This window comes from Canis lupus, chromosome 10 (genome assembly GCF_003254725.2).
Source record: "Canis lupus dingo isolate Sandy chromosome 10, ASM325472v2, whole genome shotgun sequence".
NCBI lineage: Eukaryota > Metazoa > Chordata > Mammalia > Carnivora > Canidae > Canis > Canis lupus.
In genome coordinates, this window is record NC_064252.1 from 51,162,503 (window position 1) to 51,306,681 (window position 144,179).

Here is a 144,179-nt window from a genome sequence, read left to right on the forward strand (position 1 = left end):
CCTTTCTTCCACCATTGATCTTTTTAAAGATTTATTTATTTGAGGGAGGGGGGGAGAGAGAGAGAGAATCCTCAAGCAGACTATATGCTGAGTGTGAAACCTGATGCAGGACTTGATTCTAGGACCCTGAGATCAATATGTGAGTTGAAATCAAGAGTCAGACACTTGACTGACTGAGCCACCCAGGCACACCCCCGCCTTGATCTTTTTATTGTCTCCATAATTTTACCTTTTCCAGAATGTGTTTTAGTTGAAATGGTAGAGTATATAGCTTTTTCTGTTGATTTCTTTCCTTTGGTAATATATATTTAAGCTTCTTCCATGTCTTTTCATGGGTTGACAGATTATTTATTTTTAGCATTGAATAATATTCCATTGCCAGGATGTACCAGGTTTACTTATCCATTCACCTATTGAAGGACATCCTGGTTGCTTCCAAGTTTTGGCAATTATGAATAAAGCTGCTATAAACATCCATACGCAGGTTTTTTGTGTGGATAAAGTTTCTGTCTCCTATGAGTAAATACCAAGGGGCTCAAGTGCTAGATCATATAGTACAAGTATGTTTAGTTTCATAAGACTGTCTTCTAAAGTTGCTGTACCATTTTTGCATTCCTACCAGCAATTATGAAAGTTCCTGTTTCTCCATATCCTCACCAGCACTTGATATTGTCAGTATTCCAGATTTTGGTCATTCTAAAAGGAATGTAATGGTATCTCACTCTTTTTGGTTTGGTTGGTTGGGTTATTTTGAGGTGATACTCAAACGTCCTTTAATGTAAATATAACATACTTTTAAAAAACCAACAAATATTCACAATTTTTCAGAAATCTTTTACTCATATGCTGCTCCTTTGTTAGATTTTTAGAGCTACCCAAAGACTTTAAGGGTAGGCCAAGGGGAAGAACCATGTAGATTCTTTCTCAAGTAGCCTTTTTAGATTTATTTCTCATATTCTCACTACACATGTTTAGACATACGGAGCTTGCCCCAGTACTGCCTCTTCTAGGTCAAGTCATACGGGCTCAGGACTTTCTGTATCCCCAGCATGCTGACTGTGGCTATGAGCTCAAAGGTCCAGAGGGTTTGGTTATTCTGTTTTCATTCTTCTTGATCTTTCTTCATCTTTCCTAGAGTCTCATGGTTCACTGCCTTTGCTAGGAAGGGCAACTTGTGGTCAACCTGGTCAAGGAAACGCTGTATCTCTTTGAATTCACAACCCACACCCATGTCTACTATGAGACCACCAGCCTTCCTCTACGGGAGTCACATAATGATCAATGGCACCTTTGCCTCCTCCACCACATGCAAGTGATGGACTTGAAAGGGGCTGACTCTCTATGAGGCAAACATGTTCTTGGGGTTCATAGAGCAGTAGATTGTCAGGCACATCATTCAAAATGTCCCCAATGGAGGTAACTACCACCCAGTGCCAAGATTCCAAAACTGCCTTCTGGGAACTCAGTAGCTTCAATAGAAGGTCCTCATATGTCACTCAAGTCTTGAGATTCTCTTCTTCCTTTTGGCACAGTGGTGCCCTTTCAACAAATCCAAGCATAGGCCTTTCAGGAATGGAAACATCCTCAAAAGTTGGCACCAGGAATAACATCTGTAGGCCAGCGCTGGTGGGAGTGGCTGCCCAAAAATCAGGCAGTGGTGCTTACAAGAGTGGCACCCTGACATAAGCCAGCAGACACCACACGGCCATGTGGGTCAGGCCAGCCGGGGTGGCCACAGCTACCACAGCAACTACCTCCACCAGGGACAAGGGTGGCAGCACTGGAATCTGTTCAAGGCTGCTAGTATTACCTTGATTTAATTTGCATTTCCTAATGACATATGATGTTGAATATCTTTTCATATGCTTATTTGCTATCTTCTTAGATGAGGTGTCTGTTAAGGCCTTTGGTCCATTCTTTTAATCAGTTGTTTTCTTATTGAGTTTTAAGAATTTTCTGTATATTTTGGAGACCTGTCCTTTATCAGAGGTGTCTTTTGCTAATATTTTCTCCCTCTCTATGGCCTGTCTTCTCATTCTCTTGATGTTGGGTTTTGCAGAGAGAAAGGTGTTCATTTTAATGAAGTCCAGCTTGTTGATGGTTTTTTTCATGGATTGTGCCTTTGGGGTTGTATCTAAAAGTCACCACAGTTCCTAAGGTTACCCAGGTTTTCTCCTGTGTTTTCTTCTGGGAATTTTACAATTTTGCATTTTACATTTAGGTCTGTGATAATTTCTGTGAAAGGTATGATATCTGTGTCTAGGGTTTTTGTTTTGATTTGTTGTTTTGCACATGGAAGAATATTTTCCTTTTAAGAATAGTTTTTCTTTTAATGTATATTCAATGCAGGTACAAGTGAAGAGCCGATAAGCACAAAAGAGGAAAACAACTCCATGATCTGAAGATAACTGGTACCATTTTGCAGTGAAACCTTTAGACACATGCACATAATGCAGGAATGTAACAGGATTTATTTTTTTTAAGATTTTTATTTATTCATTCATGAGAGACACAGAGAGAGGGGCAGAGACACAGGCACAGGGAGAGGAAGGCTCCATGCAGGGAGCCCGATGTGGGACTCGATCACAGGATCCTGGGATTACGACCTGAGCCAAAGGCAGACCTTCAACCACTGAGCCACTCAGGCATCCTTGTAACAGGATTTAAAATGAGACTTTGTGCTTACTTTAGGTTGAAGCCCTGAAGGTTGATAACAATACAATAGGTACCCAAGGACCCTATATCCCAAATATCTTAATTAAGGTGGTATGACTTCTGTTCAACTGACACAGGTAAACTGAGAGATCATGAAACAAGCTCTGCCAGCTTTGAGCAATCACCCTTCTAGCCTATAACAGTGAGGGCTGAAGAGCAGTGAAAGAAAATTCTATTGAGAGCCTGCCACCTCCAAGGGGGAGAAGAGTGCAGCCTCTCATCCCAAGCCAAGTGGGAGACCATTGAGGAGACCCAGAGAGCTAGATGTGTGCTTCCTAGAGCTTGGGGACTGGTGTCTGCCTTTTGCCAAGAGATGCTCACAGGTGAGAGATTGTAGCTGTGCCTAAGTCTGCACAACAGCAGGGGAAAGGATTGGCCTTCCTCAGTGGCAGGCAGAGATGCATCAGCTTCACTGGGACCCTGGGAACCTGAGGAGGGAGCTGGCCGGGGTAGTTTTAAAAGGGAACCACCCCACAAAACTCCTGAGCAGTAGGGCAAAGGGCCCAAAGGAGAAAGTGGAAGGGGGACTGCCAGAGACTGCATGGGCTAAGAGAACAGGAAGCTTTCGGCTGTGAGAGACACAGTCCTCCACGAGGAATCTTGGGAGCAGCCTGCAGAAGCACCTGCCAGAGAAAGAGGCTGCAGAGGTGCACGTGGGACACCCACAGGAGCCAACGTGGTCCAGGACTGTGCCTGCTGCTGAAGATGCCGCACCCCCCCTCCCCCAGGACGTTTTAATTCTCAGAGTAAGACTGCCCAACTGACTGAAAGGGACCAGAAATGCTTTGAGACCTGCCTGAGATTCCACCCACGGGCTGCAAAAGGACAAATCCAGAGACCAGGTCCAAAGTAAATGTGGGAGAAAGGAAACAGCTGCTTTAGTATTGCCCTTGTGCCTGTCTTATTCAACAAAACAGAATGAATATCAAAATTATTTTATTATTTATTTATTTATTTATTTATTTATTTATTTATTTATTTATTTATTTATAGATTTTATTTATTTATTCACTAGACACACAGAGAGGCAGAGACATAGACAGAAGGGGAATCAGGCTCCCTGGGAGAGCCTGATGTGAGACTTGATCCCCAGACCCTGGGATCACATCCCGAGCTGAAGGCAGACCCTCAAGCCCTGAGCCGCCCAGGTGCCCCATAAAAATTATTTTTAAACAAGCAATGGATCATATTGGGTTCCTAGATAGATAAAATGACAAGTGTACGTAAAGCTCCTAACTTGATGTTTGGCACATAATAAATGCGCTAGTGTATTATCTATTATCATTATCATCATCATTCTTAATGATTTTGTAACTTGCCTTTTTTCACTTAATGATATATCCTAAATATATATTTTCATGCCAATAAATACAATTATGGCCCATAGCCAGAATGTGAGATCCACATTATCTGTTTATTTAGTAATGTATCCTTCTATTTATAACAGTGCCTGGCATATTGCAAGTAATCAATATAAAATTGTTCAATGAATTATTTCAAGTAGATGCAGTGTTGTTGTATGGATTGTACTATAGTCATTGATCTTCTATTTTTGGTTAGAAAACATTGCAAACAACCACATCTAGGTGCTTTTCAGTCTTTCATGGTTATAAACCAGTCTCTAACAAATATCCTTAGTTTTGTATCTTTGTGTAGATCCTTAATTATTTTCTTGGTATAAATTCTTAGAAGAGGAACTGCAGGGTCAAAAGGTATAAACATTTCATTAAAACTTTGAAAATTCTTGCCAAATTGCCCTCTGGAGGGATTTTGAGACTAAGAAAGAACTAGGAATTTCCCGAGATTATTATTTTTTTTTATCTTTGCATATCTCTGGATATTTCCCAGTTCCAAGAGTTTTGGCACAGCTTCAACACAAGAAGGGTTTCTGCAAGGTTGATCATAAAAGCATATTTCAGGAACTTATTCTAGGGTAGAGTTGACTGAGTGAAATGGAAGGAAAAACAGAGCATTTGGCAACAGAAGCAATGTGAGTAACTCCTCGTCCCAGGAAGTCTCAGCCTCGAAGAGCACGGATTTATCTCCAAGCATCTCAATGAAGATTATAGGTCAAAATACAACTATTTATTGAGCACCTACTAAGTGTGCACTGCACTGACCACTTTGGAGTGCAGTGGCCTGTCTCTGCCATTCCTCACCACACCGCACCCCCCCACTCTGCGCCCAGGCTGAGAGCTCTCCAGGGGAGAGCTTTGTTGGCTTCATCTTGCATCCCTGGCACGCAGCAGGAGAAAGGCAGTCGATGGAATACATGTTTGTAAGACTGAACAAAACTCTTCTAGGAAAATTCTAGAGGGGTTGGCACCAACTCTGTAAAGCAAACACACATACATATACTCGAATGACTAAAATCAAAAGTGAGAAACAACCACTGTCATCTTATGCTCTCACACTAGAAGTTCAGGCAGATTTTGGGTATTGAGCCCCTGCTTAGATCTACTGTCCCCGGATTCATTCAGTACCAGGGTCCAGTAAGAACTGATCATTGTAATGAGGCCGCTGTGTTCCGTTGGGTGAAATAGCAGGCAAAAATTGAAGCCATTAGAAGCTTGAGACCCTGAGCCAAAGAACTCAAAAGGTTGAATACCTCTCTTCGGATCTGTGGGCTGAATCTGCATTTGGGGCTTTGGCAGGTTCCCCGGATATTGTCAGTGGGTGAAAGAAACAATATGGCAGGAATGGCTGTCTGCCTACCCAATGTCTATTCACTCCTGCTTCTTTACTATAGAACCAATATTATTATTAGAGACAGTAAAGCCTCTAACTAAAAAATTTTATTTCCAGACCTGCTTTGAGGACAGATAGAAAGGGAGCTGCTGGGTGGGTCTTCCAGAACCATTCCTAAAGGATCCTTATCCATCTTCCTGACTTCCTTGCTTCTTTCTTCTTCGTACCCAGATCACAGACACAATAGCTGGAGCTCCAGCAGCCATTCTGCAGCCACAAACTTGAGGTCGAAAAATCAATACTAGGGATATTAAAGCAGAAAGGATAGGAGACTTGAACAGACCAGCCCAACACTACCTGCTTCCAAGCTTTGTTTTACTTGAGAGAGAAGCAAACCCCTATTTGTTTAACTACTGTCACTTGAGGATTCTCTTAGTAAAGGCTAAAGGTAATTGCTAATGGAATGACTTTCTATGGGGTGAAGGACACAGTAGTACCCCTAGGATCACTTTGTAAATTTTTTGGGGGGGAGATGTGTTTTTATTGTCCCAATATACGGCACTACTTGTATTTAGTTACCAAGAGCCTGAGATGTCTTGTCCCAGATATTCATAGAGATTTAAAACAACAGCAACAAAATGTTTATGATTACCTGTGTCTTAAACATAATTGCATTTTACAAATAAATGTATTTTTTACATGGTTTCAGATATACCTACTTTTTCCAGGAATGTGACTGCCTTGTAAAACGAAAATTTGGAGGGTACCTGGGTGGCTCAGTATCTCTCCTCAAATGGATAGGTAAAATCTTTCTTTTAAAAAGATTTTTATTTATTTATTTGAGAGAGAGAGGGTGAGAGAGAGGGAGAGAGAGCACAGACAAGGGAAGCGGCAGGCAGAGGGAGAGGGAGACGCAGGGTCTCTGCTGAGCAGGGAGCCTGATGTGGGGCTTGATCCTAGAGGGGCTTGATCCCAGGGTCCTGGGATCATGACCTGAGCTGAAGGCAGACGCTCAACCAACTGAGCCACCCAGGTGCCCCTGGATAGGTAAAATCTTTAAAAAAAATTTTTTTATACTGTTTTTTGGAACATTACAAAGATTTGTTCACTATTTGCAAAATTATATCACCAATGGCAGCTAGTTGTATGCAGTGTAACACACTATATTGGTCTAAGTTTATAGTCCCATCCGTGGTGAGTGTATCAATAATTACAACACTGACTCCTTTGTTTTATCTTCTATTATAGTTGAGCCTAAGCATTTCCATGTTGAAATCCATATTGCTTTATTACAAATTACCACCCTTTTATTTCTTCTTTGAATCTTTCCAGTCAAGACATTATGCTGATTTTATTTTTGAGAAGGTGTGTGGTAGGTAGGTCATATTATCTATGTATTTCATGTCAGGATCATAAAGTGTGTTCCATGAAGTGGGGAGGAGGACATTGGTCTTGCCAGTGTCTGTCGTCCTAACTCATACACACTCAGCCTCCATCTGCTTTCTTTGCCTTCGTGTGAAAAGGCAGAAAGGACTGGCAGTAGAGAGCTGAGTGTTTGGGGTCTATGCGTCAAGCAAAAGAGGCCTTTTTTTTTTTTTTTTTTTTACATTTATCTGTGGCAAGCCAGGCTTTAGGCATAAGTGCAGAAGATGCATCATGTGCACTGCCATTTGAGAGCTAATTATCTCTGAGAGAGTTGAGTGTTAATCTGTGATCCGCCACCGACAACTCCGTACACATTAGTTTTTCAGAGGACACAGAATTAGGCCAGAACTCTGTGTTGACAGAGGGGGAGGGAGAGCAAGGCACAGTTCTGGAACTCCAGGGACTGAGGAAGGAGAGAGCGGGGAGGTGAGGAAACCACAGTGGCCATCTGGGGGTAGGGGAGGAGTGCCAGGGCACTGAGGGCACCTGCAGCCAGCATGGCCAGCCCGCCGATCGCCTTGGTCACCCCTCCGGAGCGACGGAATGAACCACATCTCACACTCCTTAATTGGAGCAGATAATTGGGGAGCTGGCTTTGTGCACAGGAAGTGTGTGCAGTGAGATTTGGCGGAGTGGAACAGGAAGAATGGGGACCACCTGATTTCATCTTGTGCCAAGGAGGGCGACACAAAGCGGCAGTGTCTCCTATGAGCTTGGCGCGGGCAGATCAGGGGGACGGGGGGCCCTGTGCAAACCGGCGGGTGGCGGATCTTCCGGGGCAGGTCGCTGGAGCAGACGACAGCCAGCAGCTCTGTGACTTTGGGCAGGTAACTTAACCGCTCTGTGTGAGTTTCCTCATCTGTGAAACAACTGAGGAACTACAAATCCCCCTTAAAATTCCGTCACTCCTTTCCTGGGCAGGGGGTGGCAGGGGCATGGCCTACTTCCTTGACACCCCAGTACCCCCCCGCCCCCGCCCAGAGGGGTGTGAAACAAATAAGGACAATCCTTGTTGGGCAGGGGGTTAAATCTTTACCTTCTCCCCAGATAAATCTCAAGGCACTTCAGACTGGGAGATACCTTGGTCCAACTTCCCGAGCCAGCCCTTGGCTGGTCTTCTCTCAGAGGTGCCGGGATAGGCACTGGTTAGAGAGGGCTGTTGCCAGGACGACAGAAACCAAACAGGGGCGAAGGTGTCATTATTTCTGAGGATGTGGTTAAGTGAGGCATTCACCTGATGACCATCCCGTGACTGTCAGGCTTCTTTTCGAGTTACTTTTTGGAATCTTCATCCCCAGAAAACCCTTTGTTGTGAAATGTGCTCAGGTCCAGAAAGCAAGTGAGGGCCAGTCAGCAATACTCCCAGTGTGAACTCTGGAATAGCATTTCTTTAGAAAGATTCATCCTCGTTTTGCTCCTGGCTTAGTGCTGCTTCTGTGATGACTGTTTCCTGGGGATTTCCAACCTGAACAGCAAGGAGCCCAGGCCCCAGCTCACGCCCACACTGAGGACAGAGACAGCTGCATTTATTCCCACAAGTGGTAGACAAAGAGAATCAAGAGACTGAACTCTTGTGACCCTGGGTGATTCTCTACTTCCCTGAGTACTGGGATAGCAACTGAGGCATTTGATGATCTCTATTGTTGAGGGAAAGTTGAGGACCAGTTGCCAAAGCACCCTGAATACCCATTCGTAACAGACATTATTACTTTCATTATTTTGTCTTTTGCTCAAAACTTCTTTTTCATGATCTAGCAATTACACATGAGACCAAATAATTTTATGAAATTATAAAATTTTAGTAAAATCATTTGGTGTAGAGTTATTCACGAATAATATCACCATTCATTAAAAATGTTTAAATGCAGAAATGCATTAGTATTTGTCTTATTAAGCTTGATCATCACAAATAACTTAGTCTGAATTACAGCCAGTGTAATCTCATGAAAGTGATAAAGTAGAGGAGTACCTGGTTGGCTCAGTCAGAAGAGCATGCGACTCTTGATCTTGGGATTGTGAGTTCCAGCCCCATGTTGGGTATAGAGATTAGTTAAATAAATAAAACTTTTAAAAAAGTAATTAAGTGTAAAAAAAATATGGCCTAGCTATAAAAATCGTCAAACATCTCCAAAGAGAAAATGAAGTCTCATATGTCATTCCCACAACTAGCCTGTAACAGATTTTTTAATCAGCAAATCCATAACAACATTTTCCTCACTGAGCTGTTGTGAGGATTCAATGAGAGTATCAAGTTATTGGTGCCCAATGGGCATCTAGTAAATTATAGTTATTAATATGTTTATAGCCTCAAAACCGACACAGCTACACACAGGCACATATGTGCGTGTGCATGCACACACATTCTCTCTTCTGGTTCTTTTACAGACAGACCAACTGGTGGAGATGAATGAATACTCTCCTCAGAATGAGAGCATGAAAGGCAGTCATCTATTCTTTGCTTTTTGGGGTGGGGATCAGTATCTAAGATGAGAAACTATCCCTTCATGCCCCCAGGAATCCAGCCCTGGCTAGGTCAGCTCCTGAACTCACACTTCCAGGATAACTGGGAACACAAACCTAGTAAGTGTAAGGAATAATCCAAGACTGCACTTGAGTAAGTAACAGCTGGATTTTGCGGTGTAGGTGGGGTTTAGACTTCATGATCCATCTGGAGCAGTTTATGGGTCTGTGGCTACAAATGCTGTGCTGAAAGCTCTGTGGAAGAGGTGCACATGTGCTCTGCCTTGGAGGAGAAGTGAAGCCACCCGGTGGGGTGGGAGGCAATGTGAAGGACCAAAAAAGTCCATTTTCTCTGGGACAGGTGGACCACGAGGCTGATGACAGAGGCTTATGGTGTTATAAAAAATGGTGTCTTGGGATGGTCCCGCATCACTTTGATAAGAGATAAATTTGGGTTCCCTGAATCTTGTGTTGTAGGCCAGCCACCAACACAGGGTTCCTCACATCACATACACTTTAAGGTGTTACTTAAGTTGAAAGGTTTGGATGTTACAGATAACCCCAGCCACGTGAATTTTCAATAGCAAACTAGTGGGTAAAGTTGACAGGTTGTTCATGTTCTGTCTACTACCCTTCCCTCTGTCTGTTCTAGCCCAAAACTAATGGCTTCTTCTCCCACCTGGAAATGAGGGCTCGGTCTAAGGAAGGGGTCTGTGTTCTGTCATTGACATGGTAAAGCGAGTCAAGAGGGCCAATCAATAGGTATATACATATATCCAGTGAGGTGCACAAATGTGCATTGTACAGCTTGAAGAACCTTTCAATGAGTACACCTGTGCAAACACCCCCTAGACTAAGAGTGAGAACACTTTCAGATCCTTCACAAGCACATGAACATTTGAACCATATATTTTTTTAAAGATTTTATTTACTTATTCATGAGAGACATAAAGAGAGAGAGAGAGAGAGAGAGGCAGAGACACAGGCTGAGGGAGAAGCAGGCTCCCAGCGGGGAGCCTGATGTGGGACTCGATCCCAGGATGCCAGGATCACAACCTGAGCCAGAGGTAGACGCTCAACCACTGGGCCATCCAGGTGCCCAAACCATATTTTTATATAATAAAATGTATTTGTCCTCTGGAAAAGACATTAACTTGGGAAATAAGTGGGAGGATGGAAGAAGCTCTGTATGGATAAGACATACCAATTAGCTGATTATTATTAAGTGAACATGTACGGAGTGCCCACTGTAATCATGATTCACGTGTGTTCAAGGTTAGCCTTGGAACTGGTGTCATGACCCTCAGACTCACCTCTTTGTCTTCCCTTTAGTTTCACCACCACTGTTCTGATGAGACTCCCACGGTGTCTCCTGGACCAGTGATACAGCTTCCTGACTGGTCTCACTGCCTCCAGCTTCTCCAGCTATTTTTTAATACCATGAACCTACTCACATACTTCTCTGCTAAAGCCCCATTAGTGGGTCTCCACTGCCACAGCCTGGATCCTGTCTCCTCTCCACCATGCACCTGGCCAGAAGGTCATAACTGACTCATAACTGGCTCACTGCCACATGACCTTGTTTCTTATTCTCAAATACATGGCTTTCAGGTGCTGTTCCCTATGCCTGGAATGGCTTTCCTTGCATCGCCCCCCAAATCTTCCACTAAACCTCAGAGCATCATGTATTGCTTTCTTTTTCTCACACCCCATATCCAGTCTGCCAAGGAATCCAGGTAAATTTCGGTATATCTACTTCAGAATACCACCGCCCCCCCCCCCCCCCAAAAAAAAGAATACTCCCAGAATCTGCCTAGGACTTACTGTCTCCACTATGGCTAATCTCTGAGACTGTCCCTCACATCGATCATGACGCTAACTTCCTAAATGGCCCCCTGACTCCTGTCCTTGCCCTCCCACCCACTCATAGCCCGCTCTCAACACAGCAGCTAGAGTGACCTTCTTAACACGGAAGTCAGATCATGTCATACCCTGCACAAAACCATCCAAAGCAAGAGTGGGCTGAGAGGCACTCCTGCGCATGCTCTCTGTGTTTGGTGGTGTCACGTCAGTAGCTTAGAATTGGCGTGGTGTATTTACACCACAGAAATTGGCAAATGCTAAAAAAGCAAAACAAAACAAAACAAACAAAAAAACAGGGCTGCTGCTGCTGCTTCTTTTTTTTTTCTTTTCCTCAGGGTAAGAGCTAAAGTTGTCATGATGGCCTGCAAGGCCTCTGAGGTCTGACCTTGTCTCCTACTCCTTCGCTCCAGCCACACTGGCCTCCCTCCCCTTCCTCACACATGCCAGCACCCCAGGGCCTGCGTATTCCTTCTCTTCCTGGAAGTCCTTGCTCAAATGTCACCTCCTCAATGAGGCTTACCTGACTTCTTCACCATAAATGCCAACCCCGACCTTAGCTGTTCTACTTCCCCCCACAGCATTCTAACTACTATAGAATTTACTTATTGCTTCTGTTTATTATTTACAGTCTGGGCCCCCCTCCCCACTCCGAATGCCCTCTCCACGAGGGCAGGCATTGGACTCTTTTCTCCATGGATGTGATCCAGTGCCCGGCTCCCAGAAGGCCCTCAGTAAGCATCTCTTGGCTGACTGACTGACCGAATCTCCAAACGCCTACCTCCTCTCTAATAAACCTTCCCTAAGCTTTGTGCTCTCCTTCTCTCCATCCATAATTTGTCCTGATTCTTTTCCTCCACATTATACCTGCAGCTCTGAAGTGCTTCTGCGATATCATGATGATTCTCTTAGGACTGCCTCCCCCACTGGATGGCACCTCCAGCACCTCTGCCTACACGCGACCCCCACTGCAAGCTGTTAACTGAGCACATGCGTGTACACATGAATGGTAGGCAGAACACGATCCTCACACAGATTCATCTTCTCATCTGGAGGCCCCCCCCCGCCCCGTGATGGTGCTGCTGGGAAGGCCTGAGGCAGGGAAGGATGGATGGGGAGCGATCATGGAGCAGCACTGAGTGCGGGGTCAGAAGGGAGTCTTCTGTGCTCTGAGCTCTGAGTAGACAGGGTTATGATTTCTTTCTATTCTGCTCTTCACACTCTCCCTCTCCCCGGCTGTTTCTCTCACCTTTCAAACCTCTGATTTTTGGGATCCCTGGGTGGCACAGCGGTTTAGCGCCTGCCTTTGGCCCAGGGTGCGATCCTGGAGACCTGGGATCGAATCCCACGTCAGGCTCCCGGTGCATGGAGCCTGCTTCTCCCTCTGCCTGTGTCTCTGCCTCTCTCTCTCTCTCTCACTGTGTGCCTATCATAAATAAAAAATAAAAAATAAACAAACCTCTGATTTTTGATCCCAGGCTAAGTAGGGTCAGCTTTAAGTACAGGGAAAGAAGACAGCTGCCTCAGTGGTGTGATCCGGGGGCTTCAGGATAGTTCCTTGTCCCCACACACATTCTTCACTCTGGTGCCACTTTCCTTGGGTCCTTTTCTTCTTTTTCTTTCCGTTTTATTGAGATATACTTGACATACAGCAGTGAATAAGTTTAAGATGTACAGCATAATGACTTGACTTACACATCTTATGAAATGATCACCCAATTAGTTAAAATTTATCATCTCATAGATAAAAAAAAGTTTTAGATGTTTGTATGTTTTTTCTTGTGATGAGAACTCTTAGGATTTACTCTTTTAACTACTTCCAAACATATGTAACAGTGTTAGCCATAATCATTGTGTCATACATTATATCCTTGGTACTTATTTATCTTATAACTATAAGTTTGTGCCTTTTAACCACCTTCTCCAAATACCTGTCTCCCCACCCCCACCAGTTAACCATAAGTCTGATCTCTTTTTCTATGAGTTTGGGGCTTTCTTTTACTTTTTAGATTCCAAATTGTAGCAAAGTGGCCTAGAACCCACTGGTCTTTCAGCAAATGGCCAGACAGAGCTGAGGGCCCAGGACAATCAGCTCCCTGGGTTTGTAGAGCACAAGGCAGTTTAAAGCAGGTCCCAGCCTGGGATCTTCCCCACACAGAGGCTTCTGAAAGCTGTCTATCAGTGGCCTCCCAGGGTGCTGAGAACCAGGGATGGGTGAGGAGGAAGGCTTGTCTGTGCCAGCGAAGCCTTGTCCACGAAGGCCAGCTCCATTTCTGCTCTGGCTGCCCAGTCTCCCCAGGTCAACAAAGGGGCTGCACCGAGCTGAGAGGCATGATTCTCTCCTCTCCCAACCATCAAGTGAAGAAGAAAGGTCCACACCCTAACTGGAAGCCTCAAGGGACCACAGGATGTCCCAACACGTCCTGTAGAAGGACTTAGTAATTTTCCAGTTACTAATTTGCCTTACCTGTTCTGTTCAAACAGGCTAATTGTTTCCTCAAAAAGACTCAAGTGTAGTGGGATGAGGTCACCAGAGACGTGCCTAAACAATTAGAAACTCTGGTTATGGGCGCGCCAGAGGACTGGTTACCAGCTACTCAGACTGTTGGACTGATTTTATCTTTCCTAAATTCGGTGAGGACGCGCCTCCTGGTGGTGATATGCGATCATACTAGGCAGGAAGAATCGTGAGCCAAGTGACTCCTTCCTTCCCTGGGTAGGAAAGTTAAGTGGGCGTAGGTGCTTTTGGAACGTTCTCTGGAGGTCATATTACTATCATTTCTCAATAACTATTGATTGGTTCAAATATGAAATAAGTGTGATTAATATAATCCTTTTATAGTTGTGATCTTTGGAAAATGTGAATTTTAATCAAAGCAAAAAATCTGCCAAGACAGAAAAGAAGGAAAATTGATCTCTGGTTTGATAAGAAAAGAGAACATAACTTGAGAGATTCCATATACTCTCTTTCACACTGTGGGTATTATATTCTCTGTTTAATTAGAACAGTTCTTTTTTTTACCTTTTTTTTTTTTACTACAAGAAATTTCAAATATGTACAAAAATAGTACAGTGAATCCACATATACTCACTGCCTAGGTTCCAGAGCTATCAGGATTTTGGCACGGTCCCTTTTTATATCCCATTAAGGTTTTTTAGTTGCTTTCCCCCCTTAAATATTATAGCCTAGACATCATGTTACTGTACCCTAAATATTTCAGGATGCATTTCTAAAAACTGGGCATTTTCTTACATAAACACATGCCATTTTCACATCTAAAAATTCATAATCCCTTGGAGTCATCTACACGCCCATACAGTCCACATTTAAGTCTCCTCGAATATAAAACTCTCTTTTTGCAACAGTTTGTGAATCCAAGAAGTCCACGCACCACATTTGGTTGTTTGGTTCTCCCTCTCTCTTACTTTCTCTCCTTCTCTCAACCTCCCTCCCTCCTTCCGTCTTAATTAACTTATCTTTACACAGAGAGAAATGCACTGGTATTAAGCATATAGGTCGGAGAGTTTGGATAAATGCATACACCTGGTAGCCCATATCCTTATCAAGATAGATAATGTTTCCATCACCCCAGAAAGTTTCCCCCTATGCTTTCACAGACAACTCTCCCTTCGCCCCCAACCACTGCTCTGACCTCTCTCAGCATGGGTGAGTTTTGCCTCTTTCTTGTTTTATGTAGCTACTTGCGCTCAGCATAATATTTTCAACGTTCATCCCTGTTGTTAAAGGTCTCTGTTATTGTGAGTTACATTCTATCTTACACGTGTACCACAGTTTGCTTGTGCACAGTCCTGCCGCTGGACATTGGAGTACTTTCCAGTGTGGGCTACTGTGAAAAAAGCTGCTATGGATATATTTTTTTAAAGATTTTATTTATTTATTCATGAGAGACAGAGAGAGAGAGAGAGAGAGGCAGAGACCCAGGCAGAGGGAGAAGCAGGCTCCTCACAGGGAGCCTGACGTGGGACTCGATCCCAGGTCTCCAGATTCAGGCCCTGGGCTGAAGGCAGCACTAAACCACTGAGCCACCCGGGCTGCCCTTGCTATGGATATTTTTGTATTGATCTTTTTGTGGGCATATGTTTTCATTTCTCCTGGGGAAGTACCCCGGAGTAGAATAACTTGCCACAGTGAATGTGTATGTTTCACTTAGTAAGGAAACCCCGAGTCTCTTCTCCTGAGCACACCCTGCTTTACCACTTTCTGGTCGTCTGACTGTTCTGCATCCTGCCTACGTCCAGCAGCTTCCCTGAGGTGTTCCGTACCTTGTCCCTCTACCCCTGGGTTGCCTATAAACTAGAAGTTTGATCTAAAAATCTGGATGAGGGCAGCCCCAGTGGCTCAGCAGTTTAGCGCTGCCTGATCAGCCCAGGGCCTGATCCTGGAGGCCTGGGATCGAGTTCCACGTCGGGCTCCCTGCATGGAGCCTGCTTCTCCCTCTGCCTGTGTCTCTGCCTCTCTCTGTGTGTCTCGAATGAATGAATGAATGAATGAATGAATGAATAAATAAATAAATAAAGTCTTTAAAAAAAAACCTGGATGGGATTCAGTTTAAATCCTTCAGCAAGAATGCTTCAGAAGTGATGTCGTGTACTCCATCCTACAACTCATTGGAAGGTACATAAGTGACACGATTATGTCACTCCCAATTAAGACACTAAGACTGATCAGTAGATCCAGCGGGGGGCAGCCTGATCCCCCCCAGTGTAAACGTCCCCCATCAATCCCGTATCTAATTGTTTTGAATCATCTTTGCCTTGAATTTTTGTTAGGGATTGCAAAATGTTAATGTGTTTAAAAATTCTATCAACCCTCCACATTTATCACATGGGATTCTTCTGTAAAAAGGTAACTTTCCTTAACAATTTTCCTTCACTGTTGTGTAGGACAGGAAAGAAAAATACTTCACTATTTGTCTATAATGTACTAGTGAAAATTTTTAGTTTGGGCTTATTGATTGTTAGAAACTTAAAAAGGTTCTGACAAGAAAAGCTCTCCTAATCAAGTGTTCCTCAAAGCATAAGAATTCCCTTGCTTCGCTTGAAGAAAACCGTGCATGAGATAGAGGAACACTGACCTGGCAATGGACCTGGAGAGACTGTGAGCTAAAGAGTAACAATTGTTGGGGCCTGTGGGCAGCTCAGTCACTTAAGCTGTGGACTCTGAATTTCTGCTCAGGTCATGATCTCAGGGTTCTGGAATCGAGCCACACTCTGCTGAAGGATTCTCTCTCTCCTCCCTCCCCCGTCCCTCCCCCCACTCATGTGCGTACACACTCTGTCTCTCTAAAATAAATAAATCTTTAAAAAGAATAATAATTGTAATGATAATAGTTACTAACATTGATGGAACATTTCCTATTGAATTAAGTTAATGAACTAATAATGACATTTAATTAATTTCATAATAATTAAATAGTTACAGAGTAAAGAGTACTAGTCATTGTGCAACCCACGGGCTCTATTCAGGTTAGGTTTCACTTTTTTGTTTTTTAAGACTTATTTATTTGAGAGAGAAAGAGTGTGAGCAAGGGAGGGGCAGAGGGAGAGGGAGAATGTCCAGCAGACTTCCCGCAGAGCATGGAGTACCCAGCCCTATGTAGGGCTGACTGCAGGACCCTGAGATCATGATCTGAGGCAAAAACAAGAGTCCGATGCTTAACCAGATGAGCCACCCAGGTGCCCTATGTATCACTTTTTAACTCTGAAAAAAACCACGGATTCATCTCTTTGTTCAGTTGACAATTATTGAACACTCACTCCTTCAGGAAAGCAAAGATGAATTAGACTCAGACCCTGTGAGGCCTCAAGGGGTCTCGCAGATGAATTTTGCATCAGCGGTTCCTGGGACTTGCCTTGTACAGGTGTTCACGGCCTTTGTTACGAGACACATAAGAACACACTGCAGTAACAGGCAGCACTCCACAATCAGATGTCACCTGCCCCTATACACAGGTGGCCAACGTAGCACTGGGGGAAAGCCCAGATTAAGTAGTATTTGCTTTTTTCCCCATCATAAACTGTAAATACTCTCATCATGGCCAGGTACAGCTACCAACATCATGCCACTAAATACAGAATTATAAACCTATGCATAACACACCATTATATAGTAACTGCATCACAGAGATACACTAAAAGTAAATGCCTTTAGAGCACAGATAATGGTTAACTTTGATATAGCAAAATAAAAAAATGATGAGTTTTAAGTATTTATGTTTATGATATAACTTATTTAATTATACGTTTATATAATTTAATTTTTTTAAAGATTTTATTTATTCATGAGAGACACAGAGAGAGAGAGAGAATGAGGCACAGACACAGGCAGAGAGAGAAGCAGGCTCCATTCCATGCAGGGAGCCTGATGTGGGACTGGATCCCGGGTCTCCAGGACCACACACTGGGCTAACGGTGACGCTAAACTGCTGAGCCACCCAGGCTGACCTATAATTTAATTTTTAATAATGGCTGTATTGAATAACTGGCTTGCACAATTTCTAAAAATTTAAGTTGGCCCTGACAAGTTAGTGTGAGTTTGCTCCAGCCAACCACTGTTTTACCCATTGCAATACTGCAGTGTAGCCATTATAGTATAAAATATATGCCTGGGGACTTGGAAAAATGTGACTGGGATGATGCTCTGAGCCTAGGATGGTCAATGGCCTCAGGACTCAGTAGAAGAAAGGAGCTAGGAGTAGCATTATGAGTTACGTCCTTATCTCGGCAATGGGGGGTTGTCATCTCCTTTTACTGGTGTAACAAATTACTCCAAACTTAGTGGTTTAAAATAACACAAATTTATTATGTCACAGTTCTGGAGGTCAGAAGTCAGGAAGAGGTCTCACTGAACTAAAATCAATGTGTTGGCAGGGCTGTGTTCCTTGTGGAGGCCCCAGGAAGAATCCTTTTTTTCCTTTCTCCAGCTTCTAGGGGCCACCAGCTTTCCCTGGTTTGTGGCCTCCCTCCTCCATCTGCAAAGCCAGTAGCATTGGGCCGATGCCTTGTCACACTGCCACCTCTCTGGTTCTCTCTTTGGCTAGCTGATTAGCAGCCTTAATTCTCCTTTGCCATGTGACCTGATGTATACATAAGTGCCACAGACTAGAATGTGGACATCACTGGGAGGTGTTATTCTGCCTCATGCAGGGATGTGGAGAGATATTTGCAGCTAGTTCTCCGCAGACCGCATTCCTGGAGGCCTGCTGGAGAAGGTATTTGGAGTCCTACAAGGTGAGATGCAAGGTGGATTTCATAAAAGCTGCTGATTTGCCTCTAGTAATTTCAGGTAGCAGTAAGTGTTACAAAGAAAATGCAACAATAGAGCAGAGAGAGGTGAGAGGAGGTATTTTAATAGATGGTCAGAGAGATCTCTGAAGTGGTGATGTGTGGGCTAAGACCTGAATGATGAGAAGGAGGCTGCCATTCCCAGATCTGAGAGAGGCTGGCCAAGTATAATGAGCGGTGGCACCAAGGAGGAGGTGGTGTGGTTGGGATCTAGGACATTCAAACCATCCTAAATAAGTACAGTGGGTTCCCTGTCCAAACTCAACTTTAGGTAAGTCTCCTATCCAGTTCCCGCTCTCAACCACATCTGTCCTCTTACATTCTTCCTACAGAGAAATTCTGACATGCCACTAGAGAAAAACAAGTACCAAGTTTCTGAAGATTAGTATGTTTGAGAAACAGAAAGGAGAGCAGTATAGGAGATGAGGAGATTGTTCTAATATTGGCCCCCAGTGGATCAGGCTTCCCTTTGTCCACATCCTTTTGTAATGAATGGTCCTGCTCCTTCCCTCAAAAGGTGATGTGTCTTTCTTCACTCCATGAATTTGCTCTTGTTTTGTAACTTGCTTTTTTTTTTTTTAATATTTGTTTATTTGAGAGAGAGAGAGAGAGAGAGAGAGAGAGAATGCAGTGGGGAGGGGTAGAGGGAGAGGACAAGAATCTCAAGTAGACTCCCTGGGGCTTGATGTGGTGCTCAATCCCACAACCCATTAGATCATGACCTGGGCTGAAATCACAAGTCGAACACTCAATCAACTGAGCCCCCCAGTTATCCTGATTTGTTTTGATTGATAGAATATGGCAGAAGTAATGCACACATTCCAGAGCCCAGACCTTAAGGAACCTTTAGATTTTGCCATCACTTTCTTGGAACCTCTCTGTGCTGCAGAGAAGCTCACTAAGCTTACTAAGAGGCCACAAGGAGAAGCACTGAGGAGCCCAGCCAAGAGCCAACACCAACTGCCTGATAGGTAAATGAAGCATTTGGACCCTCTGCTGCTGCACCATCAAGATGACTGCAGCTGTGTGAGTGGTCTTAAGAGAGACCAGCAGAAAACCCCACAGAATCATGAGAAATAATAAAGTGTTACTGTTTTAGGTCACCAAGTTTTGAGGTATCTTGTTATGCAGCAATGGATAACTGCTACATGAAGTGAGGAGACCACAGGGACAAGGTCACATAAAGGGTTATTAGCATGGTAAAGAATCTTAATTTTGTTCTATGTGTTCTTGGGAATTGTGAGGATTTTAAGAAGAGTGGTATGTTTTAAAAGATCACTCTTGGGGGCGCCTGGATGACTTAGTTAAGTGACTTTTTTTTAAAGATTTTATTTATTTATTCGAGAGAGAGAGAGAGACAGAGAGACAGAGACACAGGCAGAGGGAGAAGCAGGCTCCAAGCAGGGAGCCCGACACGGGACTCTAACCCGCTGAGCCACCCGGGCTGCCCAGTGTCTGACTCTTGATCTCAACTTGGGTCGTGATCTCAGGAGCGGGGGTTCAAGCCCCATGAAAAAAGATCACTCTGGATGCTATGTGGAGGAAAGATTGTAATTGGGCAAGAATGGAAGCAGGGAGACCAGCTGGGAGGCTTTTTCAGGCATCCAGACAAGAGATGACAGCGATGGAGATGGGAAATATTGGAGAGGTTTGGGTCCTGCTAATGGATTGGCTTGGAAAGAATCTTTTTTTCCTGAAATGCAGGGCTATATAAATATATGTACTATGTATGTGGCAAGTCAGGATTTTTTCTGTGCCATCGGTGGAGAGGGGGAGTTCTTGGCAAGCAAAAGTAAAGAGACAGAGACTTGGTAGCCTGACAAGCACTGAAGTTATGTTTTGGGATGCAGTCAACATTAGCAATTTTTTTCTTAAATAAAATAAAAAATAGAGGGCCTTACATGTGCTCTGCTCTGAAGACTCTGACAGGCCAAAAGACTCCACTGAGCTCATGGAATGGAGTGCTGCCCTGGGAGGATGGGCTTCTGTAATGGAACCAAGTGCGGTGCAGAGGAGAAAGTGTGGAAACATAGAAGAGGGACACTGGAGGAAGGAGAAGAGAGGAAGACATCCCAGAGAGGGAGGGCAAAACTGGAAACCCATCCGGGACAAAGTCTAACTGCGAGAAACGCAATGGAGAAAGTAAAGAAATACTCTGTGTTTGTGGGAGTGTGATGAGACTGTTTTCCTTCTGGGGATGGACTGTCCCCCAGGCCATTCCAGGTGCTGCAAGCCCATCTGGGGCTGACCTGGATGTGTGTGTATTCCCAGGCATCACTCAGTGTAAAAGGCTAAATAAAATCTGGTTCTCGTCCTAGAGTTTTGCAGTTTACTTGAGGGAACATGTCTTAATACATGGTGTAGTAACAATATAAAGAAAACAAATGCTGACCTATGGCTGGATTGGGCTGGTTGGCTTTTGGTATTGCAGTGGTGACCCACTTCAGCCTATCTTTCTGATACTCTTTTTTTTTTTTTTTTTTAAGTCCAGCTCCAGACTCAGCACAGAGCCAAACATGGAGCTTGAACTACAACCTCAAGATCAACACCTGAACTGACATCAACAGTCAGACACTTAACTGACTGAACTACCCAGGCACCTTCCCCCCTCATCTTTCTGATACTCTTACATCTGGAGATCTTCATGTTCTCTAAGCTCTTCCACTTAGATACATGATACATAAACCTGGGCCTTTCTTACAATCTCACTCTTTTTTTCCCCCTCTACTTTCAACTTAGCATTATGAGTATGGATCCCACTCACCCCCAATGCCCTCCTGGCCCTGAAGCATCCAGTCCTAGGGACTCTTCTCCAATGCCTGAGATTTATGGGCCTGAAGAAAATTATGTATCCTTGCAAATGTCATCTGCTGAGACACCCCACGTGATGGAGACCATCCCTCCTCTTCCTTCCTCAATGGATCTGCTTATTCGGGACAGCACCAATTCTTCCACCAGTCCCAGAGTAAAACTACTACCCACTTCTGTAGAGGAAAGCAGTGAAGAAGGAAGATGCAGCCCAGGGCAAGAAACAGAAGATCAGAACTGTGTTCTCTCAGACCCAGCTACATGCGCTCGATGATAGATTCCAGAGACAGAAATACCTCAGTCTCCAATAGGTGCAAGAACATTCCAATATTCAGAACCGTAGTTATGAGCAGGTTAAGACCTGGTTCCAGAACCAGGGAATGAAATGTAAGAGGTGGCCAAACAACAACTGGCCAGAGAATAGCAATAGTGTGACTCAAAACAACTCAGCAACTACAGAATGCCAGGCTTCTGTTCCTATCACCAGAGATACCTGATGGACACTTCTGGAAACCATCGAATATGGAGCAACCAGATCTGGAACAGCCAGTCTTGGAGAACCATTCCTGGAACAATCAGACCTGGGACCTCCACACCTAGAGCAGTCAGCTCCACAATTGTAAAGAGGAATTCCTGTAGCTCCAGATCCAGTTCCAGCAAAATTCTATTGGCTATTTGGAGTTCATCTTAGAAACTGCTGGGGAAAGCCATAGTGTAAGGCTGCAAACCGCTAAGTATTTCAGTACCCAGCAAATAATGGATTTATTCCCAAATTACTCTGTGAACATACAGCCTGGAAGATATGTGACCATGAGTATATTATTCAATCTCAGTTTGGGCAGTGGCTGTATTACTTCTTCTAGGATTTGTATTTTAGGGTCCTGTATCTCTATTTTGACATTCTGTATCTCATTATGCTTATTGGGTCAATTGAGGGGGGGTGATTGGAGTCTAATCAAAGAGGTTTTAGTAACATTGGCTGCTATGGGCAACATGAGGAAAGATGTTTCTGGCTGTAGATAACTGGATATAATATTAATTTGGATATCTTTAGGCTCTAGAATCTAACCCTCAAGAATAGGAAGTAAAAATACAAAGATGTGCTGAAGGATTATTTTCATTTTCTGAGATTGTCAGGCTTTACTTGTTAATAGCCTCGTTATGGTGAAGGGTTAAACTGTAATGTGCCTCATTGATTTCCTCTGCCCTCTGCTGTTTTGCTACAACTCCTAATTTGTTCGGTATTCTGGTATTTGTAGGAAGATGTTTTGTATTTTAGTTTATCATGATAATAGTACCAGTTTGTCTGGTTGGTTTATAGGTTTAAGTACAAATAAATAAAATACCTATTCAAAAAAAAAAAAAAAAGAAAAGAAGTGCCAATAATGGTCCAGCTTTTAAAAATGCTGAAGGATTTAAAAAGGTAACTGAGAAAGAGGGAAGGAGTTAATGTTGCAAAGCACGTGTCCAGATGGTGGGGAACAGAGAAGCCATTTAGAGTAACAGAAGGGGTGCCCTCACAGGTGGAAGGGTGTTGGGGATAGTGATTGAAAATCACAAGCAGTGAAGTAGAATGTGGGAAAGATGGATGAAGCCCAAGGATTCAGGTGTTTTCCTATGGAAATAGGAAACTGTTCCTAATGTATGAAACTAGCAATCTGTGGCAACAAGGAGAGTAGCCTAGAGTCAGGGAGGACAGTTTGGAGGCCATTTTTAGGTAGATTGGTTGCCTCAGCTGTGGCCTGCTGATAGGAACCATTTGTAGAGCTGCAGAGAAAGGCAATACAAACCTGTCCCTAACCAGCCACTTACAGAGTCCAAGGGCTTGCGTCTTTACTCTGATCCTCTGTGTGACACTGGCAAGGAATAAGATGGTGAAATTTGCAGTACAGTATGCAAATAAACAATGGGGAAGGGTAAAGCATCTTGAAAAATTGAGGATATCAATAAGTACATGAAAGGATGTTCAACATCATAGGCATTAGGAAAATGCAAATCAGAACCACACGAGATACTACTTCATACCCATTAGGGTGGCTATTATTTTAAAAATGTTTATTTATGCATGAATGGATAAGTAAGATGTGGTTGTATTATTCAGCCTCGAAATGGAATGTGATTCTGACACATGCTACCACATGGTTGAAATGTGAAGATCATATGCTAAGTAAAATAAGCCAGACACAAAAGGACAAAGATTGCAGAATTCCATTTGTATGAGATACTAGATTAGTCAAATTCATAGAAAAAGAAAATAGGCTGGTGGCTGTCAAGGGTTGGGGGGACAGGGGAATATGGAGTTAAGGCTTAACAATATGGAGTTTCAGTTTGGAAAGATGAAAAAGTTCTGGAGATGGGTGGTGACGAGGGTTGCACAAAAATATGAGTGTACTTATTGCCACTGAATGTATGCCTAAAAAATAGTTAAAATGGTAATTTTTTTGTTATGCATGTTCTACTACACACACACACACACACACACACACACTGAGGATGCCCATACTGCAGAATTGAGGAGTGGACTTTCAAAAATGTGAGAGTAGGGGTACTTCAGTTGGTTGAGCATCTGCCTTTGGCTCAGGTCATGATCCCAGGGTCCCAGGATCAAGTCCCACATCAGGCTCCCTGCTTCATGGGGAGCCTATGTGTCTCTCTGCCTCTGCCTACCACTCCCCCTGCTTGTGCTCTCTCTCTTTGTCAAATAAATAAGTAAAAAATTTAAAAAAAAAATTTTTTAAATGTGAATTAAGTCTTTACTCTCCACCTCTCTATCTCCCCTCATCCCTTGCCAAAAGGCCAAACTTAAAAGTTAGTACATGGAGCACCTGGCTGGCTCAATTGGTGGAGCATGAGACTCTTGATCTCAGGTCAAGAGTTCAAGCTCCATGTTGGGCATAGATTTTACTTAAAATAAAGAAACAAACCACTGTAACATGTCCTCCCATTTCTGGTCTTATTACCCATTGTCCCTCAATATACATCCTTTGTTTTTATAGCCATTGTATAGGCCAACACTCCAGAGAAAGAGCAAAATTAGAATTTAAAGGCAGAAGAATGGAGAAAGAAAAGACTCCATGCTTAAGCAAATGAAACTCTTTAAAACCACAGTCCAATATTATCAAGATTAACATCTAGTAGATTATCAAGATGATCAAGATTGACATGTTGCTTGTATTGCTCTTGTTATGATACATGACATGTTAAGAATGGCACTTTACCTCTTTGATCTTTTCTCCAAAAATCTTTTTTTTTTTTAAAGATTTTATTTATTTATTCATGATAGTCACAGAGAGAGAGAGAGAGAGAGAGAGAGAGGCAGAGACATAGGCAGAGGGAGAAGCAGGCTCCATGCACCGGGAGCCCGATGTGGGATTCAATCCCGGGTCTCCAGGATCGCGCCCTGAGCCAAAGGCAGGCGCCAAACCGCTGCGCCACCCAGGGATCCCCTTTTTTCCAAAAATCTAACCCCAGTCTAAACATGAGAAAACATTAGACAAATCCCAACTGAGGCACACTCTACAAAATACTTGACTGGTACTCCTCAAAAGGGTCACCAAAAACAAGGAAAGTCTGAGAAACTGTTACAGCCAAGAGGACCAGAAAAGGGACATCAGGAGATGGTAGCTGCACTTGTGGGAAGCACAGCATGGTGGATAGGCTTGCTGCATCCTGATGTTGTACACCTGAAACTAATGTAACATTGTGTCAACTATACTTCAATTTTAAAAAGATATGTATTTGAATTTGAAAATTCTCTTGCTAGAAGAGTAAATACAAAGTTATAATATGAGGGGCACCTGGCTGTCTCAGTCTGTTAAGCGTCTGCCTTCAGCTCAGGTCAAGATCTTAGGGTCCCAGGATTGAGGGATCCAGCTCCCTGCTGGGCTCCCTGCCTCCTCCTCTCCCTCTTGATTTTGGCTCAGCTCCTGATCTCAGCATCTTGAGATCAAGCCCTGTGTTCAGCTCTGCGTGAGAGTCTCTCTCTCCTTCCCTCTGCCCCTCCTGCTCATGCTCTCTCTTTCTCTCTCTCAAATAAATAAATAAATAAATAAATAAATAAATAAATAATAAATCTTTAAAAAATATTATGATGTATGGGATTTGTTTCAACTTAATCAACTGGGGTGGGACAACATGGATGGAGTTGTAGGGCAGAGTCGATCATTGTCAAAGCTAGATGGTACATGGGAGCTCATTAGATTATTCTCTCTTTGTGTGTGTTTTCAAAACTGTCCACAACAACAAGTTACACACTTAAAAAAGATGTGATAGGTTAATTTATAGAAATCTGGGTGCTGTTCGTGACCATTTCCTCGCATAAAACAGAGAGACAGAGAAAACCAGTCTTAAGGGGGGAAAAACAATAAAGTGAAGAGCCAGGGGAGCAGGGTTAAGGTAAGGCATAAGCAGTAACATGTTTCTGTTTCTGCTTCCTACCTGTACCTCCTTGCCCCCAGACTTTGCCCTTGGATTATATGAGAAACCCCTGAAATCTTAGACCAACCCCGCCCCTTCCCTTTAAATAGCTCCAATGCAGTACCTTTAATTTCAGGAAGATACAAGTTAAAACAAATGCCAAGGTGTATAACACACCCTTTGGCATCCTCACCCCTAATCTAGGACTCATTCACCTTCTGATCTTCAAGCTAAATAGCAAAGGTTTTTTGCATATGGGCACATACTTACAGAAAATACAACCTGCAGCAGGAGCAAAGGACCTGGGCTCTAGTTATGATTCTGCTAGTGTCTGCCATGTGACTTTGGACACGCTGCGTCAGGGTTCTGTGCTTAATCTGTCATTTTTCTTTCTTGCTCTGTGACTGAGGGAGGCAAAGCTTTAGGGCACAGCCAAAGGAAGGAGTTGCAAAACTTCAAAGTCCAGAATTCCTATTTTTAGTAGAGCTGAGCTCCTCAAAGTTGCAAATCATCAGATTCTGTTCAGATTTTGCCTCACTGAGCATTCATTACAAAACCTGAACTTTGGAGCTAACTGTTCAAGAGAAAAATCAAGTGGAGGAAAATTCTTTTTTTTTCCTTCCCCGTCCCCCAAACCCTTCTTTAATTGTACCTGTAGAGTGATAATGAATTTTCCCACTGGATTAAAAATATAAATCACATAAGGACAATATGCTATAACAAAAGACCCAAAGGTTGACTTCTTTAGTGCTTTCCTTATATCCATTCATGCAGACTCTGTTGTCCATTATCTCAGTAGTCAGGTGTGGTCACCAGCTATGGGGATTGTAAAACTAGACCAGAGAAAATTGTTGCTTAGTTATCTTAAGGCCTGTATGGGGAGGTGCAGGTGGGCCTAGCAGGTCTTCCAATGTCACTATAGGAGCCGCTACATACAGCAGGTTATTGTGAAGTAGAATGTATGATTTCAAAACATAGAGCTTTGAAGCTTGAAAGGTGTTCTTGATTTTCAGGTGTATGCTAAGATGGAAAACATATGACTCTATTGTACCACGAAGTAATGTGCACCTAGAGATCGACAATATCTCCTAAGCAACCCCATGGCATAACTGGTTACTGTATGATCAAGGGAAGTTCCACATTGATCCCAATCTATATACATTACATTTGATTCCCATTACTTGGCAATAGTTAGGTTCTAAAATTGCCACAAACACTGAATTAGCAATTAATGGGGTTAGAAAATAAAGGGCTAGCTTCCTACAAGCCTCTGGTCACAACATTTTCATCAATGAATCAATAACTTTATTTGAGGTGTTTTTCTTTAAAGACACCTTATTTAATATATGATTGTTTATTCATCAACATTGAAATAAGGGCCAACAGCTCTGTTCTTCATCATTATCCTTTCATGATGTATAAGAAAGTCCCCAAGTCTTGCTTTATGCCAGATCTTTTATTGTTCAGGATGGAGTATGAATTGCACAAACCAAAACTTTTTCTTGCTCATGTTATGTGACCATAATTGACTCAAGATATGCTTAGATGTGCAGAGAAAATGGAGCCTTTTCTTTCTCTATGGCAGATCTGGTCTTCTCACAATCTTCTCTCCATTGGAGGGTAAAAGCCTAATTAGCCTAATTTGTCAGTAATTTCCCAGTCTCTTCAGTCAAGACTGTTGCTTTGTTATTTTCTTTATTTAGGTTTACGATAGTCCCTTCTTTCAGGAAAAGCTCATTTATTCTGAGTTTTGGCCCCTCTCTCTCACCTCCCAGGATGTCTTCTGGGTGTATGGAGAGTACACTATGCCCTTGAGAGTGGGGCAGGGTGCCTTCGGTCTGCATCAGAGGGTCCCAGTGTTGCTTTCTGGCCCTTACTGTCCTCTGTAGTGGTGTGCCCCTTGCCTACCCTGGTGGCATCTGCCATAGAAGTCTTCATTTGGGAAAAGAATGCTCTAGTCTCCAGCCTTGGTCAGGGCCTAGGGGGTTTCCCAGCTGACCTATCTGTCCTGTGTGACTGAGAATTCAGGTCAGAGCTTATGGATCCAAGGATGGGCATCTCACCCAAGCTGTCAGAGACCTTCCCTAGGATTTTTCAAACTGGAACTAAGCAAACCTAGTTTCTCTTGGGAGGCAGAGTTGTGAGTTGGGAGGCTCCGACCAGTGGGCTGTTTTGTTTTGCTACCTCGAAGAAGTAAAGGAAGCTCTGCAGGAAGGAGCACATATTGAGTGTAAGAGTTGCAAAAACAGATTCCTGGTCTAAGTTGTACTTGAGATCCTGTGCTCCTCTTTTTTTCCTGTTGTTCTGTGAGCAATTTACTTACCTTTCTAATAAATCCACTCCCCCTCTACCCCCGGGGTCTAAGCTAGTTTTTTTTTTTTTTTTTTTTTTTAAGATTTATTTTTATTTACTTATGATAGACACACACACACACACACACACACACACACAGAGAGAGAGAGAGAGAGAGAGAGAGAGGCAGAGACACAGGCAGAGGGAGAAGCAGACTCCATGCCGGGAGTCCGACCCGGGACTCCATCCCGGGACTCCAGGATCGCGCCCTGGGCCAAAGACAGGCTAGAAACCGCTGAGCCACCCAGGAATCCCTGGTCTAAGCTAGTTTTAATTGGATTTGTCATACTTGCAACTGAAAAGAAAGTCCTAAAACAACTAAGTTTTTAAATGATTTAATGATCATCATAGCACTTGCAGATTTACAATAATTCCAGGCAAGTAACCTTCACTCACAAGATTCCCCATAAGTATACTGTTTACAGATTGGGAACTATTGCTGGCAAGCACATGAGATAATTGAGATTAAAAAAAAAACAAAAACATTTGCTATTGTGAAATGTAACACTCATAGCAAAAAGTACACAAAACAAAAATATACAAAAATATACCGTATGAGGAGTTATCACAAAGTTAACGGAAACAACAGTGCCAATACCCCCAAAGTCCATCTCATGTCCCTTTCCAAGCAGGTTTCTCATTTTTGTGGTTATCACTTCCTTATTTTTCTTTCTAGTTATATTATCCAAGCGTATATCCTTGAACCTTATAATTCAATTCTGCCATTTTTTGAACATTGTATAATTGAAGTCATACAATGCAATTTTTGGGGGGGAGGATCTGGCTTTTGTTCTGGATTATATTTTGATATTCACCAGTAGTTAGCTATAGCTATAGTTCAGTTTTTTTAAATTGCTGCTTAGTACCCCATAATATGATATGAATGTACAATCACTTATCTATTCTGTTGATAGATATTTTTTGGCTCTTATGAATAATAACTGGCGTGAATATTCTTGGTGAATACATGTGCACTTTTTTTTTTTTTGAGAGTCTACCTAGGAGTAAAATTGGTAGATCATAAATATGTATCTTTCCAGATGAATAAATAATACCAAAATCTTACCCTAAATGATTTTTCCAGTTTATATCCCTACTAGCATTTTATGAGAGTTTCTCCTGTTTCATATCCTAACACTTCTCAATCTTTTAAATTTAGCTGTTTGTGGGAGTGTGCATAGTATCTCACTGTGGTTTTAATTTCACTTCCTCCTGATTGCTAATGAAACTGAACACCCTTTTCAAATTTAATGGATGTTTGTATGTCTTTTTTAGTGAAATGCCTGTCGAAGTCTCTTGCCTATCTTTCTTTTTGATTGCCTCGCTCTTTATTGATTTGTAAGAGCTCTTTATATATTGAATAAGAGACTAAGAGGACTTTATTGAATATATATGTTGTAAGCATCTTCTTCCACTCTGTGGCTTGCCTTTTCACTCACCTAATGGTATTTTTTTGAGGGAGAGAATCTTTAATATATTCAGACTTATCAACGGGGATTTGAAAACAGTGTATCTGACAGAGTAACTAGATAAAGCAGTGGAAAGTAAATTTTTCAACTCAGTAAAATGAACTCACAAAGGCTCTCTAGCCAAAGTTGCACATTCTTCCTTTGGAATGTTGTTTCTGAGATGACATTTTATTTTTAAATGACTGAAAATTCCATTATGTTACAAACCAGAAAAATGCACTTACAATATTTAATTCTGCCGCTTCGTGGTGTTATGGAAAACTAATAATAATAATTTAAAAGGATTGTTCTGAATGTTTGCTGGACAGTAGGACTTGGCTATTAGAAAATTAAAAAAAATAAACATTTTTTAAAAGTTTATAAATCTCTTATACATTTACAATCGCTGAAGAATGCATATAGGCTCAGCTTTTCACTATAAAATCCCAGGCTTACTCATAGCCAAACAGGAAACTAGGATGGCACAGTTTTTTAATCATAGAAAGTTTCGAGCATCCTCAAATGCCAATATAACTAAGATTCCTGTACCTACTAGACAGATAATGTTAACATCCTGTTGTATTTTTTTTTTTTTTAATTAACCAAAGTTTACGGTCCTTCGTTTTGCCGTTTCATTTCCCTTTCTTTTTCCCCACTGGAGGTGACCACTATTCAGAATTTGATGTGTATCTGTCCAGTCTTCATTTTTCTACTTTTCTGACATGTTCACATGTTCATGAACAATGCAAATATTGTTTCCCATTTTTATTTATTTATTCAGAGAGAGAGAGAGAGAGGCGCAGAGACACAGGCAGAGGGAGAAGCAGGCTCCATGCACCGGGAGCCCGACGTGGGGCTCGATCCCGGGTCTCCAGGATCACACCCTGGGCTGAAGGCGGCGCTAAACCGCTGAGCCACCCAAGCCTCCCTGTTTCCTATTTTTAAGTGTATCTTTTCATCCTATAGTGTACCGCAGTTTGCTAACATAGTATTTTGTCATGTTGATACATACAGACACACACAGACAAATACAGATCCTGGTTATTAGTTTCAACTGCTGTGTTGTAATTTATGGCAAACATAGTCTAATTTCATGTCTCCATTCCTCTATCAATGAACATTTTTAATGTTGCAATAAAGGCAATGCCTAGAACAATATCGAATATACAGTAGATCGGCCACAAATATTTGTTGAATGGAGGCAAGCTTTTAATTCAAGAGAAATGCCATAGAATATCTCAGGCAGACCATTGTGTTGCTTCAATCCTCCAGTTATTTGTTCTCATCCACCCTATCTGCATGCGTGGCAGGAGTCATTTCCTTTTTTTTTAAATTTTAAAAAAAAATTTAAATTTATTTATTTATTTATTTAGTCCTTTCCTAACGGCTTTTGACTCAATCCACTGAAGAAGGCCCCGCTGTGGTGTGTGTCTGGGGGCAGGGGGTGTGGATGGAGCGGGCGGAGATGGACACAAAGGAGCTTGAATGTCAAAACCTAAGGCAACGGTTTGCAGGGTCTGGCGCAGGGGACGGTGGCAGCAGCGAGCGTTATAAACCTGGGGGAGGTCCGAGTTTACAATGCAGGGCCTGTCTGGTGCTCCCACATCGCGATAACGAGACAGAGGAAGATAATGGTCTCTCTCCCCGTGAACGTTCTGAAGCTCTAACCATCCAACGCCACACGGTTGCCATGGGAACCAGCAGGGGGAGGCGGAGAGACGAGCCGCCAGAATTCCTGCTGCGCTCCGAAGGTTTCTCCTTCCGGTCCTCGGCTCTTCGCAACCACCGCCCCTCTCCTCGGTTCCCCCACCCCCCGCCCCTCCTGTGGGCTCTCATCACGCTCTCCCTTTCTTGACTCCCTCCTTCCCCATCCTACGTCGCCATCTTGGGCCATGCGTCAAGATGGCGCCCCCGGCAGCAGCGGCAGAGCCGCGGCGCTCCAGCGAGGCTGCGCACGCACGTGCTGCGGCGCCGGCGCCGGGGGCGGGGCGGTGACGTCCAGACGCAGCCCCGCCCCCGGCGGTGGCTCCGCCCCCGGCCCCACTCCGCCTTCCTCCCGCCGGGCGAACCCGGAAGTGGAGGAGGAGGAGGCGCGGCGGTGGTGGCCGAGCGGGCAGGCGCTGGCGGAGCCCAACCCGGGCGCGTGTCTGGGGCTGGGGGCGGGGGGCGGGGCTCGGCGGCCCGGGCAGCCGGGCCCGGACGGGGCGGGGGAGGCCATGGCCTCGGCAGAGTTGCAGGGGAAGTACCAGAAGCTGGCTCAGGAGTACTCGAAGGTACCCATCGTGGGCGGGGAGTAGGGGGTCCCCGGCCCTGCGGCCTCGGGGTGCCGTGCAAGCTGCTCGTCGGGACGCAGGGGAACGGCGATGGGGGTCCGCGAGCGTGCCGCTCCTCTCTGCCTTCTCCGTCCACCATTACCGTGCCTCCACCTGCAGCTCCCAGGAGATGGGGCCGGGCCGCGTCTGGGTCCCTGTGCGTTTCTGCGGGAAGGAGCAGGAGTTCGGTTCCTCCCTCTCGCTCAAGTAGCGGGCTCGGGACGGGGGTGTCCGAGCCCTGGATCCTGCCTCTGGTGCTGGTCGGGAGGGGAAGGGAAGGGTGAGGACCAGCCCCTCCCCTGCTGCTTCCTCAGTATTCCTAACCCAGTGATGAGAAAGACCGAGCTTTCTTCCTTCTCCCTGGATGAGATGAGATAAAGAGGCTTACGTGTCCCCAGTCTATTTGGGAGGGCAGGGAGAGCCATTCGTGTGCACGGTTTCGCTGGGGCTGGGTGGTCTCGGGTGCGCTCAGTGCGCTGGCAGGGGCTCGTCTGGAGATGCTCCTGGAAGGCTGAGTGCTAGGGCTGTGTCCTTTTCTCGCTCTTCTTCCTCGGCCACCTGGATTGGGGCAGAACACCCAGGTGTTCAGTACATGGTGAATTAGGCAAAATAGGGACCTGCCCCTTTGCCGTATTTGTGGCATCCGCCTTTAAATGATGGAACCCTTCCCTTGGAAAAGGGCGGTGCTGCTTCTGAGGGGTTGCTGCCTTAAGAATATTCTAATGAAGTTCTAAAAGAATCTCGCATCTTCAGGAATTGGTTCAGCAATCCTCACGGGGGCCTTGCGAAGACTTAGCCCCCCTCCCCCCTTTTTACAATTTGGAGAAACAGACGCACATCCCCCCCGCCCCCGGGTTTCACTTAACACACATTCAGCAAGGTGAAATGAACTGTTGTTTGAAACATAAAACCTTTGCCTAAACATACACACCTAAGAGGTCCTTTCACCATCAAAAGGGAGCCTTTTGAGATACTATACTTACTCCCCCGGTGCTGCTATTGGCAAAACTTTTTGCATTTACATTTCAAATTGTGCCTGTAGCACAACCGTCAGTGATGGCAAGTTTTCAGCCTTTGAACAAATATTTTCTGGCTTGAAGGGTCAGAATTTGTTTGGAACAAATCCATATGATGGAGGAGGGTTGGTGGAGAATGGCAATACCCAGAGTCGGCTCTACTATTTTCGGTGAAAATGTTGTATGGTATAAAGTAAGGGGACTGATTTTCTTCTTCAGAGTGTAAACAATCTCAGAAGGCAATCTGGATGGCCAAAGAGAGCTCTAAAAATGTTTTAACCGGTGGACTGCATTGCTGAAATAATTATATTGCCTTCCAAAAGTATTAAAAACCTTGAAAGGTTTTATTTTTGGGGTATGTATGCTTTTTCTTTCAACAGACCTTTATGACGTGCCTCCTGTGAACGGTGCCAGGGTCGATGGAGTGAGGCGGAGTTCCAGTTTAAGGAGAATCTTTTAATAGAATGTTCAGACATTGTACATAATCATGATACAGTATGACAAGTGTTAGGTCAGTGAGAGCCCGGAAGAGGTGGAGGGTAAGAGTAGAGAAGTTACTCAGTCTGGGAAATAGGGAAGTGGGAGGGTTGGTAGCATCCCGGGCAAAGAGAACAGGTCTTGTTTGCAGACGTGAAAAGCACGTTAAGGTGAGAGTGGTGAAATCTGGTTTGGACCTGATCATCACAAAGGGTTGTGGATGTCAAATAAGTCTCAACTTTCTGTTTTGAATAATAGATGTCAAAGGTTTTTAAGCAGGATAATGACATTACTTTTAGGAGGGGAACTGGTAACTATGTGGAGGATGGATTGAAATAGGGAAAGACTGGTGAAAAGAAGACCAGACTGTGGGCTGTTGGAATAGTTTTGGGGAGTGTAATACAGGGCTAAATCAGATTAGTGACTGTTAAGATGGAGAGGAGGGCCTAGATTTAGGACTTATGGTTAAAGTACATTTTTACTTACCTCTTATTTTTCAATTTATTTTTAAAGATTTCATTTATGGGAGAGAGAGAGCAAGAGCTGGGCGGCAGGGAGGAGGGAGAGGGAGAGGGAGAAGCAGACTCCCTACTGAAAGGGAGCCCAATGTGGGGCTTGATCCCAGGACCGCAGGATCATGACCAGAACTGAAGGCAGATACTTAACCAACTGAGCCACCCAGGCGCCCTGGCCCTGGTTACCTCTTTTTTGAGTGCCCGCTTTGTATGTAGCAGTAAACTTATGAAATATATGGTATATGAGGCACTCATCCTTGTGTCTTACTCATCCTGTGGGATGAGGTGAGTGAGGGGAGACTGAAGAGTTGACCCTGCAGTTCTGAGATGAAGAGACATACTGCCACTGATAGATCCCACTGTCAGGAAGGTGAGCCAATTTAGAGCAAAGGGGTATAGTAAAGGTTAGATGCAATTATAGAATTTTAAGGTTGGGAGGCACATTAAAATTATCTTGTTCACATAGTAGCTTGAGGTGTTGTTGGGGTAACTACTAAAAATTTCTAGTGGAGATGGACTGGCTAAAAGTCAGGACAAAGGCTAGAGCTTTTGGAAGAATGCCTGTAAAGACAAGTAGTTGAACTTCAAGAGTTAATCAGGGTGGAACACTTTAGGTAGACTCTTTGGGGAACACCTGTGGGAAGGGTATGAAGAAAGGAGGAGATGCTAAGTAGATTGTAGGCGGTCTGCCAGACTGGAGGTTATTTATCTCTGAGATTGGGCTAGATCATTTTTCATCCTTTTAATTACAATTGGATGGAAATTTCAGAACATAAGAGAACAGAGATTGGTCAAAAGATTTCGTGTGCTTTTTCTTCTCTGTCAATTCTAGTGCCAAGCAATTTGTAGATAAGATCTATGCTACCTTTAGCCTTGAGCCTTGAGGAAGGGGCACTGTACCTTTGCATTACCTTCCCTGGTGCAGAAATTATGGACTAATGTTGAAATCCAGCTAGGCGTTTTTCCTTATTTAGCATACAAAGACCCAAGATTTCCTCATCAACAGTAGAAGGAGGCTGCATATAAAGACAGCAACAAGCATGATCTCTAAACCAAAGACATTTGCAGGATTTCCTTGTTCTGATATAATGCAGAGCTCAGCCTGTTTTCCAGGGAGCCCATTTTTTGCTTAAGAACTGTGGTCATAATATTCTTTCTTCCCAAGAAGGAAAAAAAAAAGGTCTGAGGAGCTCCCATTTAATTTAAGAGACTGAAAGTTTAGTTAGATGAAAGATGGACCATGAGAGGTCAAAGCAGATGACAATTTCTGAGGCATACATACTGCTAAATGTAAAATGTTTTGGAAAGGCCAGTAAAAGGAGAGGTTAAGACCTTAGTAGTTTGGGCAATTAGGAGATCATTGGAGGCTTTTGAAATTTCAGGTTTAATCAAGTTCTCAGGGAGGAGAAAAGTGTATGCAGTTGGTTTTCAGAAGTTTATGAAGTTAATTGATAAGCGGTGCATACTACTTCTTTGAGATGTGAGGGAAACCAGTCGAGACTTCAGTTACTGCACCATAGATTAAGAATCAAAAGATTGTTTCTTATATGGTGTCTCTTCAACAGCCTGGTCTGGTTCTTATGGTCTGGTATATCTCATAGGGAGGAGAGGCTGAGGGCACTGAGTCCTGGCCCTATTTGGTTTCCTAGCTTGGTTTCTTTGCATGAGTTACTGCACCCCTGCCTGGCATCATGTTATGTGTGTAAGCATGTTTCAAGTTCTAACTGTTTTCTCAATGTTTGTGTTACTCTGGGTCAATGGTTCTCAAAGTGTGGCCCCTGGGTCAGCATCATCAGCATCTGGGAATGAGTTAGAAATATAAATTCTTAGTCCACCTGGGACTTACTGAATCTGAAACTGGTGTTCAGACCCAGCGATCTGTTGTGTAACACACCTCTGTAATGATTTAGATGCACACCAAAATTTGAGAACCATTGCTCAAGGTCTGGTATCAGCATATTAACTTTGGCTCAGGTAATCTTTTTAAAGCTCTTTTTCAGGCAGTAAAAGCTAGTGGGAAAGTCAGACATCCAGTGTTTCTCTTAACAGTTACTTTGCAATTGATGCTTCTTATAGTTATGAAGGAGGTTGCCTTTGGGAGCTTTTCAGATTTATGCTCTTAGGAGATAGCTATTCATATTGGTGAAGGGGCAGTTTAGATATGCTATGTTTGCTTTTTAGATAGTGGAGCTTGGTGGAACCTGGTTAATTGCCCCTTCCTGTATGAGAAATTGACTTAGAAGCTGAATTAAAAATGAGTATCATTTGGATTAAAATCTAGTATCAGCCTTTTTTTTTTCCCTCAAATGCATAGGGTTTGTTACTAAAGTTTGATTGGAAAACAGCATTGTGTTCAGTGTTATCCAATGAAACTTTCCATGAGAATGAAAATGTTCTGTATCTATGCTGTCCGGTAGGGTAACCACTAGCTGTGTGATACTATTGAGCACTTCCAATATGGCCAGGGCAACTAGGGAACAGAATGTTAGATTTAATATAAATTTAAATAGGCACATGATAGCTTTTGGCTACCTTGTTAGAAAGTGCTAGCTTAGTCCCTAGACCAGTGCATCACAGACACAAAATGTCCCTTTGACTCCCCTGAAACTTGATTGAACATAGATTCTGGTTCAGTAGGTCTGAGGTGGGGCCTGAGAGTCTGCTCCCACGTGATGCTGTTGCAGCTGTACACAGACTACACTTTGAATAGTTAGGCCTTAGAAAAGCCAAGGGTGTCCTACTCTTCCTCTTTAATCCAGCTACTCTACTCATCCAGTCACTAGTGAGGCAGCTAGATTGCAGGGGTTGGAGGTAGGGTGTTGTCCTAATGAGTTTCCCTGCTTAGGAGCTGGAGCAGGAGAAAGGGCTTCCATTTGAGGTCTGAGAGAAGAAGGTTTTTTTCCTGCCTCAGAGACAGAGTAACTCCAGCCACTACTACCTGGTACTGCAGAGCCTATAGGTATTTCTCCAAATGGTTTGAACAATGTGGTCCTATTGGACACGAAGAATCCCCAAAGCCCTGAGCCTAAATTGCTAAATAAAGACCACTCTGCAGACTGCTCTACATAACTCTGATTCTGAAATAGTCAGGCTTATCACACAGCTCTTTCTCTAGGGACAGAGAGAGAGTGGTGGTAAGTCAACTATGATTTCTCCAGCCACTTTGACAATCCATGATAGGATAACTGGCCCAAGATTAGGGATTTACTACCTTCAGTCACAAACTGTGAGGAAAGAGAGATGAATCACATATACACATTTCCTCACCTAATCCCCAATGATTTTCTATGTTAGAACCACTCTTACCTATTTCCTATAATGGACATTTTGGCATTTTATAAATTTTACGACCCCAAAAAACAAACTATTAAACATATAAGCTTGTCTTCATTACAAAGTAGTGTGTGCAACATACAACCCCAAGCCCATCCCTAAGCCTCACCCAAACCCTGATTTGAAGCTTTAAAATACTGAAGTCATCTTCAGACCCCAGCTTCAGAATCTCTGGCCTGGATGATCTCTAAAATTCCTTCCTGGGAAAACCACTTGGTCTTTCTCTCTACCTACTTGCTTGTTCCTCCCCCTGGGAGGCGATAAACTACCTGTACCCTCTCTAGTGCCAGGTGGTGGTGGCTGGAGTTATTCTGTTACTGAGGTAGGAAACATCGGGAAGAGGTCAGAGAGGAACTGTTAGAGTGATGAAGCTTTATAGTTGTATAATGCATTACCTTCAAACGCCTCTTATATACAGTATTTAATTTGGTTAACTAAAAATTTATTGAGTGCCTTCTCTATCCATGGCTTTGATCTTTCACTATAGGCAGGAGATACAGGGAAGTAGGCTGTAGTCTTTACCATGAGCTGCAGTTTAATTGGCAGATGGGAGGTGAGTACAGAAGTCAAACCTAAATTAGTAAATGTAAAATCTACTACTCTAAAAAGTAAAGTTAAAGCAGAATGGTTTAATAAGAGATGTCTTTTTACCAGCTAAGAACAGAGGGGCAAGCCCCCTGCGGACCATACTGGGTGGTTAGGAAACACTTATTGACCAAATAGGTCCAGGTGTAGGAAGTAAGTTCCTTGAAGAACATCTGGGATTGGCTGGTCAAAATGAGAAAGGCCTGTGCTTTTGAAAGAACGGTAATGCCGATCAGAAGATTACTAGACTATGAAAAAGGACGTTTAAAAAGGTAAGGGTTTCAGAGTTGGGATGCAGAGGTGCTGTTCGTCTGCTGGATGGAACAGAAGAGCTTGGTGGACAGCTGCTTGAAAGTAGGCTATCATTTTCGGGAGAGTTTGACCCATTGGAGACTTCAGGGCAGGTGTTTCCTGGTTACGCCCACATGCATTCATTGGAGCCTCTGTTTGTATCTCCTGGAGGCATTAGTGAGCATCTGGTGATCTTGTACCTATTTCTAAAAGACTAAGACAGTGTCCCATTTGTTTCCCCACTGTGGTGAAATGCTGGTGAGGAGAAAGATGGATTCTAAAAGACCAGACTGACCATTTGACAAGCTTTTGGTTCACTAATGCACAACTGTGTCCGTAGTGATGTTGAAATGCAGGAAAACTCCAGATGCTGTGAAGTGTAATTAACAGGGCAGTGGTATGTGCTGAGCTTATGATTGTCATCCTTTTTTTAAAAAGATTTATTTATTTATTTATGAGAGAGAGAGAGAGAGAGGCAGAGAGGCAGAGACACAGGCAGAGGGAGAAGCAGGCTCCATGCCGGGAGCCCCACGCAGGACTCGATCCTGGGACTCGATCCTGGGACTCCAGGATTGTGCCCTGGGCCAAAGGCAGGCGCCAAACCGCTGAGCCACCCAGGGATCCCCTGTCATCCTTTTCTACCTTAATAAATAGTAGGTAGTTAGGTAGGTCTTTCTAAAGGGGCTGCATTTTCTGCCAAGCAGTTTTATTGAAACCATGTTTTTGCTTAGAAAACAGTATTATCCAGGGATCCCTGGGTGGCGCAGCGGTTTGGCGCCTGCCTTTGGCCCAGGGCGCGATCCTGGAGACCTGGGATCGAATCCCACATCAGGCTCCCGGTGCATGGAGCCTGCTTCTCCCTCTGCCTATGTCTCTGCCTCTCTCTCTTTCTCTCTCTGTGACTATCATAAATAAATAAAAATGAAAAAAAAAAAATTAAAAAAAAAAAAAAAAAGAAAACAGTATTATCCAAAGGAATATCCAGATCATTTTCTGCCAAGCAGTTTTATTGAAACCATATTGTTGTTTAGACAACAATATTTTCCAAAGGAATATCCAAATCATTTTCTGTTGTAATCAGATTAAAATCTATACAGCAGTAATTTCAGAATTTTGTCTTGTGAGCTGCCTGGCTGGATCGGTCAGTGAACTGTGGAACTCTTGATCTTGGCTTGGGGTTGTGAGTTTGAGCCCCATGTCGGGTATAGAGATTACTTAAAAATAAAATCTTTAAGAAAGTTTTGTTTTGCTTTTTTAAATTTTAATTTATTTTATTTTTTATTATTTATTCATGAGAGAGAGAGAGAGAGAGAGAGAGGCAGAGACACAGGCAGAGGGAGAAGCAGGCTCCATGCAGGGAGCCCAACATGGTACTCGATCCCAGGTCCCCAGGATCACACCCTGGGCTGAAGGTGGTGCTAAACGACTGAGCCACCCGGGCTGCCTCTGTTTTGCTTTTTAACAAAGTATACTGTTCAGTTTGCTTTAAGTAGCTTTTAAATGTTTCTTAGAAATGAAAGTCGAGGTTCTTTTTTTTAAATTGTCACGGTTCTGGTCCTATAGAAGACCATCAGTTCAGCAAATTTCAGGCTTCATCCCTAGGTCTGGAAACAGTCATTAGGATCTTCTAAATATCCCAGAAAGAATATGTGTAAGAGACCATAGGTGAAAGTTAGGGCAGGGGCATGAAATGAAACCTAAAGCCCGACGTCATATTGCTGTCTTCTGGCTATGTGGGTTTGAAAATATTTATTGAATTCTGTTACCTAATGTAGCACATTATCCATGAGTATGTTGATCCTGCTCCAAAAGAAAATACCACGTGATGGAAATCAGTATTAAAAAGTGGTACTTCTTTTTTCTGAACTTGTAGAGCAGAGGTGTTCAAACTTTTTCTGGAAAGAGACTATGAGTAAATATTTCAGGCTTAGGACTGTACGTTTTCTCTTGCAACTACTTGTCTCTATAATTGTAGCTCAAAAGCAACCGTAGACAATGCGGAAAGGAGTGTGGTTCTGTTCTAGTACAACTTTAAATTACTTGGGGTGCCTAGGTGGTACTGACTTGGTTTTTGCTCAGGTCAGGTTGTGATCCCAGGGTTGTGAGATCAAGCCCCATGAGGGCTCCATGCTCAGCATAGTGTCTGCTTGAGACTATTCCTCTCCCTCTGCCCCTCCCCTCCTTGCACACACTCCCTCAAGTAAATAAATCTTTAAGCAATTTTTTTAAAAATTAGGTAGCAGGCCAGTATGGCCCATGGACCTTAGTTTGCAACCCTTGCTGCAGGGAATTTAAATAGTAGTAAGTACTTCTAGTTATCTTGTATTGTCCCTTTTAAATTGTAAGCTCTTTGTCAAACCACTTCCTTCACTTCTCCTTCTCCTTTATATGATTTAGCACAATGCCTTATACCAGGCAAGCTATAATGTTATCTGTTATCCCTTTGATTCTAGTCTAAGAGAACTGTTACCATTCTTGAGGCATTTTAAGATTTAGAAAGTGCTTTGACATAGGTTTCTTATCTGGTTCTCACAACAATGTCAGAAGAAGGAAGATAGGGTACATGGGTGAATACATATAGACCTTATAACTGAGGCTCAGAACAGTTAAGTGAATTTTTCAAGTTTAAATTGTCTACTAAATGGCAGAGCAAGATTTGGGTCTTCCTTCTGTTGTGGTAGTGAGCTGTATCTTTAACTTTCTAAAAATAGAAAAAGCTCATCTTTTTAATCTGTCTTTTGATCAGACTGTTGAATATCCTGCAGTATTCCTGCTTTTCTTCTTAGATTTTTAGCTAAATTTTCTATTGAATTTCACATACTTAATTTAAGGTTAGTATTTAAGTATTCCTATTCTTTTGGCACAGAGGGAGGGTCATTTCTGTTCTTGGGAGACAGATCGGAGTTATGCAGAGTTAGAAGTAGATTCTTTTAAGCTCACCGATAAAAACATTCCATTTGTTCAGTTTCTAAGAGAAGAACCTGGTGTTTCATGGTCTTTGTACTAAATCTTCAGGATATGAGTCTGTACATCTTTCACTTTGGCTTCATAGGATTTGTGTGTTTATACTTACATGGTCTGTGTTAACCTTGCTGAGAACTTTCCTCTCCCTACAGAAGTGGATTTTATCTTTTGAAACCCTTGCAAGTGATAGATGAATATATATATACATATGTAAAATTCATTTAGCTGTATAATTCTTGATTTGTATGCCTTATTTAAAATAAGGTTATATCTCAATTAAAAAGAAATAAGCCCGTGTCCTACCTTTTCAAAGACTTCCCCAACCTCCCCAGCCTATGTCTTTTCTCATTTATACATAGCTTTAGAAAATAGTAACCAATGTTGTCTAATGGCATTATGACTCCGTCAAATCTGTTGAGGTCTGAATCTCAGGATTGCCACTTAACTTTCCTATACCTCACTCCGTTTCCTCATCTGTAAAATGGACACAATTTCAGTACCTACTTCGTAGGGTTGTGAAGATTAATGAGGCAGTACAAGGAAAGCACCTAGGACAGTGCCTGGTATAGGATGAGCCTTCAAATGTTAGCTGCTATTGCCAGCTTCTGGATTTAGTCTGTTTCTTAGTTACTTGAGCACACTGCCTTAGCTGATGCCTTATTGCAAGTCTATCATTCCTGAGGCTATTGTGGGGGATGACAGTGTCCTGCTGGGTATGTTCAATGCCCTACACTTTGATTCTTTGTAGAGTTCTTCTTTCATAATTAGTCCAATTATATATGTACTTTACAAATGGATGTGTGCCAGAGTTTCAAGGAAAATGGCATACACGATACCCTATTATTTATTATATTAGTTTTCTATTCATTTTAACATTACTTTATTGTATTTAGTATTAGTATATTGTATTAGTTTTTGTTTAAAGGGGAGACTTGGTTTTATAGAAAGAACCATGTACCATATGGAAGTCAAGAGACCTGGACTATAGTGTCAGTTTTGCTGCTGATTATTATTATGTCATTGGGCAGCTCAGCCTCTGTGCTAATCTGAAAAATGGCAGAATGATGATATCTCTATCCTTTTCCATGCTAATATTTTTATTCTCGTATATATGTGAGAAGGTAGTTCCTCAGTGTAATCATTCCTGTGAAATAATGGTAAGTGATTTCCTTGCTACAATGATTGCTTTATATTAAAAATTAATTATTGCTTCCTCTGTTTTCAGCTTCGAGCCCAGAATCAGGTCCTGAAAAAAGGTGTTGTGGATGAACAGGCGAATTCTGCTGCTTTAAAGGTATGAAACAATGTATTTGTATTGTGATAATTAAGTTAGTGTTTGGTGATACTCAAAGCAAGGAATTCAGCTGGCTTTCTGTTTTAAAGTCCCAACTATGACACTGAATCACTAGGGATAGGAGAAGGTAGTATAGTCTTTTGTGTTTAACTTTGTTTCTTGCTTAGGTATGAATGTGATGCACCTTGATTTCCTTAGCTAAAAATTACAAAAAGGAATTATTTGACTCTATCTCCTGTTTCTCTTAGATCTCAGACTCTCTTTAGCGAAATTCATCTGGATTAATGGAGCTACTTCCCTGTCTTCATCACTAGACAGCACTCTGAGGGAGTCTATGTCATGTTCATATGTCCAGCATTCAGCAGATGGTTGTCCCCTAATGAATGGATTTGAAAGGGTGAATCATTTAGTCATTAAGATTACTTTTGGGTTGAGCTATTTAATAGTAATAACCTGTGTAAATCAGGTTACTCTATTTGAATGATGCATCTTACCATCAGCATCTTTGTTAACAGAGGGAGAAATACGACAGGAGATGAAGAAATTTGTTTCTACCTCATTCTGGTAGGCATGTCATAAGTACTGCTTAGTGATATTTTTACTTGGCTAAAGTAATTCTAGGATATAGATTTCTTCTTGGCCTGTTTCCGTTAAATATACCATCTGTCATTCCTCACTCTTTCCCTTGCTCCCTGTTTAGACAAAAGGGATTAGGATTCCCTTTACTCTTATCTCTTTCTGGAATAGTCCCTAACCAGTGATCTTTCTAGGGTGATTCCACTCAGGTAACCCAGAAATACGTCCTTTCATTTAGCTAGTGTTGGACCTTTACCTAGAGAACTCTGACTTGAGAGTGCCCCCAAAGCAGGTGCTGTAGTATGGACTCAGGGCTGAGGTGGCTCAAAACACTGTTCCCATACGTTCGAAGCTTTCTGCGCCCAAGTATGAAAAATAAGCTTACTTATAGTCAGGATTTGTTAGTCAAGTTATTATCTTGCCTAAATCATTGAAGAAATCATCATTATCTCTCTTAATGATATTTAAAAGCTATTAGTGGAAAAGGTATTTCCTAGTGTGTCTTAGTCGCCCACTCTGGCATATTACAGTGTTCTGTGGCTGGTTGCATTTGACTAACTCTACGATGGTGGCCTTGGTGATGGTGGGGACATTGTTGATGGTGACAGCAGGTTCTAGTTATTGAGCTCTTACTGTGTGTCAGACACTGTGCCAAGCACGTTACGTCCACTCTGTCAGTTGTCTTCACACAAGTCTGTGAGAGCAGATAACATTATCATCCTCTCCATAGCAGGAACTAGAGTTTACAGAGAGATTGAGATAGCAGTCTTCTGAAATTAATGATTGGTTAATGGAGTTGGAGCATTAGTCAGCTGGTGATTAATTCTAAGGATGTAAAGAAATTACTCTTTGTTTTACCATTCATTGCAGTGGTCATTACAATTCTAGTAAGAATGGTAATTGGCTGGTTTACTTGATGGGAAGATTGGGATGTCTTCTGGTAGAACAGACCTTTCATATATTGGTCTTGCCTCTTCAATGAGTTGTTGGAGACAGCATTCGTTGATTTGGATTTCTTTAATTTGAAATACATGATAATTTGGATGTGGGCTGGGTCTGTATTTACCATCAGACTCCCAAGTATTATTACTAAAAAACAATAGAAAAGAAAAATGTTTCTCTACTTAATGGGAACATTATTCTATCCTTCTGGTTGCTCTCAACATGCTGGTAATGTCAGTAGATTGTAGACATCACTGTGTTAGGATACTATTGCTTTTTATCTTTGACAAATCAGGATAGTTTATTTTATTTATTTATTTTTTAAAGATTTTATTTATTTATTCATCGGAGACACACACAGAGAGGCAGAGACACAGGCAGAGAGAGAGAGAAGCAGGTTCCCTGCAGGGAACCTGATGTGGGACTCGATCCCAGCACCCTGGAGATCATGACCTGAGCCAAAGGCAGACAGACGCCACGAGCCACCCAGGTTCCCCAAATCGGGATAGTTTAAAGTAAAATTAAGTGTAGAGGAAGGATTTCATTTTGACTAAGATACAGGGAGGATTTATTGAAAAAAAATGAGCGCAAATAAATTGCTTCCCATTCTTGCTGAAGAGCATCAGCAGTGAGTAGGAGGTTCTCTTTCCCAGTTCAGGTTTATAAAATTGTGGCCTCGGGCATTGTGCCTCCTCACTGCCAGACCCCTATACATAACAACATTATGTATAGAGTTGTAGATACTTTAAGTTGATGACTGACTGTTACTTCAGTATATTTCCTTTTTAAATTTTATTTTTAAATGTACTGGTTTGGCCCCCCAAAATGATTTTGTCACAAAACAGAGCTAAAAACATGGGAACTGGCATGATAAACATACAACGTGAATTTCCTAAAGCAAGAAGTTTGATAATATTTTAGTGAAACAGAAATAATTTCTTTTCACTATTTGAAACCTGAAGGCTAAATTATAAGGAATGATCTGTTTCCACTTTGATGTAGGAACAACTGAAAATGAAGGATCAGTCATTGAGAAAGCTCCAACAGGAAATGGACAGTTTGACATTTCGAAATCTACAGCTTGCCAAGAGGGTAGAACTACTTCAAGATGAATTGGCTCTAAGTGAACCCCGAGGCAAGAAAAACAAGGTAGGTCAAAATAAAAGCAAGTTAATGAGGCCTTCTCTGCTAGGTACAGACATCTACAGGCCATCTGGGTTTTAACAGAACACCTCCCCTCCAGATTCCCTAATGTTCTGTTATTATGCCTGGATATTGGGTCAAGGAAGCAGACACTTACTATTAATATATGTAGTGATATTAGAGACTTTTTTTTAAAAAAGATTTTTAAAAATTTATTTGAGAGAGAGAGATAGAGACAGAGACAGAGATAGCAAGCAGGGAGGAGAGAGAGAAGCTGAGTGGGGAGCCCCAGACACAGGCTCGATCCCAGGACCTTGTGTTCATGACCTGAGCCAAAGGCAGATGCCCAACCAACTGAGCCACCCAGGGGCCGTAATAGAGGCATCTTTTTTTTTAAGATTTTATTTATTTATTCATGAGAGACAGACAGGCAGAGGGAGAAGCAGGCTCCATGCAGGGAGCCTGATGTGGGACTTGATCCCAGGACTCCAGGGTCATGCTCTGGGCCAAAGGCAGGTGCTAAACTGCTGAGCCACCCAGGGATCCAAGTAGAGACATTTTTATACAAAAGTGAGCTTTATTTTTTTAAAAAAGATTTTATTTATTTATTAATGAGAGACACACACACAGAGAGAGGGGCAGAGACATAGGCAGAGGGAAAAGCAGGCTCCCTGTGGGGAGCCTGATGTGGGACTCAATCCCAGGACCCTGGGATCACAACCTGAGCCCAAGGCAGGGCCTCAACCACTGAGCCACCCAGGTGCCCTGAAAATGAGTTTTAAATAATTTGTTAGGAGCAAATGTGCACATATTGGATTTAGTGTCTTAGAAAAGTGAAAGGAATATCTCATACTGGTTGAAATTACTGGTATCTTTCAATTATCCTAAGTTGCCATTAACTCAAGGTAGGGCAAATAAAATGAGAAACAGTGTTGAAGCATAACAGCTCATGTGAAGTAGCAATTGAAATACTCATTCCTTAGAGTTGTTGTAAGTTTGCTGCAAGTATTTCTTAGTTTTTATTTTTATGAGCCCCATTTACTATTCTTGTCTGGTCATGTAAAAATAAACTTTTTCCATCATAGTTTTTGTAGTGAGACATGATTCTCATTCCCTAAGATGGATGATCTGGTACTTTTGAAAATTCTGTGATTAAGAAGTTGCATTTTTTTTTAAGGGTAGGGGCTAGTGATTGAATCCTTATATCTTGTATGTATATAGAGCAGCAACCAACAAATGTGTGGACTGAGGCAATCAAAGTAGAAGGGTAGGAGGAAGAAGGCATATAATAACTCTGAAGTAGCATGGTGTGGAGGGAAGAGTGAAGGCTTTGGAGTTAAGCCCAGGCTTGAATTCTTTGCCATTTTAGCTTTGCAACATCAGTTTCTTCATCAGCAACATGGGGATGATTCTCTGAGTTTGTTGAGTATTAAATGGGATCCTGTAAAGGTGGCTAGGACTGTATGTGCCATATGTTGGGCAGCTGACATAATCGTATGTTAGTACCTTTCCATATACATGTTCCCTACATGAAAGAGTACTCTAGAGTGGTAACAGAGAGGGCAAAAACAGGTATGTATTAGAAGCACTTGAGAAATTTTGTCAAAATACATGTGCTCTTGAAATTCTGAGAGACCTTTGAGGAACGAATAGCCATATGTACTTCAAACAGACTCCCCAGGTAAATGAGATCCTCCCCCAATGCTGTTTCTGCAGAGGCTTGGGTATAAAACTTCTGAGTTAATGTTAATTAAAGTTTTCCAAATTTGGAAGCGCCAATGACCCAGAATGCCCAGAATATGTCATTCGGTAGTATTCCTTGTGCAGCTGTTGTATCCCAAACATGATGGATATTTAATTTTATTTATTTGTTTGTTTGTTTATTATTTTTAAAGATTTGTTTATTTGAGGGAGAACATGCAAGCAGGGAAGGGGCAGAGAGAGGGGGAGAGAGAGAATTTTGAGCAGACTCCATGCTGGTGCCTGACCTGGGGCTCGATCTCATGAACAAAGATCATGACCTGAACTGAAATCAAGAGTTGACTGCTTAACCGATTGAGACCCTCAGGTGCCTCTGTTTGTTTTGTTTTTAACGTAGCTATTCCATTTTCAAAGGGCTTTCTACTCATTGGTTCACATTGGATCAGTAAGTAATTTCATTTTAAGTGAAGAGTGAGGGCACAGGAAAGGCAGAGAAGGCTGGTGAGTGATGTCTGTACACAGTTTCATTGTTAGGCCCTCTCTGGAATAGTCTCAGCTGTTGTAGTCCACGAAAACAAATGGTCATTATTGCTTGCTTAAATTGTGCTATTCTTCTATGCAGAAAAAGTTAATATTGGTAAAAAAAAAAGAAAAGGAAGGTATTTCTCATGATTGTGAGCTTTTTCCTTCTGTTTATTTACAGTAGCCTTATTTTAATGGTTATATATGTTTTTAAACATTAGAGATTTATGTAAACTTTTGTAAGAATTTATTGTTGTGAATGCTAGTTATTACAAATTCTTAAAGGAGTTTAGCAACTCAGAGTCAAACTGTCATTTCCCAAACCAAAAGATCAATGTAAATTAAAAAAAGTTTTTTTTTTAAGAATTTAAATTCAGGGCAGCCCCGGTGGCTTAGCGGTTTAGTGCCGCCTTCAGCCCGGGGTGTGATCCTGGAGACCCGGGATCGAGTCCGGCGTCAGGCTCCGTGCATGGAGCCTGCTTCTCCCTCTGCCTGTATCTCTGTCTCTCTCTCTTTCTCTCTCTCATTCGCTGTGTCTCTAATAAATAAATAAATAAATCTTAAAAAAAAAAAAGAATTTAAATTCAATTAATTAACATATAATGTATTATTGGTTTCAGAAGTAGAGGTCAGTGATTCATGAGTCTTCTGTAATATGCAATGCTCATGACATTATGTGCCCTACTTAATGTCCATCACCCAGTTACCCCAACCCCCCACCTTCCTCCCTTCTAGTAACCCTCAATTTGTTTCTTATGATTAAGAGTGAGTCTCTTATGGTTTGTCTTCCTCTCTGATGGAAATGATATTTTTTAGCATATTTTCATGGCCTGTGTTCTGTGCCTGCTGTGTTTTCCAGTAGTACTACTCCTAAATTTATCCGCAAAAAATAGTGAGCCTTATCTGTTGTTTATTCACTCTCTCTCCCTGTTAAGCTTTCCTGCTCATTCCAATATTTGCAGTTCCTACTTATGTCAAATAGGAAAAGGTAAATGATGGATTATATACTTCTTACAGGATTGAGAACGGTGCACACTAGAAGAGACAAGCTACTAAGGTGATAGAGAATCTGTGTACCTTAGGATGTTTCTCTAAAGGATGAAAGTTATGTGGACATAACTTATTCTTTCCATCAGAAAAGTGGAGAATCTTCTTCTCAGTTGAGTCAAGAGCAGAAGAGTGTCTTTGATGAAGATCTGCAAAAGAAGATAGAAGAAAATGAACGGTTGCATATACAAGTGAGAAAACTTTCTGTTTTTCCAATGAATTAAAAATGGGTCATATGATCTGGAATGTGGAAAAACCAATGCAGAATAGAGTGTTTTTATGTCTTCTGTGGTTGTTAGGTATATATGTCACTGTCACTGGCTCATTACTTAAATCTCATTCATATCTTAATTTGGATGTGTGTTTTGAAGTATTACATTTATTTAGAGGACGGCAGTATAACTTTGAAAACAGTACAGAAATATACTAGGCACTGTTCATTTTATCTAGAAAATGATTAGATGGACCATTTAGTTGGGGGCTTATCATTAAGTAGTGTTTGTTTTTTAAATTATTGCTGTTTAGTTGGTTTGTATTTGTTCACCAGTTAGTCTATAAGGTCTGTTTGGGTATACACAATGTCGGTTTGTATGCCTTCCCTCAGGGCAGAGTCTCACTCATGGCAGGAGCTCAAATATTTATGGAATGTTGAATAATACGTGTTTGCCTTCAAACATTCAGCATAGTTAAGAGTCATAGTGTTATGTCTCCAGCTGTGCTTCCTGAATTTTTTGTGAAATGGTGAGCATAGCCAAATGATGGAAACTAAATATGCACTAATACTGTCTTTTTGCAAATGTTAAAAAAATAAGCTTTTGACCTCAGTGCATTTTGTATTAAGCATTCATAATTCTTAATTAGCAATGGATTCTTACTAAGGAAAAGAGCTTTACCTGTTTTAGGGATAACTTCTATTTGAATTTTGATTTTTTTAATTGTGGAAGTTAGTGTAGCAAAAAAGTTATACCCTGGTCAGTTGAATCCCCTGTGTGCCGGAAGTTGTTTTAAAGAAATCCTTGAGATGGAGAGGAAGGAGTTATCGACTTGGACATTGATCTCCTGTGTTCATATCTCATTTCTGCATTTGGCAAGTTGAAGCTTTGGTTTCCCCATGTGTAAAGGAGGGATGGCAGTAGCACTACCTCTGACATACTGGGAGGATTTGGTGAGATATGCCCATGCAGATTTTGCCTAGTGAGCACATGGAACCATGTGGAAATTGCTCAATGAATAGTCACGGCTGTTGTTTTTCTTTCCATTTGTATATATTTAGATATTGTGAGGAGAGAAAAATAATCTTTTCTCTGCAGTTTTTTGAAGCTGATGAGCAGCACAAGCATGTGGAAGCGGAGCTGAGGAGTCGGCTGGCCACCCTGGAGATGGAGGCGGCCCAGCACCAAGCCGTGGTCGATGGCTTGACGCGGAAGTACATGGAAACTATCGAGAAACTGCAGAATGACAAGGCCAAACTAGAAGTAAGCCCCACTGATGGCGAGAGCATGTTGAGAGATGGTCAAGGCTCTTGTAAATCTTCTGTGCACTTTGTGGAATGCAAAGTTAGTCATTCAAGGGGAGGCTGTTGCCTGCAGTATCTCCTAAGTGTGCCCTCATTATAGCTTGAGCCATCTGCTTTTTTTTCCTTCTAATATTCAGGTAAAATCTCAGACTCTAGAAAAGGAGGCCAAGGAATGTCGGCTTCGAACAGAAGAATGGTATGTGGAAACGTGAATTCCAAGGGGCCCTGAAGTAAGAATCAGAAGACCTGAGTTTTGGTTTAGCAACTTCTATCTCTTAATCTTTTCACATTTGAAGTGAGCAAGGAGCAGGCCATCTCAGTTCTGTTATCTCTGAGGATAACACTCTTTGTCAAGTGGCTTGTGCATTAGTCATCAGCCTGCAGATGCTTGTGGCTGTGGCAGCTGGCGGTCTGGGGCTCCTGTACTGAGAACTGGTCGCTTTCTGATTCAGGCTACCCTGAAGAGAGAGTTTTCTGAGAGTTCCAGGCAGGAAAACTGACTCTTTTTCACTGTGCCAATGTTTTAATGGTACATTTTGAATAAAATGGAGACAGTGGGATCTAATTTGGAGATACCTAAATCTTAAAATTCAAATATGATGAATTGATGGGTAGTAACTCCAGCATTTATTTGATAAATGACATAACACTTTAGATTTCAATAGAATCAGTCACGTGAATTTCTTCAGTTTAGTTGCATTGGTCAAATTACATGTGTGGTTTAGATGTATGCTCATGCTCATAATTGAATCAAAAATAGAAAAACTATCAGATTTTGAGCTCAAGGGGGGAAAAATCTGATACAGTACTTAAAAAAAAACTTCATTGTAATACTTGAACTAACATTTATGTGCCGGAAAGAGAAAATTTGTGGTTTTGAAACTGCTCTAAGGTTACTTTGCACTTGGGGAAATAAACTGATAAGATTGTATTAGATACTGGGACTGTGATAAATTCTGACAGTCTTAACATCATTCAATAGAAGTCTCAGGGGCTTTGGAATCAAGGATTAGTATTTTTCTTCATCATTGAATAATTATCTACCACCACGAGTATCCTGGTGTCAGGCATGATTCTCTGAAAGCTTGATACCAGGTGTTATGGTAGCAAGGAAGTGAGGATCCGCTGTCTGATTGATGATCATGTGGTTTTGTGTTTTTTTTTTCCTTTCAGTCAATTACAGTTAAAGAATCTTCATGAAGATTTGTCAGGTAGATTAGAGGAATCCTTATCAATCATCACGGAAAAAGTACCTTTTAATGATACAAGTAGGTATTACGTACACTTTTCCATTATTTGCACCTTTGAACCTCTCTCTGTGGTCACAAACTAGTTTAAAAAATTTTTAATATATTTGGCAAAAAACTTCATTGGCTCAACAGAGGGTAGCTTTCTTTTTATTTTTTGATCAGCTGTGGTCTTCATATTTCATAGGGAGACTGACTCCTAACTCAGCCTTCTTGAAAAAAGTTCAAATCCATGTTTTTTAAATTTTTTTATTTTTTTTATTGCATGTATTTAGCATATCCCTGGGTGAAAACCAACCTGAACATAAAGTACTTGAAAATTTGTGTAAGAGAAGCTGTTCATGGTGGGAGGAATGAGGGAAGGGTAGTGGGAGTGGATCTTCTCATTCTGGTATCTCTAGCACTTTTGGTGATCCTCACTGATAGTTACGGAGCTGACTTGAGTAAATCCTGCTTCCTATTCATCTTGAATAGGAATGGTCTGGCAATTTATATAACCAAGAGCAAGAAAACAAACTTAAAAGAAATCAACTTACATGTGTAATAGGTGCCAATTTTGTAATGTTTAAGGAAAAATTAAATCATAACCTTGAAAAAGAATATATTTTATTTAATTGCTTGAAATTTTGAAGCTTATATTCAAATAAGTACAGATTCCCTTTTTTATAGTCACATGATTAAAATTTTTTACTTCCCCTAAATTTTTCTCCCCGAAGACCTAAGAAAAGAGGAAAGAAAAGACACCAGAGAAAAACAGTTTGATCTAACACTGAAATCAGCATATGTCATTATTATATCAAAGCCTAAGTTCCTCTGAAAATAACACCTGTTTCTAGTTTCTACATTAATGTAAATAGCACTAGCGTACTTTGATCTGCTAGACTTGAAATCTTGGCATTTCATTTTCCCTTTAATCTTTGTATCAATTAGTCATCAGGTCCTAATAATTTCCTTCTGGATCTCTTTTGGATTTCTCTCTCCTCTTCCAGTACTAGTTGTCACCCTGCTTTAGATCCTTATCATGTCAATGTAGGTTACTTTTAGTTCCGCAATATTTAGGAGATCATTGTTGAGTGCTCAGATGGATAGGGAGTACAAGGGGCATAAACATTTCTAAGACTTGGGCAGCCCTGGTGGCTCAGCAGTTTAGCGCCGTCTTCAGCCCAGGGTGTGATCCTGGAGACCCAGGATCGAGTCCCACATCAGGCTCTCTCTGCATGGAGCCTGCTTCTTCCTCTGCCTGTGTTCTGCCTCTCTCTTTCTCTCAATCTCTCTCTCTTTCTCTTTCTCTCTGTGTGTCTCTAATAAATAAATAAAATCTTAAAAAAAAATTTCTAAGACAAAAATCTCTGCCTTAAAAGAAGCAGAGAGGGAATGTATAGAAATGCCCTCTCCAGAAGGGGAGAGATAATGTATAGAAATGTCTAAAATATAAGCTAACCTGTTCAATAAAGAGACTGTTGGGGTTTCAGAGGAAGGACAGATTACTGCTGGCAGGGTTGTTTGGGGAAGTCTTTTGGAAGAAGCGTGCTTTGAGCTGGGCTTGGATATGTGAGTTGGTTTTATTGGGCAGAGATGCAGGAGAACAAACCAGGGAATTAAGTGGAGTGTGGTACGTGGGACAAAAGGTGCTGTCATGGTCTGATGAGCAGTAATGAGTTAAAGTGTGACAGGAGGCTAGAGTGGGTGGGGTAGGCAAGTTCTGAAAGGGTAGATGGGGCTAGACCCTAGAGTTGTGGGCCAGGGAGTTGGGACTCAATTCACAAGGTGATAGGCATGTTGAAGCCTTTGGTCCAGGTAATGTCACGATGAGATCTGTGCACTCACAGAGCTAGTCTGGCAAGGGTGTAGACTGAATGGGGAAAGGGGGCCAAGACTGTTGTGATGCTAGTCGTGGTGTGTACTTCTGGAGGCTGGAGCCTGAGTTGTCAGGGAGATGAATGCAGGCCGGAAGGGAACTGGAGGAGGCAGTGTGGGGGAAAGATGTGGTGCCGTTGACAGAAATCAAAGAGGCACACAACGGGCAGGTTTATAGAAAAGATGATGAGGTTAACTTTGTTGTTTAATATTCTGACTGATGGATCAGTATAAATTTATCTATTGGGGTGTGTGTGTGTGTGTGTGTTTAAGATTTTATTTATTTTAAGATTTTATTTATTTGTGCACAGAAGTGCACAAGTGAGGGGGAGGGCAGAGGGAGAAGCAGACTGTCCTTGAGAAGGGAGCCTGATGTGGAGCTGATCCCAGGACCCTGAGATTATGACCTGAGCTAAGGCAGATGCCCAATTGACTGAGCCCCCCAGGTACCCCTTGGTATATGCATTTCTAAGTAAAAGCCTGGAGAGAGACTGGAGTTGACTCTGTTGGGATGAATGGGCATTGAGAGTGGTGGAAATGTGGGGAGAGGCCCACACTAAATGCAGAGAGGCCCACACAATGTCCTTGGAGAGTTTTCCCTCACAGTGGTCAGGAAGAAGAAGGGCTGAGGTGGTGGAGGTGGTGAGGAGCTGGGGAAATGAGATGACATGAAAGCGGGGGACAGGAGTGTTCAGCCTGGTGGTGCTGGGCAGTTCTAGCATTGCTATGGGGAGCTCAGAAAGGGTGATGTGACAGTAAAGGCAGCTGCTTTGGTGACTTTGAGAGGAGTGTTTCCATGTGGGGTGGAGGGGTTGGTAGATGGCTAGCAGGAGGGTTAGAGGTGAATGGGTGCTGAGCAACAGTCATAGACATGCTGTTCTTTGAGTAGCTGGAATGAAGATGGGGAAGGTTAGGAGCTCAGCATTCTAGCAGAATAAAAAAAAATGGTGGTGTTGTGCAGGAGATGGGTGAGGGCAGAGGATTCAGTATGATAAAAGTAAAGGGGAGGAAGTCACTGTGGAGACAGACTTTTAAAAGCTACAATAAATGCTTTTTTTGAAGGTACCTGTGAAGATGTAGTGGGGAGGAGGGTGTGGTTGATGGATTAGGCCCTGACCGGCCAGAAGGAGCTACTGCTGGGGACCCAGCGGGAAGATTAGCTAAGGACCAGATATGTGAAGCCAGGGACTATGAGGTGGACGGTAGGAAACATAAGAACCCCTTGGGCTTTGGCCTTTGTCTTCCTGCCATTGTAGTGGGAGGCCACCCCATCCCAGGGCAGGGGAGGAGAGGAAGAAAGGTGTCTGGGGCTTAAAATGGAAAAGGTGTGGAGCAGATGCCTTGGGAAGGGGTATAGCAATGAAGTTATGGATTGTGGAAGCCGTGAAGGCCCCTTAAGTTTGGTAAATTAGGTTGTCATGGACCCTGATCTCTTTTTGTGCAGCAAGAGCATTGTTGGAAACAATGGACCAGGCTGGGAAGGCAAACAAGCAAGGCCCACAGAGGACCGAGAGGAAAGTAGATGAACTGTGGATGGGAGACCAGGCCCTTGGTAGAAATGTGGTTATAAGAGAGAACTGGCTGAGAGAAGCATGGGGACTTTCTGAGTCAGATTTTGGCACCAGGTCTTTCTGACTGAGGACTAGGTGGAGGAGGGACAGTTTGAGTGGCTGGAGTGGTATGCAGAGAGGAGCAGAGATGAAGGAGGGGACTGAAGCCTGAGCCTGGGTGTTGGGAAGCTATCCGAGGTTGGGGACAAAGTCTAGGTTAGAGAGAAGGACGGTGGGAAAATGAGGAAGCCAACCCAGAAGAGTTAGGATTGAGTTGTTGGGATCAGCAGTAACAGGCAGTGGTAGACTGTCAAGTAGTGTAGTGTTGTGAACACGGTGGTATTTCTGGATGACTGGTGTGGCAGCTGTGTGCATGGGTATTTTAGAATGGAGCATGACTGAACGTAGCAAAACGTCATGGGCCTTTCTAGGTTATCTTGAAAGGCCTCAGGTTTTTGAAATGATTTCTTCGAAACAGAAGCTCAGGGTTTGTTTATCCTAAAGTTAAAAAAAGTGAGGGGCTCCTGGCCGGCTCAGTGGAGCAAGTGACTCTTGCTCTCTGGGCTGTGAGTTCAAGCCCCACGTTGGGCATGGAGCCTACTTAAAAAAAGAAAAAAAAGTATTACTTTATCTGAGAAACAACTGATTCTATATAAATTCCATTATTATACTGTGATTGTGGCTTTGATCATTTAAAATTCTTAGTTAAAGCTGATTTTGCCACAGAGAATTCATTGTATTTTAGGTATGCTGTTTTTCCATAAACGTAAAATGACTTATTGTGCATCTATTTTTGTTTTATAGAATATAGTCAGTATAACGCTTTGAACGTTCCACTTCACAATAGGAGACATCAGGTAATGATAATGTTTTGATTTTCAGTGATATGTATGTCAAACTTTTAAGAAACAAGAATTTATTGTTTGGGCCTCTGTTTAGTACACTAACCCATTGTGTTTAACTTTTGCTTTACTTTCTCATACATTTTAAAAAAATTGTGTAAGTTGCTACTTTCTGAATTTAAAAGTAATATAGATTTTTGCTCTCATCTGATAACATTGGAACTGAATTACAGGATGCACTTATTTTATGAGCCATTCCTTTTCTGCTAGATTGGTGGACCTTGCACTTACACAGTCTAGATTGAATAGAGGAGGTCTAGTTGCCAAAACTGGTGGCTTTCTAATTTACTTAGATGGGAATATTAAAATCCAAGTGGAAGCAAATGAATTTAAATTCGAGATTAATTATACTGGAATTTAAATGTTTTCTCTAAAAGCAGACTTATACTAAATAAAGTTGCTTGAGAATAGTAATTAGATAGTTAACTTTATGTACTTTTCATTTAAAAGCTGAAGATGCGGGACATTGCCGGGCAGGCCCTGGCTTTTGTTCAAGATCTTGTGACTGCTCTTCTGAATTTTCACACCTATACAGAACAGAGGATTCAGATTTTTCCTATTGATTCTGCCATTGACACTATATCTCCGTTGAATCAGAAGGTAAATTTAACTCAGGATACCTTTTCTTTGCCCTGAAAAAGTAGGAAGACATGTTATTTCTTTTCAGACCACTGCGCATCAGCCAAAGGGCTGTGGAGTAATGGAAGAAAACTATAATTCACAGTCTTTAACCTTAAGATAAAATGTGGCAAACATGGAGATTCTTAAGAAATTAAATACTGGGGAAGTGTGGGTGATAAGGCCAGTAAGTGTTGTAAGGTCATCAAGGAGGGAAGATTGCTATTGGTGGAAGTGTCTGGGAAAGGTTGTCTAGGGATTTGAACAGGCTTCAAAACACGAGCAAGATTTGAGTAAGAGGAGAGAAATAGAACAGGTGTGTTTTCCTCCAGAAGAGAGCAAGACAGGAGCAAAGTCCCGGAGTAGGAAAGCATAAGGGAATGTGTGTGGGGGGTGGGGAGGGAGCAGGATGCAAACTGTTTTGGCAAGAGTGTGAAGTCTTCTCGAAGTAGAGGAATGAGAGGTCAGGTTGCAAAGACAAAAACATGGCTCCAGACTCTGGAAGGTCCCTGGGGTCAGGCTAAGGCCCAGACTTACGCTTTGTATGTAGGATTGGGGCCTTTTGTAGTTTTTTGACTTGGCTGTGATATAATGAAAAGTGCCATTTTATTTTTGGAAAAATCAGTTTGCCGGCCTTTTTCTCTCTCCCTATTTGTACTTACTGTGTAACTTTCATCACTGGGTATGTTTAAAAGCAAAAAAGTGTATGTGGGTATAGTTGACCTTTCCTGCTGGGGTATGGAGTGGGAGTGAAACTGCTTCTCTGGTTGAGCTTTGGAGCATTTTCAGGGTGTGTGACGTTTAAATAAGGAATAAGGAGAGGGTTGACTGTCATTCCCTTCAGTCCATGTGCTTTTTTGGGGCCTGGCAAATTTCTCTCCTTTCTTTCCTTTTTTCTCCCTAGCTAGTTCTAAAAAAGGATTTAAAGTAGCTTGCAAGACCACATTTAACTGAAAAGGAAAAAATAAATAGTGTATTAATTCTGTATTACTGTGTAATAAATTACACCAAAATTTAGTAGTTTAAAACAGCAAACATTTATTATCTCAGACCATTTCTGTGGGTCAAGAATTCAGGAGAAAAGTAGCTGGGGGGCTTCTGCTTCATGATCTCTCATAAAGTTTCAGTCAAGAGTCAGCTGAGGCCGAATTCATCTAAAGACTTGACTAGGGTGGAGCATCTGCTTCCCAGGGGGTGCATTCACGTGGCTGGTGAGTTAGTGCTGGTTGTTGGCTGGAAGCCTTGGTTTCTCATGGAGGTTTCTCACCTCTCCATAGGACTGCTTGAGTGTCCTCAAGACATAGCAATTAACCTCCCCTAGAATGAGTGGTCCAAGAGAGGGCAGAGTAGAAGCCGCAGTGCCTGTTATAACTTATCCCGGGTACTGAGTACCATCACTACTACCATATTGTATTGGTCACACAGACCAGCCTTGAAACAGTATGCAAGAGTACTACAGAAAGCCATAAAAGCTGAGACAGGGATCATTGGGGCTATCTCAAAGGCTGGCCCCCACAGGGAGGAAATTGAGGGATCTTACTATAGATATGTACTTGAAGTGCATCATAATGTGGCTTTCTGAAATGAATCTGCCACTCTTCCTACTTAGCTGATTCTTCTTTCCAGCTTGCTTTCTGTGTATCATGCAGTGTTTCCAGGTTTTTTTTTTTTTTAAGATTTTATTTATTTATTCGTGAGAGACACACAGAAAGGCAGAGACACAAGCAGAGGGAGAAGCAGACTCCATGCAGGGAGCCCAACGTGGGACTCAATCCTGGGTCTCCAGGATCATACCCTGGGCCGAAGGCGGCACTAAACCGCTGAGCCACCGGGGCTGCCCTGTTTCCAGGGTTTGAATAGTGTTTATGTCCATGTATCCTGTAAGTACCAATTAGTATAGCCCAAGCTGGACTCTGGAGTCAAACTAAGGGGGTCCCAGGCACTTTCTGTGTCCCCTTGGGGCAATTTATTTAGCCTCTCTGTGCTTCAGTGTCCTAATATTTAAAATGGAGGATAGGGTACATACTTCACAGGTACATATGTTTAAGTTTGAGGATTAAGTAGATAATATATGTGAAGTACTGAGAATAGTGCCTGGCACGTAGTAAGCACTCAGTAAAGGTTAATTCCGATAATTGTTATACCTTACACATAGGAGGCCCTTGGGAGGGGCTTGATTTTCATCAGTTTTGATCTGACTTCATGAATCTATTGACGTTCATAAACAGTTAAACTTTGGGCCTTTAATTTCACTGTGGGAAAAAGCTTTCAGATGATTTGGGTTGGGAAACAGTATTGCAGCATTTTAATGTAAAAGTTATATTTTATTTTATACTTCCTGTAATATCAAAAAATATATTTGTCCCTTTTTTGGAATTTTTTTTAGCTTGTTGCTACATAATGGTTATACAGTGAGAATCAAATATGTTAATCTTATCTGAAACACTTTATCACTCTGAAGAATTCATTTATTTCTCAATATTTTATCTTTGGTGCTTTGGCATATGAAAGGTTCTATGTGGTTTTTCTAATAAGTGTGTATTATTTTATTTATTTATTTGAGAGAGAATGCAGGCAGGAAAAGCAATAAGTGAGAGAGGGAGAAGCAGGTTCCCCACTGAGCAGGGAGCCCTACATGGGACTCGATCCCAGGACTCTAGGATCATGACCTGAGCCAAAGGCAGACGCTTAACTGACTGAGCCATCCAGGCACCCCTAATAAATCTGTATTATTGAAGGAGATTCAGAAACCACTTGTTAAAAGATGACCAGAGTGGTTTAGACTTGTCCATAAAATCATAAAGTAGACATTTATGATTGAAGCTCAGAGAGATCAAATGAGTTGCCCAGGGCCAGATATCTATAGTTTGCAGTATGGCCAGTTGAATCACATTTCTGCATAATGAGATTTTACATTTCTGTACTGAGAAATCAGAATTTGAGCCATTATACAATATTTGGATAATTGAGAAACTTCATAAGTGAAAATTAACTTTTTGCTACTAAATTGTCTAAATGCCTGTAGGATTTTTTTTCTGAATTTATTCTTCATACTGAATTAATTCTTTATAAATACTAAGGTATCAGTGACAGTTATAAAAGTTTTTACATCCTCATTCTGGTGATAATTATATATTCCTGGAATTTGTTAACCCTGAACATCATACACAGTAAAAATAAGGAGCTGTCCTTAATAGGCTTGTTTTTTAAAAAATGAGGAACATAACATAAAAATCTTTCATACAGGTTTCTTTTCTTTTCTTTCTTTTTCTTTCCTGAGCCCTCTTTAGAGAAGCAGGTGATTGGGGAATGCCTGTGGTGGGTTGTAAGGCAGTGTCCCCTCTGTGTTTCCTCCCATGCCTGGTTAAATGATGTCACCTCTCTTCAGGTTCCTCCATTTGGAATGAGATGGGGACTTGGGGACTGTATTTGGGACTGTTAGAGGGTGAGCATCCCTTTTTTGTAAAAGCCAAACTTTTTCTCAAAAAGTTTCCAAAAGAACTTAGGTTTATAACTCAGCGAGTCCATTCACAAATCTCTAGGTATTTGTTATTTTCTAGTGACGTAACTGACGGTTCTTCCCCTTTTCCGTAGTTCTCACAATACCTTCATGAAAATGCGTCCTACGTCCGCCCTCTTGAGGAAGGAATGCTTCATTTATTTGAAAGTATTACTGAGGATACTGTGACTGTCCTGGTAATTTCCTTCTGTGTTTTACTTCTGCAAGTGGAAGCTCCTTTATGTCAAATGACACTATTAACCTTGGAATTATTTTTCTTTTCCAGGAGACAACTGTGAAATTGAAAACTTTTTCAGAGCATTTGACCTCTTACATATGTTTTCTTAGGAAGATTCTTCCTTATCAGTTAAAAAGGTACTTAGCCTTGAGGCCAAGGAGCTTGGGGACTCGTGGGGGGTCACCTGACCTGTGCCCAAGTTAAAATAGTGACGCGTGCCCCTTGGCAACTACCGGCTCGCTCTGCACCACAGCCAGTTGGCATGTCTGTGAACAAGGAGAATAATGGCTTGAGCAGCACAAACCTATATTTAAGAAAATTGAATTGTAGTGCATCAGTCAGGGGTTTTTGAGTAGTTCTGTAGTGTGGCTACCGCTATAACCGTGTAATGCTGTGAACCCGTATTTTCAGTGATTGTGAATCACACAGTTCTTGAAAGAAATATTTCAGTTTTATCCTTTTGCTGTAAACGTTTAGGTGGGGGTTATAATAATTAGCTTCCACAATTGGTTGGATCTGTAATCATTAGGTTTCTCTGAAGTGGTGTCTTCTTGTTTTTATTATTGGTGATTTGTTTAAGTTATAAACTAAAAACTTTATCTCCTCCAGCCCTCACGGAAGATACCATTTAGTAACCTTACATATTCCTCGTTAAGTATTTCTGGAAGGGAAAGGGAAAATAATCCATGTAACTGGAAATTTGATAATATTGCTTGTATGTTTTGATACTTTTGTTCTAAAACTGCCAAGACCCCTAATTCATCTAAGTCTTTTCATCCAAAGATTTAACCTTAAAAAAAAAAAAAGTCAAAGAATAATACAACTGGAACATAAGAAAAATAAGAACATATATGTATTATAATATATTGCACAATAAGGGTTAGAAAATATGTAGATGAATAACTTAGAGATATTGAAAATATACAGTAATTATGGTTCATAAATCCTTATAAAACTAAAATAGTAGGTTTACTTTCTCAGAAATGTAAACTTCCACTACTTAAAAAATTTAATATGTGTTAAAAGCCATTTTATTACCTGATTGTAACCTGACCAGGCATTTCAGTAACCAAATTTTACGGTTTGCGGGTATAACAGAATTTTAGGAATCGGAATTAGGACTTAAACTAATAATTATGAATTATAGTTTCATTCAGATTCTTAATCTTATGCTTCAATGAAGTTAAAGTTTTTTGAAAAGACTCTAGAAGTTTAAACAACACTAAATTGAATATACCTTATTGATTTGGCTTATGTTTAAGAGGAACCTATTTGAGAACCATTGCAAAAGTGGTATTTACTACTTGAAACAATTGTGCATTTTTATTTTACCTTAATTTATTTTTTCACGGTTACATTTTTTAGAAATACTGAATAAGTCCTTTTTTGATCTTAGATTCCTATTCTTGGAATGTTTTATCCCCTATCTTCATCCCATATTTATGTTTTTTTTTTTTAAGATTTTATTTATTTAGTCATGAGAGACAGAGAGAAGCAGAGGGAGAGGGAGAAGCAGGTTCCCTGCAGAGCAGGAAGCCCAATGTGGACTCAATCCTAGGACTCTGGGATCATGACCTGAGCTGAAGGCAGATGCTTAATTAACCACACGAGTCACCAGGGTGCCCCATATTTATATTTTAAGACAACTTTTTATCATTGTTTTAAAAACCACATTAATTGACAAGATGACTTTTTTTTTTGGTAGTATATGGGCTTTGTATTGAATGAAGCTGTCTGTTATAAAGTAGAGGAAGAGAAGGAAAGGGATATGATTATCATTCCTGTGTTAATAACTTTCCTTGCTTTACCTGCACATTTTTAAGAAACACTGTTAAGAGTCCATGTGTTTTTTTCTCATAATTGTTTTCTCACCTTATAATTGTTTTCCCAAGTAACCACTTAAAATTGAAAATGATACAATGTATTATATGATTGTTAGTCATTTAATTTTAGATTTGGGTGTATAGATTGGTTTTTCAATCTCTTTGGCTTTTACTAACCTTTTTACTAAAAAGGTTTCTAAATGATTTTGTTCGTTAGTTCCTATTTAATTTTCTTTAGGAATTCAGTATGTGCAATATTTTTCTCCTCAGGATTAGGTTTTTTAAACAAATTTTTTAACTTTTAAAAAAGATTTTATTTATTTATTTATTTATTTATTTATTTATTTATTTATTTATTTGAGACAGAGAGAGAGAGAGAGAGAGAGAGAGAGGCAGAGACACAGGCAGAGGGAAAAGCAGGCTCCATGCGGGAAGCCCTACGTGGGACTCCATCCCAGATCTCCAGGATCAGGCCCTGGGCCGAAGGTGGCGCTAAACCGCTGAGCCACCTGGGCTGCCCAAATTAGGTTTTTTGTGTTTTTTTTTTTTGTTGTTTTTTTCTTCTTCTTCTTCTTCTTCTTCTTCTTCTTCTTCTTCTTCTTCTTCTTCTTCTTTTCTTCTTCTTCTTTTCTTCTTCTTCTTTTCTTCTTTCTTCCTTCTTTCTTCTTCTTCTTCTCTCTCTCTTTTTTTTTAAAGTAAGCTCTATGCCCGCTGTGGGGCTTGAACTTATGACTCTGAGATCAAGAATCATATGCTCTACTGACTGAGCTAGCAAGGCACTGCTCCTCAAAATATTTTTAAAGGAAATAATTTTGTGTTGCTCCTAGGATGGAAAGCCAATGAGCACCTGCCTTTGCCTTTTACTTCCATCTGGTCATCTGTTAGCACTAATATCTGCAGCAAATAGGTGTATGTATTGAGGTCTAAAAAAAATGGAACCTTATACATGAGATAATTTTTTTTTTTTTTGGAAAGTTTCTCTTTTGGGCATAGTTTGAAAAATCAGATGATTTATTATAGCTGTTTGAAAATTGTTACGATGCTCACTTTTGAAATATCTGCTCATTCCTAGTTTAGAAGAAGAATGTGAATCGTCTCTTTGCACGTCTGCATTGAGAGCCAGGAATCTTGAGCTGTCTCAGGACATGAAAAAGATGACAGCTGTGTTTGAGAAGCTGCAGACTTACATCGGTCTTCTTGCTTTGCCAAGTAAGTTTGTTGGTTGCTCGTAGTTCAACTTAGAGTACAAGAACCTGGAGAAGGGAGCTGTTTAGCTTGTTTGAATAGGAAGAGTATAGGACCTGGAGTCAGAAAAACTTGAATTCAAATCTTCTAGCCCCTTACACATTTATGGCCTTGGCCAAATCACTTTACTACTCTGTACCTGTTTTTCCATTGATGAAATCGAGGTAAAGTGATTATTAAATTAAAGATGTACAATATTAGGCATTAAAGACATGCATTAAATATTAATTCCTTTTCTCTCCATCCTTTTTTTTAAATCGAGAGGGGCAAAGCATAAGAATTGGTAGCAACTTTCCAACAAGTAGCATAGGAGAGAGGTTTAGAAGTAAAAATGTCATTTGTTTCCCTTTGTTCTAGTTTGAAGAGAGTATTTTCGGTAATTGAATGGATCTCAGTTTAAATGATATTTTAAGAATGCCGTAATTTTTCATACTCTGATTTATTTTTTTGTAATAGCTTTAATGTGAGATAATTTATATACCATATAATCTACCCGTTTAAAGTATAATATTCAGTGGTTATTAGTATATTTACAGATATATGCATCATCACATATCAAAGTTAATTTAAAAATATTTTCATCACCTCAAGAAGAAATCTTGTATACTTTAGCTATTACCTTATCCCCCATTCCATACCGCTCTGACACTAAGTGACTTCTAATGTATTTTATGTCTATAGATTTGCCTATTCTGAACATTTTGTATAAATGGAATGATATTTAATTAATCCATAAAAATGGAAACATAAAAAAAAAAAAAAAAGGAAACATAGTCTTTTGTGACTGCTTTTTTCATTCAGCATAATGTTCTCAAGATTCATCCATTCTGGGCAGCCTGGGTGGCTCAGTGGTTTAGCTCTGCCTTCAGCCCAGGGCCTGATCCTGGAGACCTGGGATCGAGTCCCACATCGGGCTCTCTGCATGGAGCCTGCTTCTCCCTCTGCCTGTATCTCTGCTTCTCTCTCTGTGTGTCTCTTGTGAATAAATAAATAAAAAATCTAAAAAAAAAATTCATCCATTCTGTTTTATTGCAGAATAATACCCATTATATATCCCACCACATTTTATTTACCCATCAGTTGATGGACAGTTTGTATTGTTTCTACCTTTTGGCTATTATGAATAATGATGCTTTAGATATTTGTGAAGTGTTTGAGTAGGCATAGTAGGCATAGCCTTCATTTCTCTTGGGTATATACCGGGGGATGGGGTGGATGGTGGTGGGAGGGCGAATTTCTGGGTCATATGTTAACCATGTTTAACTATTAGCAGAACTGCCATACTGTTTTCCAAGGTGGCTTCCCACCAGCAGAGTATGAGGGTTCTGATTTTTCCACATCCTCACCAGCACTTGTTATTATCTGACTTTTTGATTTTAGCCATCTAAGTTTTGTTGTCTAACTTTCTGCAGTGGTATCTCATTGCAGTTTTGATTTGTATTTCCCTGTCATCTAATGATGTCAAGCATTTTTTCATGTTTTATTGGCCATTTGTATGTCTCTTTGGGAAATAGGTTTACTCAGATCCTTTCTCTATTTTTTAATTGAGTTGTCTTTTTATTATTGAATTTTAAGTGTTCTTTATACATTCTAGATCAAATCCCTTTTTGGTTATATGATTGACAATATTTTCTTCTATTTTGTGGGTTGTCTTTTCACTTTTTTGATGGTGTCCATTGAAGCATGAAAGTTTTTTATTTTGATGAAATCCAATTTAATTTTAATTAATTAATTAATTTTTAAAGATTTTATTTATTTATGAGAGACAGAGAGAGGCAGAAACACAGGCGGAGGGTGAAGCAGGCTCCGTGCAGGGAGCCCAATGTGGGACTCGATCCCAGGACTCCAGGATCACACCCTGAGCCTAAGGCATACACTCAACTGCTGAGCCACCCAGGCCTCCCTATTTTTATTTTATTGCTCATGCTTTTGCTGTCATATCTAAGAATCAGTTGTCAATATGAGGTCATAAAAATTATCCCCTGTGTTTTCTTCTAAGGGTTTAATAGCTTTAGCTCTTATGTTTAGGTCTTTGATCCATTCTGAGTTAATTTTTGTATCTGGGATGGGGTGAAGGTCCAACTTCCTCTTTTGGATGTGTTTATCCAGGTGTCTCAGCATTATTATTATTATTTTTAAAGATTTTATTTATTTATTCATGAGAGAAACAGAGAGAGAGAGAGAGAGAGAGGCAAAGACACAGGCAGAGGGAGAAGCAGGCTCCATGCAGGGAGCCCAACGTAGGACTCGATCTAGGTCTCCAGGATCACTCCCTGGGCTGAAGGCGGCGCTAAACTGCTGAGCCACCCGGGCTGCCCGTCTCAGCATTATTTATCAAAAAGACTTGTTCTTTCCCTAGTTAATTACCTTGGCTCACTTGTTAAGAATCAGTTGATCATAGATATATGGGTTTATTTCTAGACTCTCAGATTTATTCTATTGATCTATTTATCTATCCTGTGCCAATACTATACTGGCTGTTGCTTTGTAGTTAGTTTTGAGACGAAGTGAGAGTCCTCCTACTTTGTTCTTCATTTTCAAGATTGTTTGGCTATCCTTGTTCCCTTGAAATTCTGTGTGAATTTTAGAATCAGCTGGTTAGTTTCTGCAAAGAAGTTAGGTGGGATTCTGATAGGGATTACATTGAATCTGTAGATTAGTTTGGGGGAGTCTTGTTGGCTGAATTATGTCTCCCTAAAAGATATGTGAAATTCTACCCTAGTACTTATGTATGTAACTTTATTTGGAAATAGCATCTCTGCAGATGTAATCAAAGTAAGATGGGGTTCTACTAGTTTAAAGAGAGCTCTTGTCAGTCTGATGACTGCCATCCTTATAAGGAGAGATGTGGAGACAGAGACACAGGAGAGACTCAGGGAGGCCATAGGAAGATAGAGGCAAGGATTGGAGTTAATCCTGCCACAAGCCAAGGCACCTGTAGGGCTGACGGAAGCTGGGAGAGGCAAGGAACTATTCTCCTCTGGAGGATTTGGAGGAAGTGTGGTCTGGGTAGCACTTTGATTTAGACTTGTGGCTTCCAGAACTGTGAGAGAACTCTTTTCTGTTGTTTTAAATCATCTCCTTTGTGGTACTTTTGATACAGCAGCCCTGGAAAACCACTATGAGAGTATTGCCATCTTGATGATAAGTTTTCTGGTTCATGATCATGGTGCATTTTTCCATCTAGGTAGGCCATCTTTAATTTGATTTCGTAGTTTTTCAGAGTAAGCACCTGATGTTGTTCTCAGGAGGTTCAGCCTTGGGCGTGCACACACTAGCCTTGGGGTAACAGTGGTTTTGTCAGTCCCTTTCCCTGTTTTGTTTCTTAATCTTACTAAGGATAAGCTCTACTCATGGCTGACAGACTGCTGTCTCGGTTTCAGCAATGCCTTGGGGGCATAAAGTGCTCTACAGCTGATCCAGTTGAATTTAAGCTTCTTTATAGGTATAGTTTTTGAGATTAGGGTTTAAGGTTTGCTATGACCCCAGAGGGCTCTTCTTAGCTGTTTTTTTCTCTAGTAAACCAGCTAGCCAGTGTAATTTACATCTTTAATGAATCTATCGTTTAACTTACCATTTAGGTAATGAATCTAGTTTAACTTACATCTTTACTGAATCTACCAACTTCCTGTTAACTGCTTTCATCACAAGCTCTATTATTCCTGAGAGCACCTTTAGAATTGAATTTCTCCATGCTCTGTTGAGAATGAAATCAATTCCTTTGGGAACAGATTCAGAGTTTTCTGTTTTAAGGCTTGTACCTCCCTTGTGCCAAATCTCCGAGCCATGTTTCTGGTGCTGGAGGTGGGGACAATGATGCCCTTTCCTCAGAATAACAGTCTTGCTTTAGTAGCTGAGCACTGGTGGAAGGGGTAGGCCACAGCCTATGGTCTCCGTGGCTTGCCTTTTTCAATGTGGATAAAATGAGCTGGGGCAAGGGGCTAGAGAACCCCAGTATTCTCAGCAGTACTGTGCTCAGGGTAGAGCCTCCATCCCAAGAGTTGGGGCTGGGCGGAAAAATTCCCACCCCTGTCATACTCACCCAGAACTTAGTTTTGGGTCGAGGGGAAAGATGCAGCCCTCCAGCTGGAAGTTAGGGGAGAGTTGTATTCTTGGCCTCACCAGTCTGGAGTGCAATTTCTAGCTCACTGAGCTGGTGAGAGGAGGATGAAAATGGGTCTTTGTTCAAATACTGCAGATTCTGGCTGTTTTTACTGAGTTGTTAAGATTTTATTCTCCCCCCCCCCCCCATTTTAAAAAGATTTCCTTGAATAAATGTTTCTTCATTTGAAGTATGCACTTAGGACCATTTTCAAAGTCTGTTTATTTTAAAACAATTTTCAGGGGCACCCAGTGGCTTAGTCAGTTAAGCATCTGACTTTGGCTCAGGTCACGATCTCAGAGTCCTAGGAAGGAGCAGCGTCAGGCTCTGCACTCAGGAGGAGTGTGCTTGTCTCTAATCACTTACTCCTTCGCCTCTCTCCCCCCCTCCTCTCCTCGCCTCATGTGCTCGTGCTCTCTCTTTCCCTAATAAATAAATATTAAAAAATAAAATAATTTTTGCCAGTTTTTTGGGGGAGTGAATCTGTGAAGCTACTCATGCTGTCATGCCAGAAGTGGGACTCTGAATAATGGTGTTTTTAGTTATGTTCAACAAATAATAATGTATAGGGAAAGAAAAAATTGAGAAATGCATTTTGTAGTAACAAGGTGAAAACTCACAAACTTTCATTTCAAAAAGAATCATAAAATATGTTATCCTACGTAACAATTTAATTTTGATTCTTAACCATTAAAAATATTTGTGGATATGGATGATGCAAATCAGTTGTATGTGTCTATCACCATTATATCTGAATGTGTCTACAAAGATTTCAAGGGCCATTATTTTCAAAACATCACAAGCAATCTTTAAAAAGTAGAGGAAGAGGGTGGGCTGTCAGTTTTTCAGAAGTCTCCTGGGAAAATGCTTAGACTTGTGATTTTGGTTTCCTAGGTACAGAGCCAGATGGACTCCTTCGGACAAACTACAGTTCTGTCTTAACAAACGTTGGTGCTGCTCTGCATGGATTTCATGATGTCATGAAAGGTGAGGCTTGAAAAGAACATAAATAAGCTGAAAACCTTCATCTTACTTTCTCAGATCTGCCTGAATGAGATTTAAACAAATACTGCCAAGGCTAATAGACCCCAGAAAAAGGCTTAGTAGCATTTGGCTTATGTTGGAGTGCACAGCTCACCGCCGTCTGCTTTTTCCATCTGCTTCATTTCTGAAGGTAAACAAAGTGCTGAAGAGAAACCCTTGTGCACAGTACTTTAGCCAAAAATACATTGCACTGATTTAAGGCAGGTGTGTGAATTTTATCAAGCTAGACATGCCATTCAGAGGCATTTAGCAAAACATTTCGAACTCGTTAGAGCCCACGCGTTTAGGAATTGAGGAAACCAGGGTTTAAGGTTCCAAGAGAGCTTTCCACCATCCTGTGCATTTTTACATCTAAAGTGCCCATTTTGGGCAGCCCTGGTGGCGCAGCAGTTTGGCACCGCCTGCAGCCCGGGGTGTGATCCTGGAGACCCGGGATCGAATCCCACGTCAGGCTTCCTGCAGGGGGCCTGCTTCTCCCTCTGCCTGTGTCTCTGCCTCTCTCTCTCTCTCTCTCTCTCTCTCTCTCTCTCTCTGAATAAATAAATAAGTCTTCAAAAAAATAAAAAATAAAAATAAAGTGCCCATTTTAAGTCCTGTTTTGTTCAGGGGAACCTTAAGAAGTGAAGGTCTGGTTTTAAGCTTTGGTCAGTTTTTAATTGCTATGTACTAAGAATATAGTAGGCTGAAGGACATTTCATATTATTCTTAGCCAACTGTGATTCTTAGTCGACTTTTTAATCTATAGGTCTGCATGGCTTCTAGGGTTTTTCCTTCCTTTCTTTTCCTTTTGAAGACAGTTGGGGCAGGAGATGGAGGAAAGGGCAGAAGCAGTTGCCAGAAATAGCCCAGATTAATAATATGCTAGATATTCTTTGTGGTGTTGAAGTAACAATTAGGAACCCATTACGAGTTTCACAGAAAATAATTTTAAAAGCCTAGAAGTGTTGGAAAGCATGTACAAGACAGGTATATTCAGGCCCCTATGTAGATTGGCAGGGAACCCTTCTTAGTGCCAGCAGTATTAGCTAGCCCCATCTTACCCTTCAGTATGGAGAATGAGCCTTTCTGTGGCTTGTCTCTAATTATGAGGAATTTTAAAAATCATTATACTTGTGGAGCTATCCCTGGCTGTGGGAATCACAGCTTAAATAGATACTCTTGGTGGCCAGTGACCATAATCAGCCCCAACTCAGCAGAAGTAGTCTGGTGTGCAGAGAAACTAAGAGCCTGGTTGGTGCCTTTTTCCTATGCAGCTTTGGGTTTGAGGAATTCAGACTTAGCTGTGATCCTCTCTTCCAGAACTTTAGTTAACTGAGAAATAGGCCATTGAAACCACAGGTAGTTCTGTTGCTACATTTTTGGGTTCTATTTTCTAAAGTTTGCTATGCCCATATTATGATTTGTTTGTGCTAGTGGTTTCTCTTGCATTCCTATAAAGAAGGGGCTAGAAAGTGGAGGGTAGCTGTCCAATAAGAAGGGTTTTAAAGCTTCACTTACATTAAAAAAAATCTTGGTTTTATTTCTATTTTAATTAATCTATGATTTTTACAGATTTTTTTTAAAGATTTTTAAAAAAGTAATCTCTATCCACACTGTGGGGCTCATACCTACAATCCTTAGATCAAGAGTCACATGCTCCACCAACTGAGCCAGCTGGACCCTCCCTATATAGATGCTTTTATTCATACATACATAAGATTAAGAATCCACCAAGTGGCCCAAATTGAAGAATGTTACTGTTGTCAGTTGAGGCATAAGTCGATGGAACTTATGGGAGGATCAGAGCCCCAGCCCCCCAACCCCCTTAGTGCCTCCATTTGTTTCTGTCCTTGCAAACATAATATAAAGAGAATATTGGGAAACAGGAAGGGCAGTTGGCAAGATTATGGGGTCCTGTTGTTAGATATACGATTCAAATTGGTCTTTTTACCGAGCATGGAAGACTACTGTTTATCTCTCAGGGACTCAGAATGAAACATCAGCTGGTATTAACAGAAGAAGCTTTGCGTTTCAGAGAACTCTCAACCTCTTCCTTTCCTGCTTTGCCCTGAGTAATTGCTTGATCGAAGTCAGCAGGCAGGCAGGCAGGTGTCAGTGTAAAAAGAGAGCTAGAGTTTTATAAACATATCTATCCTACATGGATTCAAAATAGGAATTAATTAATCATTTAACAAGGGAATTCTAAGTGAGAATTGTTGATTTTTAGGCTCAGGTCTAAAGCAAGTAGATTCATAGGAAACAGAAAAATAAATCTCTGGCGTAGGTCACATGGTTTCTTTGTTCTTTTTGGATTTAAAATTTAATGTCAAGGAGCATCCTAAATAATTGAAATATTTGGACTCAATAAAGAGTAAACAATTGAATCAAGAGGATTATTACTGTCAAACTACAGTGGCACTGTTCAGTTGAAACCGTGTCAGTATTCATAGTATTGTATAACTTTCATAAGTATCTCAGTCATATACCAATCACTTAAGATTACTTGCCAACCAAGTTGTATTATACCTTTGTGTACTTGCAGTAAAATAGCAACTACAACTTTCTGTGATGTGTAGAAAGAAAATGTCTGTGTTAGGGACTAGCAAGTTCAGTATATAAAAATGTTCAGTGGGTTGCCTCGGTGACTCATTCAGTTAAGCGAATGACCCTTGATTTTGGCTCAGGTTATAATGTCAGGGTCCTGGGATCAAGCCCCTCATTGTGCTCCTTGCTCAGTGGGGAGTCTGCTTGAGTATTCTTTCTCTCCCTCTCCCTTTGCCCATCTCCCCAGCTCGTGTGTGCACATATGCATGCTCTCTCTCAAATAAATAAATCTTAAAAAGAAATGTTCAGTATTCCAGTTGAATTTTTATTCACTTGGATATCTTATGAATATATAGAGGATAATCACTTATTTGTAAAAATATAAACATAAGAGTAATATACCAATTAGTTGGTTCCTTTGCTGTGACAGTTGTACCATAGTAATGTAAGATGTTAACAATAGGGGAAACTGGCTAAAGAGTATACAGAAAATCTCTGTAACTTTTCTGTGAATGTAAAACTATCTTAAATTATAGTTTATATATATACGTATATATGTATACTAAATATATAAATAAAACAATTCTCCAGTTTTAAAATTTTAGTAAAAATAATTCTATCCATAAAATAATGATTTTGTGTTAAAATAGCATGATCATATCAGGTTAAACCTCAAATACCATTTCTTTCTAACTAGTCTTATTTCTTTTTAATTCTCCATAATCTAAAATCAACTAGATTCCTTGATTCTGAGTAAATGCAATTCTCTGCATACACATCTGTTATAAAAATTAATTTTCATATTTTGTGATTTATTTTTCACCTTGCTGGTAATGATAATGCTGTTGTGAATGAAATATTCTAAAACCATTCAGAGGGGAATGAATTGTGAACACTTTGTTATTTAAAAATATAATTACCCTTCCTTGTAAATCAGTGTTGTCTTAAGAATTCTCCCACTATCCCTTATTTACAGGACAAAATCATTCTTTCTCAGAGACCCAGAAAACCCCCAAGTTTAGTTGTTTGGCCAGTTTCATCACTGCAATTTCTCTTAACACTTTTATCTAAGTCTCTCTCTCATGTGCTTTTTACATTTTTTTAAAGATTTTATTTATCTGTGAGAGAGGCAGAGACACAGAGGGAGAAGCAGGCTCCCCACAGGGAGGCCAATTCAGGCCTTGATCCCCGGACCAGGACCATGCTATGAGCCGAAGGCAGAGACTCCACTGCTGAACCACTAGGTGTCCCTCTCCTGTGCTTTTCTAACCACAGGCTTTGTTGGAATATTTGGGGATTGGAGGATGTAGCCTGTGAAGCCAGGCAGGGGAGTGTTAACTCCCGGTTTGGCTCTGCAGACCCTTGCCAGTGTTAGGGTGTGTGCTAGCAAACTAGCTAAGGTCCAGTGAGGGTTGCGGGACATTGTACCTGTGTTAGTTGTTCTGTTCCAGCCCCGTGGTTCGCTTATATGAGTACAAGATAAATTTTCATTTGTGCCTGCCCAGACTATCCAAACAGCGTTTTTAACTGGTAAATACTGGTCAGGGTCATTTACCCAGCACTAGAATAAGGGTAAACACTCAAATGAGGGATAATCAGATCCACAAGCTGGTGGCTGTAATGGAGACACCGAGATGGTGTTAAGAGACCCTTATTTGGGGATCCCTGGGTGGCTCAGCGGTTTAGCGTCTGCCTTTGGCCCAGGGCGCGATCCTGGAGTCCTAGGATCAAGTCCTGAATCGGGCTCCCAGCATGGAGCCTGCTTCTCCCTCTGCCTGTGTCTCTGCCTCTCTCTCTCTCTCTATGTCTATCATGAATGAATGAATGAATGAATGAATGAATGAATGAATAAATGAATTAAAAAAAAAAAAGAGAGACCCTCATTTGTCTCTATTCTTTCCACATGGATTTGTGACCTACTCAGGGTGATCCTGTTAGAGTTGGGACCATTTTTGTTGTTGCTGTTCAAATATTACTGTGTATGTCTCTAAGAGTAGATATGCAATTTGTATATGGATAATAATAATTTCCATTTGATTGCTTTTATAGATATTTCTAAACATTACAGTCAGAAAGCTGCAATAGAGCATGAACTTCCAACAGCAACACAGAAGCTCATTACAACGAATGACTGTATCCTGTCATCAGTAGTGGCATTAACAAATGGAGCAGGAAAGGTAAGTTTTCTCTGGTTTATATTGACATTAAATTTAATTTTTAAGTAAGCTCCTTTTTTCCCCTTGAATGACACAGGGAAACTAATCTGTAAAAGGACTTTGGAATATCCGACTTTTTTGTAAAATAAAGTTGTCTCCTTTTTCCTTCTCCCTACCCAATATTTAAATCAATATGGGGGGATCCCTGGGTGGCGCAGCGGTTTGGTGCCTGCCTTTGGCCTGGGGCGCGATCCTGGAGACCCGGGATCAAATCCCACGTCGGGCTCCCTGCATGGAGCCTGCTTCTCCCTCTGCCTGTGTCTCTGCCTCTCTGTCTCTCTCTGTGTGACTATCATGAATAAATAAATAAAATCTTAAAAAAAATAAATAAATAAAGCAATATGGGAGTGACTGTGACTGATTAGCATATGTGATGAGTAAGTAGATCACTCACAGTTTCTTTTTTAGGAAGATACTTGATGATCAGTACACATCTTTGTGTATATCAAATGTCTGCTTTATAGAAATTGGGAACATATATAAAAAGAAAAAAGAACCAATAAAACCTTCATTAATATTTTGTTTTTTTCCCTTTTAGTATTTTTTGTTGTTTTTGGTAACATTTGTTACAGTGCTACGTCTGTGGTTTTCTTTCTTTCTTTTTTTTTTTTAAGATTTATTTATTTATTTATGATAGACACAGAGAGAGAGAGAGAGAGGCAGAGACACAGGCGGAGGAAGAAGCAGGCTCCATGCCGGGAGTCCGACCCGGGACTTGATCCCTGGACTCCAGGATTGCACCCTGGGCCAAAGGCAGGCACCAGATTGCTGAGCCACCCAGGGATCCCCCTCTTTTTTTTTTTTTTTTTTTTTAAGATTTTATTTATTTATTCATGAGAGACACAGAGTGTGATTTTATTTCTTAAGTGCTTTTAAGGTGATTTCAACATGTGTCTTTTCATTGAGCCATTAATACTAGATATGATCATTTGGATCATTAAGCACTTAATTATTATAAACTGACCAAAATGCATTTTCTCTAAAAATTCTATCTTGGATATTCTGGTTTCAGCACTTGTCCCGTTCTCAGTATGTGTTCATGTGCCTTTAGTGATTCAGATTTCTCTGAGAATAACCCTTATGTGTGTAACCTGAAGGACTGTATTCAGAGCTATCTTAGTTCATTTATTTCAGCAGATGCAACCTAATTTCTCAAGGAAATTTCTCTATCCGTATTTATATACCATTATTTTTCTGACAGGTTGTCTATAATAGAAGCACTTTTTTTTTTTTTTTTCGGGTAATTAAGTTAATCAGAAGTGATCACAGATCATATAATATATTCAGTGTCATCTTTCCCAGACTCAGACTGGTCTTTGTGACATGTTGCTAGAGTTTGGGGCCATCATTAAAGGTCCTGTCAGTTCACAGATCTGTGCCTACAGGGTTCCTCCGCCAGAAGAGCATCCCTGCTGCTCCCTCTTGAACGCTTACATCTATAGGCTGCTGAAGCTTTCTGAAGATAATTCTAACTTAGATTCCATTAAGAAAAATTCTAGATAAAGGGAACATTGACATTTTAAAGGAATCTCTGCATTTTTCACCTTTTATGAAAACTCTGAAATATTAAATACCTAGATCCTCACAGCTAATTTTAGAATTGTTTTACCTGAAACCTTAAAATGTCTCAAGGATAGGTCTATGATCTTCATTCTGAATTTTTATAAGTGGTTTTTAACTGAAATAAGTATCTGAACTAACATTAGTCGGTAGCAGTTTAATTCTTAGCTAATATGATTTGATTAAGCAAAATTTTATAGTGTATATTTTTAAAAGCCCAGTAAGAAAATGTCATATATGCACATTGAAGAACATTTAGGAAGTGTACAAATATTAAAAGGAGGAAAAGGGATAAACCTCACCGTATACTGTTGTGACCTAAAATGCAAACCCTCGGTATGTGATTCTCTATGTCATTAGAAGGAATATAAGGCTTAGAATCCTTTATTTTTTCGAATACTACCTCATGTAGAATTTCATTTGACGTAGTAGAATAATTGATGAAGAAATTTAAACTTTCAGACCATTAGCGATTTGTTGCTTCCTTTTTGAACAATTTCTGCCAAGGTGTAGGATATTTTGTTCTCCATGTTCTTATTTATCAAAATAGGATATTCTTCAATGTATCTAATAACACTTTAGTTTTTCTGGCTACTAACCTTCCTGGACATTACTTAAGATGCCATGTCATGTCTCATGTTGGAATTTGAAGCATTCAAAGTTAAAATACGAATAGAATGTATAAATCCAAACATGGATATTTTGAGAGTAGTGGCAGAAATCACTGAGGCAGATAGCTCATGAACATCATCTACAGAATAAACCAGAATTAGTCTTGGTTTTCAGGAAGAATAGAAATTTGTCTAGATTAAGACCTGTCAGAAGTCTGGACTCAACCTTTATACTGGTATTGTCTTTTTATTACAAATCATCGCCCTAGGTATTCTCCTTAAATAAGTAAGTATGGGCTTTAGGGCAGGTGTTGAAATTTCATTTCCATTCTCAGCAACTTTAACTGCTCCAAAAACTATTAGATATATATGTTAGATATATTACTGGAAAACAAAATCTATCTTCTTGTCACACTTGGTTTAGATCGCATCTTTCTTCAGTAACAATGTGGACTACTTCATTGCTTCTCTGAGCTACGGGCCTAAGACAGCGAGTGGCTTCATTAGTCCTCTTTCAGCTGAATGCATGCTGCAGTACAAGAAAAAAGCTGCTGCCTACATGAAGGCTCTGAGAAAGGTTTGTGCGCTGCCGTTGAATTCATATCAGAGGAAAAATCAGGAATCATTCCAGAGAATTGCAAGAGTCTTTCCAAGTTCATATTGTTTAGATTTTACACAACTGGGGGCACAGCTGGTCGGTGGGTACTGGGGGAGGTCTTTGGGAAGGAGGAGGTGACAGAGACCTACATCTTAATGAATGTGTGATCTATGCATAGGCCATGTTGAACTCATGTCCCCAAGTTCCCGGTAGGAGTGTCTAGAATGAGGCAGCCAGGCAGCCAGTAAGTATCAAACTTCAGAAATCTCAAACTTGTAGAAACAAAAAAATAGAAATATATTTATAATTTTTTCCTAAATATCAGAATACAAGGTCATTGCAAAAAGAAGTCAGAAGATACAGCAGTATGTGAAGACGAAAATTATAGTTGCACCAGATCCCCACCATCCAGAGGTAGCTACTTTATTAGAGTATATCTATATCCAAAAACCTTTTGGTGCATGTTTGCACACACAAGGAAATACACACATGTATTTGCCATGAAAAGCGGTGTATCTGAATATGTATACTATTTCAGAATCTGGTTTTTTCCTCTTAGTGAATCATGGATATAAAAATTGTGATTTTTATGTATCAAATAATATAGGTCTATAAATAATTGTTACAGTATTTCATTCTGTAAATTGTGTGATAATTTAATTAACCAATCCATTGCTTGTGGATATTTAGGTTGTTTTCTGTTTTTCACTATTATATGCAGCACTACAGAAGATATTCTTGCACATGCAACTTTTTGTGCCTTTGTTATTACCTTTTTCCCTAATTTTTTAAAACAGTTAGTTATATATAATGCACAAACCCCTTCTTACATTACATTAGAGCATTACAACTAAAATTCAGTCCCTAATTCCACTTTCTCTTCAGAGGTGACTATAGTACTCAATTTGGCATATAATCCTCCAAACTCTTGGAGCATTTATCTAAACTTCCAGACAATATACAATAAATAGAGTTTTCTTTCTTTCTTTTTTTAACCTAAAATCTACGTTTCATTGTGCAACTTGATTTTTTTCATTTAAAACGTTTTAGGGATGCTTGGCTGGCTCAGTGAGAACATTTAACTCTTGATCTCAGGGTCCTGAGTTTGAGCCCTACTTTGTGTGTAGAGAGAACTAAAAAAAAAAAAACAACTTAAAAAAACTTAAAATGTTTTAGATGTATAGAATTGCAGAATCACTATGTTGTACACCTGAAACTAAAGTAACATTGTCAAATATATTTTTTTAAAAACAGAAAAAATGTTTTAGAGATCTGTGTCATTAACCTATGGTGGCTATTCTATAATATGGATGTTCTGTGGCTCATTTAGGTATCCCCTATTGGTGGGCATTTAGTTCATTGCAGTTTTTTACTATTATGATAATACTGCAGTGAATAACTTTATAAATACCTCAGGCACTTGTATGGAATATTGAGCAGTAGAATATTATGGATTGTGTGGTTTGCACATTTAAAACTTTCATGTTTATTGTAAATTGTCCTTAAGAGTAGCTGTACAGTTTTATACTCTTAACAATGTATAGGGCTACCCATATCCCTATATTTGTCTAATTAATTATGTCTTTAAGATTAATTTCCCAAAATGGAATTGCTTCAAAGTCTGTAAATCTTCCAAATTTTGGCACATTTTTCCCAGACTACACTTCAGAAGGTTACCTATTTGTAGTTTATCAGCAGTAGAAGTATACATTTAACCCATGAACTTAATAATTATCTATCTCAGAGACAAGAGGTTTTTTATTGTTATTTTAATTTGCATTTCTTTGCTTATTGAAGTGGAATGTCCTTTTGTAAAGTTATTGTTTATATTCATTCTGTCAGTTCTCTGTTCATTGTTAACCTATTTTTAGAAAAATGTTCCTAATTAGGGTTGAAAGAGCTCCCTAGTATACTAAGAATTTTATTTAATTTTTAATTTTTTATAGTAAAAGATGTCAGTACTGTGTCTGTGTACTATGTACTATGTCAAGTATTTCCCCTAGTTTGCTGTAGTATTTTTTCAAAATATTAAGTTTTAATTCTTATATCATTACAGTCTTTTTCTTTATGGTGGTGATTCTCAGCCAGGGATACTTTTCAAGACTCTAGAAATGTTCACCTACATTTTCTTTTTTTTTTTTTAAGATTTTATTTATTTATTCTTGAGAGAGAGAGAGAGAGAGGCAGAGACACAGGCAGAGGGAGAAGCAGGCTCCATGGAGGGAGCCCCATGTGGGACTCGATCCCAGACCCCAGGGTCATGCCCCGGGCCAAAGGCAGCGCCAAACCACTGAGCCACCCGCGCTGCCCTCACCTACATTTTCTTCCATTATTTTCATGGTCTAAATTTTTAAGTTCAAGTCTTTAATCCATCTTAGATTCATTCTGATATGGGTGTGAAAAGGGGATCTAAGTAGATATTTTTCTAAATTATTAACTGGTTGTCCTTACAGTGTTTATCCAGTCTGTTCTTTCTCCACTGATTAAAAAAATGCACCATTTATCACGTAACATCTTTTTGTCTGTGCTTTTGTGTGTTTCTAGATTTTCTGTCCTCCTCTTTTATCTATTTTTGTTTGTTTTGGAAAGTTTTATTGGGGATTTAATTGGCATACAAAAACTGCATATATGTGTATTTTTAAAGATTTTATTTATTTATTCATGAGAGACACACAGAGAGAGGCAGAGACATAGAGAGAGAAGCAGGCTCCCTGTGGGGAGCCTGATACGGGACTCCATCCCAGGACCCCGGGATCATACCCTGAGCCGAAGGCAGACACTCATCTCTGAGTCACCCAGGTGCCCCAAAATTGCATATATTTGAAGCTTACAATTTGATAGGTTTTGACATTGTCTACACCTTTGAAATCATGGACAAGACAATGCCTCATAGTAATCTTTACTCCTGCTTCTCTGCCCCATCTCTTGGTAATCTGCTTTTTTATTTTTTAAATTGAGATATAAGTGACATACAGTATCATATAGTTTAAGGTGTACCACATAATGACTCAACATTTATATATATCACAAAGTGATCACTAAGATAAGTCTAGCAACCATTTGTTACCATACAAAGTTACTCGGGATCCCTGGGTGGCGCAGCGGTTTAGCGCCTGCCTTTGGCCCAGGGCGCGATCCTGGAGACCCGGGATTGAATCCCACGTCGGGCTCCCGTTGCATGGAGCCTGCTTCTCCCTCTGCCTATGTTTCTGCCTCTCTCTCTCTCTCTCTCTCTCTCTCTCTCTCTCTGACTATCATAAATAAATAAAAATAAAAATTAAAAAAAAAACAAAGTTACTACTTATATCCTTTATGCTGTACATTTGTATCCCATGTCTTATTTATTTTATAACAGGAAGTTTGTACCTTTTAATCCCCTTTCCCTGTTTTGCCCATGTTCCCACTCCCCTCCCACCTGACAACCATCTGATTGTTCTCTGTATCTGAGTCTGTTTCTATTTTTTTTTTAAATTTGTTTTGTGTTTTAGATTTCACGTAGAAGTGAAATCATCTGGTATTCGGTTCAAGTGCATATGGTTTTAGTTAGTGTAGATTATAAGTGGAATGACAAGTCCCTCTTTATTATTTTTCTTTAAAAAAAAGTTCCTTGTCACATTAGTAAAGGAAGCAGTATATGTTGGCGTGTATCTGAGTTTATGATTGAACCCCATTTAGCATTCTTATTCATGTAGATAAGATCAGGGAATGCTATGCTCTCTTTAACTCTTATGATGCTTTTTCCATAGCCGCTCTTGGAGTCTGTGCCTTACGAAGAAGCACTGGCAAACCGCCGGGTCCTTCTTAGCTCTACTGAAAGTCGAGAAGGCCTTGCACAACAGGTATGGCACCTGATAAATCATGCCACTTGTTAATTGAGCATAGATGTTAAATCCCCTGGAGAAGCCTTTTAACACAGATAGAACCATTTAAAAGGCAATATAAGTAAACATGTAAAATTAATTGTTTAACACGTAGTGAAAAGCACCATGAGCATAATTCATTCAAGAACATTTGTTGATACTCTAAATAAGTCATTTTGATTCAGTTGGTATTGTAATTGCCACCAAAGTGATATTAACACACCTGAGATGCAGTAGTTCTTTTTTTTTTTTGCTACGCATTAGATTTAAATGGAAATAAGGCAAAAAAAAAAATAGGAGTTAGAGACTCAATGAGTTATCTTAATTTTTTAAATGAGCAATAATGAAAAATTTCCAATATTCACTTAGTTGGTCAATTGAATTTGGGGGCTAGGTGGAGGTGAGGGGGATTAACTTTTCCAGAAGTTGGTGCACTCTGGACCTGGTTTAGCTTTTATCAGAGACTTACTTCAACAGCAGGCTTGCTCTTAAGTTTTTGAAGTATTTATCTTCAAAGAGAGTGCAAATAAGTTCACCCAAGACTTTTATTTTGTCTGTGCTGGCCTATATCACTTATCTTTTCAACATTAATATGCTATGAAGTTGGAACTAAAAATTTAATTCAGAGAGTAATTCCTGAGAAACAAAAATCCTGCGATAAACGATAAAATGTAGAATACTTTAAAAATTGATTTTCAATCTTCTTATTTTATGTAAGGAAAGTAAGACTCAAAGAAAGTAAGCAGCTTTTACCCAGAGTAGCTGGGAAGTGGGAGAACTGTGGCTGCAGAGCTGTTGCTTTTCCCACTCTGCCATTGACCAGCTGCAGGCTAGTCTGAGAAGCACTCTGGGTGTTACTTCCTGCCTCTCTGAAGTGAGAATAATATCTGCCTTTCAGGGTCGTGTAGGGATTAATTGAGCCAATGGGAGGCAGTGTGATACAGTGAAAAGAATCAGAGTTGTGAGCCAGACAGATGGGGTCCCAAATCCTTGCTCTGCCATTTGCTAGCTTAGCAGGTGGTTCAGCTGCTGGGGGCTTTAGTTCTGCTCTTTGAGAAATGAGAATTGAAGGATTGTGAGGCTTCAGTGGGATAATGGCAGGAAAGTACCATGAACAGCATCTGCTGCATAGTAATTGCTCAACCATGATAGTTGGTAGAGCATTGGAATTTACTATAAGATTACTTTAATTTTCATGTAATTTCAAGCTTTTATTTGTCCTGAGAATTAGTTTTTTAAACTTCTTACTGAAGGGAATGTAACGTACTTAAGAAAAGTGTACAAATAATTAATGTATGGTTGACTCTTGAACAACATGAGGGTTAGGGGCATTGACCACCCCCCCTAACTTTTGACTCCTCCAAAACTTAACTACTAATAGCCTTCTGTTGACTGGAAGCTTTACTAATAACATAAACAGCTGATTAACACATATTTTGTATATTATGTGTATTATATACTGCATTCTTACAATAAAGTAAGCTAGAGAAAAGATGTTACTAAGAAAATCGTCAGAAAGAGAAAATACATTTGTAGTAGTGTACTGTGTTTATTGAAAAAAAGCCTTGTGTAAGTGGATCCATGTAGTTCAGACCTGGGTTGTTCAAGGGTCAACTGTATATCCCAATGAATTTTCACAAATAAACATACTGATGTAATGAGCACCTAGATAAAATTTTTAAAAAAGAACATTTCTTTTTGTAAGGTATACCTTTAAAAAAATTACTGGAAGCCTTCCTCATGCCTTTTTCCAGGTATTACTCTCCTTGCCCCCAAAGAGAGCTATCATCCTGTGTTCTAATATAGTAGATCAGTGAAAAGTTCAGTAAACAGAATTTTCATTAAATGAGGTTATAATAATATATAACCTGGTTATATATTATTATATATAATAATATATATATTCAGGTCTGGTTTCTTTCGTTTAACATATTTGTGATATTCATCTGTTATATGTGAATGTAGTCTGTCCATTTTCATTGTTGTTTAGTATTCTACTGTGTGAATATGCATTATTCTCTTTTACTGACTGTATTTGAGTGGTTTCAGGTGTTTGGCTATCATAATGCTACTGTGAGTGTCCTTACCCATGTCTTCTGGTAAACGTGCATCCTCTGTTGAGTGTACACCTGGAAGCAGAATTGCTGGGTCATAGGATATGATGTTGTCAGCTTTAAAAATCTAGCCTAATAGTTTTTCGAAGTGTTTGTCCCAAATTCCAGTCCTCCTAGCACTATATGGTAGTTCCAGTTGCTCCACAAGCATGCTCACCTTTGTATTTTCTGCCTTTTTAATTTTAGTCATGTGGGTGGTTTTAAATTGCCTTTTCTTGATAGTGACCTTGAATACCTTCTTTTTTATGTTTTTAGTCTTGTTCGGTGTCCTTGTGTTTTCCCCCCCTCTATTTTTTCTTTCTTTCTTTCTTTCTTTCTTTCTTTCTTTCTTTCTTTCTTTCTTTCTTTCTTTCTTTCTTTCTTTCTTTCTTTCTCTTTCTTTCTTTCTTTCTTTTTCTTTCTTTCTTTCTTTCTTTCTTTCTTTCATTCATTCATTCATTCATTCATTCATTCATTCATTTATGATAGTCACACAGAGAGAGAGAGAGAGAGGCAGAGACACAGGCAGAGGGAGAAGCAGGCTCCATGCACCGGGAGCCCGACGTGGGATTCGATCCCGGGTCTCCAGGATCGCGCCCTAGGCCAAAGGCAGGCGTAAACCGCTGTGCCACCCAGGGATCCCCTCCCCCCTCTATTTTTCTTTTGGGCTGTCTTTTTCTTACTAATTTGTAGGAGTTTTTGATATATTTGAGATATGAGTCCTCTGTTGGATACATGCTTTGCAGATGCCTTCCATTTTGTGGCTTTCCTTTCCACTCTCTTGATATCTTTGGATGAATAGAGATTTTTAATTTTATTCTTCACTTCCTCAGTTTCCAGTTGTGCCTCTTGTGTTTTGTTCAGTATTTCCTTTGCCCTGTTTAACAATCAGGCTTTTTGTTTTCACCTCTGGGAGGTAGTTGGGGTTGATGTTCTGTGAAGCCTTTCTTGAGCCACTAGGTTTTTTTCTGCATCATCATCTAAAGTGTAGAACTCTTGTTGCTTTTCAAGGTTCAGCAGAGTTTGGAAAAGATCTCTAAACTGGAGCAAGAGAAAGAACATTGGATGTTGGAAGCACAGTTAGCCAAAATCAAGCTAGAGAAAGAAAACCAGCGATTCGCAGATAAGCTGAGGAGTACGAGTAGTGGGCAGGGTCTCGGGCTGGCCCAGGAAAATCCCACTGGGGCGAATGCGACGGGCCAGGAAGAAACCTCGGCTAGGGCTGCACTGGAGCCTGCTCATAGCACCAGTCTGGTAAGTGTTTTCTTCTTCTTTTTTTAAAATGCTAATTGGTAAGGACTTAACCTAGTGTTTGGTGTTACCATCTAAGTTACATGTCAGTGGGGGTCCCTGGGTGGCTCAATCAGTTAAGCATCCAACTTTTGATTTCTGCTCAGGTCATGATCTCAGGGATATGAGATCAAGCCCCAGGCGGGTTCTGTGCTGAACATGGAGCCTGCTTACAATTCTCTCTCTCTCCCTTTGCCCTTCACCATCCAACCCTTAAATAAATAAACAAGTAAGTGTCAGAATAAAACAGGTATAATCCACATGTTCTAGAAAAAGCAAGTGGTAAGTAGGATGCCTCCTTCAAAGAGCTATTCCATTATATTTCCTTTGATTTTGCATGAGACTTTCCCATGGTGAGGACTGTATCCCTGGAAAAGATCTAGGAAGTTAAAATGAAGATGATCCTGTTTTTCCATAGAAACATTTGTAATATGGGATTATATTTCTGACCAAGGGCTTGAATGTCTGCCTTTTCATAGAATGGCCACAAATACCATTTTAAACCAGTTAAAGGGCAGCCCCGGTGGCGCAGCGGTTTAGCGCCTCCTACAGCCCGGGGCGTGATCCTGGAGACCCTGGATCGAGTCCCACGTCAGGCTCTCTGCATGGAGCCTGCTTCTCCCTCTGCCTGTGTCTCTGCCTCTCTCTCTCTGCATCTCTATGAATAAATAAATAAAATCTTTAAAAAAAAACAGTTAAATATGGTTCCTAGACAGTATAAAGCTTTACAACATATATATAATACAGAAACCTATCAGTTTAGTTACATTCCATAAGATAGTCATGTTGGTAGGTTATCTTAGAACCTTCTGTTTCTTGCCTTATATCTAACTTCAGCGATTTTTTAAAGAAGATTTTTATTTATTTATTGGAGAGAGTGTATGTGTGAGAGAGCACACAAGCAGGGGGAACAACAGAGAGAGAGGGAGTAGCAGGCTCCCCACAGAGCAGGGAGCCCAATGTGGGGCTCGATCCCAGGACCCTGGGATCATGACCCAAGCCGAAGGCAGATGCTTAACCAACTGAGCTACCCAGGTGCCCCTAACTGCAGTGATTTAGAAGGTGAAGAAACATCAATACTGGAGCTGTTAATTACTTCAAGTAACTTCAAAGTTACTTTAAGAAAAGTTTCCTGATTATAATATTCTACCCACAGTGAAAAAAATAAAAAAAAGGAAAAGAAAATCCAAGAAAGAAGAAATCAGAAGGAAAAAAAAACCCTTATAATCAGAAATATGCATTGTTAGGTACATTTTACAAGCCTTTCTTGAAGATCTTGAGGGGAGCCATGGTGCTTATTGAAAGCACCTTAGGACAGGTCCTAAGGCACTTGACTTTATCCTCCTCATAGCTTGTTGATACAGTGGAAGAGCAAGTCATGGTCCTTCTCATTCAGGGCATCCCTGATAGTGAAACATACAAACCAGCTTTTATTTTCGAGATGTATGTAGACCCTATTGCATCTTAACAGTGTCAGGAACTCAGTTTATTATTAGTTTTCCTAGATGTGATACTGGTATTATGATTATTTAGGAGAGTATCTTAATTTGGGGAGATAAATGTCAAAGTACTTAGGTATGGTATCATAGTATATGCAATTTACTTTCAGGTTGTTCAGAAAAAATATACATGTACAGATAAATAAACTGTTAATTATTAAGTGTAGATGGTGGATATACCATTTCCCCAGCTTTCTGTGTGTTTGAAACTTTTCTTAATAAAATATGGGGAGAAAAAAAGAGTTAAATTTTTAGAAAAGCAAAAAAAAAAAAAAGTAGAATTTCTCAGGGTTTTGACTTGTGTGGGCACCATGCTCACAGGATGATCCTATAGTGACCCCTTGATCACAGGTCTGAGTCCCAGTCCTGTATATTGCCTCTGGCTAGGGGAAGCTGACTAACTGCCTAGAGGCACATTCAACACACCTAGCAGAATTTTGACGTCTCTTCAGGTACCACTGGGGAAAGTACAAGCCCGCCACCACCCATCTTTGGATTTCCCTTCAGAGTCTGTTTCATTGATCAGGTCAGACTTTTCTCGCTCTGGTCTGGTCTGATTTCTTTCTCCCCTCTCTCTCTCTGCTTCCCTACATCTGTTACTTCCCTTGGCTTTCATTTGCGCTAGCAGTAGAGTCACTGGTGGCCAGGGAGTAACTGTTGAACCAGACTAGACCAGGAAGAGTGCTCCTACAACAGTAATGATTGTAGTGATCGTGAGCCAGCCTTGATGTTGAGGACTCGAGTATGTTAACTCAGGCAGTCTTCTAAGTTTGTAGGTACTGTCGTATTTCTATTTTGTAGATGAGACTGGGGTTCAGAGAGGTGAGATAACTCAGCTGAAGTCACATGCTTATTAGTAAGTGACAGAACTAGGCTGGAATCCAAGGTATACCCTCCTTAACCACCAAAGCCTCATGCTCTGATCAGTGTCAGAAAACAGATCAGCTGACATAAACTCATTTGTTTACTGCTTGCCTTTCTTGAAGTGCTGAGAGTTGGCAGCCTTGGTGTATTTGAGTCAGTAATGTCCATTGCTGAAAGTTCAGAACTGTCTTTGAACATCTTCAATGGCAAGCATGGTTCTTAGGTATGTCAGTGAGAGGGATTTCCAGGGACAGGGGAAACTGTTAGTGCTGAGCACTGTTGGGCCATGAGTGATGATGATGATATTTGTGTTTGGTCAGTTTGGAAGTTGCCGTTACTTTAAGCAGTGTGTCCAGTGTGTCCAGTTTGCATCTGTGTACATGGCCTTGATCTGTTTGCATCTTTTAAGGGCCTCTTTCCCTCCACCAACCATCTAAGGTGCTATCGAAGTGCTTTTCCTAGAGTATATAACTGATTATGAACTCCCTTGTTTCTAGTTATCTGTAGAATATAATCCATTCATTTGTTTGGCATTTAAGGTATGTGGATACCTTTTCTAGATTACCTTTCTAGTCCTGTCTTCCACATTTCCTTTTTTTTTTTTTAATTTTTTTTTAATTAAAAACAACAACAACAAAAAAAAACAAACCTCACGCGCCCCGTCCCCACTCTTCCACATTTCCTTGTACAAAGCCACACTGAGCTCTTCCCTGGTAACATTCTTTGGATTTATCCTTCCCTGTCTTTGTTTAAGCTGTTTCTTTTCCTATCTGTTCATCCATAACCCCTATCACCTATATACTCATGTGCTTTTGCCTTCCAGCTCCTTTTTCCTTCTCCTTGACTTCGCTGAATTCAGAATTCTGCCTATGATTTCAGGTACAGTTGAGGTGCCACATTCTCTGTGAACCCCTGGGCATTGTCTCTCATGGTCAGGATTAGAGAACCAAGACATGATTGGCCTCCTCATTTTTCACAGTTGGTCTTTGTTGCTTTCAATCTAAAGAAGCACGAGCATGGGTTGACATATATGGCGTGCTGTGGGGTCACAGAGCAGGCTGCTGGAGGGCTCAGGGAGGATGACACAGGAGAGGTAAAATGAATGGGTTTCAAAAGTGAACAGGAGTCCAAGGCAGGAGAAGAGTATTTCAGGCCAGGAGAAGGATCTTAACTACGTTAACCCTCCTTCCCTCTTGTACATGGAGGATTCCTAGCAAAAACAACCTCAGAGAACATTGGGATAAAAAAGTGATGGTGGGGCAGCCCGGGTGGCTCAGCGATTTAGCGCCACCTTCCGACCAGGACGTGATCCTGGAGACCAAGGATCAAAGTCCCACGTCGGCTCCCTCTGTGGAGCCTGCTTCTCCCTCTGCCTGTGTCTCTGCCTCTCTCTCTCTCTCTCTGTGTCTCTCATGAATAAATAAATAAAATCTTTAAAAAAAAAGTGATGTTTTCTGCCTTTCTTGATGTTTCTCTTTTTTAGCCTTTTATTCCCTTTTCCCCACCCCTAGTGAACTTCACTGAACTAAGTATGCAGCTATGTGACCTTCCATTTCTCTCATCTTCCTTTGGGTATTGGGAGCAAATCCGTGCCTTTTTTTTTTTTTTTTTTTTTTTTTAAGATTTTATTTATTCATGAGAGACAGAGAGAGAGAGGCAGAGACATTGGTAGAGTGACAAGCAGGCTCCCTGCAGGAGCCCGATGCCAGACTCGACCCCAGGACTATGTGATCATGCGCTGAGCCGAAGGCAGACTCTCAACCACTGAGCCACCCAGGTGCCCCAAATCTGTGCCCATTTTAAAGTTAACTGACTGGCTAAGGAAGCTCATCCTACAATCCCCCAGAAGATTAGTTTGATTCAAGCACCTTGGGGCTGAAAAAGTTACATCAGATAGAAACTGATTATTTCTAACCCTATGGCACTTCAGTAATTGAATGCATAGTATTTGTCATTAAAGTACCTAATAGTGTAATTTGAGCTTTCAGCCACCTGCTGATTTATTGTAATAAAAGATGGCAGTAACCTCAAGAAAGAAAAAGCCACAGAATAATTCAAATTTCTGCTTCTTGCTAGAATTAAAAAGCATTCATAGAATTTTAAATATATGTTTTATGTATAAAGGGAGTACACGTACCTTGTAGATAATTAAAAACTACAGAAGGGTAAAGGAAGAGAAAAGTTGACATGCTCCTTGAATATCCAAGCAACTACCGTTAACATTTTTCCTGCAAAATTTCATGCGTGGTTGATACTGTGCTATATAAAATTTCAAATCTTTTAGAGTAATGTGGATACACAAACATTTATCTTATTATTAGAAATCTGAATAAACTTAGCTGTTGATTGCATAGTATTCTACATAAAATATGCCTTAGTTTACCTATAGGTGGACATTGGTTGTAATTTTTACTATATTAAATAGCATCTTTTATGCATAAGGCTTTTTCTGCATCTCAGATGATGACTTTGGGATGTATTTTCAGGGTTAGAACTTACTAGGTCAAAAGGCATATATGTTTTTGGGTTTCTTGGCCTTTTATTGCTAAGTTTTCTAAAAGGGCGTATCAGTTTACACTCCCATTAGCATCATATGAAGAAAATGTTGAAATTATGTACGTTAAGTTTTCCTTCCATTTATATAATACCATTCCTTTGTGGGTCTTGTGCTGTCACACATTCTTAAACCATAACCTGGGATGAGAGTAGATGCACACTCGGAATTTCTTTTGCCAAATGTAGTCATATTTGAATATATAAAATTAAATGATTGGTGTGTTACCATAAACAGTTTTTAACTAAAAGAGAAAGACTAATTGCTACTTCTGCTTCAGTGAATAGAAAATTATGGTTCTATTAAAAAAAAAAAGTCTTATAAACGATCCTTTTACAGTTAGGTGGGCATGACATTCATTAGCATTCACTCAGTTGATACACCGAGCACTGTTCAGAGTAATAACTCTTGAGATGATGTAGGATCCGTGAAAACTGTTTATTGGATGTCATCTGTGAGAGTATCAAAATCCACTGAAACTGAGTTTCTGAGTGTCCTGAAGTTATGGCGCCCAAGCACGTGCCTTTCCACTTTGGACAATAACCTGAAATCAGTATTCATGCCTATCTGGTTTTGAAATCTTACTCCACAAAAGCAAGCTTTAAAAAACTTGGCAGTACTTCAATGTGTCTGAAATTATATTTTCTTTTTCATTAATTTAAATCTGAAATTAATTCTTACTAAGGTCATAACATTATATCAAAAGTGTATTTCTTCTTTCTCCTTTCAGACTTTCAGCAGGGTGTTATTTGTGTTTTCTGTTTGTAATGTTCAGTTGTTATGGTCACCATAAAACTGTCTTTACCTCTCCTTGGCTACTGCTTTGGAAATAGGCATAGAAATGACAAGATGAGTCAAAGCTGTTCTCTCCCTCCCAGGCAATTAATTTGTTGAGTTTCAGTGAAAAGGACTACAGCATTTTGATAGAGGAAATAGTGATCATTATCCGTTACTGCCTCATGATGGAAATAGTGAATACAGTTAGCTGTCTGTAGGTACTGCTTCCTTGTAGTAAAAGATGATACAGAGGATCCCTGGGTGGCTCAGCGGTTTAGCGCCTGCCTTTGGCCCAGGGCGCAATCTTGGAGTCCCGGGATCGAGGTCCACGTCGGGCTCCCAGCATGGAGCCTGCTTCTCCCTCTGCCTGTGTCTCTGCTTCTCTCTCTCTCTCTCTCTCTCTCTCTCTCTCTCATGAATAAATAAATAAATAAAATATTTTTTAAAAAAAGATGATACAGGTGATCTAGAACTGCTCTTCCAGTGCACTTAAAAACGATGTGAACTGAAAAGAGAAAACATTACAAGGGTTGCAGCTGTTGTATTTGAAGTGAAAACAGTCTGTTCCAAAGATTTTTTTTCCTCTTCTGTTCTAGATTGGGATTTTAACCAGGACATCTGACAATGAGGTAATGTAATGTGTATTTGGCGTCACATTTGTTTGTAAATATTTGGCTGTGTGTTTGTTCACAAAGGCCTGCAAAAGTCAGCTTTGTCCAATTATTTTCTGACACTTCTTGCAAATGTGCAGCCAGTGTTTTTCTTCTCCATCCATGGATCCATGTTGCTTTTCTTTCTGGTTCTATTTTAACCGTCACCAACAAATTATAGCCTGTTTTTGTAATTGCCTTGTTGAACGGCTTGGCTTGGCTTGGCAGTTTGACAAGGTGTGGTGGGAGCTTGGCCATCAGCTTGCTGGCATTCCACATGAGGCTGGAGGCGTTAACCCTCCCAGTGGGCAGGCTGGGGAGCAGGACTTCTCGGGCCTTGACTGACATTGTGCTTGCTACTTCTTTCTGGCCCTCAAGTGTGTGAATCCTGAATATTTTGAAATATTATAAGATGTAACTTTATAAATAACTATAGAAGGAACACTGAAGGTACTCAACTTTCCACTCAGTGTGGCAAGCTGGTAAATATAGTTCAAGTAAGTTGGTAAATTCTCTTGATTTCCTTATTGGCCTTTTACTTGAGGTAATCTCAAACTTCTGTATCTATTTCTAAACTAAATTCAGTAGTGTACCATTGCTAGAGTGACTAGAAGAAACATTGGCTTGGGACAAGGGCCATAAACTGTTTATTATAGAAAGAGTTTAATTGGTTAGTGTGTTTAAGAGAATTAGAGCTGTCTTAAGATAATTTGGGAGGAAAAGAATGCTTGGATTTTAGGGGTTCCAGTAAATGCTCCCTTGCCCCCTGCTTTTTTCCACTTAGAGGAAGACTGGGGCATCAGATGGATGGAGATTTTGAAAGCCGGGTTTGTGGCTTATCAAAGCCAGATAGAGGGACATGGCCCCAGAGGTAGTGGGCCTCTCGGTGCTTCGCTGCTGCTCTCTTCTTTTGAAGTCACAACCTAATTCTGACATGGACAGGATGCTGAATAAGAGAAAGTTGGAATATACATTTACCTGGTTTGTTCCAAGTTTCTTTAAGGGGTTGGGAAACTGATTCCCCATCAGATTTTAAATGAAAATGTACAAAATGTCTTTTCTTCTTCTTCTTCTTCTAGGGTAATGGTCATCTATTCTAGAACTGCTTCATTTCACAGGCATTTATTTACTTAGTTATGTGTGCTCTGTTTAGGTTCCAGATGTGGAATCTCGTGAAGACTTAATTAAAAATCACTACATGGCAAGGATCATGGAATTGACATCTCAACTGCAGCTGGCTGACAGTAAGTCAGTGCACTTTTATGCAGAGGTGAGTGGAGAGTTAATTCTATTTGGTGGCTTTTCCCAATCCCGGCACGAATTAGGTCACTGTCCATGTCTCCTGCTGTTCTCTGGAAGGGAGATGTCTGTGTCTTTGTATCCATGTGAATTTGGTTGGAGTTCACATTGATTGGTCCATATTCAACCAAAAATCTTTATTTCCATAAATACAGGACTGATTTGTCATTTCCAAGTTACTGAAGGATAATTGAGAGACTTCTAGGTCTCCCTTCCTCTGGTCACATATGTTTGTAGTATTATTATTAGAGATTACTTGTTTTAGGGAATTAGAGGCAGGTAGACATTCACAAGTCAAGGAGTTTTCATGCAAAGAAATTAAAAAGCAAAATATGCCTGGTTCCTCTTCTTCTTTTTTTAATACTCTTTAATTTCTAAGTGACAAGTTGTAGAAATGAGTTCTTCTAAATGAGGAAATGAAAATTGTAACCTTTTTAAACCTTTGATATATAATCTTACTTTTTGTTACATTTTCTTCTTACCTAACCAAATAATTCATTTTCTTAGGAGAGTTAGAAAAACACTATGTAAGATACTCCATAAAATAATATACAGTTCATTAATTGCAAGGGAGAAAATGAAGAGAGTATAGAAATCAGAATAAGAGACAAATGATACAGAATGGCTGTCACTCAACATACAAAAATACCTGTAAGGTATCTGATTTAAAACTTTACGTTGGGGGATCCCTGGGTGGCTCAGTGGTTTGGTGCCTGCCTTTGGCCCAGGGCGTTGATCCTGGAGTCTCGGGATCAAGTCCCACATTTAGCTCCCTGCATAGAGCCTGCTTCTCCCCCTGTCTGTGTCTCTGCTTCTCTCTTTCTCTCTTTCTCTGTCTCTCATGAATAAATAAATAAAATCTTTAAAAATAAATAAATAAATAAATGAAATAAAACTTTATGTTAAAAGGTCAGTTATAGATGGCAGACGAGGAATTATAATGCTTTAAATTGTTAAAGAAATTGAGAAAGAAAAGACAACACCTTTTATTGGGATTGACTTTGTGATTTTTCTCCTGTACTGTGGACAGGGAATGGTTGATAGGAGGCCAGGTGCTGGAAGTGGGGAGGGGCTTTGCTTCTTTTTTTCTTGCTGAAATAAATAAATAATGTGTCTAGCTCCATGTTGTCCATAAGCCACCATTATGTACCTGTTTGTTGGATAACAGCTTGTTGGGCTGTAGAAAATGGGGAATGCAGCAAACTGGCTGACCTACAGTGGAGCTGCTAGGGATGCTGAACTTCTGAGCCATCGCTTTTGGGGTCCTGAGCTTCCTTCTGAGTTAGTGTCAGAGCCTTGATCGCCATCTTCATGAAGACCCATAGCTTGCAAAACTCTCTCTCTTTTCCAGGTTTGGTGCTGAGTACATAGTAGAAGTTTGGTTAATTTATGGTGGTTGATTTGACTGGCTGAACTTTCCTAAAATTCTCTTGTGAGGAATGAAATGAATAGCTGGGAAATATTTGAGGCTGTTTTACTTCCAAGAGATTTGGGTATCTTGGTAAATGTCTTCAGCACAATGTGCTACAAGAATTGTTACAGTGTCCTAGTTTTTCCTTGTTTATAAACAGGAAGTGGTGACCCCTCCAGACTTTACTGGAATGGTTAGTCTGGGTGGCTGATGTCGACACAGCATTGAGATGTGTCTCAACAGATTCTCCTGGTCAGTCTCATGGCCGGATCAGAAAATTTAGTGACCCTCTTAATGGCACACCATCTTTAAACAATAGCAAGAAACAGAATTTTCCTTTTTTTCTTCCTGATCAGCTCTGTCTCTTTGATAGAACCCCAAGGGAAGCCGCTGGGATCTTTGCATTCCTGCATTCACTTCATTTTCCCCATAGATGGAGTCTAATCTGTAGCCTGGGACTATAAAGCTTTTATTGTTCCTGTAATGTTGTCTCTAATAGAGGACTTAAAAGCACAAGAAAAGTGCCTTGGGATTCATATTGCATGGTTAGATGCCATTGATAACTTTTGAGATAACCACTTCTGTATTCATCCAGTGTGAATACAAATGAATCCTGGGTAAATGTAAAAAACTTCTTAAGGGGCACCTGGCTGGCTCAGTCAGTAGAATGTGTGACTCTTGATCTTGGGGTTGTGAGTTTGAGCCCCATGTTGGATGTAGAGTTTACTTAAAAATTAGATCTTTAGGGATGCCTGGGTGGCTCTCAGTGGTTGAGTGAGCATCTGCCTTTGGCTCAGGTAGTGATCCTGGGGTCTGGTATCGAGTCCCACATCAGGCTCCCCACAGAGAGCCTGCTTCTCCCTCTGTCTATGTCTCTGCCTCTCTGTGTGTCTCTCATGAATAAGTAAATAAAATCTTTAAAAAAAATTAAATCTTTAAAAAAAATTAAGTTTTTTTTTATAACCTCTGGTCATGAGTGATTTGATGAAAAACCATGATGACCTTGGGTTGGTAGATTTTTTTTTTTTCCTTATTAAAGTGGTAAAGGGGAGACCACATCTCATGTGTACTTCAGTGTGTGGTATAGGCCTGAAGTGAATTTGGTTTGGGGAAATGACTCCTGAGATAATGGAATGTTTTCTGATTTAACAGTGCCGAGCACTCTCTAAGAGACTGGCCTTGGCTGAAAAGTCTAAAGAGGCACTGACAGAAGAGATGAAAGTAGCCGGTCAGAACATCAGTAGACTTCAGGTGAGTTCAGAAGTGGTACCTACATGGTGTTAATATGGTTTTCACTGGAAGTTCTTGGGCAGCAAAGTCAGCATTTCCTTTTTAAAGTAGTGGTGTTCGACCTCTAGACATACATATTTCTAACCACTTTATTTCTACCTCATTTTAAAGTAACATCTTACTTCTGTCAGGCAAAAAGTTGTATATTGCTTGTTTCTCTGACTTGATTTTATTTTAAATAGCTTTGTAGTCAGCACTTCTGTAATGATACTTATGTACCCACAGTCCTCCCTCCCCCTGTCCCCCCTGCTAATCCCTGTCATAGCAGGCTGGACACATGACTCTATTTCTTATTTTTACTGTTTCATAAAACTGACCTAAAGTGAAAGGTAGGGCTGCAAAATATTCCTCCTACTCACTGCTTTGTTTTAAAGCTTTGTCTCCAGAGAGCATCTATTAAATATAAATGTGATACAGGCAGAGAAAAAAACACATTAGCACAGTAACACCTGCTTCCTCCTAGTTTCAGATTAGTTTATCAGATTAGCTTGGAGCACAGGATTAGATTTTAAGGGGCTGGAGAGAGCAGAGAGATGGGAAGATAGACAAAGGTGCTTCTCCTCAGGGAGTCCTGGCCTGATTGCTGAGAGCCATGAGCCATCAGGTGCAGGGCTGGTGGGAACGTGCCGGAGACAGACTGGCCCACCCTACCAAAGGCTCTGAAAAACCTGAAGGAATTAGGAAAGATAATGGAGCCCTCTTGTTTTTCTGTGACAGTTTTATACCTGACATAGAAGGACAGTCTTTTTGGAAAGAAATTCAGAACATATTTTGAAGGCTGAATAGAAGAAAAACTCCCCCCTCCCCCCATATGTTTTAATTTTGTTCTCTTGTTAGGTCTGTGGCTTGTCCTTCATGTAAATTGATCAGATAGGCCATCTTGATGGGTTGCTTTTCTCAGATTCCTTCTGTAAATTAAAAAAACTCTGGAGTGGTGTGACTGTGGGGTTTTGATTTTTCTTTTTGCCCCCTCTGTTCTTTTGCCATTTAGGATGAGCTGACAACGACCAAGAGGAGTTATGAGGATCAATTAAGTATGATGAGTGACCACCTGTGCAGCATGAATGAGACATTATCTAAACAGAGAGAAGAGATTGACACACTGAAGATGTCCAGTAAGGTAGGAGAGGAGAGGAAAGGAGTCTGTCTGCAAAATAATATTTAATATGTAATGTATTTAATATAAGGCATTTCATTGCTGTGCATTTCAGGGGCAAAGTTTAAGAAGTTTAAAGGGGTTTTAAATGCTTTTTCTTCATATCATTTGTCCTCTTATCCAAAAGTAAAATTGAGTTTCTTTGAGTTATAAGTTAAGGGGAGGTTTCACCTCTAGAAGGCCTAATACTATGTCCTTTTTTGGGGGCACTTTTGGCATTTCTGCTACTATTTTATCATTTAGGGGGACTTTTAGGGAGGCTATGATGGGGATTATTATTTTTTTTCTTTATATGAGTCTAAAATGGTGCTATTGAAGAGTAAATAACCTTCTTTAGCAGATTTATTTTCATACACATCCATATAACCTAGGAATGTCTTGTCCCTTTCCAGAAATTCTTTAGATTTCATTTCCCATGAAGCCGCTGCTTGTCAAGGCTGGGGTCAATAGATACTAGTAGTACGTGTATGTTGAAGTGCATATCTACATATCCTATATCTGTTGTAACATATATGCTTTTTTACCGTGAAAGTTAGGCTTCAGGAAGTCAGGAACTTGGTTTCATGCATCATCTCAGATGTTTAGCACATTTTGTAACTCAGACAGTATGTACTACTGCCAGCAGGGGTTTATTGTCTCTAACCTGTGCTCTTTGAAATCTACTGTTGCCTCTTATTGACCTAGTATCCACCTATTGAGGTCCTTCTATGTGCTGGCACTGCAGAAGAAATAGAGATGAACACACTATAGCTTTATTTTAGCATTAGCTAGGGTGGTGAGGGCAGTGTTCTGCTCAGTTGGTGTCTCCTTGGAGATACGTCACGTGAGTGTGTTGGAATCTGCATTATGTAATATTGTTTTGATATTGATTGGCCTCTGGCTACTTTGGAGAGAGCAAGAGAGTGTCTGATACTTTCCTGGGGCATCTTGTGGTTATTGTAGCCAGACAGTGTGGTTTTGATTATGATTCTCCAGTTACTTGTGCTTCAGGAACGAGCTTGGAGGTGTTGAGTCAGTCCTCTTGAATCTTGCCTCCTGCAACTCCCTTGGCCTCTTTCTTGATGTTCCAGCGGGACAACAGCTAGTTCATAGGTTATATTCCTAGTCCTTGTAGACAGCACGACATTACTGTGAATATTAGGAGAAATCCTGTTTTAGCACCTAACATTTGGAAAGAAGTATCAGGGGATATAGGGGTCTTTTCAGACTCCAGAATTGCAGGAGGCATTTGGTTCGGAATTGAGAAGGGTTAATGTTGAGTTTAGCAAGGTTCATTGTCCCAAAGGAAGCTATATTGTAGCTACTTTAGCAGTTAGGAAACTTTCAAGTCCTCTCAGAACTTTTTAATCTAATTCCTAAAATATCTATTATTAATAAAACACAGAGCTCATTTATTTTGTTAACCTTGATATGATCATTCTATGATCCCTGTATTTTGCGCTCTTCCCTACCCGGTTTGTTAGTAATATAGATTGCTAGAGCATCATCTTATGGCCAACTTGACATGATCTCCATTGGATGCCAAGTAAACATCTTGGAACCATTCATTGGCTATCATCTTGTTATTAATGCTTGTGTTCTGCAAGCATTAACCATACACATGACAGGAATGTATTTGTACCTAACAGCTAAGTAAGGAATTTAGTTACTATGTTTTTCTAAAAAGTGAACTTCTCCAGAAAGAAGTTACCTAAAACTGGAAAGTCCAGATCTCCATATGTGGGGGGATTGGAGATGAGTTATGACGTCTGCACCTAGCTCATTTCCAGCCAGTCTGAGCTTCCTTTTTCAGATCATTACCCCTGTGTTAGTTGGCACATATTCAAAATTAGTATCTATTAAGACCTTTAGAAGGTATCTATTAAGCAACAAAGAAACATGTTCAGGCTAAAAGTTTTTATTCAGTGTCTGAAATCAATAAACTCCCTGTCTTTGGAACAAAACGAATATTTGAGGCTTGAATAAATCCAGGATAGCTTTGTTTTCTTCCTTTGTTGCCGATCCTCAGCCCTGGGGTGTAGAGGGGGCGGTACGGGGGTGGGATAGGGTCCCAGGAAATAGAGAGTCCGGGAGTTAAAAGTAACTGCTTTTTGATTACTGAATGAAAGCAATGCAAGGTTATCAGCTGTTCTCCCTCTTGGAAGCTAAAGTTTTCCAAAGTGAAGTATGGCCTTCCAGACAGCTTGGCCTATAAACTAGGGAGTTATTTTTCTAGAAGTTTGTGTTCTTATTGTTGATATTTTTCTTTGCACAGGGAAATTCTAAAAAGAACAAGAGTCGATAGTTTACACATAGATGGTTGGCGACTTCTTTCCAAAGCTGCTACTGTTGCACGGAGCTACAGGACCCAGACCCCTTGTCCAGTGTCCAGTGCTGGCCACCTTCAGGAAGCTGGGGTGTTGTTGGACCTAGTAAACTAGTCAGTGTTGTAAATGGCCTTGAAACATTTAAAATATATTTGTAACCAGTAAGGCAAATACAGAATTTAATGTTGACAGTAAAATGGAGAACAATACATGTACCATGGATATTGTAGGTTTCCTTAATGCTGTTTTTACTGTGCACTTTTTAAAATTAGGTTTTAATTTCAGTATGTAAGAACAACAAATATTTTGTATATTTTCAAACTCAATTATATGGTAATCGATTTGGTATCTATGGAATAGATCTATGTTTCTGGATAAAATGCTTAAATTGTCCAACTGTCATGACTTCTTGCTATAATTGAAAGCAGTCTCCAGATTCTTTTTGAAGACTTATTCATAGTCTGTCTCTCTCTCTCTCTCCAGAGGGGGTGGGTCTTGCAAACTTAACTTCAGATCTTGTGGGTTTATCATTGTCTTCAGCTCTTCAGTACCTTCTCTGTGTTGGAATAATAGCTTAAGGAAATTGATGTCAATAAATTCGTACTTACATCAAACTTTCAGGCTATGAAAATTTGATAAGGGAAACTGAAACCTATTAAACTATGTTTTACAAAATTTACAAAATCCCAGTTGGCTTAGATATAACCTTTCTAATTCCCTAGATTGTCACAATTGTCTGGTTAATCCTTTATTACAGCTTTTGAGTTTTGCCTCAACAGGCACCTGCGACCATACCTCAGGCTCCTGTTGGTTTAGTTCATCAACATTGTATCATTTCAGTGTAAACCTCAGGGCTGTTTCTCCAGCATTCCCTAAATATATCACTCTTCTCAGCTGCTTGTACCAGCCCATTTCACCCCATGTGCAAGTCCCCAGATTTGCTCAGGTGTTCCTAAAACCCCACCTCCCCACCTGCTTTGAGCCTCCTCTCTATCTAGCCAGTTGCTAGTCCCCCTCCAAGGTGCTTTATTCTGGTCTCCTGAGAGCTCATCATCAGCTCCCTCTGTGCTCAGCACAAAGGCCAGTTTTATGGCCTCAGCCTGTATAGCCTCTGCTGTCTGCTATAGAGAGAGGCCTGGTCCTCACAGTGAGGACAGTGTTGGGATCCTGGTTTGGGGACCTCTGAGTGAATCAACTCAGTCCCATTCTGCTCAGCCTGTCCAGGCTTGGCTCCTTAGCCTTTCTGTTTTCGTGATTTAGTCATCTCCCCTTCTCTTACAGCTGAACCAGCTGTTTTTCACTGCAGCTGAGCCTAGGCCCCCAGTCCCTGTGGGAAAAGACCGAAGAACCATTCTGATGAGCTCCCTTCTAAACCTAGGCTTTCCAGGTCCTGCCAGGCCTTTAGTGTTACAGTGCCAGTCCTCGTGGCATTTCTGGTCTGTTTTTAGGCCTCTTTTGGAGGGTTTGGGACAGAGAAGTCCTTCCCATGACTGCCTTATCCCTCTCCTTACCACCATAGCCCACCTCTCAAGAGACGTGTCTCTTCTTGTCAAGGACTCTCAGGACCTGGGGAGTGCAGAGTGAGAGGCAATTCTAGTCTAGGCACAGAATCGAGACTTGGTTGCCTGAAGTCCATGTAGGATTGAAACTAAAAAGGAAAAAAGGCTTGTTGAGAATTTGGAAAATGAGGAAAAGTATCAAGAGGAGTGTATATCTCTCAGTAGAGATTCAGCTATTGACATTATTTATTCTTGCTCTTTTTTCATGCATACATAAAGATGTATAGTTTTCATTAAAATTGAGATTATATGAAATTCCAAATTAAAAAAAAGCTCTTTAATAGGAAAGGGTAGTGGTTGGTTAGCCGGCTACACAACTTGAGGGGGCACTGTTCTCATGTGCAGCCTGGGCCAGGTTAAGATCCTCCGGGCACAGCTTGAGAAACTGATGAATAGCCTGTGTCTTGTTTTGCCCTTTTGTTATTTTTTGTTATTTTTTTTAAGATTTTTTTTATTTATTCTTGAGACACACAGAGAGAGGCAGAGACATAAGCAGAAGGAGAAGCAGGCTCCCCACAAGAAGCCTGATGCAGGACTCGATCCCAGGACTCCAGGATCAAGCCCTGAGCTGAAGGCAGACTCTCAACTGCTGAGCCACCCGGGTGCCCCTAAACTAACATACTTTTAATAACATGACCACTTTCCAAATTCATTATCCGTCAAAACAAAAACTCAGCTACACTATTTCTGAATAAAAATGTGAGGAAAAAAATAAGTAGAATGAGGAGCCAGTTAGCTAAGAGAGCCAGCAAAACAGAGGGAAAAAAAAACCCTCTTTCCACAGGACTATGAATTAAAGCCTTCTTTATAATAAAAATCCCCAGACAGAAAAATGTGCGGTTTATAGTTTTGTTTTATGCAGCATTAAACCTGGAAGCTGCTTCCAGCTCTTGAAAGGCTTCAGACTCCTCTGTAACTTTAACATATGAAGAGAGCAACTTGGTTGGTGATGGCTAAGAAACCATCTGGCAGAGCCACCCTGACAAGGAGGAGTCTGTTCTGTGATAGAGGAGGAAGCTTCTGTTCTCGGCTAAGGGCCATGTCCTCAGACACCATGGTGATAAATGGAAAGCTTGTCAGTAGATGGTTGCCTGTGCCTTAAATTTTTAAGCAGTTTAGTAATTAGCTCCAAATTAGGAAATTAACTGGCAATCAGAGCATTAGGGCAGGAAAACCCATTATAGCTCTTCCAAATCTTTGAAAGAAAAGGCTATTGAGCGTCAAAATAACTGTTTTCATAAGGAGGGGATTAGAAGATTTGACTCTGAGTGGAAACAGGCTGGGGGCTACTGTCTTGTCTGTGGGCCTAGGGTCTCGAAGGCACCTCCCCCACTTCCAACCTTTTTGTTTGTTTTACCAGGAGCTTTAATCTGAACTCAACCTCCCTGCTCCCTAAACACCAGTGGAATAGCTGAGTAGTGACATACCATAGGTCCAAGAATAGAAACCACACAGTTCAGTTAACTAACAAAGAACAAAATGTCACTCATGGCTTGCTCAGATGCTAAGGAATATTCACCCTCTTCTTCAGCTTTCTTTTATTTCTTCAGGACACCTTTTCTGTTAAACTATCAACATAGCTCATGCAGTCATCATGATGTGTGCTGTCTCCTGAGCAGCTACAGATGCCATGAGGCAAGAACCATGCTTTTATCCATGCTTTCCCACTGTGCCCAGCAGAAGGTTTTGTAGCAGGCAGCCAGTAAATAATAATTGGAAACATTTGAGGAAGCAGGCACTGGCCACCTGTAGCTCAAGTTGCAGCTAAGAGTGTCCCATATCCAGAACAAAGGAGAGCCAACCTTGGGCCATTCTGAAGTAAGTGACCAACCCTGTGATTATCATTGATTTTGATTGACAATGAAGATTTATCTCTAGAAATTATCCAAAGAGTATTCAGGTCTCCTCATGGAAAAAGTTGTTTAAAAATAGTGTGTTGTTCAGACATCAGGTCAGAATGCATCATGTATGTAGAATGGTGATATTTTTTCCCCTGTTTCATTTTCACTTTTGTTGAAGCCATCCACTTGGTAATATTTTTTTGAATATAGTTTTCCAAAAGCCTTCCCTCTATCTTGAATGCATGTTGTAATATAAATAGAGATTTGTATGGTTTTTAGAGAGGAATGTTTTTATCAAGCATTTAGGGCTAAGCTTGTCCTAAATCTGAAGTACTCACTTTTTCCAACCATGTCCCCTGCAGGCATTTCTGCAAACCGGTTTGAATTTATATTAATTGATCCTGACTGTTTCAGCTGATTTGAGTTTTGTAGAATTCCAAGTTTAATCTACCAGGTCATATCTACAGACACTTTGGGGACCTTTTGTTAAACAGCATGGAAGTTTTAAATGATTTCTGTGAAAAGGCTGCCAGGAAAAGAAAAATTGTTAATAAAAAGGAGAATGAGTTAGTCTGAGAGTCTACTTACTGCAGAGCAAGGGAAAGAACAGGAAGTGGAGTAAAATGGGCTCCCTGCTGGTGATAGAAGGCTGTGGTAGTTTAGCTCTTGAGGCCAGGCTGAGCTATTTACCACCAGATTTGGATACAATGAGGCATTTCCAGAAGGGAGTCTTTGGAAAGATGTGGTGGAGTTACAAGAAAGAAGTCTATGTGTGAAAGTGGCCATCTTTGGGGCAACGTTGAGTCACACAGAACAGGGAGGGACAGTCCCTTGTGAAGATAAGTGGTTTTCTACCAACTATATTTGGTCTTTAGAAAATGAAGGTCCTATCGAGTGTCAAAGTTTCCAAAGAGATTTTTTCCACCAGGTGGGCAACCTACTATTATTCAAAGCCGTATTACTTACTCAAAGATGGTAGAATTAAAAAGGTGCCCTCATAATTCTATTTAAATGCAGTGATGATTGTCATTTGTCAAGTGTGGTATCGTTTCCTGTAGGAGTCCTTTCTCAGGTTGTTACCTGAACATTTTCTGAGATGGGCCGGCCTCCCCAGAAGGCCTCCTGGCTCGCTCACAGTACAGAGGAGGTTGTTTGGAGCTTCAGCCAGAATGCCCAGGGTCAAGGCACCTTTTTCCTCCCTTCCTCTGCTTCTTTCTTCGTTAGTGCTTACTCTGCACCTCTCTCGGCTCCTCACCAGAAGGCTGACTTGGGGCCATTACCTGTCTGGTTCCACAGAATAGTCTCTGAGAAGCTACCTGTCAGTTGACTTACTGTTCTCTCTCTTGCCCTTCTTCAACCCTTGACGGTCAGTGAGATGGAAGCTGGAGGAAATAAAAGAGGAGGACCCAGGCCCTTTTTCTGTTCCCTGAGGGTGTTTTAAGCATAAACAAACTAGAAATTTTATCTGAGAATACAAGTATCCTAAATACATCCTGGTGATGACTTCAGGCATGCCTGTGCCCTCTCTGAATGTAGTTTCAGGCTGGTGGTTGAATAATATACTGAATATCTTTTCTGTTTCACCAAGGAACTCCATCCAAGGTCAGAAACAAGCCTACACCTGAAAGCATTTAAAAGAGAATCACATTGCTATGCAAAGGCAAGGAAGTGTCAACGGAATTCCCTCATTTCCTTTCTACCATCCAGGCATAGCATTTCAGGTTGACATACATGTTCATTAGTGCCTTCTAAGTCCTGTCCTTGGACTTCAGCTCTTTCTTTCCAGATAGTTTGTCTTTCAGACTGTTGAGTCAATATTCTTCAGTGGCCATTTTGAGTTCACAGAATTTACTGGTACCTATTGTATGCCAGGCTCTGGGAATACAAAAGTGAACAGGACACCACCTGGATCAAAATAGTCCTTTGGTTAAAAATGTTCAGGGTTTCCTCTTTTCTGCCAGTTTCACCTTTCCATCCAAACATTTCCCACCTCCTCTAAGCTTTCCAGTCTTTCCAGCCTCCAAAGCACCAGGCCCACGGTCTGGAATGTCCTCCTTCCTCCCCGTACTGAGTCTGTTCAAACCCAGTCCAGGCCTCCCATCCTGGGGTTGGATGTCCCTCCAGGATAAAAGGCACAGGCACTCCTTTCATTCTGACTGATTCCCAGTGAAGCAGCCTCACTTGTGTAAGAGGCTGAGATGCCAAATGACTTGCTTGGAGTCAACTCTTAGCAGGTGATGGAATAGGGACTAGAAGCCACCCTCAAACCGGCCTTGGGAGGACAGCTCCCCTTCTCTTCTGTACTCTGCAGGCAGCTCCTAGGAGGCATCTGTAAATATTTACCTCCTGCCCCATCCACACAGCTTGACCCCTCACAAGCCGTGCAGTGTCCTCCTCCTAGGTACTGACTCACCCAGCAAGCCGAGGTCCTGTCTCAGGACCTTTCACTTACCCTGACAAGGGCTGGTCCTCAACTGAAGGGAAAAGAGGAGGCACTCAATAGGGGGTTCAAAAATGATTCTTTAGTTTCCAAATCACAAGAGAAAAACCAAACAAAGCCTTGATGAAGCAACGTGGAAAGCATGACCACAAAGACACCCTGCCTCCATCATCCCACCACTCAGAGATGGTGACAAAGGCCCAGAAAGTGCAGGTTGGCTGCCTAGGGTCCCAGCCTTCTGCTTCAGGGGGGCGTCCTACACTCCTCTGCTGCCGCTGACCTACTCCCGTCTCCAACTTCTGTTGGAGGGAGCATGCTCTTGCCCCCTTGGAGGCCAGAGACTCAGGGGAAGGAAGATGCCCCGGAGGGAAGAGAATGGAGAATCGGACACCAGAAGGACTTTGGGGGGATCCCGGGCGGGGAAAGAGGGAGTGAGGAGAGAAGGGGGGCCGGCGGGGGGCGGGGCGGGGCGGGGCCCGGAGTCTCCGCGGAGTGGCCGCCCCCTCCCCGCCCCGCGGCTGCGGCGGCTCCGGGCCCTCCCCTCCCCCTCCCCCCCTCCCCTCCCCTCCCCCTGCTCCTCCTCCGGTGTGGATGGCGGCGGCCGGAGTCGGAGCCCCAGCAGCGCTGCCGGTGAGTGGCTGGCCCCAGGGGACGGTCGGGGAGGCTTGGGGATCCCCCTGTCCGGGGCGGGCCACCCCCTCGGCTGGGAAAGTTTGCGGCGGGGAACTCGGGCGCCCCCGGCTCGCGGGCATCTCCGGGCTCGCCGGCGCCCCGCGCGGGTCCCCACCGCCGTCCCCCGCCCCCGCCGCCCCGGGGTGCCCCGGGCGGGCCCCACCGGCCTTCGCCCTGCACCCGGTCCCTGGGGGCGCCGGGACCCGGGCCGGCCCTAAAGACTCACAAAACTCCAACAGCAGAGAAAAGAACCCAGCGCCCTTCCGAGGCGGGGGCCGGGGCTCGTAGCACTCCCCGACCCCAGAGGCCCCTCCCTCGGGGCTGTGGGGCCCCCTCCAGCGCCGGCGGCCGGGACCCGGGTCGCGGGGCCGCAGGGGCCTCGCTCCGTCCCCGGGTGTGCTGCTGGGTGCCCCGGGCTCACGGGCTCACGCGCGTCCTGGGGGTCCCGGGGGAGACGAACGTACGTTCCCTCCTTAGGATTTTACTATTCGGTTGGTTGGACAGGTTTGCCTCCCCTCCCCCCCCCCTTTTTTTTTGCTTTTCCAACTCTCCTTCCTGAATAATGTGACTTCATGTAATTAGTCTTTTTAATTCCGAAAAAAATTAAAAGCCGGGAAAAAACAATAGAAAAGAAAGGAGGTAAAAAAGATGCTTGCGAAAAATCCGGAGCAGAACCTGATCTCTGCAGAAGTGCTTCGTTCCCCGCTCAGCTGTCGTCGGGAGGTGGGGGTCCGAGGGCTCCCGGTCAGGCTGCCCCCGCCCCGCCGCGGGGCCTCCCCCAGCCCCAGGTGTGACCCGCCCTCCCGGCGCCCCCGCGGGCTCCCCAGCCCCCCCCCCCCCCCCCCCCCAGGCTGCGCAAGAGCTGAAATGAGCAGGACCACAGAGGGGAAAACAGCCTCGCTTGGAGGCTGCTGCTCTAGCTTGCCTCCGACTGGGTGGCGAATGTTTAGTTCATTTGTGCGGTTTTATGTCTGGTCTCTTTCGGGTTGAATCAGTGTTTCCGTGGCAGGCTTCGTCCTCTGGGTGCTGAGGAGGGAGGAGCTCGTTAATTCTCGGATGGGTCTGGACCCATCAAGCCTGGCATCTGGAGGGGTTTGGTTGGGTTTGGTTTTAGGGACCGATCTGGGTTGGTAAGGCCAGCCTCTGCCCACTCAGAACTGGAGGGAGGTGGGAGGGAGCCCGGCTGGGGTTTGTGTCCACATGACTTGGAGGAAGAACAATCTTTCCTGAGGAGTGAGCTGTGTGAGCAGAACCACAGGGGGTGTTGAACTTTTATTGTTTTCAGGGAGAAAGCTCTTTTCAAGAACTGGAGGCATTCCCCTTTTCTGTGGGAACACTACATATGGTTGTAACAAATGTATTAAGGTCAGGTGCTGAGCAACCTGTCAAAACAGGTCAAGGGATTGAACCATTTGGAAATAGAGTTGTTTTTTTGTTTGTTTGTTTGTTTTAAGATTTTTATTTATTTATTTGAAAGAGAGAGAATGCAAGCACGGGCCTGGAAGGTGCGGAAGGAACAGAGAGAAGAGAGGGACAAAGAGACTCCCCACTGAGAGGGACAAACAGACTCCTCACTGAGTAGCCGGACTTGACTTGGGGGGGGGGGGGATGATCCATCCCAGGACCCAAGATCCTGACCTGAACTGCAGTCAGCAGCTTAACCAAGGGAGTCACCCATGTGCTCTGGAAATAGATTTCTTAAAAAAAAAAAAAAAAAGAATTCATTGGAAATACAGGAATTTACTTTAAAAAGGATGTAATTCATTTTCTCCACTAATTCAGCTTGACAGTTCCCCATTAGTTTGAATCAGTAAGGTTTTACTGTGGTCTCAAAATGTCACTGATAAGAAGTGTTGTTAACTCCCATTCAAGTAGAAAGCCTGTAAGTCTTGAACTTGTTTGTCCCTGTTAGTTAGAAAAACAATGCACTCAGATAAAAATCTTTTGTTTCTTCCTCTTCCTGAGAATTTTTAATAGTGTGTTTACTGCTTTAGAAGTCAGCCTTATGCTGTTGGGAGAGAAATTGCCTTTCTGCCTTATTAAGCTTTCGTGCCACTTCATGCAATCCTGAACTGGGTAGTTCGTCATCTGTCACAAGTGTTGGCTGTGCAGCTGGACAGGCTGTCCTGCATGATGGGGACATAGTGAAGGCCAGTCCAGTGGAGGCTAAGAAGCAGTTAGTCTGGATGGCAAGAAGAAACTGCATCCCCAATTAGCCAATAGAAAGCAGCCAGTTATCAGCTGGAGGGTCGGATGGGTTGGAAGTACATGAAGTGTGGGGTCTGCAGAGCAGAAGGAGGGCAGGGATTGTTAAGAAGTAAAATAACCCAAACGATGTGGCCTTTCAAAATCATACCGTATAAGAATACAGAATTACACAGAACATCCTTAGGGTGTGTTGTGAAGTTTTAAAAGCAAGTTATGGAATAGAAAGCACTGTACTCTCACTCTTTGAAAATATATCCAGAAAATATTGGGATTATATACATCTAAGTGGATGGTGGGATTATAGGTGTTTTTGAGTTTTTTTGTGCTTGGCAGTATTTGTCAAAAAATTTTTTTTTCAGTGGTAATAGGAAACATTTATTGAGTACAAAGCACTTGCATATGGTGTTTCATTTCAAAACTCTGTGAGGTAAGTACTGTTATTATTCTCATGAAACTATTATTCTCATGTGACTAAAATCAGAGGGGTAACTTGTCAGCATTGCATAGCCACGATGTGCTAGAATCAGATCTTGGATTCAGGTCAGTGCCCAAAGTCTGTACATCTTAATCACTACTGTGTACCATCGTCCAGCAATATATTCTTCATATTATTTTAATTATAAGGAAAAAATATATAGAAAAGGGAAGGCAAAGTATTTTGTACTTTTACTAAGAACTGATATTTTAGTTAATTATAAAATGTCTGTCTTCCATCTCTTCTGTCTCTCATTGTCACTTCTCTTCGGAAGTCCTTGGAAATTGCTCTAGACTTAGCCAGAGGTAGCTCATCTTCCCTTGGGAGCCCGCTGTACCCACAAAAGGTCTCCTGAATTCATCAGAAGCTTCCCAGGCAGCCTAGAGTTCAGGAACTCCATGGGATCCTAGGGCAGTCCTGGTAGAAGGCAGGATTTTTAAAGTAGTTAAAGCAATTTATGTCTTCAGAGCCCTGCCAGTATGGGCTTTCATTGCTCTTGGCATTGTCTGGGAAGTGTGAGGCATAAGAAGACCCAGGGAAATCTTCCAGGCTCCCATCGACCTCTGTATTACATGGAATCTCAGGGTGGGTAGGTCAGAGATTTACCATGGAACAGGAAAGGGAGAGAACAGCTTATTCCCTCTTGATGCTTATTACTTTGAAAACACAATCATAAATTATTTTTTGGAAGCCTGGCTATGTGAGTGATCCCATGCATTGGCAAAATGAATTGATTTAGTGGAGGTGGCAATATTTAGTGTGAGGGATTCTGGCTGGGGCAGTCTGGGAAAAAAGGCCCACATCCTAAACCACCAGGTATCCTCACGGGCAGCCAGAGGTCACCTTATCCATTCTCCTCCTGGAAAATACCTAAAGATCCCCAGAAGCCTGGGCCTTTTTTTTTTTTTTTTTTTTTTAAACACATTCAAATAATACACCTTAAGTAGGAGACTTTATCTCTTATATTCTTCAAGGAAGAGATTCTGGAAGGCTGATGCTTCTAAATCATGTTGTTGAAAAAAACAATTGTAAGAGTCAGGGACTTCTTTCTCAAATTATTTTACTTGGACCAATGTCTTAGATCTTGTTTGTATCCACTTAATTATGTGGGAAAGGTCTTTAAGGTCTCAGGGTCAGGAATGGTTCTTGTGAGCAATTTGGCTGTTTTGTTTTGTGGATGCTGTGAGTACTTTCATTGACATTTCCTGTTTCTTATTTGGCCCACAGGAAGCACAAAGCCAACTTAGTGGCTTATATACATGCTTTAGCATGTATATAAGGTGTTATTAGATACCTTGTATTTTCTGCCTATATTTTTCCTTCAGTCCCACTTTTCTTAACTACTTTATAGCACCCCTCAGAGATATTGTAGATTTGGTTCTGGACCACTTGCAGTAAAGGGAGTATTGGAGGGGCGCCTGGTTGGCTCAGTTGGTTAAGGGTCTGACATGTGGCTTTGGCTCAGTTTCTGATCTCGGGATTCTGGGCTCTACGCTCAGTGTGGAATCTCCTTAAGATTCTCTTCTCTCTCTGCCCTAATCCCCATGGTCAATCTCCTCTCTCTCTCTCAAAATAAATAAATAAAATATTTTTTAAAAAAGTGAATATTACAATAAAGGGATCCAGATGAATTTTTTGGCTTTCCAGTGCATAAAAAAGTTGTGTTTACATTATATTAAGTATGCAATACGATTATGTCTAAAAAAAATGTACATACCTTAAATTAAGAAAATACTTTATTGCTAAAAAATGCTATCATTTGAGCTTTCAGTGAGTAGTAATCACTAATCACAGATCACCATAACAAATATAATAATTATGAAAAAATTTGAGGGGTGCCTGGGTGACTCAGTCAGTTTAACATCCAACTCTTAGTTTCGGGTCAGGTCATGATCTCATGGGTTGTGGGATTGAGCCCCAAATCTGTCTCTCTGCTCAGCAGGGAGTCTGCTTGAAAATTCTCTCCCTCTGCCCCTCCCCTCACTCTCTCAAATAAATGTATAAATCTTTAAAAAAATAATAATGAAAAAGTTTGAAATATTGTGAGAATTACCAAAATGTGACACAAGGACATATAAGCAAATGTTGTTGCAAAAATGGTGCCGATAGACTTGTTTTATGCAGGATTGCTGCAAGCCTTCAATTTGTAAAGAATGCAGTTATCTGCAAAGTGCAATTAAAACAGGTTTGCCTGTACACTGTTTTGTTTTATTTATTCAATGCATTTTGGAGACTGCTACTTTGATGTCCCATTTCTTCCGAGTTCATTTTTCTCATGTGAATTTAGTTCTTTCATAAAAGGGCTTTGGTAAACTTGAAAGTATTGATATTCCTGAAAATGTCTTTATTTTGCTCTTACAAAGGAGAGTTTGAGTGTAGAATTTTTTAGACTTACAATGATTTCCCCTGAGTACTTGGAAGATATTACTCCATTGTCTTGCATCTGTTGCTATTCCTAAGGGTACCAAGTAACCTTGGGCAAGTTACCTGATTTCTCTCAGTCTCCTTGTCTAAAAAATAGATAATGATATCCACTTCAAGGATAATTGTGAAAAGATAATGTATACAAAATGTTAGAAAAGTGCCTGCCATACAAGGAAGCACCCGTTAATTGCTAGCTCTTACAATTGCTTTTATATTTTTTTCATAATTTCTTGGCTTCCTTGGATTTTCCTAGTTCATAAAAATGTTAGTTTGTCTAGTTGCACGTAAAGACAAAATCATGTTGGGATTTTTTTTTTTTAATTGAAATTGCATTCACATTATATCCCAAGGAACTGATACCTTTACAATATTAGGTCTTCCCATCTCCTTTTATTCAGGTGGATGGTGACTGGTAATTTTTCCCTATAAATGGCTTACACAACTTTTTCAATGGGTTTTGTTGATATTTTAGATGATATCTTTTTCTTTTCTTTTTTTTTTTTTTATGATACCTTTTTCTTATTTTCAAGTTGGCCATTTGCTTGCCCATGGAAACATTTCTTATTTTGGGATTTTGATCTTGTATCTAGCATCCCAGCTGACTTCTTTTATTAGTTCTAAGAAGACTCTTACATATAGATATATTTGAGTTTTCAAGGTAGACAACCACAAAACAATACAAATTTGTCTTTTCCTTTCAATTTCTTATGACTCCTTATGATCTTTTTCTTGTCTTATTGCATTGGGTAGACCTTCTAGTACAATGTTCAATAGTAGTAACATTGATAGCTGACCAACCAGCATCCTAACTCACATTCATGTGAAAGAAGAGGCTTTGTGGAGAGGTTCCTGTTCTTTTTGGTCATCGAGATGATATTCTTCCTCTCCTGGACATGTGGATTTATTTGTGTCTCTCACAGTGCAGACAGATTTCTACTGAAGGGTTGATTCTTTATGTGTGGCTGGCAGCATCTCCGGGAATGTTGTTTGATATCAGCAGAGCCTATTTAAAGGAAATATTAAGGAAAGATCTATATAAGCATATCTTCCCCATACCCTCCCAACAAAGCCTATTCATTTAAGGAAACAAATCAGCAAACATTTTTGGACTTATCTGGTTCCCACATCAGCCCTATGTGATAATGGAGAAGAAATAGACTTTGGAGTCAGGCAGATCTGGGTTTGAGTTTAAGCTTTGCCACTAACTAGCTGCATGGCTATCTTAGTGTGTTTGGGCTGCTTTAACCAAGTTCTATAGGCAAGGTGACTTATAAACAACAAAAGTCAATTTCGCACGATTCTGAAGATTAGCAGTCCAAGGTGAAGGGGCCAGCATGGTTCTGGTGAACCATGGGGTGCAGACAGCTATCTTCTTACTATGTCCTCACATGGTAAGAGGGGTGAGGGAGCCTTTATTTTTAAGGCACTGAATCCATTCAAGAAAATTCCACCTTCATGACCCAGTTACCTCTCAAAGGTTCCATCTCCAGATACCATCACCTTGGTGGCCAGGATTTCAACATATGAATTTTGTGGGGGACATAAACTTTCAGACCAATAGCAGTAGCCTCAGGCAAGTTCCTTAACATATCTGAGGCTAAGTTTCCTTCTCTACAAAACAGTGATAACAGGACTTGCCTTAAAAAGTTATTCTGGGGCAGCCCTGGTGGCTCAGCGGTTTAGTGCCGCCTTCCGCTCAGGGTGTGATCCTGGAGACCCTGGATGGAGTCCCGTGTCGGGCTCCCTGCATGGGGCCTGCCTCTCCCTCTGCCTGTTTTTCTCTCTCTTTCCCTCCTTCTCTCTCTGTGTCTCTAATAAATAAAAAATCTTTAAAAAAAAAAGTTATTCTGAAGGGGCACCTGAGTCACTTAGTGGTTGAGTGTCTGCCTTTGGCTCAGGTTGTGATCCCGGTGTCCAGGGATTGAGTTCCCCATTGGGCTCCCTGCAGGGAGCCTGCCTTTCCCTCTTTTCTCTATGTCTCTAACTCTCTCTCTATGTCTCTCCTGAATAAATAAATAAAATCTCAAAAAAAAAAAAAAAGTTCTGAAGATTCAACGAGAAAACAGGAAATAATGGGGACCAAGAGGTTGACATATATTGAAGCTCACAGGTGGTGGTCTCCTGTCACGTCCCCTCCCTTGCTCTGTTTCAAATCAAGATTGTTCTTCAGACTAATCAGAAAGACATCTTGGGAGAGACCATGGGTATACCTCCTAATAACTTCTGTTTTCTTGGTAATCAATGCAGATTTCTCATGGATGAATGTCTTTAATACTTTGAATCACCATTTTGATTTTGCTTCTGTAGCAACAGCTCTTAGGTGCCCTCCCAAGCCTGTTGATAGATCTTACTGTTGAATAACCATGTTGTTACTTAAGAACCTTGCCCCTCTTAACCACAGTATCTCTCTTTACTTTATTGGTGTTCCTGTCCTTCTGAAGATAAAAACTCTTCATTTCCTTATTGAAGATAACATTTTAAATGCAAAGACCCCACGAGTATAAAAGAAGTGAATAACAAACTTCTGAGAACTAGGTTTTCCCTGGAGGGATAGGGTCATTGGCGATGGGGAATTGACGAAGAAGAGGCAGCCATAGTGGAGCAGAAGAGCAGAAGAACCGAAGGTATCCCTTGACAGTTTCACGAGACCAAAATCTGCCTATTTTACAACATCATTTCTCTGGGCCCAGTGGAGTCTGTACTTGGCCCAGAAGTTTTTTTGCAAACGTCTTATCAGAAAGAATGATGATAGCTATGACTGTTCTTACGTACATGAAAAGAGCATCATGAAAACAAAACATAATTGGAGTTATGGGGGATGTGCCTCCATATAAATGTCTGGAGCACAAATGTAACTTTTCCATTGCAGAGCTAAGCCAAGAGTTTGATGGAAGCAACATTGAGAATCTAATTTAAAACACCCATGGCAAAAAAAGAAAAAGAAAAAAAAACCACCCATGGCCCAGAAATTCAGGCAAGACTGTCACACCGGCCTCTGTTCATCCCTTGGGAAGTGTTCTTCGCTAGCTCACGGTAACTAGTACTCAGGGCCAATCTGGATGCTACAAACCTTACTTTTGTTGGCCTCAGTTTAGCATTAATACCACCATAATGGGGATCCCTGGGTGGCGCAGCGGTTTGGCGCCTGCCTTTGGCCCAGGGCGCGATCCTGGAGATCCAGGATTGAATCCCACGTCGGGCTCCCGGTGCATGGAGCCTGCTTCTCCCTCTGCCTCTGTGTCTCTGCCTCTCTCTCTCTCTCTCTCTCTCTCTCTCTGTGACTATCATTAAAAAAAAAAAAAAAAAAAAACACCTTAATGTTTGACTCTCACGTCTTTATTTTATTTTAAAGATTTTATTTATTTATTCATGAGAGACACAGAGAGAGAGAGGCAGAGACACAGGCAGAGGGAGAAGCAGGCTCCCTGCTGGGAGCCCAACGTGGGACTCGATCCCAGGACTCCAGGATCATGCCTTGGGCCCAAGGTAGGCACTGAGCCACCCGGGGATCCCCGACTCTCACGTCTCTACAACTGAGAACCTCCCCTAGTGCAGCTCCAGGCCTGTTGCTTGTTTGTAGCTTGAAGCAGAACCTCATAAATTTTGTGAAAATCCCTGTGGAGGCTGCCAGTCATGGCTTCAGTGGAAGGTGCCTGGTTGGGGTCAGTGTAAGTACCATAGTGGCTACTTACCAGGTGCCCCTGATTTTCAGAAAATTACCTGAAGGGTAAAAAAAGTGATCAGGCATTCCTGGGAACTGGGTGATAATGTCAGAATCTTCCAGTTCCAGGGAGGTTCAGACTTGCCTGGGTGAGCTTTTTTCCCCCATAAAGGAAGAACTGGTTATTTCAGGCTTTCGATCTCATCCTTCTTATCATTCTTTGACTATGAACTCCCGGTGGGAATGGCATCCTGGCACACGTGATGCGGGTTACCCAGCTTTCAGCAGCCCTGTGCTTGTCAGGATCTGCCTGCTTCCCACCCACACAGTCCCCCTCTCCTCCAGATGTTCTACTGAACTGCTCACACGTGCCCGTCCACAGGCGCAATGGGCGTTAGCCAGCCGCTGGCGGGCACCGCGCTGTCAACACCAGCCCTTGTGGCCTGCCTCCTGCCCGTCCCCCGGAGGGGGCGCCTTCCCGGATTCCCAGGAGAGCACTGCATGGGCAGGCCCGACGGCTCTGGCTCTCTGCCTCCAGAGACGGGAGACATTGGAATCGCACCACCTGAGACAGGTGCTGGCTCCTTTATGGGTGTCCTAGTTTGTGAGCTCTTTGCCTTCCATTCTTGGGAAAACAGTTTTTTATTGTTGTGTTTTTTAAACAACTTCCCTCTTAGAACTTTTCTGTTCGTCTTGTTTTTGACTTGTTGACTTGCTTGGACTTGACTTCTCTGTACTTCTGAGCCCCTGATCTTACCGTGTTTAGCATTTCTCCACTCACACCCCTTTGATGTATATGTCGGTCATGCATGCAGCCACCACTTACTGAGCAGCTGCTCTGTTTGAAGCCCCTGCACATCGCGACTGGTCGTGCCGCAACAGCTGACATCACGTTCCTGTTGCCACCAGGTCACAGTGGAGATGACGATGATGATGTAGTTCTGCAAAGCTCTGGGAACTTGCCCCCGGGCCATGAGAGATGTACATGAGCACATCTCTTCTCGCCTTTTGTATTTCAGAATTTAAAACCAGTGTGTGGGGACTCCTGGGTGGCTCAGTGGTTTAACACCTGCCTTCGGCCCAGGGTGTGATCCTAGGGTCCTGGGATCGAGTCCCACATCGGGCTCCCTGCATGGAGCCTGTTTCTCTCTCTGCCTGTGTCTCTGCTCCTCTCTCTGTCTCTCATGAATAAATAAGTAAAATCTTAAAATAGCAACAACAACCAAGTGTGTGCAGGCAGGAGCTATGAGGTTCAACCCTGGTTTCTTTCTTGCATTCCGACTCTCGCCTCCTATCTGGTTCCCTGCCTCCAGTATCACCACCTTCCAGTCCATCCTTCAGTGTCAAAGCTTTTCTAAAATTCTGATCTAATCCTGTTTCCTTTCTCTAAATTCATTCATCACATCCTATGGCCTTTAGGATAAAACGAAACTCCTTGGCATGATACAGAAGGATTTCTGCACCTGACTTCTCTATCCGCCTCTTTGACAGCAGCACTAAGGTAAGTCCTGGCACCAGCTGGGCCCATCTTCTTGCAGAATCAGTTTCTCCTCTGCTCCCCTGTCTGTGCGCACACACTCACCTCTCCAGTCTGCTCCACCTAATCAATTCATATCAACTTCAGGATTCAACTTAGAAGCCTGCTCTTTCTGAGGCCTTTTCCAACTATCAGGACTGGTGGCTTCATCCGTCCACTGTGTGGACATACGCACCCATTACGTGCGCTTACTACCATCGCTCTCCCCGATCTTAACTAAGCATCTGGCTCTGGGTCCCCACAGTACCCTGCATTAACACAACATTTGGGAATTGTCTGTGCTAGACAGAGAGTGCGCTGGGGTAAAGGACTGTGTTAAGGATGCTCAGCCATCATTGTTGAGTGAATGTATATATGCATGAAAGAATGAATTAAATCCCTACACACCCAATCCCAATGGGAAGCTTACTTCAAATCTCACTGAGAATATTTACAAAGCACATAGTAGGTGCTTAGTGAATGTCTGTTGAGTCAAAGAAAGAATGAATGCACATATCCACAAACTACAAAAAATTTCTCCCAAAATGTACTGAGAGCCACAAGATAACTTCACTTCCTCTTGACTGCAGTAGAAAGAATGTGGGACTAAACAATCAAAGATTAGAGTTCCTCTTCCTGGCTGTGTTACCTGAGTGAATCCTTTTGCCCTTTGAACCTCTGTTTCCCCATCTGTCAAATGAAGTGTTAGAAAATATATTTAATGCCTACCGAACATTCTAGATTCAATCTTTTTTAAAAGGCCGAAAGTCAAACGACCAGCTGCTTTCTGTGAAGTGGCATGAATTCAGGAATCTTATTTTTTGGTCTCATTGTGGAATATTGTTTATGACAAGCCCTTAGCAGTGGGCAGAGCAGAACCAGGACCATCTGGGACCAGAGTTTGCCCAAAGGGGAAAGAGGAGGCCAAGACCTAGTTGGAAAGCAAACACAGGTAGGGGTTATGGCCAGGATGAGATGCTCTGAGCAAGGCAGGGGCAGTAGTCAGCATCCCACAGCAGTCTGAGGTCAAAGCTGGCTAGAGGTCACCAGGCATGAAGCAATGAAGAGGGTTTGAGAGCATGCTTTCAGGGGTGTGCTGAAGATGCATCCCCTTCCTGGGCAAGTCTGTGGGGAGACCCAGTGCAGGTCATCGACATGAGCTGTCTCCAGTTGTCCAAAGAGCAGGTAGGTGAATAAGTGTTTAGACGTAGCCTGTGTCCCTGCAGAGCATAGTTGGAAGCCAGGAGGAAGTTAATTTGGGGTTAATAGGAGGGAGAAGAGTTTAATCCTGTCCAAATGAGATGAACTGGCTTATAAAGTGATACAGTCTCCATAACTGAAAGAGTTCATGCAGCAGCTGGATAATTCCTCAGCAGAGATGTTGTGCTAGAGATTCCTCACTTGTGAAGGTTGGACCAGATGATGTTCCAAGTATTTTTCTGATTCTCAGAGAGCCTTTGCTCCTTATGTCCTCCCCAAGTCTTGTTTGGGGATATACTCTCAGATTTCATTGCCCATCCTTCTGTGATGTGGTCTCAGCACACCCTACTGTCCTGGTGACCGGGCTTTGGGAATTCTTTACTCAGTCTTTGAATGTCCCCCTTAAAGTGGAGCACTGTGGATTGGACATCATGTGCCAGGATGTGGCCTGGCTGGTGCCTTTCTGAGGACATTATACAATTTTTGTAGGAAGTGGCCTATTAATACCTCATATCTCTCCTTACTCTGAGCTGAACTGTGAAAGCAAGCAGCAGTGAGCCGTGGCTTCTGGTAGCTCTCATGCTGCCCCAGCTGATAGATGGACTTTGTTTCTTTCTATCCACTTTTCTCTGCTGAGTTGAATTTCACATGTCTCTGTGGTGGGTCTTCTAATCCAGACACTGACTCTTAGGTTTGGGGCATCTCTTCTGTACTAGGAACTTCCATGGCATTCCGTCTGGGCCTCCTCAAGTGCCTCACATTTCACCCCAAATGTCTTCTTGCTCTATTATTTGTTCCATGTTTCTTTCCCATCTCTTCTCTCTCAACCCTCCATGCCCGCTGAATACAGCATTTCAATTTGTGCAGTGTTTTTCTTTGCAAATTCTTTGCCTTCTTGGCATCCTGGTGAATAGGAATGCGGGTGGCCTGTCAGTTCCATTGTGCATCTGAAGAAAAATGCCCAGTGAGGTTAAGTAATGCGCTTAATTTTACTGGCAGGGCCAAAGAGGCCGGAACCTGGTTTCCTGACTTCCGGCCCAGCCCGTGGCCTGGAGCTCATGCTGCATTTGCTCATGGCACTAGAGTTGCAGAGAGCATCAAGCTTTGCTCTGTGTGTGCTCATTGTACCAAAAGAGTTTACTCGGGGAACAGTCCCAGTCCTCTAGAGACTCAGTCGGAGATCACACTGAAGTATACAAAGTAAAGAGCAAAAGAATTTACAGAGTGCTTCATATTTTTTGAAGAAACTTCTGAGTCCTTCAATTTATTTATTTATTTATTTATTTATTTATTTATAGATTTTATTTATTTGTTCATGAGAGACAGAGAGAGAGAGAGGCAGGGACACAGGCAGAGGGAGAAGCAGGCTCTATGCAGGGAGCCTGATGCAGGACGCCATCCCGGCGGTCCAGGATCAGGCCCTGGGCTGAAGGTGGTGCTAAACTGCTGAGCCACCCGGGCTGCCCCTGAGTCCTTCACCTTCCTTATATGATGCTCCCCAAAGCCCTTTGAGATGGAGGAGCTCATGTGAGCCTCATTTTGCAGGGGAGGGTCTTGGGTGGTGTCTAGGCCTGAGGTGGGTGGAGGAGGCCCTGGGCAGACACTGGCTCCTGGTCCACAAATTTTCCGTGTGGCTGTGCTCCATGAAAACTAGGGAAAGGAAATGAGTTGTTTCCCTGTTGTGAAAGGCAGTGGAGACCTAGAGTGCAGCCCTAGGGTTCTGGGTTTGGAGGTTGGCCCAAGGAACAGCCTCATGCCATGATTGGAGATGGGAGCTGGGCCAGGTGGCTAGGGTAGGGGCAGTGGGGCAGACTCTGACCCTGGAAATCTGGCTAGCTCCAGCAGGCTGGAATATAGGCCAGATGGGAAGGAAGCATGCAAGCGTGGAGAGTTGGTTGTTGAGATGTGGGTGAGGTGGGCTCCGGTTCCTGCGGAGATGGCCTTCTAAGATCTGGTACATACGCCAGTGGGGATTCTGCGGTGTGGAGAGGAAGTGCTCTCACCAAATGTGAGTCTTGTTACAATCTTGGGGTTATTGGCCATTTATCCAGCGGGTACCAGTAAGTACCTACTGAACATAAGAAAATCTCTAACATATTTATAGTTTAGTTTTTCTTTTTTAAATTTTTAAAAAATTTTATTTATTCATGAGAGACAGAGAGAGAGAGAGAGGCAGAGACACAGGCAGAGGAAGAAACAGGCTCCATGCAGGGAGCCTGACGTGGGACTCGATCCCGGGTCTCCAGGATCACGCTGTGGGCTGAAGGCGGTGCTAAACCACTGAGCCACCCAGGCGTCCCTAGTTTAGTTTTTCTTATGAGGACTTCCTATACATGAGTGTATATTTGTCTATCTCTATATATCTGTATCTATTCTCGTTAATGTGCATAACCAAACCGTGGAAGTACAAAGTATTTGCCTTCATTTATCATTATGAAACTGTGACCCAAAGAGGGTAATTAGTTTACTTAAAGCCCCACAATTACTTAGAAGCTAAGCCAAGTTCAAAATTCATGTTTCTTGAACTCTTTTATTGGTGCTTATAACTACTTTCCACATGCTAAGCAGTTTCTAACCTTCAAGGTATATGCTTTGAAGAGAAATAGAGAAAAACACCTTTGTAATTAATACTTCGGTTTTTGCTTTATTTTTAAAGGCTGGTAAACCTAAATGCAGAGTTGAAACATAATGAGAGCCCTTTTTGTATAAATCCCAAACGGGCATTTGGATGGTTGTTATTCGCTCTTTAAGTCAACCAGAAACAAATCCTCTTAGAGTCGGATTCACATCTGTGCTCTGCTGCGTCCTGACCTGTGTCGGGTGCCCTAGTTTCGTGGCCCAGCGGAGCAGTCCAGCATCAAGAGAATGGTGGGTTTCCTTGGCAAAGTGGTTATGGGTGAGAGGACAGGGGTCATGGTGCAACCAGCCTGGCTCCTGTAGTGAAGGAAGGTGGCTGTCCTAAAGCTTCCAGGGCTCAAATCTGTGACTCAGCTCATCCTCCCAGTGCCCACAGCCTGTGCTAGGGCCAAGGCCTGAGCCCCTCCAGCCCCTCCTGCTCCTGTAATGGGCACACGAGGCTCTACTGCCCTGAGCCCTGGGAACTGAGTGCGACGAGCCCAGCAGGGCTGATCCCTGAGATACCTTGTCCTTTTGGCTCAGCCCGATACCCTTCCCAAGGTCCTGCCAGGGGCCTGGGTCAGTGTGGCGCTTCAGTGGAGATCCTGCACTTCGCAGGAAGCCTGGGCCTGGCTGTGGATTTTTTTCCTGTTGCTGCTACCTCTCCCTTCCCTTTCAGCCAGAAGCAGCTGTTCTGCACTTTCTTTGGGACCGTTCTTGCCCTACAGGGAGCCTGTAAGAAACTCTGGCATGGCCCAGAACCTGGCTTCAGTTTCAGGGACATTTTTCACTCACTCACCAAATGTTTATTGCGCCTCTCAGCCTGTGCCAGGGCAGGGCACCCAGGCATGAATAGGATCCTGCCAGTCCCTCTCCGGGGGTTGTGCCAGCCTAGAACAGAAACCCCAGCAGACACCCAGCCTGCTGTGATGGGTGCTCCTGGGAACTCCAGCCTGGATTCCTGGCCAGTCACCTACTCTGGGGGTGAGTGCCCTGGTGCTCTGTGTTTCTGCCAGTCTTCCCATCTCTCGACGTCTGCCTTAGGAGCCTTGCTCTGCTGTGCCAGGGCTGCATTGCCCACTGCTCCACATATTTATTGCTGTAGAACAACCACTCCAAAACTCATCCATTGATGAGAGAGTGGATAAACAGACTGTGGTATACATTTACAATGGAGCATTCTTTAGCCTTAAAAAGAAAGGCAATTCTGGCATATATTTCAACATGGATGCACCTTGAACACATTATGCTAAGTGACATAAACCAGTCACAAAAGGACAAATAATGCATGCTTCCCCTTATACAAGGGCCTTAGAGTCATCAGATTCAGAGACAGAAAGTAGAGTGGTAGCTGCTAGGGGTCAGGACAGGCGTGCAGAGTTAGGGTGTAATGGGTACAGAGTTTTGGTTTGGGAACATTAAAAGTTCTGGAGATGGATGGTAGTGATGGTTGCCCAACAACGTGATCGTACTGAATACCCCAGAACTGTGCTCTTTAGAGTGGTTAAAAGGGTAGCTTTTATGTTAATGTATATTGTACCACACAAAAAACGTAGAGGGTTAAAATCACAACTTAATATCATCTCTCCTGGTTCTTTGGGTTGACTGGGCTCAGCTGGATGGTTCTTGCTTGGGGTTTCTTTCTTCTTTTTTTCTTTCTTTTTTTTTTTTTAAGCATTTTGGAAAACTTTTATTTAACATGTTCTGAATGGATCTGGCTGGTCTTTTCCATTAAAGAAAAAAAAAAATTCCCCCAAAGAGGCCACAGTCTGGGCACAGCACACCCTAGCCCAGGCCACACAGGAAGTTGGATCTGGGCTCCCAGCAACAAAAACCAGGCCTCTGACCCCTCGTTGTCGTCGGGTGGTTGAGGCTCCCGGCTCTCAGTCACAGCCAGAGATGTCACAGGGAACCGTACCACATCTTCCCTGCCTGTGGTGCCCCCTTCCCTGGAGAGGTGAGCTGGGGTGATGGCACCAAGGCTGTCTGGACTGAAGGTGAGCGAGGGGAGGACTGGGTGGGACAATCCAACTTTCCATCATGGTTTCAAATTCCTTGTAGGCTCCTCTCCTGAGGTCGCAGAGGCAGGTAGTAAACAGATTTGGGGGGCTTCCTGCAGCTGGACCGGCAGGGCTCGTCCCCCCGTGCCCTCCCCCCCACTCAGCACATGCTCTGGGTGTGTGCTGTTGGCTTGCCCACCACTTGCATCCTTCTTGCTTGGGGTTTCTCATGCAATTGTAGTCAGATGGCAACTGAGGCTGGAATCAGTGAAAGCTCAAGTGTCCAGATGTTCATGATGGCATCTCAGTATGGTTCCCCTGCATGGCCTGGGCTTCTTATGTGGTGGCTCAGGGTGCCACAAAACAGCAAAGGCAGCTTCTGTGTCACTTCAGGCCTGTGGCCAGAATTGTCAGTGTTACTTCAACCACCCTGTGGTAGTCTGAGCAATGACAGGCCCACCAAGATTCAAGGGAAGGGGAAATAGAGCTTCCCCGCTCTATTGCATTTCAGAAGAGAATTAGATGGGAGATATTGTTGTGGCCATCTTTAGAGAATTTCTATCCTGAAGCATGGTTGCAGGAATCCTGAAGACTTTGGATAGGAAGGGGTCTTCAGGGAGGCACATACTTCTCTGCACACCTCTTTTTTTTTTTTTTTCCCACACCTCTTTTTTTAAGGACAGTTCATCTTCATAGATTGTTAGATTTCGGATCTTCATAAACTATTAGGACTTTGGGAAACGACTTGCTAGCAATGACTTGTTTTAACTTACAGAGCCAGAATAAAGCAGAACTGGAACAGCACTTCCCGAGCACTGACCTCCTGTCTTCCGGGCTGGGCAAACAGCTGTAGGGAACTCACCCAGAGGGACATTTCTTGCTGGGAGCAGTAGTCAGGGTCTGGTGGAGAGATGGGTTGGCAAGAGAGGCCCTGGGGGTGTCCAGTGGAGGCCTGCCCATATCTTAGAGCTGGGTGAGCCAGCTTATGCTGGGCTGACCTTTCAGCATCTTGTAGGCCTCACTGGGCAGTGATATGCAGAGGCACCTGGGTGCTCTGTGAGGACACTGGGAGCTACTCATTTCAATGGAGACTCAAGAGTTGAGACAAAGGAGGCCAGTCTACTATTGGCTCAAGCACCCAGGCTGATATGTAGAGATAATGAGGTTGTTTTTTTTTTTTTTTTAATTTTTTATTTAAGTAATCTCTACACCCAACATAGGGCTTGAACTCATGACTCTGACTGAGCCAGCCAGGGACTCCATGATCTGTTAAGTTTAAATCTAATGTCTGTCACTGAGAATATCAGTGGACAAATCTATTCATTCACACCTACTTACATGTTTCTAATCAGACTTTGCTGTAAGTGCAAAATTCTTTGTTAAAGCTTTTAGTGGCCTCTGAAATGCAATAAAGTTCACAAATATTTTGTACACGCTCCCTGCAGACAGAGAGACACAAATATTATTTTTGCATGTGATGTCTGCATTTGAGACTAAGAGCCCAAGTAAATGTTGATCTTCTGTACTTGGTTTATAAACAGGACTTTCATAAGTGATTCTTAAAGTCTTAGAATTGCTTGGGTTGTTACTTATGTGTACACATGTACACATAAGTAATTCCGGGAGAATTCCCGGGAGTGGCTAGGCTTAAGCAAACGTGCTTTGGTTCTCTGTAAGTCAGTGGTTCCTGCCTGTGTATTCACAGTGATTTGGACATTTCCAGGTGAGCTTGGTGGTCAGCAACAGCCCAGGATGGGTCATGGATAAACCAAAATGCATTTGATCTGAGGCTCTCACACAGCCCGGATCACGGGCTGATGTCATCTCTGGCTTGTGGCCCAGTTTGGACAGCCAGAGGGGAGACCTGCCATAGTAACAATCAGCCTGTGCATAACTGGGTTTCTTGTCCATTGAGTGGGGAGGACTCTATCTTATGCTGGTGTCAATTGGCACGTGAGCCAAATGCATAGGAACCTGGGCAGAGGGTATGGTCACTGCCATATCATCTGCTGCCTCATGTCTCTGCCCCAGCAGATGTCCCCTCCCCAGGGAGCCTCCCTGCCCCTGAGCAAGGGCTGTCCCCTCCCAAAGTCCCAGTGTGCTTTTAAGCTCAGGAGGGTGAGCACATTTTGTCTTTCCTACCAGTTTATAAGCACCTTAGGAGCAGGAATCTAGTGACAAGGTTCTCTGTAAGTCAGTGGTTCTAGCCTGTCTATTCGCCCTTTATGCCCTCTATTTATGCACCTGCCATCTTACAGGTGTGACTTGACTTAGTGTCACTAGAAGCCTGTCTCAGTGTGTTCTGGCTGCCATGACAAGAAAACATGGTTTCTGGGGCTTAGCAACAGAAATGTGTTTCTCAGAGTTCTGGAGGCTGGAAATCCAAGATCAAGGTGTTGGCAAGTTTGGTTTCTTCTGAGGCCTCTCTCCTTGGCTGTATCCTTATGTGGCCTTTCTCTGTGTGTCTGCCTGTCTGGTGTCTCAGTGTCCTGTCTTGCAGCGGTCAGACTGGCTCAGGGCCTACCCTAACGGCCTCATTTTCACAGAATCCACTCTCTAGAGGCCCTACGTCTAACTGCAGTCACATTCTGCAGTACTGTGCATTAGGCAGAATTTGGGGGAGGGCTCAGGTCGGCCCAGAGCAAACACTAAAAGTTAGGTATCATTATCCTTTAAAAAAAAAAAGATTTTATTTATTTATTCATGAGAGATACACAGAGGGAGGCAGAGACACAGGCAGAAGGAGAAGCAGGCTCCCCTCAGGGAGCCCAATGCAGGACTCAATCCCAGGACCCCAGGATCACGACCTGAGTGGAAGCCAGAGGCTCAACCACTGAGCCACCCAGGCGTCCCTCATTATCCTCTTTTTCACACCGGAGGAAACTGAAGCTCGGGAATTAACATAACCTGCCCCTTGTCGCACAACTGGTCAGTGGCTGGGCCATGATTCACATGCAATCTCTCTAACTTCCAAACCCTTCTTTCCCCACCACACAGATCAGGTCTTACTGGTTTCTGTTGCCTGCCTGATGTTTCACCCAGGGCCCAGCACTTAGGAAACCCTGCAACTGTTTGCTGAGTGAATGCACGGAGGTGGGGTGGGGTACGTGAATTTTTACCAGAACACGAGGCAGAAGGACCCCAGAGCCCAGAATCTAAGGATCAAGGTCCTGGGTCCTCCCAGCAGCTGATGGTCCTTACCTTGTCAGATCATTCCAGTCTGAAGGCAGCATGATTAATGTGTGGGAGGGACTCCCATTCTAAAAAGCCTTAAATATCCTTTCTGGGCCATTTACCTACAACTTCTTCTGAAAACACTAAAAGTAATTACATGGTAATTAAGATAAATTGCTTGACCAATTTTCATAGCAGAGTGGTTGATATTGGCTCCCCCCCAGCCCCCAAATATTTAAGTCCAGAGAGAGATCTTTAAACTTCCAGGGCTTTTCTGGTTATCCTTAGGCGGGGAGGGGGGCGCCTGGGCCTGCAGAGAAGATGGGAAGGAGGAGATTTGCATGTTTATGATGTGTGATCTGACCCAGGCCCCCTACTGCATACTCTATCCCACATCTTTTTCATGGTTTCCTTTGAGAATTCAGAATCCAAATCTGAGAGCCACTATCCAGTAACCACAGTGCCCTGCACCCCCGCCCAGCCCTGGGGGCCCCTGAGGAGAGAATTGCCCTTTCTCATTTCCTACTCTTGAGCTCCTTGCTCTTCCCACTGGAGAGCCCACGGGAATATAAATACCAGAAGGCAGCCCTGAAAGCAGGCCTTGTTTGCTGGCCCTCCCCCGCACTAAGGCTCGCAGGTCTGCCTTCTTCCCCTGGCCAGGGGCAGGCTGGATTTTTTGGAGAGTGGGAAGCCCTGGGGCCCTTTAGTGCTCCTGAGACCAGAATGTAGATAGGGTTCAAAGAGGGGGGTGATTAGTAGGGCTGCCAGGAACCCGTCCACCTGGGAGCTGCAGAAAGCCAGGAGGTGGGGACGGAGGTGGCCAAGATGAGGACGGCTGTGCCCAGCCTCTGCCTTGTAGGCTCCAACATCGAGATTCCCTTTGCTTCTGATTTTCTCTCCAAATACTGTCTTGTGTTTCTAGCCCCTTGCTAGATATTTCCACTGGGGTGTACCTCAGACCTGACTTCTTCATGTTTCTCCTGTAGCTCTACTTTTCTAAATGGAGAACCACCGGGAAGAGTCATGTGGAGCCTTGGGTGTGGGTGATGAGTGTGGCCCCAGGTTTTCACCTTACAGAGGCCAGCCCCATGTAGAGAAGGACTGCGTCATTTTTGAGCAGTCTTTTCCCCCATTGCTTTGGACATCTCCAGGTGCCATGCCCACTTGCATCAGTAGTGCTTTTTATTTCACAGCTGAGTTCAGTCCACGCTGGCCTTGCTCCCTACTCTTTTCTTGCCAGAGAATGGGAGAGCATTCGGGGCTGGACAGGGATCCCGGGGTCCTCACTGGTGTCCCCTGCAGGCCTGGCACAGCCTGCTCTTGGCCTGGGGCTGCTGGCAACGATCAGCGTTGACTCAAGAACCCCTCCGTTGTGAGCACTGGGCTACCATTTTTTGAGGGCCTGTGAAGTAGCATTTTACTTACTAATTTAGCATTCATTAAGTAGGTGTTATTCATTTTCACTTTATAGATGAGGACACTGAGGATGCTAAGTAACATGCCTCAGGGATAACAAGCAGAGGAAGCGAGATGAGAGGCCAGGTGACCCGGGCACCAGAGCCTGTACGCTAGACTTCTGTGCTCCTCTGCCTTTGTGGGTTGAGCCTTTGCTGTGACTAAAGGGTAGGAGCCCATGAAGGACTCCTCTTAAGTTAGACGGGCTCTCTCCTCTTAACTCTCACTCAGGAGGTCCCCATCTTGCCACCGGCAGGTCCTTAGGGCAGAGAGCAGATGTTTAGAGCAGGCAGGTGGCTGGTTGAGACCGTAAGTCCCAGACCTGTGTCCACACCAGGGGGACCCTGCTTGAGGTAGTTTCCTTCCTTCACACCATGGACAAGACTTGGCTATGGAGTGTGCTGGGTGCTCACTCTTCCCTAAGAGAATAGCCCTGGAGTTCAGCAGCACTTGCCAAAGTGGCAGATGAGTGCTGACCCCAGCCCCATGGCCCCACACGGTTCCCTCTCTGACCTTCTGTAGTGGGAGGACTGAGGAGTGTCTAGGAGCCCTGTGAAGGGAAGATGAACAGGTGCTGGGGCTTTGTGGGGTTGGGGAGAGACAGGCTGCGGTTCCATGGCCCCAGGCTGATGTGCTCTGGGCATCTCACAACATTGCAGAGCCTGGTTCCCATGGGAGGGTCCAAGGGCCCCCTGCCTTGGCCAGGAGAGCCCTGGTCCTGGGGAAGGGAGGCTTATTGCTGACAGTCAGTGAAGGGAGCTGCCAGATGCTGCCCTCGAAGCCAGAGGATGACCTGGGGAACAAAACTTTCACATGCTTGCCGAGCTCAAAGGTAAGAGTTCACTCCAGTCATGGTCTACCTGGAAGACCTTTGGTCTTCTGTCTGTCTGGGTAAGCAAAGCGAGTCTGTCCTCCTGTAAGGACCACTGGTGTCCCCGGGGAAGAACCTGTGGCTGCTGCTCATTCTGAGAACAAAGCTGAGACTCTGCTAAGCCAGGGAAGCTGCGGTGGGTCCAGAGCTAATCCTCACAGCCAGAGCACTGACAGTGGCAACAGAATGAAAAGGCCAAGGTATTCAGAATTATATAGGTGGACTGTGTGTTTTCTAGTTCCAGGCATTTTATTGTGGAAGAGCATGTTCCAGAATGTTCTGAGGCAAACCATCCATGTGGATCTTTGAGGAGAGGTGCATGTTACCCCCTCCTGGAGCCCATGAGAACGTTAGCATCCTATAGGCTCCGGAAGGGAATGCTGTGAGGAGACCTGGTTAAACCCTTGTTTAATCCGAACTTGTCAAACACCTTTGACCATGGATCTTTTTCCCAATGCCTGTTAACTTCTCTCCACTTTGGGAGGTGCCATCTTCAAGGAGAACCAACCCCTGAGCAGGGATTTAGGTTCGAGGGACCAAGATAGGAACAGATCACGTCTGGAGAGCAGGGTAGATAGAGGCACGGTCATGTGGCAGACAGAACGGACACCCAGTTTTAGAAACAGATTTGTAGCAAGTTGATGTGATGCTAAAGCAAACTGCAGAGTCTGAGCAATTATCTTTCTTCCTGACAAGAGAAAGGAAAGCCAGAATGGGGAGACAAGGGAATACAAAGGAGGGAAAGAGAGTGTATACACCAAGTACCCATTATGTGGCAGTTTATCTATGAGCTGGGGCATCTGGGGGGCTCAGTGGTTGAGCGTCTGCCTTTGGCTCAGGTCATGATCTCGGGGTCCTGGGATCGAGTCCTGCGTCGGACTCCCCACAGGAAGCCCGCTTCTCCCTCTGACTGTGTCTCTGCCTCTCTCTGTGTGTCTCTCATGAATAAGTAAATAAAATCCTTAAGAACATTTATCAATGAGGCAAGTATCACCATTTTGCAGATGAAGAAACAGGCTCAGAGACCTCTGCTCAGCAGATTTCTGTCCTATCTGTGACACGGACATGAACATGGTGTGCCTACTTGCTAGCAGTGCCATGGTGAGAAGAGTGACGTTCTGAAATTGGAATGGCCCACCCAGCCCCGGATCTTTTCTTTGTTTGTATAAAGACCATCTCCTGGGACAAGTCAGTTTGGGTTGGTATCTGTTTATACTAACGCTCTAAATTTAGGAAACGAGCAGATGATTTACAAAAAGGTCAAAAAAATAGCCAGGACCCAAATTCATCCTGGAGAAGTGGAGGTTAAATCCATGGGGGTGGCGCAGGGTTGGGGAGCTGAGCTGGAACCGACACAGATAATATTGGAAGGCATGGATAGGTTGTGCTGTGGTTTAGTATTTTACAAATGGCATTTCCTGTCACATAGCTGAACTAAATACCACACATGTTTGTGATTAAATAGGACTGGCTGCGGAACATCTGTGGTAATAGTGCCGGCACTCCACGCAGCGGGCACATCTGTGACCTAAGGTGAGGGTGCAAGCTGTAAGGGTTTTCACTTCACATAGAGTTTTGTGTTGTCTTAGGGTTCCTTTCTGTTTCAAAAGCTTGGTTGCCCCTTTAAAGGGAGAAGTTCTATAGGAAGGATATTTTAAACCCTCGCATAGCAAACCTTGAATGGATGTCTTCTGCACACAGAGCTGTCCCTGACTTTGGCTTTGTTTCTGGGACGTACATCCCGGAATAGCAAAGGAGGGGAACTAGATTGCAGACCCCCAAGCAAACAAGAACCACAGGGAGGCTTTGCACATAGAGCCCCCGTCTGGCCCCCGTGTTGCAGTTGGGGAGTCCAGTCCTGGGAGAGTCTGAGAATTCCTTCTTTGGGGGACAGCCAATGAACTACACAGATACTGGCATGAAGACATTCTTTCTCTAGATTATGCAGCATTGTTGTGGAGCAAAAAAGGCACAGACATAAAAGGACTAAATCCAGCCCTTTGCATAAGGCTTGGGTGTTGCTGAGGGTCCAGATGTGTTCATGAGACTCGAGTCGGGGCCAGCCTGACAGTGACAGTCGGGCGGAGCAAATAGCAGGAGGTTACTGCTAGGTGCCTGTGATGCTTCCCTGAGCTGGACACCCCTTCACCGTCCGTCCTCCCCCAGCATCTGGCAGCTACAAAGAAGCCAGGTCCTAGGGACCATCCGAAAGGGTGGTGTTCTCCCCAGGTGGGGACGGTCTTCAGCTGCAGATGGAACAGGAATGCTGATTCGCCAACCAAGTGCATCTAATTTGATTTTGATAATCTGCAGGAAAAGGTAGAGCTTCGTTTTTACACTTTATTTGACTGGTGTCTGAAGAAAAGCAAAGGAAATCTGCAAAGAACAGCAGGAGGAGACCCTCGAGAGTAGAATGGGGGTGGGGGTGGGGGTGGCATGGAAGGACAAGTCGGGGAGTTGCATGAAGTTTGGAGAATTCAACAGTCTACCAAGATGGCCCTAGTACTGGAAGAGGGGGTGGCATCTGAGGGAATTTGTTGGGCAGCAAGTCTGAAAAATTGTTCATCGCTAAGGGTGGGGATGCAGTCGAAAAGGGACAGAAGTGAGGACAGGCTGAGTTATGAAAGCCGGTCTCAGAATTGACCCAAATTTTTACTGAGCTGTTGTTCTTGAGCAATCACAGAGAAAACTGTCTCAGAGTTTGTCTTTCCCACAGCCTGGTATCCAGGCAGCAGGGAGGTGTGGTGGGCTCTGTGGAGAAGTAGGCTCTTTTCAGGTAGGAATAGCATCTTTCAGGCTTAGAGAGCTCCTGCGTCCAGGAACTCTCCTTCAGTGAAAAGTAGAGAGATGGGAAGTGTTCAGAAATGAAAATTAGGACCCCAACACCAGCAAGTAATCAGATCTCTTGGGACTTCTGGGGTGGTGGATGATATGGGATCACACCTGCATCTTTCTGGCTGGGTGATGTTAGGCAAGTAGTGTCACCTCTCAGAGCCTCATTTTCCTCTTCTCCAAAATATTATTACCTAATGGGGTTGTGAGGATTAAATGCACACACGGCCCTTAGCGTACGAAGAACACATGGCATAATGTTTGTTGGTGTGGTTAATTGAGCAGAATACCTCCAATTCCTGCCTAACTCTGAAATGGGGTGATTCTTTGAACTGAGGAGGGCAGTATAAAGATTTCCTTTATGGGAAACTGAAAAAGACTATTTAAAAGTATTTAGTCCAAAATGCACTGAACTGCGTGGGGATGTCAGACATTTGAGGGTAATGTGGAAAGTACCCTAACGAGTGAGACAGAATCTTTCTGGAAAAGTTTTATACTCTGACTTTCAAAAAATATTTGAGCTTTTCCTGCAACAACTTGATAATTTTTATCCCCAATTCTTTTTGGTGAGATAATTATCCCATACTCGTGCTGCTTTTTCATAAGGCTTGTTGCAAGTAATTTGCAATAGTTCTAATAATATTTAAAGTGTTGCTATTTTTTGAAAGGTTTACTTTTTAAAACAATTTAGAATGAATGCATATATTCCATGATATTCTTAGAAAAATTCCAGGATGATTTCTTCAGTGAAAGAAAAAGGTGGGGTCCAGGGATTGTGTGTAAGGGCAGACTTTCTCGTGTTTGCTATGGCCCGTGGCCTACCTTTCCTGATCCAACATTTAGAGAGGTGGGTATAATTATTTTAGGGCTTCCCTCAATATTTTTGGGGCTGTTAAACTCTGGGTACATCCAAGAGAATGTGCCAGGCCCTGAATGCCATCTGTCACATGTATTGAGGTATAAGGTTGAAGACCACTGTCTACGTGTATCCTTGTTATTCCCAGGGTGAGGAGGCACGTGCACTTACTTTTAATTTGTGCTTGAGTTCAGCGTCTCTGATGCTACTTCAAAAGTGAGCAGCTCAACAGGATGTCTAATAGTTTAAGGAGAGGCAACCACTCCCTTAGAAATCTTCAAACCTCAGAGATTGATTTCTAGCAGCTTCCACCCTAGTACATTTTTCTTTTCTACCTGTGCCTCATTCAGCCTTGGTGTCTTGCCCTGTCTCTGAATTTTATCTGGCATTGTCTTCCAGCAGTTAGCAGGATAATCCAGATAGGCTGAAAACAGACCCAAGCATTAGAGCCTATGGGGGTGGGATGCAACCCACAGCAGAGGAAAAAGCCATGGAATCCAACCAGAGGCACTTTCCTCCAGAGGAAGGCAGCTGGGGATGTTGTGCCAGGGATCCTGGATTCCCAGCTCTGCGCTAGACGGATCCTGGACCTCAGAGAAGATGCCTGGATGCCGTGGTCTACTCTGGATTGTCATCAATGTAAATGAGATGTTGCCTGTGACGAGGCTCTGGAAATGGTAGGACTTAGGGCCCCTCGGGGAGGCACAGACACATATTGAGATCCTGCCCCATTTGCAGTGCAGAAGAAATCCTGAGGTTAATAGGTGCTGCTGCTTGAATACTCTTGGTTCCAATGTCTTGAAGGAGGTGGGGTGAAGTTGGAGATGACAGAGGCAGGCACATTCTTGACGTCTCAGCCCTGGGCTTTTGCATCCCTCCCTGAGACCCCGAGGGGGCCTTGGATAGATGGAGGTTCTGGAAAGGATGTGGCCTTCTTTCCCAGCTGAAGAAAGGGGTGAGTTAGGAAGGAGGGGAGGGAAGGGAAAGCCTTAGATGGAATCGATTCTAGTTGTTGATTTTGGGAAAACTGATGGGGGTGGGATAGGGGAGAGACTTTGAGGTCGTATGAAAGGAAGGGGCAAAATAGGTCAGAGAGAAATGAAATGTGTGTGAAAAGGGTTGATAAGAAGGGCAGCAAGAGGGAGGCAGAAGAGGAGCCAGAAGAGAAGAGTGGGAAACACACCTGCCCTTGACCACGGCGAGCCAGAGTCTTAGCCCCTTATTCTAGGAGCATCTGAGTCCTGCCTTTTAAACAGGGACAAAGGTTTGGGCTTCTCTTGGGCACCATACAGAATTCTGTTTAGTTGTATTAAACTCACAGTTGCTGAGTGCCTCCTGTGGAAGAGTTCTGCTTATTTAAGGTAAGAGATATTTTTGCGAGGTGTGTTTCCTGAAGTTCAAGGGTCACTTAAAAAGTCATAAAATTGATTTCTTTGTCTGGTTTATGAAAATTACTTTCCTTTTTTAAGAAGCAAAAACTCTGAAGAAACCAGTATCACTGTTCAAAATTTTGCAAAGCTACCGGTGGAAAAGAGATGAGGCAAAATGTTTTGTAGAGATCAGAATAGTATTCCCCTAAAGCGGGCTTTATTTCTTCTCTTTTTCTTTCTTGTTTAATAAACCCAGCTAACGTAAATATTTACATGATGTCTCAGTCCATATGAAGAGTTATTTTGGCTGGAGTCCTTCCGAAGACCATAGGATAGGATGGGTCAAGAAACAGTGCTGCCGATTCCCTGCCTCTGAGCCTCCTGGTACGTCCCATTGAAACATGGTCTGCCTGCTTCCAAGGGAAAGTGCTTGGTGGCAACTCCAGCCCAAGGGCAGTGACAGTAAAATGCCCTCCAGAGAGAGCCAGCTGGCCTGGCCTGCTGCTCCACTGTGTGTTTTTGTGTCCTCAGGAATGTGCGGATTTAGCAAATGACAGCACTGAGCGTGCCCTGTCCCCAGTAGAGCCCCGGGCTTGCTTGCTCTCTATAGTTTGGCTCTTTTCCAAGAGTGAATGATTGCATTGGTTGAGCCCTCATTATCCACCAGGGGAAACGTGAAGGCCGGCTGGAGGGAGACAAATTCGCCTTTCTCATGGGCTTTATTCCAGCAGGTTTTGACTTTTCATATCATGGAGTTTCACTCATGCAGTTTTACTCTCTGTCGACTTGGAAGTTTTGTCAAAAATCCCAGTGGCAGGGGTGCCTGGGTGGCTCAGTTGGTTAAGCGTCTGCCCTTGGCTCAGGTCATGATCCCAGGGTCCTAGGATCAAGCCCAGCATAGGGCTCCCTGCTCAACGGGGACCCTGCTGCTTCCTCTCCCTCTGCCCCTCCCCCTGCTCATTCTTTCTGTCTGTCAAATAAATAAATAAAGTCTTAAAAAAAAAATCCCAGTGGTAACATAATATCTGCTTTTGAAAAAAAATTCAATTGGATGTCAGCCACGACAGAATTATTTTAGAGTGGGAAATGACCTCAGAGATGATTCTGCTCTGATGGCTGAATGTCTGGAGGGGCTTTGCACACAGCTAGTGAGTGACAGAGCAGCGCCCAGCATTCTGGGTGCCCAGCCCCCAGGTCAGTGCTCTGGCCCTTACAGCTCATTGCCTCTGATGTCATTAGATTAATCTCAGTAATTCATGTTGTATTAGATCAGGCTCAAATTCTGGTTCTTTCCCAACTTAGGTATATACTTGAGAAAAATGATCACAAAAAAACTTATATAAAAACTTAGTATTCATAGTAGCCAAAAAAATAGAAATAAACCAGATGTCCCTTGACTGATGAATGGATAAACGAAATGTGGGCTGCTTCACAATGAAATATTCTTCAGCCACCAAATGAAATGGAGTACTGATATATGCTATATTGTGGATGAACTTTAAATGTCCAGACCCAGAAAATTAAAAAAAAGAAAAAAAGTAGATGAGTAGCTGTCAGGGACTTGGGGGTGGTCGTGGGGGGAATGAAGAGTGACTGCTAATAGGTACAAGGTTTATTTTTGGGATGATAAGAACATTCTGGGAATGTGCTGGCTGCACAACTCTGTACTAAACACCACCGAATTGTTATTTTTTTTTAAAAGATAAATTTTATGTGTGTGAATTGTATCTTAATAAAGCTGTTATAAAAAAAAATCCTAGTTCTGTCTCTTACCAGTTGGGCAGCTTGTAGGCAGTGACTCTAAACCTAAGCAATCTCGGTTATGAAATAGAAATGATGATATATACTTCCCAGGGTTGTTTTGATAAGTTAAGTCATGAATTTGAAAAATGCTTCTAAACAATAAACCTCATATATTTTAGGAGCAATCAATGAGTTATAAGTATAAACTCATTATGAATTGGGTTTTTATCTTCTCTATTTCCTACAACACTAACAAGGTCTGACTGCACAGTCATTCAAATAAAGAGTTTCTGAATTGATTAGAGTCTTGCAGTTTTTTTACTTTATTTTTGCAGTTTTTAAAAATTGTGATAAAAAATAACAAATTTTTAACAATCTTTTTTACCCTCAACAAATTTTTAAGTGTACAGCACATGTTGCACTGTTTTACAACAGATTTCTAGAACTCTTTCATCTTGTCTGACTAAAAGTCTATACCTGCGGAACAGCCACACCCCTTCCCCCCCAGCCCCACATGCTCCTTTCTGCTTTTATGCATTTGACTACTGTAGATACCTCATGTAAGTAGAATCATATAATATTTGTGTTTTGTGCTTATTTCACTTACCATAATGCTCTTAAGGTGCATCCATGTTGTAGCCTGTGCCAGAATTTCCTCCCTTTTTAAAGGCTGGTATGTACCTATACCACATTTTTTTCACCCATTCATCAGAGGATGGACGTTTGGGTCGTTTCCACATTTGGCTATTGTGAATAACGCTGAAAGGAAGATAAGAGTATAGATAATCTCTTTGAGATCCTGTTTTCAATTTTTTTTTTTTTTTTGGATAAAATTCCTGAAGTAGGATTGCTAGATCATATACGTGGTAGTTCTATTTAAAAATTTTTTTGAGGAAACTTGATACTTTCTTTTTTTTTTTAAGATTTTTTAAAAAAAGATTTTATTTATTTATTCATGATCGACAGAGAGGGAGAGAGAGAGGGGCAGAGACACAGGCAGAGGGGGAAGCAGGCTCCATGCAGGGAGCCTGATGTGGGATTCGATCCTGGGTCTCCAGGATCACGCCCTGGGCTGAAGGAGGCGCTAAACCGCTGAGCCGCCTGGGCTCCCTTGATACTGTCCTTCATTTTATATTCCTACCAACAGTGCACAAGAGTTCTAATTTCTCCACATCCTTTTTGTGTTTTTTTTTTTTTTTTTACTTTTTTTTTTTTTTTTGTCTTAAAGGTATAAGGTGATATTGTGGTTTTGATTTGTACTTCCCTGGTGATTAGTGATGTTGAACATCATTTCATCCACCTGTTGTCCATTTGTATGTCTTCTTTGGAGAAACATCTATTCAAGTCTGTTGTCCATTTTTAAATTGGTTTATTTGTTTGCTTTTCTGCTATTTAGCAGGAGTTCCTTATGTATTTTGAATATTAAACCCTTATCAGATGGATGGTTTGCAAATATTTTCTCCCACCCTATAGGTTGCCTCAACACTGTATTGTTTTCTTTTCCATGTGAATTGGAATCCGATGAAGTCCCAATTTGTCTATTTTTGCTTTTGTTGCTTGTGCTTTTGGTATCCTGTCCAAGAAATCATTGATTGCCAAGACCAATGTCATCAAGCTTTTCCCCTATATTTTCTTGTGAGAGTTTTATAGTTTCAGGTCTTTATATTTAAGTCTTTAATCCATTTATAGTTGATTTTTGTGTATGGTATAAGGTTCTTTTATTTTTTTTTTCCCCTATGGATATCCATTTTTCCCAGCACAGCTTGTGAAGACATTATCCTTTTCCCATTGTATAATCTTGGCATCCTTTTTGAGGATCATTTATCCATGTGTGTGGGTTTATTTCTGGGCTTAATATTCTGTTCCTTTGGTCTATATGTCTGCCTTAATGCCGGTACCATACTGTTTTGGTACTTTGTAATATGTTTTAAAGCCAGAAAGTGTGAGGTCTCCACCTTTATTTGTCTTTCTCAAGGTTATTTTGGCTATTCAAAGACCTTTGAGATTCCATATGAATTTTTTGGTTGTTTTTTCTTTTTCTTCAAAAAATGTCATTAGGACTTTGGTAAGGATTGCACTGAATCTGTAGATTGCTTTGGGTAATATGGACATTTTAACAATATTATGTCTTCCAATCTATGAATGCAGGACATCTTTTTATTTGTGTCTTTTTTCATTTCTTCTAGCTATATTACTTTGTAGTTTTCAGTATAAAAGTCTTTTGTTCCTTTTGTTAAGTTTATTTCTAAATATTTTATCCTTTTTGATGCTGTTGTACATGCGGTTGTTTTCTTAATGTCCTTTTTGGAAGGTTAATTGTGTATAGAAATGCAATTGATTTTTGTTTGTTGATTTTTATCCTGTGACTTTGCTGAGTTTTTATATTACTTCTAATGATGTGTGTGTCTGTGTGTAGGGTTTTCTATAGATAGATCATATCATCTATAAATAGACAAAAATGTAATTTCTTCCTTTCTGATTTAGGGATGACTTTTATTTCTTTTTCTTGTCAGTCGCTCTTGTTAGGACTTCTGGAACTATGTTGAATAGAAGTGGTGAGAGTGAAGATCCTTGCCTTGATCCTGATCTTAGAGGGGCTTTTAGTTTTTCACCCTTGAGTATGATGTTAATTATGGGCTTTTCATAGATGGCCTTTATCATTACTTTGAGATAATTGCCTTCTTCCTAGTTTGTTGGCTGGTTTCTTATCATGAAAAGGTGTTGAGTTTTATCAGGTGCTTTTTCTGTGTCTATTGAAATGATCATGAGATATTTATGCTTTGTTCATCATCTGGTGAACTGTCCTTGCATCCCAGGGATAGATGCTGCTTGATAATGGCGTATGATCCTTTTAATCTGCTGTTGAAGTTGATTTATTAGTATTTTATTGAGGATTTTTGCATTTGTATTCATCAGAGATATAGTATTTTTCTTTGTTTGTAGTGTCTTTGGCTTTGGTATCAGAATAATTCTGGACTCATAAAATTAGTTTGGAAATGTTCCCTCCTCTTCAAGTTTTTGGAAGAATTTGAGAAGGATTGGTGTTAATTTTTCTTCAAATGTTTGGTAGAATTCTTCAGTGAAGCCATCTGGGCCTGAGCTTTTATTTTTTGGGAGGTTTTGACTACCAGTTCAATCTCCTTACTAATTATAGATAGGTCTGTTGAGATTTCCTATTTCTTTATGATTCAGTTCTGGTAGATTATATGTTTCTAGGAGTTGGTCCATTTCTTCTAGGTTATCCAATTTGCTGCCATAGAATTGTTCATTCTGGTCCCTTATAATTATTGTTTTATTTCTGTGACATAAGTGTATTATTTTATAATAAAATGCATCTTTTATTTCTGGTTTTGAGTATTTTCTCTTTTTTCCTCAGTCTAGCTAAAAGTTTGTCAGTTTTGTTGATTTTTTTTGAAACAAACCAACTCTCAGTTTCCCTTTTTCCCCCCATTTTATATTCTCTATTTCATTTATTTATGCCCTAATGTTTAGTCTTTCTTTCCTTCTCCTAACTTTGGGGTTAGTTTGTTTTTCTTTTTCTAGCTCCTTGAGCTGTAAAATTAGGTTGTTTATTTGAGATCTTTCTTCTTTTTTAACGTAGGCGTTCACCACTATAAATTCTACTCTGCTGCTTTTCCTACATCCATAAGGTTTGGTATGTTGTGTTGTCACTTTGCTTACCTCAGAATATTTTCTCATTTCCCTTTTGATGTCTTCTTTGGCCTGTTGGCCAAATTCAAGAGTGTGTTATTCAACTTCTACATTTGTGAACTTTCCGGTTTTCTTTCTCCTGTTGATTTCCAGTTTCATTCTGTTGTGGTCAGAAAAGATACATGGTATGAGTTCAGTCTTGATAAATTTGTTAAGACTTGTTTTGTGACGTAACATGTGATCTCTCCTGGAGGATATTCTGTGTATGCTTGTGAAGAATGTATATATTCTGCAGGTGTTGTGTGGAATGTCCATTTGGTCTATCGTGTTGTTCAATTACTCTGTTTCCTCATTGATCTTGTATCTGGATATTCTATCCATTATTGAAAGTGAGTTTTGAAACTCTTATATTATTGCGTTGCTGCCTATTACTCCCTTCAGTTTTTTAATGTTTGTTTCATATATTTGGGTGCTCTGGTGTTGGCTTTATATATATTTGTAATTGTTATATCTTCCTGGTGAGCTGACCCATCATTATATCATGTGCCTCTTTGTCTCTTGTGACAGTTTTTGATATAAAGTCTATTTTGTCTGATATAGTATGGCCATCCTTGCCTGCTCTCATTTCTGTTTGCAGAGAATATCTTTTTACATCCTTTCACTTTCATCCTGTGTGTCCTTAAATCTCAAATGAGTCTCTAGTTCACAGCATATCTTTAGATCTTGGTTTTTTGTTGTTGTTAATCCATTTAATCATCAGAAGTGTTAGAATTCTTAAGCATTTCTTTGAACTCAGTTAATCTGTAAATCTGGTTGCTTTTATTTTTATTTTTTTATTTTTGAACTTTTATTTGTGACAATATTTTATTTTACCTTTGTTTTCTTTTTAAGTGAACTCTATGCCTTACATGGGGCTTGGACTCACGACCCCAAGATCAGGAGTCACAAGCTCTACCAACTCCAACCAGGGTACCCCCTGGTTGTTTTTTAGATCTAAGTATATTTCTCAGAACTAAAGTAACTTGATTTTCCTCCCCCTCCTCATTTAATATTCGTATTGTCTCTTTCTCCTTTCACAGACACTGCATATCTGATTCATAGACAAGACCACAATTTGATTCCAAAGATGTGTTCCACAAACCCAGGCAACTGGGTCACATTTGATGATGACCCTGCTTTTCAGTCTTCTCAAAAGTCAAAGAATTTACCTCTGGAGAATCAAGGCATTTGTAGGCCCAATGGACTTAAGCTGAACCTTTCTGGTGCTAAGGAATTTCCCAGTGGATCTTCCTCTGCCAACAGTACGCCTCTCTCCTCTCCCATCATAGACTTTTACTTTAGTCCAGGACCTCCAAGTAACTCTCCTCTTTCTACACCTACCAAGGACTTCCCAGGTTTTCCTGGCATCCCCAAAGCAGGGACTCATATGCTTTATCCTATCCCAGAATCATCCTCAAACAGTCCACTAACAACATCAGGAGGAGGCTCTTCCTTATTGCCTACTAAATCAACTTGTTTATCCCACACTTCCTTACCCAGTGAGCACGCATGTACACATCCTGCTCCCAAAGTGGGTCTTCCAGATGAAGTTAGCCCTCCCCCGGCCGAAAGCCTAGGGTTTCAAAGTGATACTCCCCAGTTTCAGTATTTTCGGGAGGACTGTGCTTTTTCAAGTCCATTTTGGAAAGACGAAGGCAGTGTTTCCCAGTTTGCCTTTGACCCTCCAGGAAGCAGAAAGATGTACGCATCAAGAGACAAAGACATGCCTGTCGATCAAAAAAGCTTAAATCAGTGTTCACTCAACTACATCTGTGAGAAACTTGAACATCTCCAATCAGCTGAGAACCAAGACTCCTGTGGAAACTTGTCTATGCAGTGTCAGTATGCTGAAGACACTGCCTCTTCCTTTGTCCCCCACACACTCTTCAGGAGTCAGCCCAAACCTGGATGGTCTTTCATGTTGAGGATTCCTGAGAAGAAGAACATGATGTCTTCCCGTCAGTGGGGACCAATTTTTCTAAAAGTCTTACCTGGTGGAATTTTGCAAATGTATTATGAGAAGGGCTTAGAAAAACCATTTAAGGAGTTACAGCTTGATTTGCACTGCAGGCTTTCTGAACCCAAAGTTGAGAACTTTAGTGTGGCAGGAAAAATCCATACTGTGAAGATTGAACATGTGTCTTACACAGAAAAAAGGAAATACCACTCTAAGACAGAAGTCGTTCATGAACCAGACATCGACCAGATGCTGAAGTTAGGGTCCACAGAGTACCACGATTTCCTCGACTTCCTGACTACTGTGGAGGAGGAGCTGACGAAGCTGCCAGCTGTTTCGAAACCAAAAAAGATCTATGAGGAACAAGAAATTTCCCTGGAAATTGTGGACAATTTTTGGGGTAAAATCACAAAAGAAGAAGGAAAATTGGTTGAAAGTGCTGTCATAACTCAAATCTGTTGCCTCTGCTTTGTGAATGGAAACACGGAATGCTTTTTAACCTTGAATGACCTTGAGCTGCAGAAGCGAAATGAACGCTATTTTGAAAAAGACCCAGAAAAGAAGGGGATTGATATTCTTGACCATCATTTTCATAAGTGTGTGAAAGCACAAGAATTCGAGCAATCAAGAATCATTAAGTTTGTCCCGCTGGATGCCTGCCGGTTTGAGCTGATGCGTTTTAAGACTTTGTATGGTGGGGAGGATCTTCCCTTTACCCTCAAGTCTGTCGTGGTTGTCCAGGGGGCGTACGTGGAGCTTCAGGCCTTTGTCAACATGACCCCATTGACTCAGAGACCATCCTGTGCCAGTTCCTTGAGGTCCTGTGACAACATAATGATACACTTTCCTGTCCCATCACAGTGGATCAAGGCCCTCTGGACCATGAACCTCCAGAGGCAGAAGTCCCTGAAAGCCAAAATGAACCGCCGGGCGTGTCTGGGGAGTTTACACGAACCTGAATCTGAACCTGTTATACAGGTCACTGTGGGCTCCGCAAAATATGAGAGTGCCTACCGGGCCGTGGTATGGAAGATTGACCGGCTTCCCGATAAAAATTCAAGTAAATAGTCAACATGCCAAGTTGATTTTCTTGGGAAATAGCTTCAATGTTTTCATCCCCCTCCTTGGGTTGAAACCCGGCTGAGACACATGATAACTTCAATCCCCAGGGGCCACACTCACATTGCCTGGTGGGAGGCAAAACATTTAGTCAAACAGCTGAATTTGTTCTCTGTGCCTATTTCTACCAGATAAGTTTAACTTAAAAAAAAAAATTTTTTTAAATATCATTTAAAAAATACCCTCCGCTAAGATTTTGTTGTGGATGGTGGCACTGAGGGAAGATTTCTAGTTGAACTTTTTGACATCAACCACCAACCTCAAATATTAAAAATATTGCTCACAGAGCTTAGATTCCCTAATTAACCTTTAAAGATCTCTCATCCATGAATATACCTGCACTTTTTTGTATTCTCAGCCACTACCGTGTTCTCTTTAGGTTTTGTTCCCTGCTCTCTGAAATAAGACTGCCTTTCATTTTTACCTAAATTGATTTCTTTTGTAAAATTCTTTAAATCAATCAATCAATTAAATTGAGAGAGAGCAAGCATGAGAAAGAGCACGAGCTGGGGTAAAGGGTAGAGGGAGAAGCAGACTCCTGGCTGAGCGTGGAGCCCAATGCAGAACTCGATCCCAGGACCCTGGGATCATGACCTGAGTGGAAGGCAGTTGTTTAACTGACTGAGCCACCCAGGTGCCCCCCAGAATGATTTCTTTAGCTGAATTAATTTGGCCATCTTGACTAGTTGTTTCAGAATTAAGTAGACACAATCCAAGCATTAAAAAAATCAGTTAATGTTTTAAATGTTTACAAAGCAAATGATGAATCTAGAAGTTCAAAACTTTGAAAAGACAGTCCTTGCACCATGTTTATTTTAGAATAGTAGCTTCGTTGTGGGTGTATATAATAGAGCAAAAAAGCAAACTTTGAAATTAAGGCTGCTCCCTGTTTTAGTTCAGTTATTTCTAGCAGAGCACTGGGATATGGAGGCAGATTTGGGGGATCTGCGTTGATGCAGTCACTCATTCAATCAAACCTTTATTGAGCAAGTACCACATCAGGTGCTGGGGTTAAAGATGAATAAGATCTGAGTCCTGCTTCTAAATAGTTTGCAGCTGATTTAGTCCTTCAGGGAAATTTAATTTCAAATTGAGACCCTTCAGGCTGTGGACTCTGGAGGAAGCACTTTTATCTGGGGTGGGCTTATAACAGTGTTTCTCAAACTTGGCTGTATGTTAGGATAGCCTGAGAGCTGAGAGATAATTTTAATGTTCAGGCTCTCTTCCATGCAATTGAATCAGAATGTCTGGGGGAGGGGCCTGAGCACCCGTATGTTTTGAGAGCTCCCCAGATGAACCTAATTGTGTCAGGGTTGAGGAGCACTGCTCTGTAGGCTTTGGAACGTTCTGGGAAGGAAGGGCAAACCTTAGACTGTATTGGACTTGAGGGGTAGAATGGATCATGCCATTGGGCGCAGAACCATCCTGTCCAACTTGGAATTTGCTAACTTAACATCTCTTTGGACTATAGTTTGGGCAAAGGATAGGTTCAAGCAGGCGAGAGAGACAGCTGGGTGGCTGAGGAGTCCCAGGGCCTCGTGCAGACGGGAAGCCACTGCACAGTAGTCCTCCTTGACTCTGCCCCCACCTCTCGGTTGATGCCAAATTCTGCACTGCAACGTTCTCATGATTTATGTTAGTTAGGATTCTAGTTCCAAGGAAAATGAAGAACAGCTCAAGCTCAAGGCAGGACAAGGTGGCGATGGGGTAGCATGGTCACACAGATGGCTTCTAATAGTGCCTCCTGGTCAACTCCAGCGTGATGGGAATATGTAACGTGATACAATCCACAGAGGTACTGTTTCCTGCCTTCTTTTATAACTTTGTTGGAGAAGCAAGTTAAAAACTATTCTCAGGTTATCTTCATCCTAGGGAACAAGTTTTGAGGTTGTGAGTACAAGGTTCCAAATGCTAGTTTCAAGGTTATCTGTGCTACTTTTACGTGAGGGGGTTGTAGAAATCAAATTATTGCCTTTTATTTTGCTAAACACAAAGAGAAAGAGAGGAAGGCAGGCTGGGATACCTACTATAATCTCCTCAATTTATAGATGTCCCCTGCTGTCCGGGTGATAACCTGACTGCTGCATATGCCTCAGAGAGGAGCACGAGGGGTTCATCCTGCTGGTTTGTCCAGGTGGGGTCAAAGGCACAGGGAGACAGGCCTGCAAAGAGCCCATTCCAGTTGCTGTGCCTCAGAGGAGACACTGGTTAGATCTAGTCAGAGCAACTATGCTTATTTTTCAAACTGAGAATCCATGCAAATCATTCTTTTTTGATTTTGGAAGGGGAACAACATGGAAATGTTCTGTGAAAATGATCCTGTTTATAACACTGGATTTTCCCAGAGCTAACGGTATATAATTAATTGATTCGATCACCAAGAACATATTGAGAAGAGGGCTCACTCATTTCATTTCACAAGCACCAGTAAATTTCCCTTAGGTGCGGGCTCTGCACTTGGTGCTTGGGAAACAGAGACAAACATGCTCCTTGCTCCCCAGAAACGCAGCAGCCTAGCAGCGGAGGCAGATCTAGAAGCAAGTATGCAAATACCGTGTGGAATTGTGCTGCACTCTAGGCATGAACAAACATACATAGTAGGGATTCCAGAGAAAGGGTGATACGCTGCAGGGGGCCCTCAGGAAGTCTTTGCTGAAGGGGTGATGGATAAACCTGGTGTGGAACAATCAGTCGGATCCTACCAGGGAAGAAGAGCAGAAACAGGCATGTAGGTGGGAGGTCTTAATTAAGATCTGGGACTCAGGGAGCAGTAGGAGAATAAACCAGCGCATGAAGGATGTTGTGAGCCATGACTTGGGGTGTGGAGTCTGTCTGTCAACAGGGCATCCATGGTGTTTTCAGGCTGGACTATTACAGCATCATACGTTGTTGTAGGAAGTTAGGCATACGTTGCAGAGAAGGGGTTCACAAGTATAGACATGGGGAGGCTAGTAGAAGGGGAGTCCTGAGAAGCAAGGCCAGGGGCAGTAAGAAGGAGTGAAGGATGGGTGAGGGAACTCAGAGGAGATGCCCTTAAGGACGGATTACCTGTGGGCCTGGGAGGAAGGGAGGGGTGCAAGGAGGTTGGAGGCTCTGGCTTTGGTGAACAAGTGGGACGTAGTGCCATTAACTGAGATAGCTCGGGATCCTTTCACTACTTTTATTTAAAAATTTTTAAAAAATATTTATTTATTCATGAGAGACCCAGAGAGAGGCAGAGACACAGGTAGACAGAGACACAGGTAGACGGAGAGAAGCAGATTCCCTGTGGGGAGCCCGATGTGGGACTCGATCCCAGGACACTGGGATCACCACCTGAGCCAAAGGCAGACACTTAACTGCTGAGACACTCAGGCATCCCTTGCTACTTTTAAAATCTGTTTTCCAGCCCCGGCAGCATGTTGGAGTCCTTAGAATTATTAGAGGTTAAAAACATATCCATATTTAGGCTCCATCCCGACCAGACTCTGTGGGGGTGAGGCCCACGCATTGGTGCTTCTAAAAGGCTCTCCTACACCTGGGGGTTGAGAACTATCAGCCTAGTAGCTCTGCTGTGAAACTTGTTATGATTCTGTAGGCACCGATCATTCCTCCCTTCCCCGTGTATTCAGGTCTCCTGGAGCTGTTATTGCCTCCCATCCATATTTACTAGCAGCTGAGCTCACTAGGAACAATTACAAAAGTGGATATTTCCAGAGAGGCTGGCCTTCAGGAATTCTCTTGGAAGATGGTCATAGCACCAGGCCTGCACAGAACCGTGTTTTACGAGCATTCCAGCCAATTATACGGTGAAAATTCACGGAACAAATTCTTTGGGATCAAAGAGGCTTTGTTCAGATCAGATTGGTGGCCCAAAAGCGGCCAAGACAAAAGGCAGAGGGCTGGGTCAGGTGAAGTCTAGAGGGCAGGGAGAGGCTGGGCTTGGACACCTGGGATCCCCTGGCCTGTCCTTGGCTTCACCATTGTGGGTGGGGAGCATAATGCAAAGTGAGTGGGTGCCTGGCAATTTGCCTCTGGTGGAGAAGCATAGAAAGAGTAAGGTCAGGGCAGAGAGCAAATCTGTATTCTCAGGTAATGTTTCTTAAACTTGTGTGTGCACTTGAATCACCTTTTAAAATGTAGACTGATTCAGTAGGTGAGGCCCCCCAACAGCTTCCCACGCAGCTCACATGATGCCAGTGCTGCTGGCTCATGGACCACACATGGAGGACCAGTTTCTTGGGATGCATCTTTATTTTTCTATACAATTGTTAAATCGCTTAGGTATTAAGAGAACAGATTTTTTTTTTAAGTCTTTAAAACATTACCCTTTATCAGGGAGCCTGGGTGGCCCAGTTAGTTAGGTGTCCAACTTTTGGTTTCGGCTCAGGTCATGATCTAAGGGTTGTGAGATCAGCCTGCTTCAGGCTCTGTGCTCAGCAGGGAATGTGCTGGAGATTCTCTCTCTGTCTCTCTCCCTCTGCGTCTCCCCCTGCTTGCATACACACTATCTCTCTCAAATAAATAAAATCTTAAAAAAAAAAAAAGGTAAAACAAACATTACCCTTTTCAAGCAAGTTTCTGAAGAACCAGTATCATTAGAATATTTTAAAATTGAAACTTAAAGAGACTATATGAAGCTAGTCTACTGTGCCCATCATTAAAAAAAAACAAAAACAAAAACAAAAACAGGATCCCTGGGTGGCTCAGCGGTTTGGCGCCTGCCTTCAGCCCGGGGCATGATCCTGGAGACCCGGGATGGAGTCTCACGTCGGGCTCCCTGCATGGGGCCTGCTTCTCCCTCTGCCTGTGTCTCTGCCTCTCTCTCTCTCTCTCATGAATAATAGGTAAAATCTTTAAAAAAAAAAAAAAAAGAAAAGAAAAAAAAGACCTTTCCTCCTCTGTTTTTTTTTTTTTTTTAATTTTTTTAAACTCATGATCTGAGATCAAGACCTGAGGTGAGATTGAGTCAGATGCTCAACTGACTAAGCAACCCAGGCACTCCTTTCCTGTGGATTTTTGAGATCGGTATTGACTTTTCTTTTTCACTACCATGTGATTTCAAAGGAGGTAGGAAGGGATACTGGCCCATTCCATGTCTCATTTGCCAGCATGCCAAAACTTAATATTCCTTTAACAAAGTGGGGAAGTCTTTCATTTAACAGCAAAGGTTGGCCTTGGGCAGGTATCTCAGATAGCTTATTTGCACTAAAGTGTGAATGACCACAGAGAAACAGGAAACTTTCCTGACCACAGGCTTTGAGGGGTAGGGTAGAGGAGAGTGGAGAAGGACAGATGAGAACACTGGTTAGCCACAGGAGGTGCAGACACAGCCTAGAATTCGAAAGGGGGGTGGGAGTAGTGGAGTGGTGGAGGGCCAATTAATAAATGTATCTATCTCCACCTTCCCATGTTACCAATTTTTAGATAAAGCTTGCATTTTCCATTGCTGTCATCAGCACATTGGTGGCTCTCTTTCCACTTGTGTCATCTCCTAACATTTATTCCCTCCAGCTCTCAACAATTCACTTTGAGGTGTGAAATATGTTGGTTCAAGAAGGACCAAATATCAACTCCACTGAAGTAGAGTTTGTGACTCCTCTTTCCAGTCCTAAACAGTTGGGAAAGGGTAGCCCTTACCAAAGCCCAAGAGTGCCCCCTGCTGGAAACTACTGAGATAAGTAACGTGTTGACAAATGTCCCTGGAGCCTTAAATGTGCCTGACCGTACCTCTTTGCACAGAGATCAAAGTCTAAAGGGGAGAGTATGTGATTAAACATTGTAGAGTATTTAGAGTTTTTAAAAGCCAGGAAAAATATGTAGGAAAACTTGAAGTGAAAAATGCTGTCCTTTATCTTTTACCACTTTTCTGTTTTGTTTTGTTTTTTTTTTTAGAAAAGCGGATAGAAAAAGGTTTGTTTCTAACATTTTTGGAATACTACTATGTCTTCAACTTGAGTCTTGTTTCCAAAAGAATTTTTTCCTTTAAAATGTGAATATCAAATTACACTGTCTCCGATATCATTTTCAGCTCCAAAAGTGCAGAATTCATCTCTTAATTATCAAAATTACAGTCATTAAATCATAATAGTGAATTGATCATCAAGTAGCACTTTGCAAAGTAGTCC

General features: G+C 42.1%; 2 protein-coding genes and 2 pseudogenes across 4 annotated transcripts in view; 3 read left to right on the forward strand and 1 right to left on the reverse strand.

Annotated features, from left to right (window-relative positions):
- Positions 1-961: 961 nt before the first annotated feature.
- On the reverse strand, positions 962-11,732 carry LOC112675344 (39S ribosomal protein L16, mitochondrial-like; annotated as a pseudogene).
- Positions 7,350-24,388, forward strand: LOC112675564 (homeobox protein NANOG-like; annotated as a pseudogene).
- A 7,214-nt stretch (positions 24,389-31,602) lies between these two features.
- Positions 31,603-97,007, forward strand: PPP1R21 (protein phosphatase 1 regulatory subunit 21). The gene is made up of 22 exons (XM_025466293.3): positions 31,603-31,750; positions 42,196-42,264; positions 44,785-44,931; positions 48,285-48,386; positions 49,506-49,670; positions 49,849-49,907; positions 50,885-50,979; positions 55,170-55,222; positions 55,718-55,867; positions 59,480-59,581; positions 59,671-59,759; positions 62,518-62,654; positions 67,687-67,779; positions 72,409-72,536; positions 75,171-75,323; positions 79,091-79,183; positions 82,309-82,551; positions 88,878-88,910; positions 90,085-90,201; positions 92,794-92,892; positions 93,923-94,051; positions 96,342-97,007. The coding sequence occupies exons 1-22, from the start codon at positions 31,694-31,696 to the stop codon at positions 96,369-96,371; spliced, it is 2,343 nt and encodes a 780-aa protein (XP_025322078.1). The 5' UTR covers positions 31,603-31,693; the 3' UTR covers positions 96,372-97,007.
- A 5,781-nt stretch (positions 97,008-102,788) lies between these two features.
- STON1 (stonin 1) overlaps positions 102,789-144,179 on the forward strand; it is a 48,563-nt gene continuing 7,172 nt past the window's right edge. Inside the window, exons 1-3 of one of the 3 annotated variants that reach the window (XM_025466308.3) lie at positions 102,796-102,863; positions 129,820-129,947; positions 136,037-138,013. In XM_025466308.3, coding sequence (XP_025322093.1) covers positions 129,854-129,947; positions 136,037-138,013 — 2,071 coding nt within the window. In that variant the 5' untranslated portion in view covers positions 102,796-102,863; positions 129,820-129,853. Of the gene's footprint in view, positions 102,864-113,092; positions 113,175-129,819; positions 129,948-136,036; positions 138,014-144,179 lie in introns of all 3 variants that reach the window. The other 2 variants (XM_035721708.2, XM_025466317.3) reach the window with 2 other exon arrangements.

Excerpts from the sequence above, each read along its gene's own strand:
- PPP1R21 (XM_025466293.3), top strand. The coding sequence starts at position 31,694 with ATGGCCTCGGCAGAGTTGCAGGGGAAGTACCAGAAGCTGGCTCAGGAG. Across the intron at positions 48,387-49,505 it reads ATGAACGGTTGCATATACAA|TTTTTTGAAGCTGATGAGCA; the intron begins GTGAGAAAACTT and ends TTTTCTCTGCAG. Across the intron at positions 75,324-79,090 it reads ACATGAAGGCTCTGAGAAAG|CCGCTCTTGGAGTCTGTGCC; the intron begins GTTTGTGCGCTG and ends CTTTTTCCATAG.